This window comes from Corythoichthys intestinalis, chromosome 3 (genome assembly GCF_030265065.1).
Source record: "Corythoichthys intestinalis isolate RoL2023-P3 chromosome 3, ASM3026506v1, whole genome shotgun sequence".
In the NCBI taxonomy this organism is placed as follows: Eukaryota; Metazoa; Chordata; class Actinopteri; order Syngnathiformes; family Syngnathidae; genus Corythoichthys; species Corythoichthys intestinalis.
The window spans coordinates 31,315,665-31,459,843 of NC_080397.1; the positions used below are offsets into that span (position 1 = coordinate 31,315,665).

The window sequence follows — 144,179 nt, forward strand, 5'->3', positions numbered from 1 at the left end:
GTATAGCTTAATAAAACTACTCTTAGAAGTACATTTTCCTAAAAAGTTACTCAAGTAAATGTAATGGAGTAATGTAATGTGTTACTACCCACCTCTGGAGATGTGTGACTGTTGAGTTTAGCTGCCACAGTTACTTTAGTCTTATTCTGAGACAAAATAAACAAACTATTCTAATAGTGCAACCCATAGCAAGAACACTGTGAAAAATATTTTTTGTTAGATATTTCAGAAAGCGAAACTGTTAATTTAAATTTTTTACCAAAAATCAAAAAGTATTTCAAGCTATTATTTATATATAATATGTATTTCAAGATAAGGAAAACATATAATTCCACACTTCAGAAAATTAGAATAGCTCGAAGGACCAATCAATAATTTTTGTTTTGAGCACAAATGTCAGAGCTCTGAAGATTATGTCCGTTTCTATGCATTCAATGCTTAGTTGGGCCTCCTTTTGCATAAATTACTGCATCAAGATGCCGTGGCATTAATTTGTTCAACCTGTGGCACGGCGTGAGTCTTCAAATAATATATTCCCCTCCCTTAAAATTATATTTTTTTGAGTCATTGTGTTAGGGCCTCCGCTCCTCCTTCCTGAGCCCTGCCTCAGGTGAGGGGATTTTGCCTGATTACAGGTCTGATGTCAGATGGGTGGAGCGGCCACAGCTGTGGGCAATTACCATCAGCCAGCTTTAAAAGCCCAGCGGACGCACCACCACATCGCCTGATCAACTCGTCTGTTTCCCACATCAGTTGTATCTCGCATCCGTATATGATATCTTTGCTCACTGGCTTACGACTACCTTGCTCTCGTCCCAGGTCCTGTTTTCTGCGCGCCCCTTGTTGGATTCCACGCCTGCCTTCCTTCCGAGCCTCCTCGTCTTACGCCAGCTCAACTACCCCGAGCCAAGTCATCAGCCCTCACCACATTCTTGTGATCACCAATAAAAGATTACTCATCTCACCCCTGTGTGTCTGCTCTGGGATCCCCTCTTGCTCACACAACCCTAACACATTGAATTTTAAGTTTTCACAATCAGTAAAATAATTACCGTAATTTTTTGGACAATAAGCCGCTACTTTTTTTCCCTTCATTATGAATCCTGCGGTTTATAGTCAAGTGTGGCTTTTTTGTTCATTTATTTGGGTTAATAGGTAACACTTTATTTGACAGAGGTATCATAAGACTGTCATAAGACGTCCATAATTATGATATGAGACTATCATGGGCATTACTGAATGCTTATGACAGATGTCATTAAGTGTTATCCGGTAAATTATGTCATCAACTCCATTTATGTCCAGCTTGGATCTTTTACATCCATTTAAAAGTGAGATAATTTGCTGGATAACACTAAAAGGCATCTGTTATGCACATTCATTGATGCTCATGACAGTGTCATGTCATAATTTTGATAGTCTTATGACAGTCTTATGGCCCCACTGTTAAATAAAGTGTTACCAAATACCATAGCTTGCAATCAATGAAACAACTAGAACAGTAACTGAAGAAATAATTAGCAAAGAACATGAATTTTGATTGTTATTTACATCTGTAGCGCTGCAATGCATGCTAGGAAGCATGTTGGACAACAACAGTGATAAAAGCAGGTGGCAGCAGAGGTTGACTATCTCCCCCAAGAGAGCAGTGATGGCCAAATGAAGCTTCTTGAAGCAATAAAGCTTTGCAGCCAATTGGTTCAAAGCTTCATGGTGGGTCATTTGGTCTTATGACAGTCGTATAACGCTGCTGTCAAATATACTGTAGTGTTACAGGTTAATATCTTTTTTTGTAAATATCTCATAATACAGTGAGGACAGTTGTGGCTTATAGTCCAGTGCGGCTTATCTATGAACAAATGCCGTTTTTGTGCCAAATTTAGTGGGTGGTGGCTTATAGTCAGGTGCGCCTTACAGCGCGTAAATTACGGCATCATATTTACGAGAAATAATGGCTTGATGGACACAAAGTATTGAACTATTTGCGACCATTGCAACCTGTATGTTCAAGTCACAGACAGAGTGGTGGATGTGAGTGGCAGAGATTTTTGGGTGCACATGAGCTTTTTGCGTGTCCATCTAACAGGTTCAAAGTGACATTTGCTGGTCTAGTGACATGCTGTTTAATGTGTTGCACCTAAGCAGCTAATGAGCTACGCAAACGGCACACCGATGTTAGCTGTGCACTTTCCTCCATTAATGTTTGGTGGCTTGTTAAACAAGCTAAGGTGCAGTACCAAACAGGTGTTCATGTTTGTAAGCCAAGCAAGAGGCTTGAGGAAGGAGGCAAGTGCAGTTTGGCCTGTGGCGCAGTCCAATCATTCATGTTGCCCTTGAAAAAAGACATTTTTACTGCATCACATACAGTGTTGAAGTAAATAAATACAAACAAACCAAAATTATAATCCAAAATCAGGATTTACATGCTTCTCCTGAGGATGGGTTAAACGCAGCGATGATAGTTTGTACTATACAATTTAAAAACAGAGAAGAAAGTTCAGAAATCTGATTTACCAGGTAGCAGTACCAATATGTATACAGTGGTTGACAACTGTCTGGACATACATTAATGCCTCTGCTCATTGATTATAGCGGTGAATCCCCCTCTCTGCTTGGTGTCTCTTAACTGTAACAATTTTCTTGAGACCACAGTGGACCCCAGGCTAGCTTCCAACCTCTTCCCTAATTGCATTGATTTTTATAACAGTAAATCGCAGTGTGTCACACTCTGCTCTCCCAAGGCATGATGTACTGCTCCAGCCTGTGTGGCTGCTCCCAAATTCGCAAGCTGAAAATTTGAACTGTTTTGGGATGATTAATGGTCAAATTAATGCATGGATAAATGTATGCTAATTGTTTAATTGGTTGCCTGATCTATATAAGATAATTTATAAGTTAAATGAGTTGATTTACAAAGTGTATTGATTAAATGTGACAATGAGTTATATGGCTGACTAGCTGATTTGCAATTTTGCCAATTAAATTCACAAAGCTCCTGAAAGTGCAGGTTTTGCAAAGTGTATACTATTTGAAGTGATTTGCACCAGACTCAACCCTGGGATTCATATTTGTGAAACTTGAGCTCTGATAATGTTGCTTTTATACCTGCTAATGATGTATTAATACTAATGCAACATTCAATGTATGTTTTCATACTTTTCCTAAACCATTCACATAATGGGATATATTCATGCGTAGTAGCGATAAAAAAAAAAAACATATATATTTTGTTTGTCTAAATTCACAGTGGTACCTCTACATATGAAGTTAATTCATTCCAGGACTGTGCTTGTAAGTCGAAATGGTCGTGTTCTACAGCCCGAAAACCTACACTAAATTCTTACTAAATACTGCTGGTACTATTACAAATGGCAATTACACATAGCAAAACAAATAAACTATTGGTAGAAACCATAATAATAAAATAAGAAGAATAATGATTGTGTAATAATGTAACGAATCAGGTTCTAATGTGGTTGACGTGTTTTGCGTTCTGTACCTGAACATATCTCGTCACTGACGTGATGGAGAGGGAGAGGTGTGGTTGACATTTGACTTTCTCTTTTAATGTTTTGTTGAGAACACCGTCAACCGCGGCAGGCAGTAGGTGTGTTGTGTTGCACAAGTTCTGAAATAAATGATAAAGACTTGACGATGCTGGTGATTTCTTTGGCGATTTGGCGAACGGAGGTTGTCGGAGGACCGTGGATATCGTCAACATTTTACGGCCGTATTGTTGAACCAGTTCACGGATGCTCACCCCACGCTCATATTTTTCTATCATTTCCATCTTCATTTCAATGGTATTCGTCACCTTTTTCCTTGTTTCACCACCTGCACTAACCTTCTTGGAAGCTGTGTTGATTTCTCTCACAAGAAAATCCACCGTGCGTCCGTCTGCGGCGCTGCCATGTCGTCATATTTTGAGCATGCCATCAGATGTAGAAACAAATGGCGATTCAAATTTTACGTCGGATGTCGAAAAGATCGTATGTCGTGGTACCACTGTATATTGTTTTCATTCATTGTACGGTTCTTCTGAATATATTCTTGTAACACTGTATTGCTACTTTCTTGTACCCTTATGCAAATGTTTGCCACTAATTTTCTTGTTCTTTTTCCTTTCAGTGTGGCCTTAAAAAACCCTCTGTGACGTCCCCCACAGTGTTAGCCTGCCTCTTTTCGTTTCTCACGACTCACTGTTAACTCATTTGCTCCCAAAAACGTATAAACACATTCTATTTTTAATTGTTTCAGTGTCCCAAAAATGTATTCATACGTTTTTTTTTTTTTTTTTTTGACAAGAGGCATCTCTAGGTTCTGTTGCACCTAAACTGCAAAGCAGAACGCTCAAAACTCATTTTAAAGCAACAAAACTGGCCACTGGAGGGCAGTAGCGCATTTTGTATAAACTCATCTCGGGCCAAGAAAGGAAGTGAAGAAAAATAGTCAGGAAATGGAAGTTGGAGGGATCTTATTAAGACGCGTGAGAATTTGAGAAAGATGTGGAGAACGATCAGAAAAAAAAAAGACAAACGACATTGGAGAAGTGTTTTGAAAAGAAAACGAAACCATCGTCAAAGAAGGATAAAAAAAAATCTATCTTGATGAGACAGACGGTGACGGCCACAACAGCGTCAGGTTCCACACGCATTCTGCGGAGCTCACGTTGCGTTACTCCTGAGCCGAAGGTTGAAACCCACGATGAAGATGATGAAAAAAGCCACCTCATTCAACCGGGAGCAGCCGAGAGCCATCCCCTTTGTTATGTGCGCCAATAGTTCAACAGTTCAGTAGTTTAGTTATGTGTAAATAAATTGTTAATTTGCAATCAAAAGCTCTATTTGTCTTGTTGTTTATGTTATTTTGTAAAAGGAAAACATTATTCAGATGTTTGGGATGTAACTAAAGCAAAAAATAGCTGTGTTAAAGTCAAAGTCATGTTTGAAATGTATGCTTTCATAAAAAGCTCAATTTCTGGTTTTTAATCAGAAAGTGGAAAATTGCTCAAACTAAGCTATTTTCTAATGCTGATTTCTAAAGAATGGAAAATGAAAAGAACTAGCTTTTTTCTGCTGAAAGAAGAGAGTATAATCTTTCTTTTGGTGGGTTTCATGTTTATATAGCAATAGAACTGAATTTGTTGTGGGCTTTGCAAAATCAGTCAAAATCTAGTAAAACAGCTGGGAGCGAAGGGCCTTGCTCCGGTGAAAATGGCTGGGAGTGAATGACTTACGAGCGTCGCCATGACAGGTGCTATGTTTCCGTGGTCAGATGTTCCAAACATGTCTCACATGTAAGAGACACCAAGGACTGCAGGGACTTTGCACCAGGAGGCTGGGAAACAACTCAGGCTCTCCCAGGAACAGCTAGATGGAGTGGCTAGGGAGAAAGGATCTCGCATAAATTTAAGAAAATGATTTGTAGACCCATCATGTCATGAAGGTATAATAGCCTCAGTGGCCTGCTATTCCTCTCATTTTATATAATTTACCTTAAAACTGCTTTCTTACCAATATAGGGAGACATTACCAGAGGTTGGTAGTAATGCGTTACAAGTACTCCATTACGTTTACCTGAGTAACTTTTTGAGGAAAAAAACTTCTCAGAGTAGTTTTACCATGCCATACATTTTACTTTTACTTGAATAGATTTGTGAAGAAGAAATGTTACCCTTACTCCACTACTTTAAGCTACACTGAGGTCATTATTTTTTCCTCTTTATGCCACATTAGATTTTACTTTTATGTTAACCAAAGATGTCCAAAGTGGCTTTACCAGTTTCACCAATGGGATGTTGCAACAATAATCACATGACTCCATGATTCCAATCTGACATATCGATACAGTCATATGACCACGCACAAGCTTGCATTCGCAGTCATGGCTTGAGTTAAGTTCTGTTCAGTTTATGCCATAGTTTTTCTTGTCCATGTGATTACCCATTGAGTTTACCTGTTGTGGCTTGCTCCTTGTGTCTTGACCAATCCGCTGCCTCTTGTATCAACCACCTGTGTCTCATTGTATAGTTACTCCATGTCTTTATTCAAGTTCCCTATGTGCTGTCTGTTCTTGTGGGGTCATTGTCTTTCCGTGTGTTGATATCAGTGTCCAAGCCCTCATGCTGATTCTTTCCAAAGTAAGTTTGATTCCAAGTCTTTTGTTCTCCTTAAGATTGGTTTGTAATTTGCTTTTTTTGGACTTTTGTTTTTCATTAAACTCATTTTGAGTTCACCTCCTGCTTTTGGGTCCACTACGCTTCCACGTCCTGCCATTCGCAAGTACTATGATCATGCCGCCCTGTTCAATAATGTAATGTATTTAAAGTGTCGTAAAAAACAAACTATTTCACATAGAGCACTGCCGCCAACATTTTTTGAAAGCGCAGATTTCAATCTCTCTCTTAGTTGTTATTTGACACCAATAGACCATGGAAAACCGAAGTTATGATTGTTTTAATTTCATTCTCGAAAATATGTTTTATCCACTAGAGGGCACTCATGCTCTTGGGACATGCGATGTTTCATTTCTGTAAATTTCCTCAGTCGGAATTCGTTGATTTTTTTTGCATTTTTGGTTTTAATATGGTCATGTTATAGGTTTTACAGTACTATAATAATAACAGTTCATATAGATGGCATGCTGCCAAAAATATATATAGCACTGTCTCAACAAAAAAAAAAGAAATCAGACATTGTAAGCAGTCAGTCATTAATTATTCTTTTCACTGAATACTTTTTACTTGTAGTTGAGTAATTTCTTTGGATGACTGTGTTTACTTTTACTGGAGTAATATTATTTTAAAGTAACGCTACTCTTACTTGAGTAAAATCTTTGGCTACTCTTACCACCTCTGGACATTAAGTTCTGAAGTTTATTGTGACCGACTTCTTAAATCAGTTCTCCTGTGAACCAGAATGCAGCTGCTTGGAAACAACTATCAAATAAACAGTGACCCCATCTTTGCCTCTGACTTGTGTGAATACATTTATAACTTCTGAATCATATTTTCATCTGGCAGCAGTTGTTTTTGTCCTTCTTAAAGGCCTCATTATCCCTGTGAATAAATGAAGAGCAAATAGCTCAGTTGCATTCTCCAAAAGGCCATTCCAGCAATAAACTGGAATGATTATACAGGTGGCAAACAACCCCTTGTCTTCAGAGAGGAATGCACCTTTCCTATTGTTGGAGGTGTTGGTCTAGAGGTTACATGCGTAGCTTGTGGACACATTTTCTTTCAGGTTTTTGTACTTCCTTGGAGGTGATGAATTGCAATGGGTATAGTGCCAGTAGCAAAGTCTCCAGAAGTAGCTTATTCTGTGCTGCCAAACATGATTTATGATGAGAAATAAGGGTGGGGTTGAGGGAGAGATCTCTGACACCATTTGCCCTCTTGCTTTTTTCCATATCATCTAAGTGTTTGAGGCTGTTGGATGGACACTGCCATTGTACACATCTGGTTCGGTGACCAACTTTAGCCAACATTTTCTTGCCAAGCAAACTATTTGATAAAAATGAGAAGCTTGGATGGATAACTAAAGGATGATCAAAGCCATTTCTTGGTAGAAAAAAAGGGTCGGGAGTAGGGTTATACCGTATTGGTCCGAATATAAGACGGTCTTTTTTGCATTGAAATAAGACTGAAAAAGTCGGGGTCGTCTTACAGTCGCGGTCTAGACATTATACCCATTCAAGGCGCTAGATGGCGCCAGATATCATTGAAGTGATGTTCTGTCTTGACAGATCTCAGCTACTCTCAAGTTTAACCAGTTAGCATTATATTATTGCAGTGTTTTTCCTTATTCAGATTTGTTTCAAGACTACAGTTACAGTTAGACTTCACTTTGATGGTTAATGCAGTTATTGCAATTTTGTTGTTTTATCACAATAGATTGGTTTATTTACATTTCATTGGTTTATTTACCAGAAGCCATTCATTTACAAATGTGATTGCACTTTAGTTTACATATTTAAATGTTCAGATATTAAGATTTGAATGAGGCAAAATAACATGCTTTTTCTCTCAAATATATTGTTATAATCATTTTTTCAGATGTACTGTAATTATTTTCTGTATAAAAATTAATTTGGTGTTCAAGAAGTCTTTTTTCAAACTTGAGTCTTGAAAAAGAGGGGGTCGTCTTATAATCAGGGCCGTCTTATATTTGGGCCAACACGGTAAATTATCTGAGAAGACTCATCAAATGGTATTCAGAAGCCATATCGAAATGTCTTACAGTATTTATTGACCCAGGAATGTTCAGTAGGTCTCTCGTAGTATCTAGACTCATATGTTTTTCAAAATATGAGCCATCGCTCCACCATGCAAACCTTTAAGTTACGAGCACAAGACAGAAAATGTGAACTTTAGGGCATGCTCGGGTTGGGGGTTCCGGTGCCGGGATTGGCGATGCGGCGGCGTAGGGTTGGTCGCCAACGGGCTTACACTCATAAGAGATTCACACGATTACTGGGTTCTAGATCACAGAACTGATTTGTGTGCACTCTACCCCTTTCAATCACTTAGCTTATAGTCTTATAGACACCCCCACCCCCATTCTCCTCTTTCACTGGCCAATAGGCCCCCACATGGTGTAAACTGGAAATACATCTCGCTGACGATATCACCAGCATATTAGTAACTAGTTTAGATGTTCAATGTATTTCTTGTTGTTGTTTGTGTATGTGTTTCTTTTCTTTCTTCTCTTGTATTTCTTTTCTTCTGTCCCCCCATAATCCCTTCCTGTTCGCTGCTTTGTCATAATAAAAAGGTATTTTGAATGATCACAATGGGAGTATGTCAGACTCTCAATGTGAAACATTAAAACTGTTCAGAATCCAGGCACTTAGACTTCCATTCTCTGTGTCAAACAGCTGAACAGGACAGGTTTAAAAAAATAATAATAATTTTAAAAAAAAGAAAAGAAAATGTGAACTTTACAATAAGTAGCAGTTTTGTAGATAGTGAAGAATTCTTCACAAAAGAGGCCAAGTGCTTACCAATCAAACTTATTGGAAAATTAAAGGTAAAACAAAAATGAATTCTAAAATCCGTTGCAAAGAACATTAAAACAGCTATTTGTCTCATTTATGACATCACACACAAAATTCAGTGCCAGCTAATATTAATAACACACCTAATTCTAGAGTATATGAAACTTGAAGACTTCCCAAACTATATTTATACAAAGTAAAGAATGGGGTAAATTCATCAGAAACTAAATTACTCTAAACAGTATGTGGCAGCAAATTTGGATCTAAAAGAGCACATTTAAAGAGGAAGCTTAAAGTAGGGCCCCATGCCTCCATTATCAGTTAATGGATCGTGTAGAAAGGTTACCAGTTGCCCATTTACTATCACTCAAATGAAAAAAAGTACCTGCGGATTTATTTTGCTTTTGCCTTTATTTTTACCTTCAAAGTAATTACAATGACAGTGAGAAAATGGGGCAAATTGCCACCAAATCTGAATAGCCCTCTGGGACAATTCTGCAGGACGTATTTGAAAATGTTTGTTTTTATTGAAGATCATGTCTCGCGTCAATTCCTACCTTGAATCTTACTTAATTTTAAGACATTTTTCGAACAGTGAGGAACATTTGAAGAAGGTGCCTTTATTTTCATTTTGACCAAATTGCATAATGGCATGCGTGGATGTTTTTGTTTTGCAGGACATTTAGATTCCCACACGCCAACACTTTAGAGGTGAATTGGAATAGTTATTGTGAGCTGGGCCCTATCATCCAGCATGAATAACCTCTAACCACACATTTTTTTTCTGGCTTAATGGACAAGAAAATCACCAGAACAAATATTCCTCCCTGAAAAGTGGAAGTGTCTAAATTATTATTATGCCAAATTACATATAATTTAACTTGTACATAGTGTGTGCTGGATTTAGAGAAAGTCAACTTTTGTTTGACTCCCCGCCCTCCCCCCCTAGTTCTTTTTAGTAAAAAGAAATAGTATGTATTTCAATGCTTCATGGATTCAGTGACTTGAGGTGAATTTGTACCTGTCAAATCGATTCCCATGCCAGGTTAGGAACTAGAGTTGAAACAGTAACAGAGCATCTGATAAAAAATGAGGTCATAAGGTATTCTTTATTTCGCTGAGTGCCACAGAAGTGCAGCCACTTGGGATGTCACAACTCGCTATATAGGACATCCTGTGCTAAAACACCAGAATGCAGCACCGTAATTATGACTTGATCCTGCCTGCACTGAAAGCTCCTGCTGGAGGAAATCAAGTACCCCGAGGCTTACAGCATGCGACTCAAGGCCTAAGAGGTAATAGCATGAAATATAGATACCGAGGTGACAGATGTTTACATGCCTTGTGAGATGGCATTGAAACACTAGACAGTGGCTCCCTCCAATGAAGAGGAACCTGATGAGGGATAGAAGAAGAAGATGGAGTGATAAAGGAGGTGCTTTGCCAGTGTTTGCTGGCAGATCATTAGGGCCCCTCTTTAACTCAACCCCCAGTGACAATCTATTGCTCTCCTCCCCTGTCAGCGAGTCATTATGGTCTGATCATTAGTGACATCGCCACATGCCCATCACTCAGGTCGCTGCCATATTGGCAGATGAACGGCCGCTGCCCCAGACCCACTCATCTCCAGTCTTCAGACAAGAAGGATGAAGGAATATTCTCTGAGCACTAAGAACCCTCACCCGTTACTGTCCAGAGCTCCATTCATTAATATGTGCTAACTTACTGCTACTTCTTCTTTAAACTATAGGGAAGTGTGTTGCTTCGAGACGTAATCGCATTTGGAAAAAAATGATTATAAAACATTTATGGTTTGACACCAGTGCAAATTACAGCCATAACATATATAACACACAACCAAAAAATATACAGTTTAATGGAGTTTTCAGTCAAAATCAAGCGTCAAAACCATGCCATATTGGATATACTGTACAGGGTTTCCCCCAGGATTTGTGGTGGTGGGCTGCATCGGAGTCCCAAGAAGAACTATACCAAAGATCTATTTGAAATATTTCAGTAGCCAGGCTAATTTCGTAGCTCTCAGCTACGGTAAATGTACGTACACTGCGGATCTGATTACAGCTACATTACCGTACGTAATAATACGACTTTTTTTCTCGTAGAAATAGTACGACTTACATCTCTTAGTCCTTCTTTTTCCTTTTATTTGGCCCTGCGTATTACATTACCACAACAATAATAGTCCTTCTGTTAACGGACCCATTTCAAGGGTTAGGGGGAAATTCTAATAGCCGTGTAAAGAGTTTTACTCGTTTCGGTGAGAAGGTATTTCTGTTGTTGCTGTTGAACATGAACAATTCCACACAAACGCACATCGAGGTACCATTAACATAGCAAGGAGAGTTATGAGAGTCATTTTTCGAGTGTCTCATAGCTGCAAAACTTGAAAAAAAAAAACCCGCATTTATCAAGGTTTCGTCAGCCGCGATTGCGTATATCCGTCTGCCGAAACAGCCTGATTGCACAGATATAAGTACGCCTACCCTTTGCTATTGGATGCGTTGTTGAGGTTAACGCGGTGGCGCTCGGAAAATACAGCAAGGCTCTATTTTGAGCCTCACTTCAAGGCGCAAATTCATTCAAACTTGCCGTTCCGGGGAAGGAGAGGAGTCTGTATTGGTTTACCCACTTTATTGTGGCAACAATAATAAGAAAAACAATAACAAAATAACAGCGGGCTGACACCACATGCGACCGCTTTCTCTTAGTATCTCGGCCATCCTACTCGCTTCCTCCTGCGTCACAGCTCCCCAGTCCCATTGCCTCTTAAGGGGGTCGCGCTAAGTTACCGACATTACAATACACAATGATTAGGTTGCCGCTGAACCCTTCACACTAGGCTGCCGCTAGTTTGAAATGGCATTGAAAAAAAAAAACAAAATAACATCTCGTTTGCTTGGCGTGGCGGCTTTTATTTTGGTGTGGTGGTGCGCCAAAATCTTTTTATACGTAGAGGAAACCCTGCTGTACTTTGTAATATCGTGGCCAGCAACTCAACCTACCTCTTTCTTAAACACAAAATTAACATTGGATAGCTCTATGAAAAAGCATGTGCATGCACTCTAAATATTCTACTGTCTGAAGACCGATGGAATTCTCACATACTCTGATCATGTTCAGAGGCCATAAGAAATAATCAACAGTAATTTGCATCTTTAGTATTACAAACAACTTGCATGTGTGTTTTGTATGTTTCGGTACGGCCATACATCTTTCCGAAAAGAAAACAGAACACAATCCAGTGATAAGTGAACGTGTGGGTGTGCATTGCTAATTTTGAGAAAGTTTGCAAAATGGATGAGATACTGCACATATTTTAGACTGTTGTGAGTCCCAACATAAAACCCGTGACTTTTTGGATTTGTTTAGCTTGAGTAAATCTACTGTATGTATTCAGTGACAAGGTAATGTAAAATATGTGTTTTGGAGTTGTTATATTATATAATTCATAAAACAAAAAAACAAAGAAAAAAGAAACAAATACCGTAATAGGGTGTAGGTCATCATATCTAAAATGCACAGAGCCCACCTGGTGTCAGGTTAGGGAAGGAAAATAAATTGTCGATCTGTATGCACAGTTTACTAAATGTTAGGTACAGAATATTAAACTCTGGTTAAAAATGATTAATCTGTGGTTACAGGTTAGTAAACTCTGGGTACAGGTTAGTAAATTGAACCCATAGCTTTCTAATCTTTATCCACAAATTATAAAACTTTTTACAATTTTATAAAATTGTACAACACATCTTTATGAAAAGAATTCAGTCTGCCAAGTCTTTTTTTCCTAAAACGACCACTGCAACTTCACATTGCCAATATTATCAATGCTAAATTGCTAATTTATCAAATAATAGCAATAGTCTGATGTTACATTGGGTTGTAATGACTAGAAAGTCAAGCGTTAAATGCTGCCAAACAGTGAGCCGAGTGAATTTTCATTTGCTGGATCTTTAATTCACAATTTCACATTTAACATTGGTTATAATTAAACGGTACATGAGTAAGGAACCAATAACCCATGCATACTTGGGTATCCTGCCATACCACAAGCAGCATAAGAAGTAATTAGTTTGAGCATAATATTCATGTTATGATTGATTTCATGCAAGGGAATGTCGCGAAGCTGGGCTCGGAGCTGTTTTGAGATGACGTCGCAATGAAAACAGCAATGTTTGGCCTCTGCTCCGTGACCTGTAAATAATGGATAAATCAATTTTTTCCCCCCAACTAGAACATCAAACAATGAAGCAATGCAATTCCTACCAATTGTTTTTTTTGGCTTAATTGTTGCCTTCACTTAGTACAAATCAGCACGGTGAAAAACCAAGCCATTTTTCAATTAAAAGGTCCAGATGTTTTCGGAGGCTCCAGTACACACAGGCAGTTGTGAGGAATGCTTAATCTGCATTGTAATAATCAGTAGAACATCGGCTCCAGGCTGCATTTGTATACTCATGTTTTATTCCAGCCTTCTCTCTAATGCACGGCTTAATTATAGCGAGCGCAGACAATGCCAGACCCCCATAGCTCTGAATGTATTAGCGCACTGTGTGAAGCTGCAACCATCAAACCCAGCATCCCCCACCACAACATCACACGCTCATCTCTCTTCTAGCACAATGAAATGATGATGCACAATAATATTACAGATATACTATATTGGCTTGAAACAGTTTGTATTCTTTGTTAAGCCGTCCATTTTGTGGGACATTGAAAGCCCCATTATTAGACTAATAGTCCAATGTTTGATCGTACAATAAGATATATTTAACAAAGAATTCTATAAATATTCAATCGAAACTTAATGATGATACACTTTGTTGAATTCGGCATACTGGTGATCAGTGATATGTTTACTTTATTTTGTGACTTAACGTTAGCACAGAAAAACACAACCTCAATATATACTCCATATCAAGTGCAGAGGTGGGTAGAGTAGCCAAAAATGTTACTCAAGTAAGAGTAGCGTTACCTAAAAAAAATATTACTTAAGTAAAAATAAAAGAAGTCATCCAAAAAATGTACTCAAGTACAAGTAAAAAAGTATTTGGTGTAAAGAATACTCAATAAGTAACATTGTGAGTAACTGCTGACATTTTTGTTTGATTTTTTTTATTTTAAACAATGGTATTTTTTTTCTGAGTTATCTATATGAACTGTCGTTATATTGATACTGTACAAGAACCCATTACATAACCACATTAAGCCAAAGAAATAATAATTAAAAACAAAAAACAAAAAAACATTGAATTCTGGCGCGTGAAAAAAAAAATGACAGAAATTAAACATTATTCGTCCAAAGAGCATGAGTGCCCTCTAGTGGAAAAAAATAGTTCATAGTTTGAATAGAAGGGCAGTAGCGTCAATGTGATGTGCAACCTTCATAGGTACTATTATGGAATTAAAAGGATCATATCTCCGGTTTTCCGTGGTCAATTGGTGCCAAAAAAAAAAACTGGGAGAGAAGTCAAAATCCGTTCTTCCAAATCATGTTGAGGGCAGCACTGTATGTCAAACACTTCATTTTTTACGGTGCTTTAAAGACGCCATGTGATTGAACAGGTTGGCATGATCATAGAGCGGCAAGCTTGCATCTGATTGGTATAGTTGAGTCATGTGATTATTGTTGTGATATCTCATTGGTGAAATTGGTAGAGCTACTGTTGATATCGCTGGCAAAAAAAATCTAATATATAGAATAAAAAGGAAAAATGTAAAGACTCTTGTGTAGCCCAAAGTGGCGGAGTTAGAGTAACGTTTTTTTCTTCACAAATTTACTAAAGTAAAAAGTATGGCTTAATAAAATTACTCTTTGGAGTATATTTTTCTCAAAAGGTTACTCAAGTAAATAACATAATGGGTTACTATCCACCTATGATCAAGTGGAAGAAGAACGAGAAATGAAATGTCATAAATTTTGAATCTTTGTCTCTGTCTTTCACAGGAATTGTTTGTTTCTTTCTTATTCTTTTCTTAACTTTCAGTGAAACATTACTGTCATTTCATTGTGACATGTAGAGAAGTCTCACATTTATATAGACAGAGAAAAATTCAATAAAAGTCAAAGCAGCAGTTATAAATTGCTCTATTGTTTTAGATGAAATAGAGATCCTTTTAGTGCAGAATCCCACTGTTAATAGCAATACAATCTGACATCTCCTACTTGGTGAGGTTACTAGGGCCATTCTAAAAACAATGGATTCCTTCTCACTCCACTTACATGTAAAACCTCAGGTCTGCTACAAAACAATGATTTTGAAAACTGCCAGGCAAGGAAAAATATTCTTATTTAGATGACGGCTCCGTGAGGGCTTGCAGAAGTAGAAAACGAGTCCAATACAGGCCGCTGTGCAAAAAGGCAATCAGATCTGGCAGTCGTGTGTAAAGATACTTATCCGCCTGGAGAGGATTTCAACACCATATTTCTGGGAGAAATGGAAATCAATGCTGACAGCACCGTGTCAGTGTTGTATATTCACAACATCTGATCTCAATGGAGAGAGTTCTCTTCAAAATAGTGGAAAAATGAAGAGCTATTCATTTTGTGTGAGTGTGCACGAATAAACTTTAAAACCCAGAGCAGTGCACTCCTTGCTGATTCACATCATAGATTGCCTGGCCCTGTTTTTGCAATTGCAATTTGGTGGATAATGTTATTTCAAAAATGCTAAGCCATATTTCTAAATCCCCAAATAAATGCGCCTCTTGCGTTTGCTTCCCTTGACATCTATAAATCCAGTGTCAAATCTAACTACTACGTCACCTCCTGGGGATTCATGAAATATGACAATACTCCACTAAAGAGATATTTTGGCAGCAACAAAAGCACTCTAGGAGTTGCTATTCCTGCAAATGTAGAATTATTGCCCAAGCAGTGAAATGACTTCAGATTTTCAGCATGCAGTGTTAATCAGATTTTCCCACTGGAGCTGTAGTTCATTGTCATTGCTAATGGAGCTTCCTCCGCAGGTTGTTGCTCTTCACTAAATTAGTGTGAAGTCTTATCCCCAAAACATTGACTAATACTGCACTTAATCTTGGAAACTCTCAACTCCCATGAAAAATCTCATCCGGAATGACACTGATGCATCGGAGCTTCCCCCAGGATTGCATTCATCACGTGGCTGACAAAATTAATCTCGACAGACTCGAACCAAATTACACCTGAGTTTACACCCACCGCTAACCGCCACATCTGAATAATATATACTATTTATTAATGATATGAAAACACTCTAATGTGTAATTTCATCATGCCTACATGAAGATAAAATGTAACAAATATCGATCTTTGTCATATATCTTTTTATTTGATGTCACTTTTGAAAGAGTCAAAGTGCATAGAAGTGGCACATACTCAAGTCTTCTAGATAGAAACATCAAGAAATTACATTCAAAATCCAAATTATTCCATCAGCATAATATGATTTTCTAAAAATATTTCCCGTTTTTGACTTAACTGGCAATTTAATGATTTATTCTTGGTCACATTAGAAAAAGTACATTATCTACAATAGTATATAATGTTTTGCAAACATTCTTCCGAAATTTCAGCTATACTTCTCAAGGATTTAGAGACTATAGCTGCAATGTTGTTTGAGTAACGGTGTAAGAAATGTAAATGCTGTTTTCTTTACATGATAATGCAGTGAAAAATACCCATCTTTAGTCCTGCCAAGCCAAAACAGACACGCGCTATTTATCTTCCAAATGAACTCATTTTTCACCAGTAATTAAAAGACGTTGAGATGAGGGAGAACATGAAAAAAGGAGAGCAATTGTTCAGAATGCGCAGAGTCATTCATTTAGCAATGTTGTGTGTTTGGCTTCTGAAAGCTGACTGTTGTACGAACACAACGCAAGTGTTGTCGCTGACAGTAAGATGAGATCGTTCGCATTGTTGAGACAGTGCTCATACACAGATTGACAAATGATTGATGGACATGGAAATGTTTTAAGGTAATGTGTATGTGAATGTTATGTTCATGTTCCATGTCAAATGCACATTTTCCATTGGATTGAGACTCAACAACATTATTTTTCGATGATGATTTTTAGCGCTCGTGTATGTGTGTCAAACAAATTAATAATGGGATAGCATTTCACAAATCATCCCTTTAATTAGTTGGATGGTCGCCGCCTGCAAACAATGAGACGGGGGTGGGGGGACAAGCCAGAGCTCCAGCGGGGGCCCAGGGGCCGTCAGTGTTTGGGAAGGCTGGGGAGGATGCTGGCGTGAGGGGGCTGAGGCAGTCAGCGCCGCCCCAGGCAGCCGGTGCTGAACACCCAGGTGCTGCTGTCAGCTGGAGTCCTTTTCCAGCTGCTTGCCACAGATTGAATTAATTATTTTCATTCTCTAAAGCTTCAATTCTTAATTTTCTATTCCTTGTTCTTTTTTTTCTTATCTTTCCTGGTGATGGTGATCCTACATTAAAAGTCCCCCTATCACGTCAGGGGATACATTACTGAATTATTCACTAAGCCACTGTTTGTAAAATTAACCAAAAAAAAAAAAAAAAAAAACGCAAAACACAATTTTAAACCCATTTCGCTGTAGCCGGGAAGCAATGGCGTACGTTTGCATAGGGATGGTAGGGACGTAACAATACCAACTTTTAAGGATGCACAAATTGTCCCCACCACCTTTTAAGCAACCTTATTTGCATTATATAATGACTTAAATTATATAGGTAATTCAGAGGATATAATTTACCCTACCATTATTAAGTGAATTATTTTCATTATGTTCAGACTTAATTTACCCAGTTTCACTGCTGAGTGTGCCAGTCCATTTTCCCCCCCTCAAATGCACGTTTAATTGGCATATGACTTGGACCCCTGTCCCCCCACACAGACACACACACAAACTCACAGCCCCAGCCCCATGCCGCCTCTTCCACCCCCTTCGAAGAGGAGAGATATTAGAAGTATATATATACATATATATATTTTTTTACGACCAGCTGCAGCCACTGTATTTAGTGTAAAAAGACGTCAATGTTGTGGAGGTGGGGAACGCACCACTAATTTTGCTACTGAAAGTCCGAACTGTATCAGCGTTAGCATCACATTAAACTGTGTGAATTTGCTAACCTGCAAAACTTGAGTAGGAAGCTGCTTAGAAAAAAGTGTCCTCCCGTATGTATTTTCTACTGTTAACGTTAATTAAACTGTGAGAAATGTAGTGAACTGAGGTTTATCCCTTTCTCCCCAATTTTCATTTATTTTATTTATGTGGTTTTAAAACAGCCTGAAGGAGATTTAAATTTTTTTGTTGAGTTTGGTTGTGCTTGTGGACAAAAGCAGTAGTGTCTTACCTGAAGAAAGGCTGAATTTTTATTTATTTTTGTTTATCCCTGACTAAAAGGTTTTTTGTGTTATTTCTCATGTATATTTGTATATATTATATAATGTATATGTTATATTAATTTCTCAACAATGTTGAGTGGTCTTAAGACAAATGTTTATTTTTTGCATTCCTGTATAGTTAAGAGATTATTAACAAGTTTGTATTTATTGTGTATTTAATATAAGTTGAGTTATGTTCAAATATTGAAATATAAATTTTTGTTAATTAAATCCAGACACTTATTCTGGAAGTTTTCAAACTGTTTCTTTAGTAGTTTTTGAAAACAAAGGTTTGAATAGAATGGTTTGAATACATATGAATGTTAGTATAAGTCATTACGGATGTATTTTGCATTGATTATTTAGCCTATCAACTAATTAGGTTTATATTCGTGAAAATGTAGCCCTGACCCCCATTCACCCGATCTGTTTGGTCTTATTAATGTCCTGTCCCCAGCAAAAACTGTACGTGCAGGTTATTCTGTTATATTGTCCCTACTAATGTTGAGACCAAACCTACGCCCATGCCGGGAAGCCAGCAGCAGTTACCGGAAGAGATGTAATCAAAGGAATTTTTTTTTTTCTCTTTTGCTCACAATGCACTCTGCATGTCTGTTTAGTTTCATTGCTTTAGCGGCCAACGTTTTAGTTGTTTTTCCAAGAAATTCAATTGCTTTTAAATGTAAAAATGGTAATGTAGGAAATTGCTCCAACACCAACACTGCTGATATAATCCTCTTTTTTTCCGTCCGACCAAGCAGCGTAGACTGAGCACATAGAGTGGGCAAGCCGGTAAGTATTCCCAGTTTTAATATTTTCAGATGATAAATTATTTGTTTGTTCGATCGCCATCTATGTCGTAAAGTCGAGAGGCGTAAACGGAAGATATTTAGCATTCAGGCGCCCGAGACCGATGATAATGGGAGTCCACTTGCTTCCGTGTCCAAAGATCTCTTTCTCTCTGCCGCTCGCTCGCCCTCTCACTAGTTATATAAATTTCTGCCTTTGGTTTGAACTTTTATGGCAAAATATCCCGAGAATCATGTTCTTTGGGGCTTACTTCCTCCTCTGACCCACTTTCAATTTAGTATTGCGTCCCGCTGCACAATAACGTCAATGAGTCTCGACTACTGTTTTCAGTTGAGTCCTATGCCTCCTGCAGGAATCCTTGCCTCTGACTACGTCATCAGTTTCAGCGATGCAGAGGCAAACCGTAGCAAAAAATATTTTTATTGCACAATTTCAATGGTTATGGATCTGTGTAAGTCTTGATAATTGATTTTTGAGTACTCTTTGACCAGAGTCAACATCTAATTATTGTATATATATATATATATATATATATATATATATATATATATATATATATATATATATATATATATAAATATAATATTTACAGTGGGGTAAATAAGTATTTAGTTAACCACCAATTGTGCAAGTTTTCCTACTTGAAAAGATTAGAGAGGCCTGTAATTGTCAACATGGGTAAACCTCAACCATGAGAGACATAAAGTGGAAAAAAAAAACAGAAAATCACATTGTTTGATATATATATATATATATATATATATATATATATATATATATATATATATATATATATATATATATATACTGTATATATATACTGTATATATATACTGTATATATATATATAAGAATATTTTCAAATTCGAGTGGAAAATAAGTATTTGGTCACCTACAAACAAGCAAGATATCTGCCTGTCAAAGAGGTCTTCTAACAAGGTCTAACGAGGCTCCACTTGTTACCTGTATTAATGGCCCCTGTTTTAACTCATTATTGGTATAAAAGACACCTGTCCACAATCTCAGTCAGTCACACTCCAAACTCCACCATGGCCAAGACCAAAGAACTGTCGAAGGACACCAGAGACAAAATTGTAGACCTGCACCAGGCTGGGAAGACTGAATCTGCAATAGGTAAACGCTTGGTGTAAAGAAATCAACTGTGGGAGCAATTATTAGAAAATGGAAGACATACAAGACTACTGATAATCTCCCTCGATCTGGGGCTCCATGCAAGATCTCACCCCGTGGCGTCAAAATGATAACAACAACGGAGAGCAAACATCCCAGAACCACACGGGGGGACCTAGTGAATGACCCACTGAGAGCTGGGACCACAGTAACAAAGGCTACTATCAGTAACACAATGTGCCGCCAGGGACTCAAATTCTGCACTGTCAGACGTGTCCCCCTGCTGAAACCAGTACACGTCAAGGCTCGTCTGCGGTTCGCTAGAGAGCATTTGGATGATCCAGAAGAGGACTGGGAAAATGTGTTATGGTCAGATGAAACCAAAATAGAACATTTTAGTATAAACACATGTTGTCGTGTTTGGAAGAAAAAGAATACTGAATTGCATCCGAAGTACACCATACCCACTGTGAAGCATGGGGGTGGAAACATCATGCTTTGGGGCTGTTTTACTGCAAAGGGACCAGGAAGACAGATCTGTGTAAAGGAAAGAATTAATGGGGCCGTGTATCGAGAGATTTTGATTGAAAATCTCCTTCCATCAGCAAGGGCATTGAAGATGAGACGTGGCTGAAGATGAGACGTGGCTGAGTCTTTCAGCATAACAATGATCCCAAACACACAGCCAAGGCAACAAAGGAGTGGCTTCGTAAGAAGCATTTCAAAGGTCCTGGTGTGGCCTAGCCAGTCTCCAGATCTCAACCCCATAGAAAATCTGTAGAGGGAGTTGAAAGTCCGTCTTGCCCAACGACAGCCCCAAAACATCACTGCTCTAGAGGAGATCTGCATGGAGTGGGCCAAAATACCAGCAACAGTGTGTGAAAAGCTTGTGGAGAGTTACAGAAAACGTTTGCCCTCCGTTATTGCCAACAAAGGGTACATAACAAAGTATTGAGATGAACTTTGGTATTGACCATATTGACCAAATCGTTCTTTCTACCATGATTTGCAAACAAATTCTTTAAAAATCAAAAAATGTGATTTTCTGTTTCTTTTTCCCACATTCTGTCTCTCATGGTTGTGGTTTACCCATGTTGACGATTACAGGCCTCTTTAATATTTTCAAGTGGGAGAACTTGCACAATTGGTGGTTGACTAAATACTTATTTGCCCCACTGTATATACATATAAATATATACATATGTTTGTATGGTGGAGAACACTCAGGTGACTTGAAGTTCCGCTCTGAGACCCCAATTTGACCAAATTTCAAAACTGTCCTATATGCATGTGTGATACATCATTGGAAAGCTTAAAATCTCAATTTTCTGGGGGAAGAAAACTTTTAAACAGGAGGGCATTAAAAAAAAAAAAAAAAAAAAAAAGATTTTAAAACTCTAACATGAGGTGAGAGCATGAGAGGGCATAATCAAAGACACAATGATTTTAACGAGATATTGTCGCGTACTAACCTTATGTCAATACAAAAACTTGCATGTATCACCGAGTGTCAAGACACAGCTGTAAATGGCCACACCCGGATTTATCTGGGATTTTATTGGTGAAACACTTTAATATAACAAGGGTCGCGATGCAGAAATCGCAGACATCAAGGAATGGTTGAGATTTTTTTTTCATATATTCATCCTTTTACAGTTTTTTTGTTGTTGTCATTTTTTCTTTGTTTGGATCAATTGTTTATCATCTAAAATATTGGGGAAAATGTGACAGTAACAAAAAAACGAAACAACTATGTGATAGTTATGAGGTAGTTATCTCTGACCTATTAACAGACACTATTTTTTTATTTCACGTAATTTGTTTAAACCTTTAAAATATGCGAGACAATAATTTTTTAATGTCTTTTTTTTTTCTTTTTTAAACTAAATATTATATATCAATTAATGATTATAAGCTAGAAATGATAGACATTTCGAATAATAAATATAATTACTTACCTTCTTTTTATGGCTGCATGGATTAAAACAAAAGCAGTTGCATGAGTGTCTGTAAATGGGGGTCTCCAGAGTAAAACAGACAAATTAAAAATAGGTTCGGGGCTTAATGCGCAATGAAACTGCTTTGGCAGCATATAGACATATTGTTCTATCAAACACAACAGTTCTTTTGGCTTAAAATACAGCTGTTTATTTTAGAGAGGGGTGCAAGAGAAGAAACTGCTTTTTCAGACTTCTCTGTGTTTTCCGCCATATATATTCATATATATGTTTTGACGTTTTGCTTTTCCATAGATTTCGATTTGATGTTGCTAAGTCAATTGATATATTTGATCTAGCTCGATGTAAAATTAAACACATAATAATTGATTTAGTTGTGTTGTCAGACTTTGACCCCTAAACGAAAAAAAAAAGTTATGTTTCTGCTACGGTCTGATGCTCAAAATATTTTTTTTGTAGTTACTAAGGGTGTAACGGTCCATGTACTTGTATTGAAGCGTTTCGGTACGTGGTGCTCGGTTCGGAACGGAGGCGTACCGAACGAGTTTCTGACGTAATGTAACCCTTACTTTTCGAGGCTGTGAGTCGATCAGGTTAGAGTTTCTTTGTGTAGATTATATTTACTCTGTCTTCTCTACTATAATGAGAACCAACACGGTAGGACAGTATTACCCAGAAACATCAACGGCACAACAACGTGGCCACAGCGAGAACGCAGTGAAACGCGGGCGTTGAAGTCAATCAGCTAATGTACACCAGTCACAGTGTGGCCGCGTGTTAGGCGCGTCCCAGAAGCAGCTCAACACGACGCACGCGAAAAGAACGGCAGAGTTTATTATTTGACGTGAGACACAACCCTCCTTCGTCAATACTACTACCGGTAGCTAGGATCGGGCAGACTGGAAGTCACTCGTGTAAAAATACGGTGGATCCGGTCGATTTTCAAACTAATATGCAATCATAACCTCTTTTTTGAGTCCATCGGATCTCTTGAGTGGTAGATCGGGGCACAGTTGACTTGTCTTTGTTGATTTACTGCTGTCTTCTCTGCTATAATAATAACCAACACGGCCCCGTGTTTCATACAAAACCCTCCTACCACAACAAAACAAGTAGGAACTAATATTCACATAGGAACTTAAGTTATACAACATAAAATATACAATATAAATGAATACTACATCACATTTGTAAAATATAAACACATAGTAAAATAAATGATAGCCCATTTAAAGCAGTAATGTAAAGTAAGGTTGGCCAACCATGTTTTTGAATAAATATCAATGGCTAAACAGTTATAAGCATATTTTCGTTATTTTTTTAAACGCAACCCTTCCAGATTCTTTAACCCATAGCAACACCCGTGTCAACGAAAATGCTTTTCTTTGGCAATCTTCGGAAATTACGTCACACCGGGAAGTGCGAGGGAAGTGCGCCATAGAACAGTATTGTTTGTTGCATTGCTTCTCGGAAAGATGCCAAGGTGGTGTATGGCGATGTTTTGTTCTCACTCAAACGAAAAGTTGTATGAGTGGCCAAAGGATAGCAGGGCACGTAAATGGACATCTTTCGTTCGCACGAAGCGAATGAATTTCACGCCATCATCGAGTAGTGTTCTCTGCTGCAAACACTTCGAAGATGCCTGCTTCCTTAACCGGTCTGCTTATGATCAAAGATTTGCCAAAAAGTAAGTGTGATTTTTGGATAGATGACTGATGACTTTGTCAAAGCAGAGCTGCCAGCTGTTGTGGAATGAACAGTATAAGCTAGCGACGTTAGCCGAAAGTTAACTCGTGGCAATCCCTGATCATAGTTGTTGTTGTGTTCGCTAGGTTAAGCGTGTTTAAATTGTGCGTCATCTTGTCCGAAAGGGTTAATCCACTGTCAGTCGGAAAAGGGGTGTGGATGTGCATATAAGCGGGTCGCCGTTGCGGTAATTCACGGTCACGTTGTAGCAAGGGACCCACACCGCCGGTGAGTTTGTGCACAACAGTTTGTATTTGTATTATGTATTTCCACCTTCATGCTTCAAGCATTGCATTGCATTTGTACGATTCGGCGTTTCTTTCACGGTGATCGCTTGAAAGCCTTCTAGTTTGTGTTTTACGTACAAGAGCCGCTGACAGGTGACAACAACATGCGTGTTGCTTTTAATGTCTGGCAGCGAATCAGCGAGCGCGCAGGTCACGCAGTGAATCATGGGACAACACTGAAGGGGCTCTTTGTAATCTGTTCTCTTGTGTGAAAAAACTACATTTCCTCACGCCATTAGACGCCACTTACTCCCGAGAGGCCTGAGCTGTGTTGTACTGTAAGCTCCATGTGTTAATAAAGAAACAAAGTTGTCAGCACGTCGTGTGTTCGATACATTTGAAAACGAAAAGCTCATAACAAGACACTATGCACGATCTGTTTAAGAGACGCTAGAGTAGTAGGAGGCGAGGAGGAGATCAGCGAGAAGCAAAACTTCGCGGTCGAATGTGGCGGCGGTCCGCTATTATTTTGTATTCTCATTGTTGCTACAATAAAATGGAGAAAGCCAGCAACGACTCATCTCGTTCTTTCCCCGCAACGTTTTTATATTATTATTTTACATGCACGAGAGTTGCCGGATCTGCCAAAATGAACATGAAGTCTCACTATTATTTTTTTAACAATGTCATCAGATAGACAAAAACATAAAATTATGTGCAAATGCCTCCATCTTCAAATCATAAAAACAATGACAGCCTATATCTTACCAGTCTTGTAATCTCGATGGGTCTTGTATCCATTCCATGTCAGGTAGTCTAAGCACATTGTTTGCATCCTGATTAGCGTCTGGCTAATACATGTTAGGTCTAACATAAAATTCCAACCTCCTCTTCTTCCTCCAACTCTTCAAAAACTTGGATCTCCTCCCTTGCGCTCGATCTATCGCTGTTTGAATCATTGTTTGAAGGGCTTTGTATGGCGGCCGTATGTATGGAGCTGCCATCGCTGTTCCCGGTGTGACGTATCACTTCCGGGTTCGTCCCCTTTCAGGTTCGAACATCGGAAACGCGATTATTTTGTCAAATATACAACATATAAATTATTTTTTTCATGCTTTGTTTGTTGGACAATGTTTAATTACTTTAATTGTGACCCTATTTGGCATGTTATGAAATTACTTCACATTACTGCTTTAAATAAAATAAATTGAAATGAGCTAAAACACCTGTAATTAAATAATATGAATAATACACCGATCCTGCTTACACAATTAAATTTATTCATTTCTGTGTGGCGCTTTAACTTGAGAAAATCCACCAATAAAGCTTTTGAAAACCGGTCATAAGGAAAAAAAATCTTCATTGAGGCATTTCATTTGTAAAATACATGTTAAAATCTTTGTCATTGGTATTGCTTTTTGCTTTAGCACAGGACTTCTTTTTTCTTCTTTCTTTCAGAAAGAAAGCTGACCAATACGCGTGGTCTGAAAGGCAAATTGTTGTTGGATTATCTTTAAATACCCATTACTTTTTGAGCAGAATGCTAGCTTTGTATAGGCTAATGTTCCTATTGTTGAAAGCACAAAGGTGTGTAATAAACAACTAGCACATTTATATTTTGCATTTTGTTTTCTTACTGTACCGAAAATGAACCGAACCGTGACCTTAAAACCGAGGTACGTGCCGTACCGAGATTTTTGTGTACCGTTACATCCCTAGTAGTTACGCTACTAATTGATTAATTCAGTGCTTTTATCAGTTTGATGAAAAAAATGCCAATTTTAATCTTTTCGCAAAGGAACACTGTTGTCATGTTTGGCTGCCCTTATTAGTGGGACAATATTGTAATTTGCATGGTATATATATTTCTGCCTCACAACCCTATTATAATAATGTGCTCAATGCGCATACTGTATATCATCCAGAAGGTCCGAGTGCCCAATTCCTATTAAAGTTCCTACAGCAGATTTTTGTTTTCTCTTTATTTACCGGAACTGTATTTTCAATTGACTTTTATCACTGTGTTTACATTTATATGAACAAACCATTTCTTCGATCCTTAATGTTATCGCCCACACACACAAACTTCTACAGTCCCATAATTTTCAATTTATACAATGGTGTCTGTGGTTTGAACTTGCACAACATGACTAATTGTGTTGTTTTTTTTCTGATATATGATATGAATCCAAATTTGGATAAACAAAAGGCACAAAATTCAATTGAATTATGTAGTCTTATTCTATCACCATAATGCCAGAAATACTCCAATACTTTTACATTATTCATGCTAATAAGAAATTCCTGATTCAATGCAACGACATACATTTCCTACATTGAAAATTATCATAGCGTTTAGCCCATCATGTCATTTTGGAACACTTATGATCTTTAATCGACTACTTCTCTTTCCATTTTCTGGCATAATGAGGCCATTTTTTTTTTTCATAATTACCAATGTACTGCATTGTTACAGTTCCCGTGTGCTGAAGGAGATTCCTGCTCCTTTTTCTGAGTCTGAGGTCGTATGACTCATGTTATCAATTCTCAATGATTTAAATGGCTAAAGTTCTTTTCCCTCTTATCTGATCTTTTAAAGGGCAATGAAAAGGCCCATCTTTTCATTGTGACCCATCCTCAATCACTGTTAATGTTAGCTCCATGTACACATAAGAGGGCTGATAAAGAATCATTAGTCTCGTTAATGGAATCACGGCCCAATCCCTCCATCCTTTTCCATTGAAAAGCTCTCTTTATTTCAAAGTTGTTCTGCTTTATTAAAGCTCATTACCATTTCCCTTTTAATAAGCACTCTTTAAAGTCATTACCTGCAGTGGAGTTAAAGGCTCAGCTATTAAAAGGTTACTTTAATGTGAAAAATGGCCTCGCGATATACTCAAGTTAATTACTATTGGATACTGGTTCTGGTTTAATCTAATGCCTAAACCTTAATGAAAGATATGTTGCTGTACAATGAAAGGCAAAAAAATGGTTCCAGATCCACAAGACTTTTTTTTGTTATCTCTTGTCATATGTCGTTGTCACAGAAGCACATTCTCAATTCTTTTAATTACAGTGTGCCCCATGTTGTTCAGAATAGTAATGGGCACATTGTTAGCATGGTTAATGGCAACGGAAAGTCTTTTTTTCCTACAATCTTTATTTATACCACTCTTTTAGTCAGTAACAATAGCTTCATTAGCGAGCTAGAGCTTTTCTGTTCATTATATTTCATCTTTGAGAAAAATGTAATATTCGTTATTCTCCATAGCAATGTGTAATAACACTACTATTTTGCTTTAACAAACACTCAAAAGTAGGTGCTGCACATTAGGTGTACACTTGAACTGAAAAACTATTGTTGGAAAATCATACAACAATAATTCAGTTTGACTATGTTATTTAGTGGCACACAAATGAATGTTTTGTGATTTAAAAACTAACTTTGAAGAATAAAGACCTAATATGAGCAAATTTATGTATTCACCATAATCTTCTGTAATGAAGCACTTTTGAGTTATTATTCCACATGAGGTCATGGGGTTGGATGATGAAAGTTGACCTTTTTGTTTCAAACTGGTTTAATTCACATGTGGAAAGCATAATTATTGTGATCTGCACAGTGGGCCAGAGGTAAAAGCTCTAGAGGAGCATTAACCTTGAGAGCTTATTTTCACTATACATTGCGCAAGAGAAATATGTGACGTGTATGTCAAAAGGAGTATTGAGATAAAATGTTATTCTTATTAAACAAACAAATCATCTAACAGAGCAAACCTTTTTTTACCATTAGCATCTGTTACAATAAAAAAACAAGAAAAAAAAATATCTTCATGATAGAACAGTAGAACTTGTCAAATCAGCACTTTCCACTATTCACAAATCACCACACAAAAATTATGTCTTCTATGATATCACCATCATTTGGCAAATTAAAGTCCCTAATTGCTAAAGAGCAGAATCACGCTGCAGACACGCAAAATAACGAATCGTCACAATGCTTCATTTTAATTTTTCCAGCTGTGAAATATGTCGCGTCTAACCACAGAATTAATGTGCACCACATTAGCATTTATCAGTGATACGTTTCCCTATCTTTTAAGGTCATGTGGCTTTAACAGGAGTCTTAAGTAAGACTCATGTGCAAGTAAATGACCCGTTTCATAAATTCCGTAGCCTCGTCAGGGAGATGGTGGCCACTAAATGTCACAAACCAGCAGGTCATCCAATCCTTTTGTCTCAGCAAAATGCTCCAAAATGTGATCGACGAATATGCAGTGCATTGTACCGAGGGCTTTGCTGTGCTGGAATACTTTAAAGGCTATACAAATATATTCCGTAGTGTCAACAACAAATGACTAAACGGGACTTTAGACGGCGTGGACAGATGCAGGAGCGTTCATTGGGCTCTATGCTTGACAGTTTATTTGCAGAACTTCAATGTATCTTTGAAGCCCAGAGGTCGTCCACTGTCAGACAAAGGATGGACAGGCGACTCCCAGCAAGGCGCGTCAATGATGAAAAGATACAACAATTGTTTCTTGATCAAGAGCATGGCGCCGCTATTGAGCAATGGCTTTTAAGATCAAATATCTCGGCTGAAAATTGGCTGCAGACGTGTATGGCGGTGGGCCTCATAAATATTGGACTGTATGTTTCATATGAATGGGACATATTCACCTGAAGCTGTTTGAAGGAAGCTGACAATTAAGTGTTATCTCGTGACTTCATTGAAGCTAAAAATAAAGAAATTTCTTTTTGCATTTATTAAAATGCCTACATGACTACATGTACAAGTATGACTGCTAAGACACATGTGATCTTCTTCAGACTTTCTTTTTTTTCCATGCTTCTTTTCTGCTGAGGAAGTGAAAAAGACAGGTAGCGGTGAGTGCAGTCACATTCAAACCAACACTTGTCACAAATGCAAAATTAATGAATTTTATGAGTCTAAAATTTAATATCATTGTTATTTTTGTTAATGTGACACAAGTTGATACAAATGGGTTTATCGCTGAAAAAAATGAAGAATAAAAAAAAAAATTCTGAGTGCTGCATATGATATCACTGTTTCGTTACACTGTTGCAGGAAAATAAAACAGTGTCACTACTTAAATTAACGAAAGAATATAAACATTTTTCCCCCCAAAACAATTACCTTCACTCTTTTCTAAAAAAGAGTGTAGTTATTGAAAAGTGTGCGATGATATCCAATATATGGCATTTATCTGACACAAGTATGTCTAGTTTTGGAGGACACTGAGACCTGCAGCGTAAAAATAGCCTTAGTTGAAAAATAACAGGTGAATTAAAATTAGAAGACAAAAATCAGCCCATCACTTAATGTGCATTTCTACATCTGATATCTGACACGTATTTAACTTTTAGCCGATTTTCCCTTCATACAGGAATAAAAAGCAGATGACAAAACATGATAAATAATACAAGTATCAAATTAAATGAGAACAAAAATACAGGAAAGAATCATTTAAGGAAGTCCAATTTTAAACCAGCCCGGACACCCCAATTTCATCTCAAGAATTTTATATCTTTCCTATGCAAATGCAAATTCATTCCTGCCTCCAGGGCTGGTACATAGAATCGTACACGATGGTAAAGTGCACAGTATAAACCATAAATAGGTAAGTCCCCCTTGTAGCAAATTAAGTGGAGGAGAGTTTAAATGTTTACAGGAAGGAATGCAGGCACTTTGGCAAAAAAAAAAAAGAAGAATCTAACAGCAATGAATTATAAAATGAATACAATAAACTATTCATGATCGTATAAAAGTATATTCTTTCAAGGTTAGAAATTATTTGTGGTTCACTTTTGTGCACGCAGAATCACAGTTTATAATAACTTCAGCTATTTAAATGTAATCGTACTGTATACTGTATTTAAAGAAATACAATAACTGACAAAATAAAACTTGTACGGACATGGAAAACCTTATTAGACCACTATTGTTCCTCAAGGTAATGTTCATTTTACTGTTAATTATTGGTAAAATAAATTTAAATTTTTAATCAAATTATTATAAATATTTTTTTCTCAACTCACCTTTTTCCATGATCTTCTTGACAATAACCATTCATTTCACTTAGGTTCTTCCATCACTAGCAATGGTATTTACCTCCAAAAAACAGTGCTCTTAGGCATTTTATGTTTTTACTGTTAGTCATGTGATAGACATTTAATGGAAACAGGAATTAGAATTTAAAAAAAAAAGGTAGAAAACAAAGTGGAGTAATATTTTAATTCCATGAATCTACAATTATTGCATAAACCCCCTTTCTTAAAGGAAACCACAGATACCGATAGAAAGACTTGTAGTTCTTTAAAGATAAACGTTATTATGAGTTACAAAAATGATATTCAAACCTCTCCTGATGTTTTCGTTTTTGACAATTTGACATAAACATGTCATCAGTTCAACCCTTTCAATTTGAACCCGAGAGGAACCTTAATGAGCATGACAGCACTGTCGATATTTCATGGAACGAGCAGCAAAAGCAAAATGAACAGGAAAGACGGGATGAAACATGACGAAAGTAGGGGGAAAAAATGGTGTTCTGCCAAAATGTGCTGCCCTGGCGAAACGTCCGACGAGAGGCGAATTTGACACCCGAAGTACTACCGTGCGCTTTCAGCTTGTTTAGTCTATATGCATACAGACAGAACATATTTAAGATGCCTTAAGAAAATACTTAAACGTAGTAATATCAAATAAGGGTGGTTTAAATATGCTACGTGACTAATGTGATCAACAGACCAACAATCTGCTTTCAAGCTACCGCAAGAAAACACTATGGTTAAAAGAATGATAGAGAAACACATGCAAAAAGTATTTTGAGGCATTGAAAAGGTAACAAAAGACTCAATAAAAACACAAATAGCAAATATTCACCGCTTTTAACCGATGAGCACATGTGTTGGACGTCTCGCTATGTTTAAACCGGATTCGGTTGAAGTTGGGAAATTGTGTAAAATGTAAATAAAACCAAAATACAATGATTTGAAAATCCTTTTCAACCTATATTCAATTAAATACACTACAAAGACAACATATTTAATGCTCAAACTCATGAACTTTATTTTATTTTTCAAATAATAATTAATTTAAAATTTCATGGCTGCAACACGTGCAGTAGAAGTTAGGAAAGGGCATGTTTACCAAAACTAATGCACCCCCATACCAACACAGATGCTGGCTTTTGAACTTTGCGTTGATAACGGTCCGGATGGTCCGCTTCCTCCTTGGTTCGGAGGACACAACGTCCAGTGTTTCCAAAAACAATTTGAAAAGTGGACTCATCAGACCAAAAACACTTTTCCATTGTGCATTAGTCCATTTTACATGAGCTCGGGCCCAGAGAACCCGGCAGCATTTCTAGATGTTGTTCATAAACGGCTTTTGCTCTGCATGGTAGAGTTCTAACCCGCACTTACTGATGTAGTGACGAACTGTATTTACTGACAGTGCTTTTCTGAAGTTTTCCTGAGCCCATTTGGTGATATCCTTTACACACTAATGTCGGTTTTTAAGGCAGTGTTGTCTGAGGGATCGAAGGGCTCGGTCATTCAGTCTTGGTTTCCGTCCGTGGCGCTTACGTACATTAATTTCACCAGATTCTCTGAACCTTTTGATGATATTATGGACCGTAGATGTTGAAATCCCTAAATTCCTTGCAATTTTGCTCAGAGAAATGTTGTTCTTAAACTGTTCAAATATTTTCTCACTCAGTTGGGGACAAAGTGGTGAACCTCGCCCCATCCTTGCTTGTGAATGACTGAGCATGTTTGGGGAGGCTCCTTTTATGGTACCCACCTGTTCCCAATTAGCCTGATCACATGTGGTATGTTCCAAATAGGTGTTTGATGAGCTTTTCTCAGCTTTCTCAGTATTTTTTGCCACCTTTCCCAACTTCTACTGGATGTGTTGCAGCCATGAAATTCTAAGTTAATTATTATTTGGCAAAAAAGTTCATCAGTTTGAATAATAAATATGTTGTCTTTTTAGTCTATTCAATTGAATATGGGTTGAGAAGGATTTTCAAATCGTTGTATTTTGTTTTTATTTATATTTTACACAATTTCCTAACTTCAACCGAATCCGGTTTGTAGAAGGAGTGACAGTGACAATCTACGTCATCACCCCGAGCATCCATAAAACATGGCGCCCTCCGTAGGTCAAAGCATGCACTAGATATTATAGATTTTTAAATCAATGGCAATATTTGATGCGTTTCTAATAAAGTATTTTAGTAAAAGAGAACAATCGTGGCTTATTAGAGCCTACAAGTCTTTAAGTACGGGGTTCCCTTTGAAATTGTTGGTCCTGACTTGACATTCCAAATGTTATTTACTTGTTCTGTATGTATAGTCTATTCCTGTCTGCTGTTTGCAGCCACACTGCGTTCTCGTCAAACCAACAAAGTCATCACTATCCTCAGCGCGTGCTGGCCTTATGCTGATGAATGGAAAGCCCTGCCAGATTACTTGATTTGATAAGCAGTACAACCCATCGGAAACATAATACATCACAAATTGTTTTGTCAACAATTTATGATACCATTTATCAAATGACCATCGCAGTGGGCTGAGTTATGGTGTCATAGCTGGCATAATGTCAATACTCAAGCTGAACAGAGGGCAGCTTGGCCGCAGTGATTTAGACACCATACACTGTGACCTCTTCACAGGATTTTTTCTTCATTAGTTTGTCGGAAAGTCCTTCGGAAGGGGACATAAGAGCTGAATAATTTTAACTCAATATATTCAATCTACATTCACGTACAGCATGAATGAAATTTTTTAGATATGACAAGGCTGTCAGCGTCATATTTTGATTCTGTAGTTTTTAAGCATTGGTCCATATTGTCACCGGCCACCAAAAAAGCAGTTTCTCAACAACCATTGAAAAGGAATTTAACACTTCCTTTAAAATTAATTAGAGTTCTTAAAAATCTAATAGGAAAATATAGTATTTAATGACAAATCATTAAAGTAGGGGGGCACCTTTTGTTCACTTATATAAACACAAAATTGCAACATTAATTCAAAAAAAGTTGAAGAATTAAAATCACCCTTAGGAAAACTGAAGTAAAACCTGAAGTTAAAAATGTGTTCTTAAGCTATTGTTATCTTCCTCCCAATAAAACAATACATGGAAAATTGTCAGGTGAGCTCTGCAGGTTGATTTCTTGTCAGGCTGTTCTCTGCCAAGGAACTATGTACTGTAGGTAGCATTATTCCACCTGAAAAATTAAACAAATTTAATGTTTTGGTTTAATCAGAAAAAAAAAAAAAACATACAGCAGGCTACATTTTTTGGAACACCCTGTATATAGACAGCATATTTTCAGGTTGCCATTCCCAGCCTTCTTTTTCTATTCTTATTCATGATTCTTAAAAAGGAAAGTTGAGCATCATCTTCTAATGCAAAATCAAAAATAATTTGTCACTCCTTTGTCAATAGTAAAATTCTATGAAATGATGCACTCTTAACTTCACACTTAATCTGCATTACTCTCCTCACAACAGAGCAAGCCACTCCATCAGTAAATGCTAATCTTCTAATTAACAAGCTAATTAGGCAATTACAGCTTTGCTGAAGGATGCCTAAATGAAATATGACAACACAGTCACTTTGTACAGCACCTGTGGGTCTTTTCAGATGTCACCATGAGAAGCATGATCATCTCCACATTCCAGCATGCTCATTCCTGGGCCTACTCAGCTCATTTGAAAATAATGGCATTCTTGTTCATTTTCAGTACAGTCAGCATGAAAACAGTGTCAAATCATACTTTAAAAGTAGACATTTTTCTACCGAGAAGCGGACCTGTTGCATTTAAATAGCATTTGCAAACAGGAATGTGTTTTTTTGGAAACAAGGTATGGGAAGAAATAGTTGAAAACAGTGAAAGCCACAGTCTCCAGCTTGACGTGCACATTTGAACTACTCGTGCCAGACTCTTACAGTCATGCGCTGTCACATACAGAAATGAATTATGTTGACACAGGGCTGAAAACAATAGTGAACAGGCCTGCAATGCAATGCAATGAAGAATCATGCACTGCAACAGAGGAGAGAAGCTGGCTCTGTACCTTTGAGCCCTCTATGACAGGTATGTGGTGTGACTTGACAGCTTAGTATTTCAATGATAAATGCAGCAGTCTTGGGACTCCTTTTCACTAAACTCAAGAGTGTCTTGCTCTTGTACTTCAAGGTCAAACAAATGAACCATACTAACTGCTAAAGACATTTTTTTTTTTTCGGGCACCGGACTTTTTGGTATGCATTTCTGATAGATTATTGAAGTTACCCTGTTACATCAGACTTTTAATTAGACAAGTTGGTCACAAAATATGGGCAAACAGTCTTTTCTTACATTATTGCTAATTCAGTCTTCAAGAAAGATTAGGAAGAAAGCAGGAGTACATGGAGAAAACCTTTGTAAGCTCCACACAGAAGTGTCTTAGTAGGGATTTCATCAATTTTCTTGATTGAAAGGCATATGTGCCAAGCACTATTTACTGTAAATTTGATACATTATGTCTAAAATGCCTTTAAAAGTTTCTTACAATCAAAACAATGAATTAATTCACTTCTTTTTGGTGGCTAGTATGAAATTACAATTGTTAATTCTGAGAACAAAATAAAATACGTATGTTATTCATTGCAGGTATATAATAGATATATAGATATAAATGAAAATTATACATTTATAAAATATATTATTATACACAAGTAATACGTTTTAGCTATAAAAATATTGTATCAAGCAATTTCCCTTGTTATTGCTGTTACAATGCTACTTAGTCACCGGGCTATCTGATCACTATGTGATCACAGTTTGAAGCATACAACAATTACACTGTTGAGGAGTATATGGCCTCAGTTTTGTGACTATAGTCTTAGACTGAATTTACAAAAGACCATCAGCATGGGATCAAGGCGACAATTGTCTAGTCAACAACAACAGGAGGATAAAATAAATTGACCACCCTGCAAAATCAACACTGTACATAGATTTGTTTCAAAATGCATTACTAGATATACATAAGGGGGTACCAACTCTGGTCCTCGGCAGCCCCTATCCAGCTCGTTTTCCATGTCTCCCTCCTCCAACACACCTGACTCAAATAATCAAGATTGTTATCAGGCTCCTGCAGAGCTTGCTGATGGGCTGATCATTTGATTCAGGTGTGTTAAAGGAGGGAGCCATGGAGAACAAGCTGAATTAGAGCTCTTGAGGACCAGAGTTGGATACCCCTGTTTTACATACATTATTAAAATATGGTCCAAGGATAATGTTATTAACTGCATTTTAACCAAAATGTTAATTTTAACTGTACGTATTGGAATACATATTGGAGTAACCAGACCGATGCATGTGTACAGCATTCAATTTTCTGGGAGCAGCAAATTTTTTATTGATGTTTGTAAGGCTAGGATCATGCCGAAGGTCTTATTGCACAATTCCGATTTTTTGTCACATCTGTTTTTTTTTTTTGTTTTTTTTTTTGGGCGTGCCTGTTCAGACTACCTTTGTCCGTTGAGCCCGTTCAAGTATCACGCATGCGTACTAATTCGCAGACCGAGATGCGCTGTGCAAACCAATCGCATGCGCAGGAGCATCAAAAAAAATGCTGGCGCAACGCTAGCCTATGTAATCATATTTTGATTTCCAAATAGAGGACACAAATAAAAGACATACATAATTCTCGTTTAGTCTGATATTCAAAGTTCATATGGATTTATAGCATGCAAGCACTGTGCAGGATGCACACAAATACGGACAGTTTGCGCCGACTCTCGGCCGTGTAAGCAATCTCGTAATATTGCTCATTTGGAGCACAAAACAAAACCGAGCATTCTCAAGCTTATCCCCACCCCTCATTTTATTTTTTTATGACGTTTGTCAAGCCCGCCTCTTCTCAAAAAGCAGAGTTTAAGCTAGGTACTAACGCTAATATACAGCTTCAATGCCGCCGTCCTCCGTGCCACTTACTCTTTGTTGACGTGATTGCTGAATGAATTCTGATTTGGGGGACCTTAATAGTTCAAATGTGGCCAGGATTGGATTTTAACCACATACGAAAGTGACCTAGATCGGATTTGAAATGGTCCACTTTTATGCTGTCTGTCCCATTCAGACCGTCAAGTTAATGCCTGACTCAAGTTGGAAAAACACAAAAAAAATCTGATTTGTGCATTAAGACCTGCGGTAAGTGTTTTGGATAGCCTGTGGTATATTTGTGGTCTAGACTAGTGTAGTTGACAGTATAGCTAACTAGCTATATAGCCCATAACTGTGGTATGTCAGCTAACATCGTCGTCCATTTACCTCAGTGCATTTTGAGGCTTGTTGGCCAGGCAAGAGGATAGGTGAGAATAATTTTAGAAAGTTTATGAGCTGCTTTAGGAATTCAATAGCGCACAAAAATATGCTGTTTCTGTGTGTTTTTTATGAGGACTAGCCGATGCATTGGTCAAACCCACAATGTGGGAACAATATCCTGATGTGCCACAGAAAAGGAAAAACACAACATTTAGCAACAGGCTAACATACCAGATAGCGGAAAATTAAACGGTGTTGTGGATGACAGTTAACTCTGAATAAGATAACATAATGAATTACCCTTTGGTGCCAGTTGTTCCTTCATACGTTATTTCTGTACATCAATCGAAAAGATGTGGAGGTGCCAATCCTTGCAATATAAACAGTAAGTCTTGGCGACAACATCTGTATGGTGGCTTTACTCCGTAAACAAATGGTGTTGCAAACAGTGTTGTTAATAACGGCGTTACAATATAACGGCGTTATTTTTTTCAGTAGTGGGTAATCTAATTAATTACTTTTCTCATCTTGGCAACGCCGTTACCGTTACTGAGGGCGGAAAGGCATGCGTTACTATGCGTTACTATATTGGTCGAAAAGTCTGAGGGAGACGGACTCACCGAGACGACAGAGCAGAGCAGGCAAGAAAGTTGTGACGCCGAGCAAACGCGATGCTAGGTAGCTCCAATGATACATGTTGTAGCCGATAGCCTACAAACTACGCCCGCATGTTATGGTAGATATGGTAGACATGGCAGATATCCCATATACTGTATATAGATATAACTAGATGCAAAATGACAGACATGGTACTAAATGCGTTAGTAGACAGCCGCCATCTTGAAGCAGTACACTTTTTAGGACGGCTCTGTTGTAGAGAACCTTCCTAGCGAACCTAAGTAACTTTTTATATAAAATACTTCTAAATCGGCAAAATCTTTATTTGAATCTATCTTTAAATGATGAAACAGTTTTAAAACTTTCATATGTCGAAAGTAGAGAGAAGGGAACTAATGCAATAATGGGAGCAATTCTAACAACTTTTAACAGTTGATTCAGGGTAAAGAGTAAATTAGGGTAAAGAATTGGGCTCGGGCCAATTGTACCAAAAACCTTCACAAAAAACTTCACATAGCGTGGCCAATGTTTTTTTTAATGTGTTTTTTTTTTTTTTTTTTTTTTTTGAGGAAAAAAAAAAAAAGTAATTATCACCAATTACTTTGCCAAGTAACTAATTACTCTTACATTCAGGTAATTGAGTTACTAACGCAATTACTTTTTGGGAGAAGTAATTTGTAACTATAATTAATTACTTTTTTTCAGTAAGATTAACAACACTGGTTGCAAATGCATATTGCGGTCATTCCTGTCAAGTTGTCTGTGATATTTCTGTGATATTGCCTACTCTACAAACTGCACAATAGAATTGACTGAAATCAGTGAGAAATGCACTTTGGCGAAACTGGCAAAGAAAGTGCTTGCAACTGATTTCAAGGCGGGTGGAACTGGCAAAGAAAGTGCTTGCAACTGATTTCAAGGCGGGTGGAAATTAGCGAAAGGTCAATTGTTTGCGAAAATTTGCGCATCGCAAACTGCCTTTGAACCTACCTCCGCGAATGGCGAGGGATGACTCTTATTAGAAGGGCATTGAGTAGACCAGAGACCTTGGCCAAGGTGTAACGATCCTTTTACCCTCCAGGGAACATACCACATCTGTGTGCAACCTACTACACCTCAGACCAATTACACCTGTGTCGAGCTTGGATGAAGTTGAGCTCTTCTTCTCACTAGGCATGTATCATTGCTCTCATGTTGAACATAGATGGCTCGTTTTGTGTTGAATTAGTAGTATATTTAGTAACTCTTAACTTTTTCGGAAACAAAAAATCAGATCATTTCAAACTCTAACTTTGTGAAATTTCACTTTTGCCAGACTGAAATTACCTAAAATTGGCGCATATCATTGGTAAGTAGGCACTTCATAGTTTTATGTAAACAACTGATGATAAAGATATTCATGTTTGAAATATACGCATTCTGTATGAAAAAAATTGTTGACATCTTGTTTTGGTTCTCCTTAAAACGAGCTACATGAGTAGATAAAAAAATTATGTGACAATGGACATTAGTGTAATGTACTTCGGCATAATCCAATACATTAAGGGACATGTTATATCAGATGTGCGGGCACAAATGCTGTACACCAACTAATCATTTTACACATATACACGTTGCAGTCAAAACAATTGTGCGTCAGTCTTTGCGCTATTCACATGATTAGAAAACAATGAAAAAAATACAATAATGATACTTACTCAGATTTTTTTCTCGTAGTATTTTTTCCAAAAATATATTTTAAATACAGTGGAACCTCGACATACGATCGCGTCGACATCCGACGTAAAATTTGACTCGCCATTCGTTTCTACATCCGATGACAAGCTCAAAATATGACGACATGACAGTGCCGTAGACAGACGCATGGCGGATTTTCTTGCGAGAGAAATCAACATAGGTTCCAAGAAGGTTAGTGCAGGTGGTGAAACAAGGAAAAAGGTGACACTTACAATTGAAATGAAGATGGAAATAGAAAAATATGAATGTGGGGTGCACATCCGTGAACTGGCTCATCAATATGGCCGTAAAATGTCAACGATGTCCACGGTCCACCTCCGACCTCCGTACGTCAGTCTTTATAAGTTAAGGTGACAATTATTATTGTGGTAACATCGCCAAAGAAATCGCCAGCTTCGTCAAGTTTTTATCATTTATTTCAGAACTTGAGCAACACAACAGACCTACTCTCAACCGCAGTTGAGGGTGTTATCAACAAAACAATAAAAGACAAACTAAAATGCCTCTCCCTCTATCTGTCACGTCAGCAAGGCGGTGCGTTCAGGTACAGCACGCAAAACACATCCGCCACATTAGAACCCGATTTGATACATTATTACAGCCATTATTATTATTATTATTATTATTATTTTATTATCCCGGTTTTTATAAATAATTTATTTGTTTTGCTATGTGTAATTACCATTTGTAATAGTACCAGCAGTATTTACTAAGGATTTAGTGTAGGTTTTCGGGCTGTGGAACGAATTAATCGAATTAAAATGTATTCTTATGAGAAAATCCTTCTCGGCATACGACCATTTCAACTTACACTGTCCTGGAACGAATTAACTTTGTAAATAGAGGCACCATTGCCTGGCTCTGCCAGACTGTTCTTCCTGTATTTTTCAAACACTGAGAGTATAGTCTGGGAACCAGCCCATTAACGGCCTCTCGAGCAGGTACAAAATCAATCGACAAATCAGATTCGTTTATTTGGCTGACGTGTTCTTAACGAGCAACGTCACTCTTGCGCGTCGAAAGTCGTCTCCACAACAACACAGATGGTGAATGGGAGAGCTGAGAATATGTTCCAATCCACGGTAAAATCAGTTTTAAATTACCAAAAACACATCGACACGAGTCATTGACAACAGTCTGTCTCGCGCTAGCCATGTTGAATAAACTCCGCTCTCTTCGTATGTTTACTTCCGCGCGCAAGTCCCTCGTCCTTCCCTCATCATTTTACCAACGCAATTTTGCCTGTCGCTGATTGGTCCACTCCGCTGTCTGTTTGCTGTGGCTTGCTCCGCCCTGGAAATTGTATCCACGTGAATGGTGGCCAGACTCAATAGCTGGAACAGCGGTGAGTCTGGTGTACCAGGCAAGAGGCACCACTGTATATTGATTGTATTTAGGAGTCTAAAATTTTGAGTCGACTAAACAAATTACCATCTTTATGGACGCAAAGTTTTAGAGCAATACATTGAGTGTCACAACACTTTGCAGTTCTACCTTTTACCACTCCTTGTAAGTGTGTTTCTGTAGCACTTGTCCTGTTCAAGAGATCTGGGACCTACCCAGATAACCCAGATAACTTCGGAGAAAAAGGCAAAAAAACAACAAGACTGGTTGCATGCACTCATTGGGCACATATACATTACTTGTAGAGAAACTGCCATGACAGAGTGGGAACTGAACCCAGGACAGTTTAGTAGTATATTATCAGTGACACGAGTGTGACATGTTAAAATGTTAAAAAACAGTACATTGACCCCATTTTAGGGCACTCATTTTACTCATTGGCTGTCATTGATGGCACTAGATGTCCAATGCATTTTGACTGGGAGGGGCGAATGATCGCGGCCAGCCCTCCCATTCAAATTGGAATGAATATCTAGCACCACCGAGAGCACTAAAATATGAGCATTTACAGCCTGTCCTCCCAGCTTATTATCAATTAGACGTCTATCGTTGTCAATGGCAGGCGATATGTGTTAATTCAGAAGTAACTCTACATACGAAGGTAATTCGTTGCAGGCCATTGTTTGTAGGTCAAAATGGTAGTATGTTGAGCAGGATTTTCCTAAGAATACATTATTATTCTATTAATTCGTTCCACAGCCTGAAAACCTACACTAAATCTTTAAAAAAATACTGCTGGTACTATTGCAAATAGCAATTACACCGAGCAGAACAAATACATTATGAATAAAAATCTGATAATAATATAACAATAGTAATAATAATAATAATAATACTTGTAATAATGTAACGAATCATGTTCTAAGGTGCCAGAGTGAAAAAGATTTTTTACTTTCACTTTTCATGTTCCGCTGCGGCACACAGTAGGCATGATGTGTTGCACAAGTTATGAAATAAATTATGAAAATGAAAATGAAAACTTGACAAAGCTGGCAATTTTTTGGTGATGTAACAATCATAATAATTGTCACCTGAACTTATAAAGACTGGCAAACAGAGGTCGGAGGAGGACCGTCGAGATCTACGGCCGTATTGTCAAGCAATTCACGGACGCGCAGACCACGCTTATATTTTTATATTTCCATCTTCATTTCAATGTTAAACCTCATCTTTTTTTTTTTTCTTTCTTTTTTTCACCACCTGGTTTAACATTCTTGGAACCCACGTTGCTTTCTCTCACAAGAAAATACTCCGTGCGTCACAATGAAATTGCGACGCTTTCAGAAATCGTCGTATTTCGAGCATTTCGTCTTGTGTAGAAACAAATTTTACGATCTGATGTCAGAAAGATCACGTGTTGAAGTGGTCGTATGTCGAGGTACCACTGTACTATGAAAAAAAACAACAACAACAAAAAAACCAACAACTTCAGACTGCTATTTGGGGTCCTTAAGTTTATTTATTTTTATTCATATTAATGTTATTGACCTAATTTTTAATTAACATTTTATTAAGTGATCATTTTATTTATTCATTAAAAATATTAACATTCTACATGACCCAAACTTGATGTCTACATAAGTGGATGCCACTTCTTTATGAGGTTAAGTTTTAATTGAATTACCAACAATAGTCACTTGCCCTACAAATGATTAACATTGGAAAAATAAATAAATGAATAAATATTGAAACTCCTTACATATGTACGTATGCGTTTAAACAATGTAGTGAAGTTTTATATTTAAACAAAACAAAAAAAAAAAAAAAAACTCACATTCGCGCATTTGAACTACAATTACATAAAACACAGTGAAACGGGCAGTTGCTATAAGAATAAACAATGCAAACACTTCAATTCACACTCCCCCTCATCAACCTTTTTCTAAATGTTTAGCTCCAAAAAGCCCCCACAATGAATGTACAGTACAATATATTTGCTGTCTTGCATCCTGCAGCCCAACAACGTGTCTGCTACCATAGCAACTGCGGAGGAGCACCGAGCAGCGCCGCCTGCTTTGTGCAATGGATGTCGCTCTTAGCAACGACCAATCACAAGTTGCCATTCTTTTTTTTTTCCTTGTGCAGGGGCAGTGTGAAGATGGAGGGATTGAGTGGGTGGGCTTTGGCCATCATGCATCTGCCAAGCAATAGGACGCGCGCGTCGTCACTCTTGCTCCTTCTAGACGTGGATTGGTGGAGCCTGCTTCAATTTGCAATCATATAAACATGTCTGCTGCTCGCACAGAGTGTGAGCCAAAGCCTTAGCAGGAGAGCGCGCTGCTCTACATCAAACTGCATAAAAGTCTCGTTATGTATTTGCCTGCCTTGCTCGCAGGAGTAAATCTTGATTACTGCGCGGGAATATGCACATAGCTGCTGCACGAGGACGCCTTCCCGCAAAGACTGTGCTTTCATCACTATAATCAGCTGCCTAACTACTCGCTCGTAACATTTTGGGCTTTTTCGCTGCTCGGGTGAGAAGTGACAGGAGCGTAGACCCCTCCTCTGTTGGGCGGGGCGTGCATTTCATTTTGTATTTTGTGAGTGTATTTTTTTTCTCTCCCCCCTCGTGTTGCCTGCTCTGACACGTCTGCACTGAGTGAGTGGCATTGGCACACTGTCAATCGCTCACTATCAAACAACATAAAACACACACAGGCACACAGGCTGCACCTCATAAATTTTAGCAAGGCAACGTATTTTTTATAATTTTCCTTTTGGCGCATCGCTTTATTATACAGCGTTGCATCCTTATTAATTTGTTTTCCTTGTTGCTTCTTTTTTTCTTGTTGGCAGATCACAACTTTTGTATATTTTTTAATTTAAAAATATTAGGACACCACTGTAATTTTTTAAATACCTGGACTTCATATCTGCAGTAAGATTTTGATTTTTTTTTTTTTTTTTTTTTTTTTTTTTTTTTTTTTACAAAGAATTATTTGCTGCGTTGGATATTTTTGTCTCCCGATGAGGATTTTTGTGGACATTTTTTTGTAAGGAGATGCACCGGGAAACCCACGAAGAGCGTCAATAAATGAGAGATCACCAAAGGAGCAATTGTGTCCAAAGCCGTCAAATCCCACTGAGAAGATACATTGGCGTGAAGATTCGTGGTGGATAAGATGGACAACCTTTGGCGATTTTGACAATAGAAGTTTTGCATTAAATCCCCATATTAAGGCAATATTCTTCAAACGCCGTCTCCCGTTTTGGCACTTTGGACCGCGCGTAAAGAGACAAGCGTCAACTTGGACACATTTACGCCACCGAGCCGCTGCTATATTGTTTTTTTTTGTTTTGTTTTTGTTTTGTTTTCTTAACAAAACATTTGTGTTTTGGGCCACGCTGCCTTGCACCCTTTTTGTCTCCTGCACATGTTCTAGTCCATTTCGTATATGAGTTTTTCAATTTGCGTGGCTCAGTGCACAGACTCTTTAGCGGCTCCGATGGACGATCAAGCCCGGATCATGCAGTCGATCGGCGGCGTCAGTCTGGCCGGCCACTCGGTACAAGGGGGCATGGCCCTTCCGCCTCCACATGGACACGATGGCACAGACGGGGACGGACGCAAGCAAGACATTGGCGACATTCTTCATCAAATAATGACCATAACCGATCAAAGTCTGGACGAAGCGCAAGCAAAGTTGGTTGTTTTTAATGATATTCTAACTTTTACGAAACGCGAATCAATTTTTCATAAAAAATATGGCCCCCCCACCGGGTTTAAGAGCAGGCTGGGGTGCGTTTAATGACAGTGACAATGATCAGGTGCATTTAGCGCCTCATAAAGCTTGAGCACATGAGAGGGATGTCACAGTGGAGACAACAGTTATTAATTGAAATTATTGTATGTTAACACAAACCTGGCTTGTATTGTTCCAAAAGTTCATGTGTACACATGCTTCAGTTGACAAATAGTAGTTAAAAAAAAAAAAAAAAAAAAAAAAAAAAAAATGAAATACCCCGCATGGTTCACTGAACACATTAGTCAAATTGGGCATTTAGTATAGTTGACAAATGATGAATTTTAGTTTGAACCAATATTGTAAAATTCTAAGTGGCCTGTTTTAATCTTTGACCTAACATTTTTTTCATTAATTTTTTTTTTCCATTTTAGCAAAGTCAATGATTAATAATTATGCAGAACGGACTTATCAGTGAACTTATATCAATATTTTATCTTGTCTTATACTGAAACAGGAAACATGGACTGAACTGTCACAGAATGAAACCAGCACTCTTCAGCGTTCTCTGTGAAATCAAAGAAAAGACAGGTAAGATTTTTTTTTTTTACCCAACTCTATTTAAGAAAGTAATGAAATATTTAACAGTTGAGCTGCAGAACAATCACACACTTTGCCTCCCGGTGTAGCTATGTCCACCATCCAAGTTACAGGAGACCTTTGCCCATTATAATTAATCCACTTTTAATCATGGCAACGGAGAATGGACGTATATACATGCATAAGTAAAAACATAGTTATGTTTCTTTTCTAACCAAACTGCAGCTGCTTATATACCACTATGTCCACCATCCAAGTTACAGGAGACCTTTGCCCTTTATCATTAATCCTCTTTTAATCATGGCACATAGAGTGGACGTACATGCATAAGTGAAAACAAACTTGTGTTTCTTTATCTAAGCAAACTGCAGATGCTTAAATATGAGTAAAAATATAAAATAGGATAAACCACACATGTTACACTTTTAATACCCTACACATGAACTATACAGCTGCCGACATGCTCATTACAGTATATTATATTTTATACAGACCTAACAATAGCTTCTGTACAGTAGACAAAATAGTGAATTTTTGACTTAAAAAGATAATTGCAATGGTATTACGGCAATAATTTTGGATAAATTATTCCTTGAAAAAATCAAATTTTCAAATTTGCACCTGAGACTGATATTATTAAATAAAATTCCAATAGTAATTATAGGAGACACATTTTTTATGTTTACCTTCTCTACATAGATACAACATTTTTTGGAAAACTGTACTGTACTGCACTGTAATACTAAATACTTTGAAATAAATATTTTTATTTTAAATCTAAAAATATTACTAACATGCAGCAATGTTAATCATCACCTTTTTATTTTAAGTGCCATCGCAAAAATTGTAAAATTGTAGCTAACATGAGTAGATTTCATATGCAATGCCAAAACTAAAACAACAAGTAAACAAATGGGAATCGAGAGACACAATGCTGTGAATTTGGAGTAATTTTAGCACCACCGATAACTTGTCAGATTTGTGACCTTTGTGCAGTTTATGAGGAAATTGGCTCGGGGGAGATCATAAAAGTTTATGAACTCCCCCCCTACTCAGGTGCCGGTCACAGAGGCAGACAGAGGGTCTGCATTCGAGTCGAGGTGCTCAGCTTTTTGTCGCTTGACAAAGCAAGAGACAGGAGAAAATATAAGGATGTCGCTCAGATAGTATGTCAGTTTTTATTTTGCATGAAACTTTCCAGTGACTAGTTTTTAAAATTACATGGATTTTAGAATTATACAGCTGCTATATTTATAAAATATTTCCATAGTCACACCTCATGTAATGGGCTACACTTAGTGAGCAAGCAACATCAGATTACCTGTATGTTGAAAACATACATGGTCGCCTCAGCCGGATTGTTTCTGCTGTCCAACAAGTCGGGCAGTTTTAGCCAGCCAAAAATAGAAAAATGGGAAAAAATGAAAAAAAAATTGGAGATAAAAAAGTGAAGATCATCCGTGTTTAAATTCATACTGTAAATGTGCTACAGAGGGAGAGAGAGAGAGAGTGGATTTTGCATGTAAGGTAACCTGTGGTTTGGAGTCACTGAGCGAGCTCAGCTGGTGTAGTGGCCTTGTTGGCCACCTTGTTATTGCAGCGCACAGGGCACTTTTCACTGGCCCGTGTAGCATCGCTCAGAGGGATTCCTCGGCTCTTTTCATGTCTGCTCAAATGGTACGTGGGGAGAAAGATATGGTATTGCAAATGATCTTCAATAATTAGAACAGAAGTCATGAAATTTGCAAACGCAAAATCAAAAAAAAAATTGTTTAGTACAAATATTTGCTTGGAAGCTTTACTGCATGTGAAGATGGATATATTGTGGTGCAAACTAAGTTGTATTTGAGTCAAGGGATAAAAACTACGCTGTCAAGCAAAAGCAAGACATTTTTCAGGACTTTTCGGAACTTTCTTTTTTGTTGAGCGCCAGCATATTTCTGCATTTCAAATGCCCTAGAAGTATTAATTCACTTTGATATGCTAATCAAGCATTATGCAAGAAATGAGATTAAGTGGAAGCATGAAGTCATTTTCGCCTGTCACTAAATTCAGTGTTTTTAGCAGGAGTTGTACATACAATTTCCTTGGGTTTGACTTACGGTCAAATACATGTGAGTGGTGTTTTGTAGTACTTTTTTCCTTTGCTATACAAAAATCAAAACTGAAATAAACGATTCTCTATCAGTTTGGAGGATAATCAAGTAGCACCTTTGGCCGCAAGCTGTATTACAGTGAATTCGTTCACAGAAAATTGCCTGCCATTCAGATGAGTTTTGCAGTTATTCCTGTGCACTGGGTTTATTTGAACCTGCTGGCGACTCCCCTTTCTTGCTTTCATGCTTGGAAGAGTGGCTCACAGCGGCAGCAGCAGCGGGAGAGGCAAGAATAACAAAGGTGAAAGATTACCTCCATATGGTATTTCTGACCAGGAAGAGAGAGGTTCTGTTGCAGGACTCCTCTCTGAGGTGAGGTTTAATCAATAGAAAGAGATTACAAAGAACTATTACAGGCTAAATCACGGAGCGCCACTGAGAGGCTTAGTCCTCTCCACAGCTCTCTTAGCTGCACCGCACTGCTTTGGCTACGTATTGACTTGTTGTTTTGCTGACCTTTGACTCACCAGGTCCCAAAACAGGGGGTGGGGTCCTACAAAACATATTACTGCAAATTAGGAGACGACTCATTCTCGTGATCCTGCAGTATTCAAATTTTACATGTGATGCTGAGCAGGGGAGAGGGTGTTAACTAAATACAGGCCGGGATGAGACTGTAATTAACCACAAGCAAGGCAGACTAAAAGCATTACCTGTAGTAAATAGAGTTAGGAGCAAGGCGGTAAGCATTTCTGAAATCTATTGGGGACATTCATTTCAATGTTACTTGACAAAGCTAACGAGGCAGCTAATTTCAAATGGTTTATCGTTATGATCAATGAAAGTTGGGTAATTATTTTATTATATATAGAGTGTTCAAGGCATTTATTAAACCATTGATAGTATTTGCTGTTTCACTATACAACATAGAATCACGCTTGAATGCAGACTTTTTCTGTGAATTGATGTTTTAGAAAAGAAAGAAATTCATTAGTCCAAGCAAATTTGGGACAATTTTCTTGCATTCTCTGAGAAGGTATGGAACTTGTTAGTGACATTTTACCACTCTTCACCATTAAAAAAAATTACATACTGTAGTATTCTATTTTCAAAAAAATATGTTTTTGAGGATGACAATGCTAATTATATTCTAATATAAAGTATCATTTTGAATAAAAAAATTTTGCGTAAAAATGAAAAGTACTGTCGATTCTGTAAGTTTGGCAAAAGCCTAACATTACATAGTATAATATATGCGTTTACAACGATACAGTATTTTTGTATAGTTGTTCACTTTCGCTTTCTTGAAGCCACACAGCTGAATATTTATGTTATAATGGGGTTTTATTTTTACTGTGTTTTTCTATTGTGATTTTACCAGTGTTGAAAAAGCTCCAGTGCGCTCACAGGAGAGAACACCAAGCTATTCAGCAGCAAAGACAATTGACTTTGGCTGCTTTTTGTCTCAGGGAGCCCCAGCGATGTGGCTGCAGTGACTAGATAGTGTTGTGCCCAATGGCTCACGCACAGCTGGGTTCCTGACTGGCTTCAATAGCGTGGCTGCATGTGCTTCCTCCTCTAAAGCACGATGGGGACACGGGAAGATATAGCTATTATCTCCACAGCCCCCCAACACCCTCCGATTCCCAATCAGTAAAGGAAAGATGAAGGCGAGCCAGACAAAGAGAGAGGGGACCAAAAACAAAACACAGCAAATAATATGTATCAGTTTCATTTGGAAGGCTAAATGCTTTTGTTCTGTAGCTATAGATGTCTTTGCACTGCTACTATCAGGTTTTTGCACAGTGGCGTCTCTCCATCAGCACCCATCTCATACATGTCCATGTCTCCCCCTCTCTCATTCCATTCTCGCCCTCCTCTTCTGTCGCTAGAAGGGTTTTTTGCAGGCTCCTGCATGCGCGATCAACAGCTCATAATTGTTTTTTGCCCATACGTTATGCAAATGAGTCTTTATGGCAACTGGCATAACAATTAGCATCCTCCAACAATATTTTAGTAGGTTAATTGCAAAATTTCTGAATTGTACGTCTGAGCTGTTAATTAGGCATGACAGAGGTGGTGAAATAGTTATCTTCAGGCAGTGGCAGCCAGCAGAGGCTGCTTGGGATGCAAAAGGGAAGGATTGATTGAAATGAGTTTCCAGCGTGTGGCTGCAGCAGATTTTCCCTCCTTGTGCACTCATACTAAAGGAAAAAATGTAAACATGAAATAAAACAAAAGACAAAAATAACTTTATACCTGATAATTTGAATTATTTAACAATTGTTTGTTGCAACTCATAAATTTCCCTATTTTAATGCAAAAATAAATACAAAGTTCACTTTAACAGAAAGGGAAAATGACTGAGTAGTCAGTGATTCCAATAACTTCCGTAGCTGTCTTTTTTCTGAATATATTTTACTTTTTTAAAACTTGACTCTACGCTGCTGTATCAATGTGTTTACGACCATGTTCCTCGACAGGTGAACTACTATGCAGCATATCTAATGACACACAGCCCCTTATTGGTACTATACGGTCCAAAGAGGTCCTGAGTGAGACTGGTGCAAAGCAAGTCCTCTCTCAGTAATGACTCTGCTATTTATAGGTCCCTATTTCATTAGCTCTAGTGTTTCCTCCTGGGACAATAGACACCATGATGTTCATTTACTCTGTGTACATTACATGCGGACAACTAAATGACCGATCATTTGTGAGTGCAGGGATGCTAGAAAGAAAGCAAGTCTGGCTGTCCTTTGCTGTCGCTCACCTAACATGCATCGTCAGTGTTTTATTTTATAAGTGCTTGAATGCCTTCATTCTCTTGTGTTGTTTTGTTCACATGAGTGTGAGTCTATGGGTTTCTTCAGTCTATACATCCCTGCACAGTAGAGAAAACAATAAAAAGCTGCTACTCAAAATAAATTTGAATCGCATATTTTGATACCAATCGCTTATGAAAAGACATTTTGTTTCTCCAAAACAAAAAAGGGCAATATATGCTGCTATTCCCTTCAGTTACGAGCAAGAAAATGGAGATCTCCTCATTGTTCCACTGTTCAGCTTTTCCCTACATTAGAATGATGTATTGAAGGCAGACGTAGGAAAAAGACGGCAATGCAATGAAATTTTAATCAGCGTCTTCTGCCGCTTTAATAAGGCAAATAATTCTTATTGGCTGCTGTGTTAAGATTTCTAATATTTAATTCATTACAAACCTTGCATTATTCTGTGTTAGCCTTGAGTTAAGATCCACTCTGCTCCCTTCCAATAGGCAACTGTGGGGAAAATGAAGTGCACACTGCGCATTTTTTCTATATGAGTTGAAGCACACCACTATTAAATTGTTTTGATGTTGTCTCTGGAATAAGATATACATGTATAATACCTTTAATTAACCATTGTACTGGGAGACTGCTATGACCTCAGCCGCTGCTCTGTGCATAAACACTGACTCTCCTGCCTTTGTAATTTAGCCAGCTGTCAGTAAGGTATGACCATTGGCTGAGCATACCATTTTCTTTTTTAAAAAATTATTGTTCTAAGACCTTGAAGTGCATTTTTGTGTCTGAAGTAATGGAAAGATGGCAGTGTGCCAGCAGGCTAGGTGCTGGCTCATGTTACACTGAAAAAGTGGGCCCTGTTTTCGTCTCTCGGTGAAATGGCTTAATTGGTGTCAGAGCCCCGGGGATAAAGGCTTCTTGCTCTGAAACACAGCCACACAGGCCCTGCCTTCCCTCAACCAGAAGCAGCGACCGGCGTCTGCTGGTGAACGAGCACTAAGCCGTGGCTTAACAATACCAAATGATGTTTGGGATGACAGAAATTAATATGCGCTTGCTCCCAGAAAGCTATGATTAATGACAGCGAGCGGAGGAATGCTGTTCCTCTCTTTGCTCCTCTTTGATAGGCTTGGAAAAACAACAGAAACGAAAGCGATACAAGGCTCTCCGCACTTTTGAAAGTGTAGGTCATAAGGGTACATAAATGTACTAACTTTGCCTCTAAGTATTGCAAAGAAACATCCAAGCTAGTCATGCTAATAATTACGACTGAGAGCATTTTAAATATCCTGAGTGTCACACTGATAGTATTTTTCATAACATAACTCAAGATGATATAACGTGATAACATGGCGGAATTGGCACCCACTACCGCGCAGACTGTGCCAAGACCAAACAATCCTAATTTGGATCTGCACCAAATCATAGCCCTTCATAGATATCCACATCATGCATATGTCTGCATTTTGTCATTAGGGTTCATGCATTATTCATTGAGAAATTAAGAAAAATGTTTTACGTTGCCCGCTTACATTGTAAACAAAACAAAATGAAAATCTCAGATCCACATCATTTTGTATCAAAATTCACTCCTTCTAATTAAAAACTGAGTCATTCTCGTGGAATTGTACACACGTATATATAGAAACAAAGCAAAAGGTGTGAACAAAATGGTTGCGCGCAGTTGCCATGATAATGATCTGTATCTGTTGTGTCCTAGGTGGAGACACATGAATATTTAATTGTGTCTGCAAGAGAGAATCCCCAGACCCTTCTGTTCATTTCTTACTTTCTCTAATGCGCACTCCGTCCCTCTCAGGTAGTTCCTCACTAAGTAATGGTAAATTAAAATGATATAAATTGCAATGTAAGGGCTTTCTCACAACGTTTATCTCTGCAAAATGCAGTTTGAAATTCAAATGGCAAGTTTTGTCAACTGACATTCTGCTGACTTGGTGTGTGCGCCTCACGCTGGCTTCTTGAAATAAGCACTCCCTCTGTCAAAATGATTGATGTGAATTAGGCGTGCACTTTTTACATCACGCCGTTCAGGAAGATGATGTGGGTGCAAGGATATGAGTTAAAACAGTGAATGAGTCTCCTATTTTATTGATCCATTTGTAGTGCAGGTGCTCCGTGAAGACGGTTGTCAGCTTTGACCGCCTGTGTCAGAGATGCACTCTGACAGTGAGCTCTTGTCTTCATTGTGGGTGCATTTGCTTGATCAAAGAACCTCCGTGATGGTCACATGTATTCTTGTCATCTTACATTTGCAGGCGAGGGACCGAGACCCCCCGTGCTTAGGATACTTTTTGCGCGCTTAATGCAATTAAGTAAAAGCTTTCCTAGCAAACAGAATCAGTAGTTGAGGGACAGGAGGTGTGGTTCTACTCATCTAAATATTCAACGTTAGTTGTTAAATTGTGTGTGCGTGAGCGTGTTGGCAGGCCTGGTAGGCTGCAGTGTGAAGGTGAAGTGTGTGACGCTTGGAGATGCCTGCGTAAGTATGCAGAGCACGGCAAGCCTCTCCCGGGTGCTGAAGGAGAGCATGGAGTGGCAGAGTTAATTTATTTAATGACTGAGCGTCTTATATCTCCCAAGCCCTGATTAGAATCCATGCTTGATGAGGGAAGCGATAGAAGGGTTTGCACTGCCCCCAGGCCCTTGCACGCACATTCTTGGTTTGCTTTTTTTCTTTTTCCCCTTCCCACACCCCCTATAGACTTTTTCTTTAATAAGCAGGAAGGACTTATTCCAACTTGTTGGCAACTTTGTGGCTAAAATTAATGCTGTCTACACAGATGCAGGTGCTTTTAAAAACGTTTCTGGCCATTTTAATTCTTGTAGAAGGTAATCATAATATATTGGAAATTTTCAAACATCATGAAACGTTCCCAAAATTTAATTTGAATCTTTCCCTGTAGATGAGGACCATTTGTATTGTGTGTCCTAACTTTTTACAATGAGCGTTTTACACACAATTGAGTGCAAATGTTGTAAAACAGATTTGCAGTCAAAGTAAATTTATATTTGTTAAATGCACATCATAAGGCTAAAATAACTTAAGACAGTGATAAAAGACGACTAGAAGAAAACACATATTTACTCACAAAATAACTGTTTCAAGGTGATTATTACTAGCGGCATTACTCAATGCTTCAAATTTTTAATTTGCATTTTAATACTGTGTTGACTTATCTTGTGTCTGACAAAAATTGTATCCTTTACTCAGATGTCTACTAAATTTAGGTACAATGTCGCTGGAAAATATTCAACCCCCAACCCTCACTTTGAGAAAAATGAGACACAATTTAGAACAAATTTACAAACAAAAACAAGCATAAATCGACAGACTTCTTCTTCCTTGACATAAATGTGATCTTCCAACCATTCAAGCAACCAATAGTACAATATTAGACAATATTCATGATGTTGTAATGACCAGAATACATTTTACACTTGAGAAGTAATCTTTTTATAACTTTTACAATTAAAAAAATAATAATTACAAAAAAAAAAATTGGAAAAAAAGCAATGAAGATGAAAACTTCGTCAGTAATGTCTTTAACTCAACTTAAAATTTTAATTTTTTTTTTTTCAAATTCCATTTGAGTGGACTTCTTATTTTTGCACCGTGTTTGTGAGAACATAGAACAAATATGCATTTGTTATTTGCAAGTGTGAGTCTGTGTTTGTGTGTGGCGGGCTCTGTGATAAAGACAAACGTGGGAAAGCCAAACAGAGTGTGTCACTTTGGCAGCACAGGCTGTCAGCTATGGGGAGCTGCAGTTGTAAAAATCATGACCTTCCTCTTTGCCAGCATGTCTCTCACAGAGCCAATGCTTTGCCCTGTAGATCTGTGCTGGCGGTGGGAGGGAATACAAACAATGGGGAAAAAATAGTCAGAACCATAATTGTGAGTGGGTGTTGAAATAATGAAATATTTCTTGGAGCGATCATGAAAGAGAAGGTGAGGCATACAAAGCGAATGGACGGTGGAAAAAGGGTAAAAAAAAAACTTTCTAGCTTCTTTTATTTAAAAAAAAAAAAAAAAAGCTATCATCAGTAATGTCGCAGCAGCCTCACAAAGATGAAATTATTTCTTCAGGCATTGCTGTCAAGTGTTATTCAAATAACACCAGCCTCACATTTGAATAACAGCCGACATTTTGAATTAATTAATCAGACAAGATAGTCTGGGCCTTTTCTCATTAGTCTACAGGTCAGGCTGGGGAAGATATATGCGCTGGTGATGATATACTTGTCTTTAATAGTGATTTATGGAGATTTTGGATTGTACTCGATTTGTCAAAGGGCTTGCTAGCAGAAAAATAGGACAATGCATATTTCATTACCTTATCTTTGATACGGTCTATGATGGTAAAAGATATAGTTCTTTTGTTTAGATGCGCTTTTGTAGTGACTCTTCCTGATTCAGGCGTGAGCACAGACTTAGACTCACACATACATGCACGGACACGCGTGCACCTACGCACACGCAAAACACACACACTTTTAACACACTTTTAATCTCCTTTCATAGATCTTCACCCATTTTACTTTTCCTATGCAATTAAGCTCGAGCTGTAAATTATAACTGTGTCGTACTTTAATTATCACGGTGTAAAAATAGAGTTCCTGTCTTTGATGGGATTTCATTAATTCACTCAGTATTCTATGTCTAAGTCAAACTTTTTTCTTAAATACAGGAGAGATTTGCATTGAACATTCTTTAACAAAATCCATTTTATCATTTATCGATTTTTACGTGTACAATGTAGCAATAGCAAATGCAGTGTGCATCTATGGCGTGTTGCAAATCTAAAAGCAATTGCTGTGAGTACGCACACACAATTGTAAGGAAAGTGTGAGCTGTAGCCATTGCGCCGAGCAGCCCACACAAAATGCACCAACAGCGGTGTGACAAAACATTCAAGCAAATTGCTGTCAGGCTGCCGTAACAGCAAGTGCAGCGATTTTTATCTGACATGTGGAAGGCCTAGACATGCAACACTGACACGTATTGCCGAAACACCTTTGAAAAACAGGTGATAAAAATCAGGATATGCCCAATTCTCTGCATAACAATGCCCATCATTATTTGATATTATTACTCCTTTCAAGAGTCAGTCCACGATAGAAAGATATGCATGCGTGTGTTTTAAGTCTTGATAATAAATGATGCTAGGTTCGTATTTGCATAGCTTCAGTACAAATGTACAGTTCAACTGAATGCAGCCTTATCAAAGAGTACAGAACAACATTTAGTATTCATACAGAATTATTTATTGCTCAGAGCAAAGGCCCTTGTTTCTGTTTGCATGTGCACTGTAAGCTAATTCCAAGGTTAGGACATTGGTGCGGTCTAGCACCATTATCCACAGGTTGATCGTGTAGAGGCAGAAAAGCCAAATTTACGCTGGAAATAATTATCTTGTTTTTGTCTTTAATTACAAAACAGCATTTCACTCTTTTTTCATATTACTTGGCTCGTATGAAGTTCTCTTTCACAGTTTTCCACATTCCACTCTATTGGATAATGATATCCACTGAGTAAACACATTGAATTCAAATTATCCTCATTGCTTAAAATTGTTTCAGATACTGCGATACAAAGGAGTCACTGCAGGATGCACGTCTATTCTCTGCTGTATTGTTATTTTCTCCCTTATAGGTTCCTAATGAGGAATCGGCCCTCATTATGATTTTAAGGATGAGAGAGGAAAGCTTTTAATTAATGATATGTAAATGGTTCTGAATTGATTATGTTACAATATCAAGAGAGATGGGTAGAAGCTGTGGTGTAATATATTTTAATTAAGAATTAATTAAAAATGATGGCAATTTTATAGAGGCTCACGGAAAATAGAAAAATGTATTCTCTGTCACAATTAAATCAGCCTTTGATTAAATAAACAGACACATGCAAGTAGTATTCATTGAGGAGTTGTATATATTAAATCCGACCGTGAGTTATACTGGGGGGGAAAAAATGGATGTTTGCGGTATGTCGTGGTCGACCACAAGCTGGGTTGTCTGGGGTTAATGGTGATTTATCTCATTCCTAATTCATGAGATCCTCCAGGTCTGTGTTTGGTGGATCAATGGCGCCGTGTTTCCCTTTTCAAATTCAGCATCTTCAATTAGATTTGCATTGTGAAATTATTACATGAATGTTGGTTTTCATCACTTGTAGCCTATGAATGCGTGCCTTAAACAATATCAGCTTTTTTTATGAGGTTAAAAAGATTTGTGTGAAGAAGATGATCCTCGTTAACCTTTTTAATTGCTGCCTGCTTTTCTTTCATTCATTCTTCAGAGCAGAAACAAACAGAAGACATTAGCTGCATTAATGGTGTGAGCCGCTATTAAAGGGAGCGAGGTCTTTGTTTTCTGCTAACGGTGGCATGCATGCTCTGTGCTAAACTCGGCGATCAATGGCAGAGAGGCTGCTATCACAGCACTTGGAGCAGGCGTAGCTCAGGGGGGAGGGAAGAGGGGGTCCCTGGTGGTTCATTTTGATTGGAGCACAGAGTTTGGTGTTGAAAGGCGAGGGGGAAAGACAGGCTGTTGGAGGCAAATCCCACTGGATCAGTTAGAGCTTTGCAACAAAAACACCTTGATTCCCGGGAACATTTGCTTTGGAAAAGGGTGAATTTAAATAAACAGGCAACCAGAGAACGCAATGATCTAAAGCATTTCTGAAGGTTTATATGTTCAGAGAGAGATAGCGTAGCTCAAGCTTAGACTTAATTTGCAATTCATGTTTCATATAACAGTAAATCGAAAAAAAAAAAAGCTGCAATGGGGAAGGGAATATTGAACCCTCCGTTCTCAACATTGCGGATGCTGTGAAGCTTTCCTAAAAATAAAAATAACATTAGGTAAACTTAGGTTTAAGATGTAACTAATGCTATACATGTTTGTGTATGTGTCTGCATGTCTGCTTGTGTAAGTGTCATCTGAGGGATTTTATGAGCTAACCAATCTGTTCTGGGCGTCATGGAAGATGTGCTGCTTGAAATGGAGCGAGTGCTGAATGGATTATTAGTCCTGGTCCCTCCTCATACCATGTCACATGTAACGGCTTGGAGGCAATATGAGCATCCACATGCACACACACAGCCATGATCTACAGAGGAACATGCTCAGGCATGTACTTTACATATGTGCACATTCTGCATACTGTACATGCACACCTGTGTGGGGCATAGCATCTTGTTTTTGACATGTGCAACTAGTTGCAATACATCATTGTCAGAAGTGTTCTCTTTACCTATCCACATTTGACCGTTAGTTATCCATGGAGACCTTTGTCAAAAAATTGAGTTGTCTCAAGCATTGGTTCCGGAGTGAAAACATAAGTCCGAGCAGGAAAAGCAGATAGGTTGATGTTTCATACATACTGTATACTGTGAACGCAATAAACACTAGGATCCACCACCTATAACTTGGAATGTCCTGATCACACATCTTCTCACCTGTGTCCAAGGGACAATTTTTTAAAGGATTTTGTTAGAAATAAAAAATAATAATCATTTGAACAAAACCATCCCAACATGATATTTGGGTACATCAGTTGTACAGCACAAAATAAGGCTTTTGAATACAGGTAGTTCTCAGGTTACGATGTACCCGACTTACAGTACGTGATTTTGACTCTACGACGCCGGCGTCTCGTCCACCATTTTAACCCGTGTCGTCTGGCACAGAGATGACACGGACATTAACCAGGTCGCGTCCTCGTATAATGTCAGGGACTTAACTGGGACCGCCATGTATGAAAGCAGCCAGTTAATTCCCGCGTCATAGCGTGAAGGTTGATGACGAAAATATCATGGTGGGCCGATCGTCATTTCCTCTTTCTTCGCAGTAAGATGAAAAGCGGTAAACAAGCATCACAATTATCAACACTGCAAACTGTAAAGATGGCAAAATTAAACTGAAAATATAAAAAAAAAAAAAAATTGCTACTGGATGTTAGAGCCGAGGAAGAAACAGTTCATCGTCCAACTTCGGAAATGTGTGCTTTATTTTGTTGCCGATGCCAACCAAAAATGACGTAAAATCCCGTCCCCTGCCGTCCCTGCACAGAAAGCACCGAGTTGCCAACACGTCTGAAAGTCTCAGACCTGGGTAATTCCCAATACATCTACCCATGTCTGAAAGCCATGATACGGGTAAATCCTGCATCACATTACACAGGAATTTAGCTGGGTATAAGTCTGAAAGGGGCTCTAGTCTCCAGTCATTTTTTTTAAGTCACGTAACAGTAACACCTCTTAGCATTGAGGGTACGTACAGTATTCTTTTATTAATATGACACATAATACATGTATTTGGATAGTTATTTTGAGATTTATGGGGTATATAGGGGTATTAAAGGGTTAATTCCGACTTAAGCGGAAATTTAGGTTCGCGTTCGTAACCCGGGGACTGTCTGTATTCTATTTTAGATTGACAAACTTATATAGTTTTTATTTGTTTTGTTTAACAACTGCAAATTCAACTAATTGCAGTAACAACAAAATACCTTACTAGACCAATAAATTAATAAAACCTAAAAAAATAATTACCGGTAAATACTGAGCAAAACCCTAGCTTTTCATTCAAATCCAATTCTACGAAAATGACGCGAACGGAATGGGGAGCAATTTAATTATAACCTAACACATTTGCCATTTTTATTACTAACCAACACACATGATAAATCTCACCAAAACTAGGAATGCCTATTTTTTTGGGATGATAACAAAAACAAAAAAACAACAAAAACAAAACTAGTGTCCCGAGCAGTGTTGGGCACGTTACTTTAAAAAAAGTAATTAGTTATAGTTACTCACTACTTCTTCCAAAAAGTAACTGAGTTAGTAACTGAATTATTCTATAGTAAAAGTAACTAGTTACCAGGGAAAATAATTATTTCCGTTACTTTAAAAAGAAGTTGTTGTATGTCAAAGAATTTGACATGTTCTGAGCAGTATTCGAGTCAGTTGAATAGAGAAGAACAGACAGGTAGTTGTGTTATAGACAGATAGTTGTGTTATAGAACCTTGTAATATTTATTGCACCTCACCAGCAACAGATTTATCCTACACTTGAAGTGCAACAAAAATAAACAGTAAACAATATAATAAAATAACAATCAGCAGTAAACAATATAAAGTGAGTTTAATCAATTAAATGTAACCTGAGACAACTGGTCAAGTAGACATAGCCTACTGTAGTTCAAATATTTGACTTGAAATAGTGTTTTATCTCCACCTCGTAAAGGACACATTTTCCTCTGAATGCTCTGCCATCATATCCCTCTGCATCTGTTTTGCGTGTGTGTGTTTGCCGTACTGTTCCGGTTTGTGTGTGAAAACACCGGCTCTGATTGACTTACCATGACACATGACTCTAACCCTCAGCCAATCACAATCACTTCCATCGCATCTATCCAGGTGGTGCATTTAGGTAGCCTCGTCCCCCTACTCCTCCCATCACCCACAAAGTGTCTGCCGTCCTCAAGATGGAAGCAGCATTCTAGCTGGCTGACAGTGGGGGATGGGAACGAGGCTAGCATTCAGGTGTAGAAAAAACAGAAACGTTAGCAAGCTTTGGAAAGCCTTTTTTAATTGAATGAGCAGGGACAAACAGCCTGGAGTCATAAGAAGTACGTGCTGTAATATTCTGATGCTGAATTATCCGAGGCACCCTAAAGTGCACACGGCGCCAATATTGTTTTGCTCACATGATGTGGGAGTGAGTTAATGACACGGCCTGCCGAGAGCCGTACGCTTGTGTTAATGTTAAAGTTATATGTGCTATTAAAGAAATATAGGGCCAGCACGTCCTGTGTGGTATATCTTTGCTAAGAAAAAGCACAAAACAAAACACGTGCACTATTCTCGAACCTGAACGCACCCCAAGTCTTGGATGACAAATAAACAGAGCAGAGTAGACTCGCTACGGCTGGTAGTTTCTTCAATTTATTTAGCGTAAGTAACGCACCACTTTTGACCGTCAGTAATGGAATCGGCATTGTAACGGCGGGAAAAAAAAAATTGTTAGATTACCCCGTTACTGAAAAAATAACGCCGTTATGTAACAGCGTTATTTATAACGGCGTTATTCCCAACACTGGTCCCGAGGGATCAGTACTCTCCTGTCAGTGGTAGTTGCACCCAGCACCAGCCACTACAGAGAGGGGCGTAAATTTGTGACTGTGGTGGGAGGGAGGGTGGTCAGCATCTCAACTGGATGATGGGAGCCAGAACATGAAACAATGCTGAGGGAACGTCTGGTGGGTTCGCTGCACAGAATTACAAGCGAGGGAGCAGGCCTGCTGAGGCAATTACAGCTTAATGGGGTCATTTGGAAGGCAATTGCCAGGGGTTAATGTAGTATGGAGAGATGAGGTGAGATTGAAGTAAAATTTGGGGTTAGAAAATGTGTTCAAATGAAAAGGGAGCAGGCAGACCGATCGCACAATTGCGGACTCCAGTAACTTGAACGCAAAGAGATGCTGATGTTTGCTCTTACTCCTGTGTGCATGTGGTGTGTTTTCCTCAACAAATGCCCTTCAACCCTGAATAGCCTCAACACTGTTTTAATTTTCCCTCCCCCTAATAAAATTCTCCTATTGTTGTTCACTTTTGTTACTATTAGTTTCCTACTAATATTATAGTAGGCAGTGTTATATTGGATGCTTTGGAATATATGCTGGACATGCTATAAGAAACACCTTAGAGAATGGTTTAAAAGGTTCATTATACACTGTTGCGTTATCCAGTTCATTACCTTAATTGCCCAACATAATCTGGTGCTGGAAAGCTTCGCTAGAGCTTTGGGAAGAAGTCTTTGCCAGGACCCCCTGGCCCTGGTCTCATCTCCCTGATCCCCTGATTTGTAGCAAGCAGACCAATCACGCTAAGGCCAAACTTTGATCAAAGCCAAGTTTACTTAAGTTGAGCCATGTGAAATCCCCTGGGAGCTGCCATGTGTGCTGAAGCATAGGAAGCAGTAGTGCCGCTGCGGCTGCTGCCTGTAACCATGTCGGCTCAAGCTAAAGAGTAGATTTATGTATCATCATCCTTTTCATATCTCAAGCGTTTTTACACGGCAATGTTCCATAATCAAATTTAACATCTGTAGGTGTAGATTATTCAGTAGTCCACTTGCTCCATTTCGCCAATCTCTTTCTGCGTTTGTTGGTGGGTCTCCCCTCCCTGCCCCTCTGCGCAGGCTTTTGGCCACGAGCCGGGCACTACACTGAGGCAAATTTTCCCAGGCTCCCTAAAGGCTATTTTACCAGGATTCCCATTTGGTCTTCACCCATTAGCAATGTTCCAAATCATTTACAGAAGAGTCTATTTGCTTTATATGATAATGGATTCATGACTTGCTTTAAAGAGAATGATAATACTTAGGGGCTGTGAGATATCAATAGAACCGTTATGTGGCAAGATAACAAATATTAAATTTAACAAAAAAATAAATCACATTCATGAGCAATTATCGAAAATAGATGGAAAATTACGAACATTTCCGAAAGTATTCCGGAAACAACCGAATGGGGCTTTGACGTCACAGCCAGGAAACAAAAGGTCGAGGCAGGTGCCATCGTTGTTCATCGACGAGAGAGTTGCGTTCGTGTTTTATCAAAAAATCGCTAAAATGGTTCAAACCTGTCGTGCTATGTGGTGTACAAATAGCCATTTGTCGCAATATAGTACCCATGAGTTCCCGAACGCAAGAAAAAGAGCTGGACTACGCAGACAATGAGTAAAGTTCGTCCGTGCAAAGAGGGCTAATTTTGCAGACCCAGCCTCCGGCACAGTTTTCTGTGGTGCGCATTTTACACCTGAAAGCTATACGAACGAACTATGAACAAATGAAATCAGGTTTTGCTAAGGAATTGCTGATGAAAGCAGATGCGGTGCCCACCATACACGCGCAGCCACCTAAAGGTCCCGAGATATCAAGAAAGAGGACGATGACTGGCACTGATGAGACCAACCCACCACCCCAGGCTAAGCAAAGGAGGGGAGCAGCCAAGCTCGAAATGACCAGAGTGCGTACTCTTTTATAATAAAAAAAACATATCACGCATTGGATATAGGACTGGACACATGTATGAATTATCGCTCGTAAAATATACACAACAAATCCTCTAATCCCATTCATATTTGTGTCTGTTGGCAGAGCGAAAACCTATGATAGCACAATAAATGATAATTATTCTATACATTATTTTGCTATCATGGTGTATCAGCTTCAAAAAAGAAATGCAAAACAAACCATTCGGTGTTTCCCACACGATCTGTTGCCGGTGCTTCATCAGTGTGATTGCTCCCCTCGATGATCCTTTCATTAGGCTGCATTGGCTTTCGTTTGGGCTCAAATTGATAACCCAAAACACCAAAGAAAGGTTAATAACTCTCCTCGTCATCATTAGAAGAACGTTCGTTACGTCGGATTCGTTGCTGCAACTAGAAACAAAATTGTCCGCCATCATCGCCACCATTCAGTACTAAGCACTGAGCTGGGTGTTTCCTTGTTGTGACGTCACGCACACAATATGCTAGATTTCCGGGATCTCGTGCGGCAGTCGTTTTAGCTTGACAATCGATCCAAATTTCTATCATTTTCTTGGTGTTGCGATGTGTCTAATTACACGAAGTGGCATGATATGAATCCAAAAGGCATGCGTTTATGGATAAATGATGGAATATTAGCATTACCCCAGGTGTTTTCATACTCTTTAATGGAAACGAACAGCTGACATGCGCAGTCAATCCTTGACTCCATTTTTAGTTTGTTTTTGTTTTTACGGATTGTGTGTTTCAGCATAACTTGGCATTTCTCTATTCATTCTTTTAAGCTCCAATACTTTACAATAGAGAGGTGGTGGAGCATTGTCAGTGCTGCAGGGGAAAAAGGCATGATGCAGCTCTGTTGTCATTTTAGAGTGACAAATAGACAGTGGCAGACCATCAGAAAGGGGGAAGAGTGAAATGGTGTCACTGACAAACTACTATGTCCTTTAGGCCCTTTGGCCTCCAGAGTATGGGGCACATACAGTGTTTACCTACGGTCAGCTGCAGTGTGAACATGCTGTCCGGTGAGCTCCCACCATTCCCCTTAGGAGAAAAGCTGCTATGCTTGTTCACTAATCAATTTCTTTACTTAAATTAGATCTACAATAAGTGTCTTGAGGAGAATAATAAGCGAGCGTTTTGGGTCATTATGAAGTACATGAAGCAAAAACTTATTATCCCAAAAAAAAAGGAATCCTTGCACCTCAAGCTCTTGATTATTTCAACCTCTCATCCATGTCACCAAAGCACCCCATCAAAAAAGGCACCCATCCTGTTGGAAGGTATAAAAGGAAAATCAATGCTGCAATCTTTTCTTTTTGCCTCCTCCAATCCGTAATTGAAATGGAAAATCAAATGAACGGCAAGCAGATAATTGTTTTATCAATATTCCCTGCCTGCCCTACAAGGGTCAGTGCAGAATGATCATGAGTTGGGGATGTGACGAGGACAAAATGTGAAATTGAACAGCTAGGAGGCAATAAATCAGCCTTGACAACTAAGAGTGACCAGCATGTAGCTACACACACACACATACACACCCACGCACGCACACCTCTCCTTTCAGAATATGTCCTGAAGCTGCCGCACTAAATAGGGAATATTCATCTCATTATTGTTCCACTTAATATTATTGATATCAAATATCATTCCTAGAGTCCAGACAGGAAATCAAGGTCATTTGTGCTATAATTGTTGTTGCTCTTGGTACGTGATATTGAGAGTATAATAAGGGCAAACAACTAGGAAAAATGCATTTGGGTGAGCTGCTCAAGAATAACCATTTTTTGTCCTATAAGAAACAATTCTGGAGTCCCTGTGGTCCCATCACAATAATTTGTAGAGGCAATGTTTCAAGAATCAGTCTCAGTTGGCATATAATTTCAAAGGTAAATTAAAGAGTAATTTTAAAACATCTTATAACATCAATAATACCGTTTTGGCCCGAATATAAGACGGCCCTGATTATGAGACGACCCCCTCTTTTTCAAGACTCAAATTTGAAAAAAGACTTTTTGAACACCAATTAATTTTTATACAAAAAATAATTACAGTATATCTGAAACAAATGATTATAACAATATATTTGAGAGAAAAAGCATGTTATATTGCTTGTTCAAATCTTAATATCTGAACATTTAATTATGTAAACTAAAGTGCAATCACATTCGTAAATGAATGGCTTCTGGTTTTTGATATGTAAATAAACCAATCTATTGTGATATGTAAATAAACGACTCTATTGTGATAAAACAACAAAATTGCAATAACTGCATTAACCATCAAAGTGAGGTCTAACTGTAACAGTAGTCTTGAAACAAATCTGAGTAAGGAAAAACATTGCAATAAAATAATGCAAACTGGTTAAACTTGAGAGTAGCTGAGATCTATCATGACAGAACATTACTCCTCAAGTTCAGCATACGCTTCAATTTTATCTGGCGCTGTCTAGCATCGTGATGGGTATATGTCTAGACCCCAAATATAAGACGACTCCCACTTTTTCAGTCTTATTTCAGTGCAAAAAAATCACCGTCTTATATTCGGGCCAATAGGGTAATGTTGTTTCAACCACCAAGGTGATGCATAAATTCATAAGAAATCTTAAATAACAAACATTGTTTCAGACTTAGATTTTACCCCGTATCAAAAAGGAAATCTGTTGCATGGTTTTCTCTTTTGTGAACTTAAGTGAATACAACTCAACAGCATTCTAAGCAATGGAAAAGCTGAAAAGCCATAAAATTGACAAATACTAATTTATGTAATGTCCATTTCCATCTAGCTCCCTCAGTCACAAAGCATTGACAAAAATATGAGATTGATGTAGTTGAAGGGTGTTAAGTAGCTGACAGGAGAGTGTCACAAACAATGAATGGTGATAGCTCAGATGAAAATCAATGACAGCGGTTGAAGTCAGTCTTGTGTACTACTTGGCAATGTTATACCGGTTGTGGAAAAGAGCTGTCTTCTGGCATCGGCTCTCTGATCAAAAGCAATACTTGATTGCTTTAATGAAGGCAGATACAATAAAACTGACAAGTGAAATACAGTCACTGCAGCAAAGAATGCTTGTGTGGCTTTTAGTGGCAACTCTACCTGACTGCCTGAACTTCATTTGAATTTGCCACTGAGGCTTGACTAGGCAAATCTCTGACCCCATGTGTTTGCATTGTATGGAATAACCCTCTGATTGGTTGTTGCGCAGCATTTTATACCTGATGTTAGTGTGATATGAAATTTCCATGCAGTACATACACAAATGAGGTCCATCATTCCTTAAATGTATTGTATATTTACTCTGGAATGAGAAGAAGAGAATAATTGGCAGAATGTCTTGCAAATGCCTAAAGTGATGAACCCCCGAACCCCCTCCTCTCCACTTTGTTGGGATTGCAGTTGTAAGCTTTGCACCATATGCTACTTTCCTCTTTAGCTGGGATTATGCCATCATTATTGCTGATAAAAGCTGTTTACTGCCTTGGCTCCAAATCGATGCTTGGGGCGCTCTGAAACTGGCATTCCCTCTCCAGAAGAGTTCATTCTATGCCAGCTGCTCAGGATTCATCCCCTTTGTTTGAGATTTCACAGTTTTTCTAATGTTTATTTTCAATTCATCCCCACCTCTGTTCCATCGCTTCCCCACAGGTTTCTTCTGCATTAGCATGTGTTTGCAACAATTTGACATTTACATTTGATTTGCTCGTAGAAGATTGAAGGTGTCTCATACATAGATGGCTATAAAATATTCTGACTAGCCTGCTTGCTCCAGCAGATAATGGTTTCAAAAACAATAATAACCACTTTCTCATGTGACAAAGTGCAATCGTGGGATTGAAAAAGCTCTAAATCAAGAAGGATTGCAAAAGGCTTCCTTCCCATGGTGGTACCAATCAATGGCCTCATCAGTCAATCCAGATCCAGCTGGACAGCTATGTTAAGATAACAACCGGTTCACACTACTATAGCAGCCTCAATGACCTTCCTTGGCTCAAATTAATAATGTAAAACCAACATAAGACAATCACTCCCTTGGTTCACATGCAGTAAATGATAAACTACCTTTGTTGGCTTCCATCAGTGGTCACTCACATGAAGGCATGTTTCAGGGAATGATCCATTATGACACTTTTTTTTTTTTCCTTTCCTGTTTTTAACCGAAGCTCCAGGTACCTTAAATAACGTCTCTCACTCTTCCTGTAACTCCCTACTACCTAGGGAAATCATGTTGATCAATATTTCCCATTTTAAAAGGAACTGCAGCAAACGTTCAGATTAGATTTACTGTAGTTCTCAGCTGGCTCAAACTGTTACATACAGTCAAACAAAACAATTCATCTACAGTGCCCACTATTGTATGTATATTTGTCCTTGTTTATTAGTTGGTGGTCTTCCTCTGTCTATCCATCTTTCCATCTATCCATTCATCCATCCTGACTATGTGATGTCATATGGATGTGATTCAGTAATGTCTTCATAGCACATAAATCTCAGCATGCTATCTCACTACTTCTGAATATTGGTCAAGGGCCATTGAACAAAACAGCTTAATGCACCCTTAACCATTTCAGTCATGGCAGAAATGTTGACATCAGAGCTCAAACACTTCCTGGGTTATTTGTGTGTTGTTTTGCAAGAACATTATCAATAAGAGTTGTCCAGATGTTTTTATTCAATTTAAAGAATTGGACTATATGTTTCACTTCTTGACCAAGAGGTTTGAAGAGCTCAACGGAATTGACTGTGACCACTCTCAACACTCTGTAATTATTACTATTAGTAGAAGTATAGTAGTTTAATGTTTATTTTAACCATGGACATCAACTGGGAGTGAAATTCAACATAATGAAGCCTTTTTTTTAGAAGAAGAAGAAGGAGAAGAATTATTTTTTTCACTATATATTTAACTCAAGCTTGCACTCAAAACTGAAAGCAAGATAATCATTGAAAAGGCAGCTAATAACTTGAAAACACATAGTCACTTGTCTTTGAACACACCACTGTACCTGTATGTCGTACGTTTTGTGTATCCTGTAATTCTTTCTGCTCAATACTTGATAAAAGCGTAGTTTGGGTAAAATCATACTATACAGTGGGGCAAATAAGTATTTAGTCAACCACCAATTGTGCAAGTTTCTCCTACTTAAGAAGATTAGAGAGGCCTGTAATTGTCAATATGGGTAAACCTCAACCATGAAAGACAGAATGTGTGTAAAAAACAGAAAATCACATTGTTTGATTTTTAAAGAATTTATTTCCAAATTAGAGTGGAAAATAAGTATTTGGTCACCTACAAACAAGCAAGATTTCTGGCTGTCAAATAGATCTTACTTCTTCCAACGTGGTCTAACGAGGTTTACAAATAAAAAGTTTACAAATCTACATGAACAAGTGTTCACAACAAGTATAATAAAGTGGTTGTGTAGCGTCATTCATTTCCACCGATATTTATTATTTATTTATTCCACGGACGGCACGGATCTTACCCAGCTGCTGCAGTTAACTGAGTCTGACGAGTCGGGATACTGCCTTGGACTTGGTTGTCTGTTCAATTGGCTGACATACTTGTGTTATCCATCTCATTGTTTTAATAGATTGTAATCACGCTGACCTCTTTAATAAACACTTTCGGTTTCACCCAAACTAGTTGCACAGTATAGACTGAACTTCCTACAACATAGCATTGGCGGGGGCGTGGCTCAGTGGTAGAGTAGTTGTCCCCCAACCCAGAGGTTGTGGGTTTGATTCTTTGCCCTGATGAACTCACCTAAGTATTCTTAAGCAAGATACTGAACCCCACATTGCTCCTGGTAATGCGTCACTAATAGGGAGATGGCGAGGTAGTGTGAAGCGCTTTGAGTGCCTTATAAGGTGGAAAATCGCTATACAAGTATTTTACCATTATGTGACTCAATGAGTAATCAAACTGCATGGTGGATCGTGTAGTTCTAACTCCTTACACTACGATAGACATGTGATCAGCAGAGATAGCTCTTATTGGTTCAAATGCACGTTTTCTGGAACAACAACAACAACAACAACAAAAAAAAGAATAAAAGAACAAAGCTTGTTGAATTGATGTGATTAAAAAATGGCAATGCAACAGAAAATTGATCAGCTGATCAGAGAAAGGAAATAGTTGTAGAGGCTTTTTCATTTTATCGACTGTCCATCATTTATTTAGACCAGATTTAGATTTAGATTTAGTGTCATTGTAAATTCTCACTAAAGGTAAAAGAACTATGAATGAACATGTGTGGAACTATGTACTTAGCAAACACAGGTGAAATACCTAAAAACATGTACATATAATGTTCTTGTATCTTCAAAGTAGCTTCCCTTTGTTATGAGGTTCAAGAGCGAGTCACCTAGAATGGTTTGTGACTTCGCAGGTATGCCTTTTCAGGGTTTAGTGGAATTTATTGCTTTATCAATGGGGTTTGGACTTTCATTTGTTGCATGGAATGAGGTGTGTCCAAACTTTTGGCCTGTACTGTATGTTACTTGTATCTTTATTATATATAAAATGAAACGAAAAGTGAACCTTTACATTAGCTGCAATTTTAATGTACATCCAATGTTCTTAAGTAGTTAAACTTGAGGTTTTGCATTTAGGGGAAAAATTAGGAGATAAAGGTGGGGGTTACGGCTATTTTTGTTGTTGTTAACATTTATTTGCAAGTCAATGGAAGAATACAAATTTGAATGAAAACCTTTTTTCGTTTGTTTGTATGTGTTATAGGAATAATTCCGTGGCGACCTTCATGTCAGGGAGTTCTGGCAAGAAATCCTAGCCACTTTAACCCCTGCTAATAACTGCAAATTTCTTTTCCTCACATAGTTGCTTTATCAACAAAATAACCATTTAACTTTTTTTAGACCATGGAGAAGTCTTTCTTTAAAAAAAATATTTAAAAAAATATATATATTTAAAAAAATGTATAAACACCTATCATGGCATGCATATTGCAGCGTTTCAAACTCATTTTTGCAGGTCTATGTAAGCAGTCTCATCTCAAAGGTTTGTTGTTTTTGCGAAATTGTTGTGCAAACGTATACTCAGTAGTCATCTTTTTTTTTCCTGTCAATGCTGATAGCTAGTTGAATGGAATGCAGGGAGTTGTGGACTCTCCTTTATGGCAGGTGGTGACCCCGCGTGTGTGGTCCCCATCACAGGTGTATGCAATTAGCCTGACAGCGAGTCCTGGACTTCGATGAAATAAAAGTCGGTAGTTTAAACGGGTGTGTGTTTAAGCAAATGCCTTTGCGAGTGTAGGTGTATATGTGTGTGTGCCTAATAATCATGCACGTGTACAAACTGCTGTTTCATTTCACGATTGTTTCACATAGCTTGCGGTTGATGCAGTAGGATGGTACAGTTTGTGCTATGTATGGGCTTGATCTCAAGTGTCTGGGTCTTGTTATGGCGGTGGAGAATCTGTATGTCATTTATTTAGCAAACTGCAGTGGGAAATTGACTTGGAAGAAAAGGAGAGGGTAATGTATTGGAAAATATCCCTTTTGGCACCTCAGCATTATTTGTCATAGGTCAGGCTTAAAACGTAGCTTGATACAGTTATTAACCCTAATCCAGGCATAAACACAAATCCTCAAGCACCAGCCCAATTAATAATTAGCATAATTAACATGCATTTTAAACAGGGGCTGGTCTTGTCATTGCCAAGGCAAGGATGGAGGTAATTAGGGCTAACAGAGCAGTGCCTAGGGCCCATGCCCGTGGACGTGCTGCAGTCATTTCCCAGCGTAGAAATTGACAAGTGCAAGACAAGCTCTCTCTGCTTAGAGCGAAACCCTCTTTGACAGAATTAATAGTTGACAAACCACTCCTAAAGCCTGTGCATTGTTTCTGTCACCAGTTAGGTTTGATGTCACTGTTAGACATTATAAATCAATAGTGTCAGGATTTAGCAATGTTTATAGCCAGCAATGGTTTATTATTTCATGTGACTGTCATGGACAAATAGTATTTATCGTAGAGGTCTATAAATTATTGCAGACACTTTGTTGGTTTACCCAAACCCAGTCTGCTCCTACAGAGACCATTCCAATGTCCGCTTACATATTTAGAGTAATTTATTTTCTCAGCCGTGGGCTCACATTAACCCTCTGGTTTCCCACACTCCTCTGAGACTTATTAGGTCTTGATTGCTCAGTCTCCTCTGACACATGAACATGAAGATGAAAGTAGGTTTTCAAGCTACGTGTCCCTTTCTTTTTGTGGTCCAACATTTCAGACTCTTGGTCTTAAAAAAGACACATCACTGTCTTTTAACAATCAATGTCTCTGTTTTTGAGATTTTACAAAGGGCTGCTTTCAGTTTGATGGACTAGACTTGACTCTTGAGTACAACACTGACATTAGCTGTTTGAATCAATGCTAGTCACTTTTTGTAAAATTGTGTCAAACACAAGTACACAGTCACATACTGATTTTAGGTAACATGACTTACACGTGGAATATATTCTATATAATAACTGTGATAATGAGGAGCTGACTGTTGGAATCGGGCTTTTATTTACAGAGCTAGAATATTGTCAAGTTTAAAAACCTGAGTAAACTGAGAAAAAACTACAGGAGACAAATTCCTTGTTCTTAGGGCACTTTGACAATAAACCCAATTCAATTTTCTGATTCTGATATTTTTAAATGTACTATTATAGTAGCATTAGCGATGAGGGTAAAGAGAAAAATGATTTGACAAAGGATATATTCATAAGAATAATACTCCACCACAAATTCCCACCACCATGCTTGATTGCAGGTATGACACACTTATCTTTTTACTCCTCACCTGGTCGCCGCCACACATGCTTGAGACAACCGGAAACAAACACATTAATTTTCGTCTCATCAGACCATAGGACATGGTTCCAGTAATCCATGTGCTTTGTTGACATGTCTTCAGCAAACTATTTGTGGGCTTTCTTGTGTACCGTCTTCAGAAGATGCGTCCTCCTGGGGTGACAGCCATGCACACCAATTTGATGTAGAGTACGGCGTATGGTCTGAGCACTAACAGGCTGACCCCCCACCTCTTCAATCTCTGCAGCAATGCTGACAGCACTCCTGTAATGAGTCACATGAGATTTTGGAGGGAAAATGACAAGCAGTACTCAATTTGGACATTTAGGGATGTACGTAGTTCCCATGTGGTGTACTCACTTTTGTTGCCAGGGGTTTAGATATTAATGGCCATATTTTAAGTTATTTTGAGGGGAAAATAAATAAACTCTATTAGGCTCGAGCGTATGACGTGGCACTCGCGAGGTTTCCGCCGCTATCGCCATTGTGGAAGATAAACTGAGGCATTTCAACACAGGTCGCTCTTTAAAAATGGTTGGAAATTATTGTGCGGTAAAGAATTGCAACAACCGATCGAATAGAAAAAGGAGAATGTACAGCTCGACGGAACACCATTGAGTTTCTTCCGGATCCCTACATGGAGAAAAGGCGAGGGAAAGCTCATATCTGAACTTACCAAACGTCGAAGAATGGCATGGGTGGCCTCGATCAGAAGGAAGGGCATAACGTTTGATTCTCCAGTTACACACTGAGTTTGCTCTATGCACTTCCACTCCGGTAAGTTAATTTCGTTTGTTTACGCAAATTTCAGTAACTTTACGCCCTAAGTCGGCCTGTTGTTAGCTATTGCTACAGCTAAACAACTAGCATGCATACATGTGCATTGTCTTCATAAGACATAATTCATGTCGTTGCTAAATGAAAAAGCTGTAATATTTTGACGTGAGAGAGTGGCAAAGAATTTGTACACAGGCTACATTTTATGCAGCAAAAGTTTTGTACATCCGTGGTCACAGACTAATGTAAACACACATTGCCTACCTTTGCTAGAAAGATGGTGTTGCCGTTTGCTATGGTCATAAAGTGAAGATCCTGCACCCATCCGCAGCAAAACTGTTTGTAGCTTTGTAGCGATTTGTAGTTTCGGAATTGCTGATGAGTGTAGTAACATATACCAAACACTAAATACAGCATGATGTCCATTTCGCGTAGTGGTGGAAGCTTGTCGACATCTTTATTCCATTTGTGTTCGGCTTGCTCGTGAGGGTCAACATTGTTCACATCCTTAAAATTGCTCACATATCTGTCCTTCGCCGTGGTAACAAGTTTGTCTCCGTATCGAACTGGCAAGTATTCCTTACTTTTTTCCATCTTTGGTTGCCGCTAAGTTTAAATGTCCCGTGATGCTTCCGCAATGGTTGCGTTGTCGCAAATCTCGCATGATCCCGTGCTGCTGTGACGTAAACGCTCGAGCCTAATTACATATGCTGCACACAGACTACTTTCCATTGTGACAAAGTGTCATTTTTTCAGTGTTGTCCCATGAAAAGATATACTTAAATATCTGCAGAAATGCGAGGGTTGTACTACCTTTTGTGATACACTGTACATTAGAAAACAAGACATTTCACTGCTTTCAATCAAAAAACAATATCTTATATTAAAAAAAAAAAAAAAATTCTCAGAAGTCGTTACGCTTGATAACACGCATCACTTAAAAGTTAGGTGCTTTTCCCATGTGTTTCAATTGAATTTCCATTTGTGTCAAGCTATTTTTAAGTTCTAGTTAAGTTTTAAGTTTCAGTCAAAATTGTAAGTCCTGATAGGATTTTGAGTTTTTGCAGTGTTCAAAATAAATGTATGATACCTGCTTTATTGGAACACATTGGGCACCAGTGCTACTTGGTGTTTTATCCATCAATGACTTCCGAGCTGAAATTGACAGTTAGCTGCATTATGTTTTTATTTTACACCCTCATCAGTAGCACTGTGTTTTTACAGATTAAATAAAGCCTGTATTAAAGACACGTTAGCCATGCATCGACAGTATTCATAATTAATAGAAACCTAGCCCTCCAAAGTGCTAACGTTATGTTAGCAATGTACGGTAAGATAAATCTTATCTATTAGCGCTACATTAACTTAATTTGACCTTGTCCCGAGTATCGCTCCTCCACTCTTGGAGTAAATGTGATGCATTCGGTGGAGCGGGGGCTAGGCAGGCGGGTCGCACAATGCTGGCCGACCTAGGTTTCGGGGGTTATCATCGGTGCGGGGTCCAGCCGGGGGTGCTGAAGAATCGACGGGGCCGCGAGTAGCCGGGGCCAGGCTGGGTTAGTGTTATGCAAGCACTGTCTCACAGTGAATACATAAAACAATGTTCGCCTTGGTCTCCAGCTTGAAATGTTCCCACTTTGATATTTTCTGCATTTTCTTGGTGCCTTTCTCTTTGCTTTTGTCAGCTTCTGCATTGTTACCACTAAATTCATTCGTTGTTGAGAGCAAATATATCTGCTGCCTCTCCCTTCCTCCTCTACGCACGTGACATCAGCACATTGTGCCACATTAAAGTCGTCCGGGAAAAATGTCATGCGTAATTAAACGATTCCTCGAGGTGGAGAAAATGCCTCGATCAATTTTTAAAATCGAGTTACTCAAATTATTCGAGTAATCGTTTCAGCTCTAGTGAAAACCATCATACTTCTTTTACAACTGTTTTTAACAGTGTTTATTAGAATAAGTAAACAAACATAGAATACTACAATCTCAGTAGACCATACACAACACGCTAACTAAGATCTTGCACCCACATTTGCAGGTCTTAATAACAAAGACCGAGTTTGTTCGAGGGAAGTTTGCCTTACCTAAAACATCAAAAAGAATGTTGTACTGTACAAAGCATCTTCAAATTTTAATGAGATGTTTATTTCCATAAACGTTTGTATACAGGTGTCAAAAACTGAAACTACAAACGAGATTGTGAAGTGATCCAAAACAGTGCTATTGATCAACTGTGCCATGGACAATAAGGTCCATGTTCAGAAGGGAAGTCATTAGTTGCTCCCGTGTGCTAATTCATCCCCGTGTGGAGGCGTTGCCGTTAGAATGCTAATTCCCTACTATGATCTGACAGCTGGGGTAAAGAAAGGGCCGAGCGTAGGGGACCTCGGAGTGCTTTGGGCTTCTGTTTTTGGTAATGAGGGGGATTTCATGGTGGTGGGTGCACAGAAAAAAGGGGGTGCACAACTGAACCCATGCTGTCTTTGCCCCCCCTAGCAGAAATGATATAAAAGAAAGATGACATTTGGTGTCCACATTTAACTTGCATTCGCAGTCCACTTGAGAGGTCCAGTATGCGTGACCTACCTTGATTAAGCCCGGGGCTGCAAGGACTGTACCCTTTAGACTGAAGCAAAAAAGTGGAGGCTCAGAGGAGAAAGCAGAGCCTGTATAATTGGGCCAAGTAGAGCTGCGGGAGGCAGCCAGACTCCGCTTTGCCTTTTGTATATTCATGACCCCCCCGACTTGATTGATGGAAGGATAGCATTTGGTGACACTGTCATTTGCAAGTTGAAAAGGTAGTGCAGTGGCTGAAGCGGTGCTGTAGCTGTGCCTTAGAAGGAGCATCGAGAGGAGGCTCATTTCTATGCTGATGATATCCAGCCCCCTCTCATTTTCTTTGTCTCCGTTAGAAGGACATCTGCTGACAACACATAGTTGAAAAAGAACCAAGTTGAAAATAAAAAGGGAAGATCAAAACATACATTGCCGTGTTTACGTTGTAAAAGCCTACATGTGAAACACGATTTTAATCAGTGCAAAAGTTCGCTGTTTCATATCTACATAATTGTGTCTCATATATCAGAGAAATGAAGCCATTTGGAGCAGATAAGACACATTACACAAAAATAGGAGTCGCACAGACTGCTTTCTGATGTTTTTCTGGCCATCCAATAGCTAATCAATCAAAAGGACTTGACAAGTAGATCAACACACTTTTCCTTAACAAATAATTCTCTTGTACTTTAATGTCAAGTTCCTGCTGAAACAAGCAGCACCTGACAAATTTACCTGATTACACATGTAAAAGATCTAATTGGTGAAAAGGTGTCCTCTTCATTGGTTGGAAAGCAAACCTGCGCCCACTTGGCCCTTTCTGGAATCAGTTTGACACCTGTGCTGTACAGTATATTGTTTGGACATGTTTTAAATGTGTAAAGCTTCAGTACTAGAGTGACACCAACAACCAGCAGTGAAAAAAAACTAAAGAAAAAATCAACAACACAGTTTTGCAATTGTAAATGAATGCACAGTAATCCTGTATTGTTAGATTGTAATTTTCCAACACAATTCGAGTTTTCAGTTTTAAGATGTTCTGATTGAAATATGCAAAAACAGAGGAATTGCTGGCAGAATTATTAGTTTGCAGCAGACAGTGTTGCCTCCAACGCTGAGCATCCACCCACACTCATCCCAGCCACAATTTATAGCTGCAGTTGAAGTGAGTGTCTTTAACTTCCATCTTTGCATTTATACCAATTAACACGAGAACTGCAATCACCAGCATCATGATGTTCGCGAGTCTATAAATATAACACCACACAGAGTAGGAAGCTGAATGAGGAAAGGTGACAATGAATATGGAAGTATCAATTAGACGTCAGTGCTGCAATGATGCATTGCATGCGAGTGTATGAAATATGTGCAGGCTGCTGGTTAAACCCAGAGACAGTGATTCACACACTACGCATGGCATGCCTCCTGAATATTTCAGTTCCTTTGTAAAACCAAAAGCATAATTAGACAATTTTCTTGTTTTTCTGTGAAAAGCTTACGATTGATGTGTCACTTCCAGAGCGTGTTAAAATATAAAAATACTGTAAAACTAAGACAGGAATGGTGAACAATTCCAAACAGAGGGCATACCGTTTTTGATAGTTTAAACTTAATAGGAGTATATAGTGAATAACTTGCACTCAAATCTCAGGTTAATCCCAATAAACCAAACATGATCTAAGACCACAGCAGTAAAATAAAATATTGCTCTGCTCATTAATCTAACAAACGTATAAAACGGGACTTGCTCAGCTCAGTAAATTAAATGGCAGCAAGAACGCTGATCAGGGCAAATTCTGTCTGCACTGACTATAGGTCTGAATTCTTGTTATTCCATGCTCTTGATATAGAATGTGTTCCCCCATGCTGGTGCAGCATGTATTTAACAGCATGGCCCAATGATGAACTTGAAATAAACCATCTTGTGAAAAGAATGTGGTGTATTATGAAGCTTCCAAATGTGCTCTTGAACATTTGGCCCAGATGTAACTTTTTTTTTTCTTTTAAACAGTGCACATGAACCCAATGTATTTGTTGGATTTACAGTAAATGCAGATGTAGGTCTCTCCGGTCCAAAGCTTTACATGTATGTGGAATTACATAACACACTATACAGTATGTCTCCTAGGGAGTTGGTGGCTTGACCTTTTACTACTATTGTAACATGGATAACGGCAATATTTTAAGACATTTTATCAGTCTCTCTTTGTTTGCAATCGATACAATGAAACTGTGAAGTCATTCATTTCTAAACCGTTCCCTCAAAACCAGATGCTTCTGGAACAGTCACAATAAGTTATTCTAGTGGTAATGTTTTTATAATCTCAAAATTTTATCTTATCTTTTCAAAAGGATTTATAAATTAATTCTCACCTCAGAAACTTTCACTTCAAGGTTTGTTTCATAAGGTTGTGTTTAAGATTATTATTACTAATATATAAACTTTTTTCACCTCACACTCATCATCAGCATTTATAAACAGCAGATAAAATAAAATAAACTGTTCCAACTTCCAATGTTATTAAACAATACTCCTAGCGGCATGGTGGTTGCACCATTTTTTATTTTTATTTTTTAAATAAACGATCAAGATAAGTGTCCATATTTTTTAATAGAGGAGGATTGCTCTTAAATTTCCTCAAATTTGAAAGGGAAAATTATTTACTTTGCCAAATTTCATTTCAGAATAGAGCTGAAACGAATACTCGAGCAACTCGATTAACTCGAGTTTAAAAACTGATCTGAGTAATTTTATTCACTTCGAGGAATCGCTTGATTTTGTCAGCTCTATGCATCACGTTTTGCCCGGACTACTTTAAATGTTGGACAACACGCTGACGTCACATGCGTAGAGGAAGAAGCAATAAATACCTGACTGCAGCTGACAGCCGCTACCAACTATGCCCGCATGATGCTACGGTGGTAGCAGGTAGCGTCTGAAGCTACGGTTGTAGCAGGTAGCGGCTGATGTGTCTCATAGATATCATTTATATAGAACTAGATGTGAAATGACAGACTCGGCGGCGTTAGTTAACAGCCACCATCTTAAAGCAGTAGACTTCTCAGCGCTAATAAATAAGATTAGCGTTACTGTCCCTTGCTCATGTAACGTTAGCCCTGCGGAGGGTTAGGTTTCTATTAATTATGACTGCTGTCAATGCGTGACTAACGTGTCTTACGTACAGGCTTTATTTAATCTGTAAAAACATAGCGCTGTAGAGTGATGAGGGTGTAAAATAAAAACATAATAAAGCTAACTGTCAATTTTAGCTCAGTGGTCATTGCTGGATAAAACACCAAGTAGCACTGGTCCCTAATGTGCTCCAATACAGTAGGTATTATGCATTTATTTTGAACACTGCAAAAACTCAAAATCCAATCAAGACTTACAGTCTAGACAAGGGGTGTCCAAACTTTTTGCAAAAGGGGCAAGATTTAGTGTGGTAAAAATGTGGGGGGCCGACCTTGGCTGACATCTTTTACATAGAAAAATATATTTAAGCAAATTTTAGCAAGCCATTATTTGTGTCACATTTGCTTTATTATTTTTTTAAATTTATAATTTCAAAAATCTTGCAACTAGCCTTTGTGGCGTTCTCTTTCGACTCTCGGGCTCTTGCGAAATACTGCTGCTGTAAAATTAGACTAGCTTCAAGTTCTTGCTACGTATCTTCCCTGTAATCCTTCCGTCCATGTCAGTGCGTTTTGTTTGGTCATATCGCCTCTCATTGAACTCTAAAAACAGCGACTGTCTCTTTGCAAATGAAGGAGACACAGTTGTTGCGTATTTTAGTGAAGAAGTAGTCCAATTTCCACCTATTCTTGAAGCGTCGGCCGTCGCAGTCAACTTTCTTTTTTTTTTTTTTGTTGATTGTCGCCATTTTAGAAAATTGGGAGTAAAAGGTCACATGGGGTAATGTTGCTTAGAGTGGTGGTGCCTTTTAGTTGGTAAATGATGAGCAGCATTTAGTGTGTAAACTATTTCATATGCTGGTAGCAGTACTGCTGACCAATTTATTAAGTCTGTGTGTGGGCCAGACACCATTGATTTTATGAAAGAGGCTGGGGGCCGGATGAAATTTGACCCTGGGCCGCATTTGGCCCCCGGGCCGGACTTTGGACATGTCTGGTCTAGACTAACTTAAAACTTAACTAGAACTAGAAGTAGCTTGACACAAATGGAATTTCAATTGAAGCACATGGGGAAAACACCTAACTTTTAAGTGATGTGTTATCAAGCGTAATGACATTTTTAGGTAAGAAATAAGATTTTTTTTTTTTTTTTTTTAAGATCTAGAAATTTTTTGAGTGAAAGCAGTGAATTATTATTATTATTATTTTTTTTTTTTCTCGTCACATCTGAGATGCAATTGTTGGCTTTTTTTCAACAATGTACCTCGAAAATAAAGACATTGATTGTCTGAAAAGGGTTCAATATTAGGTGAAATGTATTGTTTTCTAATGTATATTTATAATTGCTCTTCACCTAAAAAAATGTTTTATCCGATCATTCGATTAATCGATAGAATTTTCAGTTGAATACTCGATTACTAAAATATTCGATAGCTGGAGCCCTATTTCAGAAATTTTTGCGGCAGTGGAAAACTCCTAAAAGCACATGGAGGACAGCCAGAAATCAAATTTTTCGAATCAAGTCTCATATCGACTCTGACTAATTGCCCAAGTCATTTTCCCCTAGATTTTTTTTAAGAAACACAAAAAAACTTGTAGAATACTAATATGAATATTTTTATTGATTTTTTTTGAAGGGTAAAAAAAAGGGTGTCAATATGATTTTGCACTTTTGATCGGCATAGTTTTATAGTCTGTCTGTTTTCTCTGAGATTGAGCTAAAGTGATTAACGAGATGTAGAGGGGATATTTTCAGCATCCAAAATGATCCCACTATTACCAGGGAAGGCTTTGAGGGAGGAATAACTTATTAAATGTTTCTATATTAATTTTTACTGCGGCATGGACATTTTCTGAGGAGGCTTAGTGATCGATCCGGCAGCCTAGTGGATCCTAGTGTGTTTATACATGGTTTGTATGGCAGCTTTCATAAGACATTTACCCCATGATTTGCGATGAGCTTATGTGTGAATAATTAATGGCAATTAATCCTTAATTACAGTAATTAGGCAAGTCACAGGAAATTAGGCTGCAGATGGAGAAGCCCATGTCTAGGAAGGGGAGAACTAGGCATGCATTTAGTGACAGTGGACCCGCGGTTCTGTTGCATGGTAGGCCTGCACTCATGTGTTCATTTGCCAGCAGAGTTAACAAAAAGACACATACAGCCACAACACAACCAATAAAGCCTACTGATAAAAGTCACATTAATCTGACCTCCGACCTTATCACCACTTAAAGTTCTTACATGCCCCCAAATGTTAAGAAGAGGTGATTCAATTCAAGAGGTTGTGAACGGCTAGCTAACAGTAATTGGTTAATGTTACACATCCAGCTCCCCTTTTTTTCTTTTATAAATCTTGTTCCACTGTTTATTGAGTCCCTGCGGCTGCACACTTCAACACCCAGTGTGCTTTTAACTCTAACTTTATGAATCTACTTGGCCTGGAAGGAAGGACAGTCCAGGAGATATTTATGTGTACCTCTAATAGAACAATTAGCCTCTTTAGAATTATTAAAGGCAACTGTAGTCAGCAGAGTTATTTGCTTGCTGATTTCGTTGTTCTGTAATGGCCGGAGAGATTAGACCTGTGTGTAAGGCAAAGAATGAAAAGAAGAATAGAGAAGAGGCTCTCCGTGTCTCGCTCTGAGCTAATTTGTGCTTCTCCATGCTTGCCTTGATGAATTTCCGCTTCTTTCTGCTCCTGTTGCTTTCAATTACACTCTTATTCACAGTCCTAATTGATATGCCAGTCTCAGTAGATGAACCATGGACTTTTTACAGTCCATATTTCTATTCTTAGACCAACGTTTTCGTCTTGACAAAATGGAACTATGGAGATCACAGATTTAAACTTTCTAGAGGTCTTGTGTGAAGTCAATCTAGTATACAGTAATGCAATGAGAAGCCTATGTGTTTGCTATACCTGGACAATCCATCCATCCTTCCATCCATCCATAAACACTACATACATATATAAATACATAAACACTACATACATATATAAATACATACATACATACATACATACATACATACTAGGGGTGTAACGGTACACAAAAATCTCAGTTCGGTACGTACCTCGGTTTTGAGGTAATGGTTTGGTTAATTTTTGGTATAGTAAGAAAAGAAAATGTAAAATATAAATGTGCTGTTTGTTTATTACACACTTTTGTGCTTTCAACAAAAGGAACATTAGCCTATACAAAGCTAGAATTCTGCTCAAAAAGTAGCAGGTATTTAAAGATAATAATCCAACAACATTTTGCCTTTCAGACCCCGCGTATTGGTCAGCTTTCTTTCTGAAAGAAAGAAGAAAAAAGAAGTCCTGTGCTAAAGGGAAAAGCAATCCCAATGACAAAAATTTTAACATGTATTTTACAAATGAAATGCCTCAATGAATCTTTTTTTTTCTTATGAACGGTTTTCAAAAGCTTTATTGGTGGATTTTCTCAAGTTAAAGCACCGCGCAGAAATTAATAAATTTAATTGTTTAAGCAGGATGTGTGTATTATTCTTATTATTTAATTACAAGTAAATACAGGTGTTTTAGCTCATTTCAATTTATTTTATTTAAATGGGCTATCATTTATTTTATTATGTGTTTATATTTTACAAATGTGATGTAGTATTCATTTATATTGTATATTTTATGTTGTATAACTTTAGTTCCTATGTGAATATTAGTTCCTACTTGTTTTGTTGTGGTAGGAGGGTTTTGTATTGAACACGGGGCCGTGTTGGTAATTATTATAGCAGAGAAGACAGCAGTAAATGAACAAAGACAAGTCAACTGTGCCCCGATCTACAACTCAAGAGATCCAATGGACTCAAAAAGTGGGTTACGATTGCATCTTAGTTTGAAAATCGACCGGTTCCACCGTATTTTTACCCGAGTGACTCCCGGTTTGCCCGATCCTAGCTAGTAGTATTGACGCAGGAGGAAACTCTGCCGTTCTTTTCACGTGCGTCACGTTGAGCTGCTTTTGGGACGTGTCTAACACGCAGCCGCACTGCGACTGGTGTGCACTGGCTGATTGACTCTAACGCCCGCATTTCACTGCGTTCTCGCGGTGGCCACGTTGTCGCGCCGTTGACGTTTCTGGGTTATATACTGTCCTACCGTGTTAGTCTTCATTATAGTAGAGAAGACGGAATAAATATCTACACAAAGAAACTGTAATCCAATCGACTCACAGCCTCGAAAAGTAAGGGTTACATTACGTCAGAAACTTGTTCGGTACGCCTCCGTTCTGAACCAAGCACCACGTACCGAAACGGTTCAATACAAATACATGTACCATTACACCCTTAATACACACATACATACATACATACATACATACATACACGAAAAAAGTAAACACTGGCTCAATTTAAATTGAATTGAAATTTTACTGCGAATACAATGTAAGCAAATTTATTTACAAACAAATGTTTGAATTCACATTGTATTAACAGTACTTTTTTTGGGTGTGATTGATTAGCCAATATTTGTTTTTTTTTTTCAGTGTACATACATCAATTGATAGTTGAATAAATCAAATTTTCAATACTTATCCTGATTAGTTTCCCTATAGACAAAGTACTGATACACAAAGTACTGTACACTGATCACCAGTCACTTGCAGGAAAACCTGCACAATCCACTACAGTCTAATACAAATCTGAACAAAAATAGTGATACACGGTTTACGTAGTACACTCAGTTTCATTTTTCATAAGGATACGGTTAATTGCTACTGCTGCATTGCAGAAATTTAATTATAATTATACAGGAGCATATTTGATTGTGGAGGTGTCCCTAATGTTGTGGTTGTACAGCAGTATGATAATTCGCAAAGTGATTACATTCTCTATATCGCATTCCATGCAATTCATTTTTTGTACCTACCACAGAATGGCTCTGCAGCTAACAGGAAATGTAAGTCAGTAAAGGAGGCATCCAACTGTGATATTACATTAACCCATAGTGCTTGGCCATGTCTTTTAGTGACTTCAGTATAAAGAGAACATGCTATACTCAACTCTTCAGCTTTCACAAGTGCTATTAGAAATAATGAGGATTTATAGGAAGGGAAAAAGGACGTTCTCCTTGCTCCGGCGTTAAGAACAGCATTTAATATTCATATCATACACTATAAACTAAATGAGACTTACCGACGATGCATCCATAGCTAGGATATATGTGTACATCTTACAACAACAAACCGGTTGTTCAAAAAGCAAGTTTGATTCTTTTAAATGTTAACTCATACAGTATTAATAGAATACAGTATTTTAATCAAAGCTCAATATGCAAACCGTAGTGCTTTGGCATTAAATAAGCACTGGCACTGCTGTCATCCTCGGAGGCCCTTATTTTTTCCTTTATGTATAACACGAGAAGAGAGCCGTTTGGTACCTGAACACCAGCGGGCTCCTCACTTGCAGGGCTGGATGCTGCTACAATGACAAGGTCAGCATGTTCTGCAGACCCGGCAAATACATTCCTCACCATAAGTAATATAAATGAGCTTGTGTTAGTCGTAAACTCACAGTGTGTTGCCTGCAAGCTAAAGGGTAACTACACAAGAGCAACACCTCCAAATCTCCTCTTGAGCAGGTCCGACTAAATACGGGTGTCTGTAGGAAGAAAGATGGAGCAGCCTGCTTAAAATTGCTTCATTAGATCAAAAACTACACCATTCCAAAGAATATGCACAGTACAACCATATATACAATATACTGTCCATGCATCTCTCTAGAAGGAAGCTTTAGGTTGGTACTAGCACACTTTGTGTTGATTGGAGCAGTCTTATATTTACAGTGGTGTTTACTTGCACTGACAATTAATTATTAATGCACATGCACTGCGAGGTTATAGTGATATGGCGGTTAAGCTTTCCAAGCACAGTTCATAAATGAACAGTCAACATAGTGAGAGCTTCAAAGGAGCCCTCTGAAATGTTTCAGGCTCTCGTGGAGGAGGCTTATTACAGTTGAAATGTTTTTCTCGCGGCCCCCAGATTCTTTGTGAATGCTATCGCCTGGAAAATGCAGGGTATTTTTGTAGTCTATATCAAGAGACATGTAAACAAAGAGACAGTCAGCACTTGGCTCAAGTATTGCAGCACTCGCTAAACTTTAAGAAATAGTTTGCAAAAGAGTTTTTTTTTTTTTTTTTTTTTTTTTTAAAGATCGTGTCTTGCACAGGGTAAAACAAATCATTGCAATTATATTTATACACGTTTAGCATCAATGACGATCATGCATCCAGAGGTGAACTGGCTCTTTTTGAGGCGTCTTTGTTTTGTCCACATGATGACAAATCTATGGATCCGCTAATGGTAGAGGACCTGCAAGGCTATCCCCTGGCCTTTGTCTGACCCCTTTTGTGGAGCTGAATTCTTCAGATGTTTGCAGGATCAAGTCACTTAATCTGCAGCACAGAACGGAGCTCAAAAAAGAGGACAGAGAGAGCATGGCTGGGGAGGGAGGAGGGGAAAGGACAGCAGACAAGTGCTTCTCCCTGTCTTTGTGCATGTCTGCTTCCCTGCTCTGATATGCACCATTGTTTCAGACAAAGCTCAAAATAGACAGAAACAGTGCAGCAGGCGAGGTGTTTTATTACCACTGTAGACCGTAAAATTAGACATTAGTGAAAATGGTTCATTAAATGGCTAGGAATGTTACAATTCTACATAACTCTTCATGTATTGTCGTTGTAAATGAATGCTGTTTCTGCACCCTGGTCTCCATTACAGCTGGCCCATCAGTGCTCCTTAAAAGCAGTTGTCTATAATTGTCAGATCCTTGTGGTGTACAAAATTCTTCCTTTGTATAGGATGGTTTGGCTTGGTTAATGATAGGAGCAGCCTAAAGAAAATAGTGGAAATATACCATTCAGATGGCGTAATGCCATGACTAATGAATACCAGGAATGCAATGTTATTTGGAACATAGGTTGGAATGTTCTCTCATTCTATTTGTTCTCAATCACCTTGATGAAACAATCCTGAAGGCTGTGTGAATGAGACCACTGACAAGATGATTTTCCACCCCTGGCATGAGACCGCTTTCTCCACTTAATGTCCTCCGATAAAATGTTCCACACAAGTAAACTAGAAGAGTCTCCACTCTTGACACATGTGACAGTATTTGCATCAATTATGCAGTTTGCGGCTGCAGCAGCACCAAGCGGGTGAGGGGGGTGGGTATAGTAAAGAAAAGGGTTTGTGACATGATGCAGTGGCAGAATTTGAGATTTTCTCTTTAAAATGCAGTCTTCAGAAAATAACACTCAAGACTATTTACATGAGAGCAGCTGCGGCAGTGAACCCGACAGAGGCAGCAACAAAGTCGATGGAGCTTTTTGACATTAAAGACTTTGCAAAATAGAGTACAGTAAACTGAACACTTCCTTGTCTCCTCTGCATTCAACTACATTTAATGCTTATTTCCTACCATGGAAAATGTTGCAGAACACATTTAGTAGAACCTCACCTGAGAACTGGTGTGTAGGTGTCACAAAATAATGAATCAATGCCAAATAAGCAAAAAATTCACTTAAATGTGCCAAGGATGTAGGCACAATGTTGCAATGTTTGTAAGTTAGTTACAAAAAACATTTATTACCCACACAATACAACCATGGTAAAATAAATGTCACACAAATTTGAATATCAAAATGCAAATTGGAGCTGTAAAAATGTAAATCAGTTTTTTATTTTAAAAAATGCAGCAATCGTACCCGGGGCTAGGTCTACCCTAATGGTTTCAAGATCTACAAATAGGTTGATGTGTTTTTTGTTTGGGAAGACAACTGAAGACTTTTTTTTCCTTCCGTCGAACAACCATTTGCTAAAGTGTGTGTGACAAATACAATTTGTGACGTGCCTTAAAACCAGAGCATTGCTGCACAATTGCTGCTCTTTGGCAAAGAGAGTAACTTTGTCCCACTTTCAACAGACTTCATATCACCGTGCCCAAGCCTATTTCACATCCTCGTTAAGTGTAACTTCCAAATCTGCTCTGCCATGGTTTCTAGGCTCACGTAGACTCCTCACTTGCACATACACTAATACGTGAACACACTCAGCTGGCCTGTCACTGCCTTTTATCCATTGTCAACCATCAGCTGTTTGGTTTATCTGTAGTGACACTATAGCAAGGTGCTTGACTGCTTTTTGCCAACAGACTGCAACACTTTAACTGTACTTAGTCATGCATCATTATGGCAGTGTCTGGGAACGCCTGCAGATGGTGGAGGCTGAACCATTTAGAAGGGGAGGTTCTGAGACAATGATGCTGATTGCATGAGGGTGAGTGTAATGACACGCATGTATCTGTGCAGCTGAATATTTAAAACAGGATAATTAAAACAGTCCACTTCAGATAAAGGAAATCTTTTGGTGCACCTTGTGTTTGTTAGACAAAACGTATGAAATGTACTTATATGGCTTTGTTAGAATGAACCTTTTATGTGTGTATTGATCAGTGATTGTTTACGGCAAGGGATGCTGACTATGTGAAATGCACTCTCCTTTCTATTCCTTATAGAGATTTAACCCTCTTGCTTTGCCTTTGGTTGCTTTGTTCTCCACTTCAAACCTCCTTGTGTTGAAAATGTGATAACATTACTGTCACTTGTCACTTTCTCTTTATTTCAACACATGACAAAGCTTTTACATTCAGTATGCTGCACCACACGGGCATTTTCAACAGATCTTGTCTGCTATTGAAAGATAAACGTTACCTTCATTCAATAGAAGCTCATCCGAGGTTCACATAAAGCTGGCTTCTTCATGCTTTAAGGAAATGAAGAAACCATTAGCACAATATTCACTCGCTGAGAAAGAGAATCTTATCTTTGTTCCGCATGACCATGCAGAGCCATATTCCTTTTGACATCATTATGTAAAACCAATTTCTCTTTCATATTTCCACTGGGCTGCATTACCACAGCTATATACCCACTATTCCTTATTACAAAGTAGGTGGCCTAGAGGAATAATATATGCATTTGTTCCCTATGGCATTAAATATGCATATAGGTTCCTCATTTCACCACCGATATGTGTTATTCCTTTAAAAATTCTACGCGGCCTGAAGCCCTTTTTTAATATTTAATTTGACAAGTTTTAAATCTGTCTTCATGTGATGATGAAGTAATTGTTAGTTGTCGCCATAATGATTGAATTATACAATGCTGCCTAAGTGGCCCGGACATTGTAGTCTGTATTACAGTATTTGTTTAGGTTCAGCCCTAATGTGAGCTCCAGGGAAAGGATTTTATTTTCACATGCTAAACCAGCCGCCATCTTTATTCATCGCTTCTCCCAGCTGGTCATGTCTTTGGTCTGTGCAACGTCCACATTTGAGCTCAAGTGAAACGAACCACACCAGAGTTCACCTGCTAGCAGACCGAGACCCACCTCCTCAAGCAGTCTCGGTCTGCTCGTTTTTCGCGTATAATAGTGTTCACACTTGAACAAACAGACCGCACTAGCAAAGCAATAGCACCAGAGATTGTTTCAAGCAAACGCACCATAAAGTGTTAATGCACCCTAAGAGACACAGCTTTCTAACTGTGTAGGAAACCAAATAGACACAGACCTAACGTCCAGGTAAGCACATTGTAAAATATCCATACCATTTTTTCTTCTTCAGACCAGCAACAAATACATCATATATTGTAACGTAAAATTGAGTTTATTTGTATGCAGCAGAGCATACTTGTACTATACAGTAGTTGTAAGGTGAAATTCAGTACCAGGCTATTTCATTAATTAAAAAACAAACCGGTTCACCATCCAGATGATTTTGAAGCTCTTATGTTAAGGTGAAGTGACTATTGTTTCTTCAAGGGGGATTTATAACAGATGAATGCACTGTGACAATTTGGCAATGTTATTCCCCCACAGTGCCTGGCTAGCTGTTGTGGCACCCCTACATGCCTGAGGCTGGTTCTACCTTTTGTGTACCACTCAAGGTTAAAATAATCCCATTTGGGTGTTTAACAGTGTTCCCTCATTACTTTTAAATATATAGACAAATATGTACAAAGTGCTGCCTTTTTTTGCTACTGCTCACTGTATAGAATGTGAGCCCAGAGAAGTACTGTAATGCATCTTGAATAGGTAACCTTCAGAAGTGTATATCAATTTCTTGCCTATCTGGTTGAGTATTCCAGCTGTTATATTTCAACAGTAGACCTTTAAATCCCTCCGCCGCTGTAATACTCTTTTAAAGTGATGATTTGAATTGTGTTGCCGTGAAGATCCATACACATGCAGTTTTGCTGACATTCATTTAGAAGTCACTCGGTGCTCTTGCAACTCCAAGTAACAATGTGCCTGCTGAGCTCTACAGTGAATATACCTCTGACCCAGAAGGGAGATTTATGAAATCCACATGTTTAATACATTTCATTTTGTCCGTGGGATTTGTATTGCTTACCACAGTATTTTAGGTGGGAAATATTCTGTATAGTCACAGCTTGTATTGTTTGAGGAGAATAAACCCTGTCCTGCCCTGGCTGCTGAAGATTTGTTTTCTACTGCCTCCCTTTCTTCACACATATCAGCCGTGTACGTATTTTCTCACATATTGCTTTTTTTTCCTTTTTTTGCGCCGAGGTATCAGCCATACACACCCTTAATCTTTAATGCATAATCCACCGAAAATCCGCTGCATAAATGAAAAAGATAACCCCCTATCAATATGCTGACAGAATGTAAGATAGCTAGGTAATTTAATAAAGGATTGGTGCTGGCCCCAGTGTGATATGGTGTGTGACCTCTGTGTATTCATTGTGTAATACAGATCCCAAGTATAGAGAGGAGTGGCTCTTCCCAGTCCACAAACCCATGTAGAGTCTTTGGTGTCAAACAGAATACGGCATATGGATTAAAGAGCAAGAAGGGTAGTCTGTGAAATATTTGCTTTCCCAAAGTGTTGACACAGTCAAAGAAAAAAAGGGAACCAAGCCTTTGCTTTCCCGTGGTAATCAGGTACAAGTTATCACGGTGAAGTGTTTGCCTTCCTAATGGTGTTTCCATTTAGCCTCAGTCTGTGTCATCGGCTTCCCATTTGGAGTGCAGGCAGAAAGAAGCTGCTAACTGCTGGCCTACAGAGGCTCGGTGGGTAATCCATCTGTTTGTTCTCGTTGTGACAACAAAAAAGACAAAGCAATGAAGTGAGTGAGCAGTAGGGGACCTGTGTAAACATCATAAGCGTGGTCATATGAAGCATTCAGCAGATGACCACAAGAAGTCATGAATACACCTTTCAGGTTCTGCTTGTTTTGCATCTAAAATGCAGTTGAGTGTAATGCTGACAGATATAGCTTATGACGAGCGATAGTCAGAATGTATGAGCACACATTAATGCTGCTGTCAAGCTCTGGTGCCAGAGTGAAAATAAGCGGTTCACCTCTGTTTTCATTCAGGAGAGAGCACAAGACAGCAGCAGCTTCTCCGCTGTATTTATTGGCTTGTTTTACTAGGCTGAAACAGGGTGCTTTTAAACGGGCCTGCTCGCTCTTAAGACTCTCCAGACATTTACATTATTCCTGACTGAGTTACACACACTTATAAAGGAGCACTTCCGTTGGCCCGCTTAGATATATGCTGTAGTTCTACCTCTCTTACATTCATATACACTCAGACAGTTTATTGCCACATACACCTTTCTAGATATTGTTACACTGCTGTTAATGCTGTGCATAGCAATCTTTTTTTTTTTTTTTTTAAACATAATTAAGAAGCTTGCCAGATTTAAGTTTAAACATAAACAGGAGCAGTTTGTTTTGATTGCCTTATGAATTGGAATTTTCTTTCTTTTTAACACGGTGACAAAAAGAACACTTTTCTCTGTTCGCGCGCAAGCAGATTCAGTTGAATAAAGCTTTGAATTCACGAGGCTCTAAAAATCATCGTTCGCTGACTAATCTGCACAACTGGAGTAGGAGATAATTAATGCCAACACCAAAGTCACAGCCAACACTGTGATCCCCCACCCAGCCTAAACCTCCAGCTGTATTTACATGGCATTTCATTTTAAAATAAACCTCTTTTCTCTCACACTGTGAAGATATTGAACCCTTTCACGGAGATGTGTCTTCTTAACTAAAGCTTATTAAAAAGATGGACATCAAAGTTGCGGCTGCCCATTTATCTTACAGTACTTTAATTGGCCACCACAGGCAAAGTACAACTCAGTCCAAAATAGGAGGTGTTGAGCCGTTGGGAGGATGTCTGAAGACCTCTTAGTGGATTCATTCCCAATAAATCCCCTGGAAAGAAAACACAGCGTTTTTTTTGTTTTGTTTTGTTTTGTTTTTCTTTTGTTTTTTGTTTTTTTTTTCACAGTGGTTTGGAATTTCACAAAAAACATTCTGAAATATAATACACTGAATTAATTGAACACTCAGGGCTTTAAGCTTTGGTTTCTTTTTTTCCCCCGCTGTATTTTCATGGTTACCATGTCCTGTTCCTGACCTCCAACTTCACTTGGGCTTGACATCTTCAGAGCTTGACATGAGGCAATACACTCTGAAAAGGTCATGCAATGTGATCACCATGAGCCAACTGAGATTACATTTTGCTAACTCCATACTGCGTTAACCCTTCGTGAGGACACTCACTGCAATTGTTAAATACTAGAATTCAACATAGCAACAAAAATAATCATTAACACATACATTTAAAAGTCCCAGTCCCTATTATCATACAGTATTACTTTTTTGGGGTCATATTTTGAGCAAAAACTCCTCCAATTAATTTACAATCACAATTATATTTTAAATTCAAGGATTATACAAAGTTGTAAAGAAAAAAACACACACTAAATGCCACAGAATTGGAATGTATTCAATACAAGCTCATAAAATAATGAAAAAATTGAGATGAAGAAAATTATTTAAAAAAAATAATAATAATTATATGTATGTATATATATATATATATATATATATATATATATATATATATATATATATATATATATATATATATATATGTACACATACACACTCACCGGCCACTTTATTATTAACGGGCGGTAATTATTTTTTTAAATTAATCACGTTAAAATATTTGACGCAATTAACGCACATGTCCCGCTGAGACAGTATTCTGCCTTTTGGTAAGTTTTACAGCAAGGCTTTTTGTGCTGTCTAACAGTGAACTCTTGTGGTCGCTTTGCGACATGGTTTATTGTTTTCTCGCCAGTTCAATATGGCTGCACGACGTCACGGGCTGACGCCTACGTTGTAATGTTGTGCTTGTATGATCCTTGGACAAGATTTGTCCGTAAGTATGATTGTTGTAAAGAATGTACATATTATGTTAGTAAGCGAAATGTTATATTTTTTGTATGAGACGCTTTTTGTGTATGTTTAGTGAACCTGTATAGCGTGCTAAGCAAACGTTGTTGCTAATGCAATGCTTGTGTACTTTTTTTGTTGTTTTACGGCGGTCTAAAGAGGACAATGGTTTGAGGCCATTTTATTAATAAATCAGATAGAAAAGGAAGAAGTCTGATTATTAAGGCGTCGTTCACTAGCTGTCTAGCTTTGGAAAAAGTAGACGCTTCGGAGTGAGGACAGCATAGACAGATTTAAATGACAGTAGAGTGAAATGCCCACTACAGTCCTTATGTACCGTATGTTGAATCTATATATCCATCTTGTGTCTTATCTTTCCATTCCAACAATTTATTTTACAGAATATATATATAATTTACAGAAAAATATGGCATATTTTATAGATGGTTTGAATTGCGATTAATTGCGATTAATTACGATTAATTAATTTTTTAGCTGTAATTAACTCGATTAAAAATTTTAATCGTTTGGTAGCCCTAATATATATCTGTGTGTATATATATATATATATATATATATATATATATATATATATATATATATATATATATATGGCGGAAAACAGACAGGACTGAAAAAGCAGTTTCTGCTCTTGTACTCCGCTTGAAAAGAAACTGCTGTATTTTAAGCCAAAACTATTGTTGTGTTTGATAAAACAATATGTCTGTATGCTGCCATAGCAGATTCATGGCGCATGAAGCCCCCTAACTATTTTTAATTTGTCCGTTTTACCCTGAAAACCCCCGTTTACAGACGATGCGCAACCGCTTTTGTTTTAACCCAGCCATAAAACGAAGGTAATTAATTATATTTATTATTCAAAATGTCTGTCATTTTGAGATAAGAATCATTAATTGATGTCTAATATTTCATTTACAAAAAAAAAAGACTTTAAAAAATATTTTAAACTTTTATGTCTACTTCATAACTATCGCTTGATTGTATTTTTTTTTGTTACTGTCGTATTTTCTCCGATATGTTAGATGATAAATAATCGATCCAAACAAAGAAAAATTGAAAAAAAACGTTCAAAAGGGTAAATATATGAAAAAGAAAATCTCGACCACTCCTTAATGTCTGCGATTTCTGCATCGCGACTTGCTTGGCACAGCCAGACTATTCTCCCTGTATTTTTCAAACACTGTGAGAAATTGTCTAGGACCCAGCCCATTAACGGCCTCTCGAGCAAGGTACAAAATCAACCGTCCAATCAGATTCGTTTATTTGCGTGACGTGTTCTTAACGACTAACGTCACTCTTGCGCGCCGAAAGTCGTCTCTACAACAACTCAGATGGCGAACGGGAGAGCCGAGAATATGTTCCAATCTGCGGTAAAACCAGTTTTGAATTACCAAACACACATCGAAACAAGTCATTGACAACAGTCAACGTGGCTTGCGCTAGCCATGTTGAATAAACTTCTCCATTCTCCGCTCATGCTAATTACTTGTCGCGTTAACAATTTCACGTCTGCCCGTCACTGATTGATCCACTCCACTGTCTGTTTGCTGTGGCTTGCTCCGCCCTCGGAATTTGACCTGCCGGACTGTTGCCAGACTCAATGGCTGGAACAGTGGTGAGTCTGGTATACCAGGCAACATCACAACCCTTGTTATATTGCCATGTTTCACCCATAAAATCCCCAAAGAATCCAGCTGTCTTGACACTCAGTGATACATGCTACATGGAGTTTTTTGATCGAAACAAGGTAAGTACGCGATAATATCTCGTTAAAGTCATGGCGTCTGGAATTCTGCTCTCGCATGCTCTCGCCTCCAGATAGGGTTTTGCTGTTTAAAAACATTTTTTTTTTTTTTTTTTTTTCAAAATGCCCTCCTGTTCAAAATTTTTCTTCCCTCAGAAAATGGAGATTTGAAGCTTTCCAATGATGTATCACACATGCATTTTAGACAATCTTGAAATTTGGCCAAATTGGGGGTCTCAGAGCAGAACTTCAAGTCACCTGAGTGCTTTCCACCATATGTATGTACAGTACTGGACTGTCTCAGGAAATTAGAATACACAATATTCTAATTTTTTGAGACAGTCCTGTGTATATATACAGGACTGTCTCAGGAAATTAGAATACACAATATTCTAATTTCCTGAGACAGTCAGGAAATTAGAATATTGTGTATTCTAATTTCCTGAGACAGTCCTGTATATATACACAGGACTGTCTCAAAAAATTAGAATATTGTGTATTCTAATTTTCTGAGACAGTCCAGTATATTGAAATTTGTGCCGTTTGATGCCGATCCATGTTAGGATTGTTAGACTCTGACATTTAATCTGTGGACACAGTGTAGTAGATCCAACAAAATTAAACAATCTATCTCAAGTTTCTCACTCTACTTAGGCATGTGGTAAATCATTCATTGTTTTCCACTCAAGTGGACAATGAAAACATAAAAACAAAGTCATTAATTGACAATAACATACAGTAAATGAATGGCATCAAGAGCTGGCATTCTCATTAACCTGTCACTTAATTATCTACGTCCAATATGAGTCCTGACAAGCCCTGCCGTTTGAACCCTCCACTAGGTTGTGTTGTGTTGTGTTGTGTCGTGTCAGCATTTGCCAACCGCAGTCAAAGCGCCATTAGGTGCCCGGGAAGACAAAGGCGTCTTGGAGCAGAGGTTCCCCCTTCATGCACGTCCACAGTGTTCACCCTGTTAATGCCTTCCCTTCCAATTAAATCTGCAACTGTTAATTATTGTAATTATGGGCACGGGCTCCCAGCACTACCCCCCTCCTGCCCCTCCTTCGCCTCGTGCTGAGACGCAATGGGAGCTGTTGTGTTGCTTCAGCGGTGCCTCATCTCTGCTCCACTGAAGTCCAGGAGGGGGATTTGATGCAGAGAGGCATTGTGTACTGATGACAAGGGTGACATGAGTAGGACTGCACAGTTCATCTTGGATAAGAGGGTGAACAAGTCACAGTGAATGGCACACCTCCAGTCTAACATCGCATTTGGTACTTTGGCTTTCTTGTCAGTTACAAAGATACAATAATGCTCAATTTCACATTAACTAAAAAATATATCAGTAAATAAAGTCGTTTAAGTGGTATAGAAGTCATAACACTGAGAGTTGTTTAATATGTGTACATTCTCCTGTGTTATAATAGATTCATATTTGTTTTTAATCTTGTTCCACTTCTTTCTTTTGGTAATACGAAACTCTATTTTGTCCATCAGAGAGACAGTTGCAATGAATGTGAAGTGATGTGTTGACTTTAAGGCGAGCTGAAAAAGAGTGGATGGCAGGCCGGCTGCCTGTTAAGTCTCTGCGTGTCTCAGCATCCTCTTTGGCCTGCTTCTGTCACAAGCTGTTGTTGGCCCGGACCTGATCTGCCCACCCACTCCTCGCACTGCACTCTGCAGACCTAGTTGTAACCTGCAACATCAGGCTCCGGATGATTCCAGAAACAAGGCTGTTGTGAGGGTGCGTGCAGCCCAAGACGCAAGAAGTGGATGTGTTTTTGTGAGCTTTAGCAGTTCTCCCTGAGAATCAAGCTCCGTCGTAACCTCAGTTGCCTCACAGCAAAGTCCTTAACACGCCAGCATGCCTCGCAAAGGATTCGGGCTTTACAATTTAGAGTTGAATTCGTTCCTACAAAAGACACTGGGGGAAAGAGCAGCTCCTTCTGCTTTAGGCAATGCAGCCTTTTCGTGAATACACTGCAAAATCTAAATGATGGACTGTCAACTCACTTGCAGGAATGCCACTACAAAGAATAATCTCTCTGGCAGTGGATCATGGTTGCCTGTATGCTACCAATGCCGTTTCTTTGTTTATGCGTCTGTGTTGCCTTCACACGCACACATGCCAACATGTGTATGCATGCAAATGCAAACTACTAGGAACCACTGACAAAATGCTTTGAATAAAATGCAGTTTAGATATGTGAAATGTATTGAATTCATTTTCTTTTTATTGCACCTCGAGCATTTAAAAGAATCAATACCAACACTTGGTGTCTGGGCAAAATCTTTCCTGCAAAATGTGTATGGTTATCTGTGTGTACAAGACCTGCTGTGTGACCTGGTTTCATGTGATCTCCATCTTCTAATTAGGAGGCTACAGAAAGGCTGGAGTGAGTAGAGGACTGATTAGTTGCCTTGGGGTATTTCATAAGTGGCTTTCAGATTCACATTTGCATTATTTGCTTGGGGTCTGAATTACAAATCAGTCTACCTTTGCAGAAAATTTGGGCTAACAGCTCAAGACTATCATAACATTAAATATACAATATAAAAGAAAGCATATTTTAAAACGACAAAGCAAGGTGAAATGCAATCTTGTCGTACCAAACGCAAGTCAAGGTGATAACTCGTGATATTAATGTGCTTCTAATTTGAGTACATTACACTTTATGTCCATTGGTATTGTACAAAAATCTCTGTGATTGCAGCTCAGTCATGTGTCGAGGAAACATTGTGAACCATGTGAGCCCCATGTTGAAACGCTGTACGGTCAGTCTGTTTTGTGATCTGTAGCAAAGGTCCTGTCCACTTACTTGGCCAGACTCCCCGACCGCTGCGTGAGGCCACCACCACCAGGCCTGGTCAGCCATCACAGTACCACTTGGCCATGTGCCCACATCGAGTCTTCGAGAGCTGGAAACAAAGCAGCCACTCACAATGTCCAAATATAAACACACACACAGACACACTTGTGTATCACGCACATGCAAGCGTGATCACCAAGAGTGACAGTGGCTCTTGTTTCGGCAGCCCTCCAGCCCCCTCCTTGCATCCTACTTTGTCATGTAGGGTGTCACTTCACACAAATGTCAGTGCCACTACTGGACAGTGATTAATTTTAGTGTGCTCAGCAAAATGTCTTCAAGATATTAGTTGGGGTAGTTGTTTCCCATGCTGTGCCCACCCCTGTTCCCCATGTCTTTACGAAGAAGTCATGAGTGGCACCTTAACGCACCCTCAGCCACTCTGGCAGACATTTGTTGGATGGTTAAAAGGCAGGATCGTCATCAAGGCTACCTGACCTGACAGAGATCGTCTTTTATGACCACTTTTTGTCAGGCATCATCTGAGCATAACCCGCCACTATCCCACTTGCTGCCTGTTTTCGTGTACTATGGGTGTGTGATGGGGGAAGTCTTGACCCAGCTTTGGCACTGAGCGGCTCTAACATTTCACTGTCAGCACAGCTGATTAGCTTATCACTCACTGTGGTGGGAAATACATCATCATTCTAGACAGGGATTCCCCTGTTTAGGTTGTGTTCTTCCTTGAATCATTTGACTCTGCAGCCACCCAACACGCACAGTGTGGCTATGAATTTTTAACGTTGTATTATACAATGTAATGCCAATTTTCACTTTCTGAAAGCTTTGTTTCACTGCAAATTTTGAGTTGCGTCTTAAATCATGAATGTGAACAAAACAAAGAGACTAAAAACTCCAATTGGTTCTATGTGGCTCTGAATTAATTATTGAGCTTTCCAATACTTTTTGGACATTTGAAAGTAGTAGAATTTGTCCAGTGTGGTAAAACCTGAAAGCCATCAGCTTTGAGATGAAGTAGATAAGAGAATGTCAAAATCTTATTCTGATAAATTAAAATATCAACAAAATTGGAGGGACATTTATTTGTCATAGTAGTTTTCAGGATATTTAAGTGTCATGCACATGTGCCTTCTTGCTTTTACAATAGTACAAAAACATTTAAATATATTTTTGTTTCTGGTGTGGACACCACACCTGGTGTGCAATGGAAGCATTTTTAAATATACCCATTGTACCTCACTCACCTCAGGAAATGACACACAAAGTTGCTAATGTGCTTAGCCTCCCCACAGTGTGGTATCAGGTATGGTAATTACTCTGCCATTAACATTGGGAATATTTAATGTGTATTAATGTGTTAATGGAATGTTAATTACTGTACATGCAATAGAGAGCCCGCAGGCAGTCTCTCAGTTTCTTTGTGCCATGTAGATGTAGGCCAAGTTTTTAAAAAGAGGTTGAAGGAGGTGAAAAAAAAGCCTTTTCAAAACATCCGTGAAAGCCGATCCTTATGTTTCATTTGTCAGAACAAAAGATTTCCAGTGGTAATTTGATCCTGCTCTCAGCTTCTGGGGCTGAAAGTCACTGATCCAGGCACCAGGACAAAGAAGATGACGTGACGTCAAAGGAGACTTGGAACGCAGCAATGGTGACACTGCCCCCTTTGTGAAATAAATACTGTAAGCGCTCTGTATTCTCTAATGTTTTGCTTTGGCAGTGGGTTTTAATAACATGGTGGATTAGAAGCCTTGGATCCTTACTGCCAACCTGGAGTTAATGCTCACCTTGGATGATACCCAGTACAGGCTAGATGCCACGGTTACCCTTCGTCTTCCTCCAGACACATCCCTTCTCACACTGTTTACAGCATGCCTTTAGGAGAGATGACCTTTGCAAATATTGACAGAAAATAAATTTTGTTTTCGATCAGTTGGCTTTGGGAGACCTTTCTGGATCAATGCAATTAGATGAACAGGGTGTCAATATGTGGCTGGAGCCTTGGACTAAAGGCACAGACTGGAAGCACAGCAGTAGGAGGTCAGGGTTACTTGTAATGAGAAGGATGTCCTACGGTGGACACAATCACATAGTGCGTCATCAAACGCCAAAGCGCCACTAAAATTGGTTTATCAAGATGAATTTCGGGGATCATAAATCCACGCATGTACGTATATCTGCATGCAGCAATGTTTTGCCCATATGTTATCTGGTGTTTGAAGGTGCAGTCATTGCAGCAGAATGAGGTAGAGGACCCCGACGTTGCCCCTTCCCTCCTGAGCTGGCCACATTAACCCAGCAGGGCTCTGCCTTTATGGCTCTCCTGCTCGCACTTCAGTGATGAGAGTAAACAAGCAGCGGGGCAAAGGTCATCTAAACCCACAGAATAACGGACAGCACAAGGGAAGAGGAAGTGGGAGGAAAGGAAAGCGCCCTGAGGCAACCGTTGTATCACTGTCTGTGATTCAAGCAGGGATTGATGGACGAGTCAACAGGCGCACATGAAAATTTTGTTACAGTATATGGGATTAAAAGCTGCACAGTCTTTTCGTGAACAATGTTATTACTTTTATCAAACTGTGATGGCTGAAAAAATGAGGAGAAACATCCATAATTGACTGAGATCTTTTATCATAGTTTCTCCTATTGTCTCATCCACAGAGGAAAAATTCTCAATGTTTATTGTTTGAATGACAAATGAGGCTGATTTAGGCTTTTTTTCTTCATATATCATTAAATCAGTTCAGGTAATTAAAAGAGCCATTGTCATTGGAGTGATGTGAAGTAACCAGAAAAGCTATAGATTTTTCATTCTCAAGTTGCTGTAGTAAAGGTGCACCAAGGTGACACGGCTCATGCACATTCCTTCGCACTGAGATAAATCCCACTTTGACTGTGGAGGTGGATTAACCCGGGTGCCCAAACTTGTTTTAATACCCATATCTTCAGACAAAAAAATGGGATAAAGATTTGTGCAGGCAAGCAGCATTTCAAAATGTGACTATGGCTTTGCAAGTTACTATAGAGATTTGTCAACCACACAGCAAATTAAAGATATTATCTGGCTTGAGCCTATTTGGAGAGACTCGGGTGATGACTCTGAGTTGAGACAGTGATTCCGCAAATTTAAGATTCCCTAACAGAGACTGAGACACATTTCGATGTTGTAACTCTTTGCCACCCCCCTCATTTTTTTCTTTCTAGCCGTGGTTCAACGGGAGACAAAAGCATCAGCTTTTGATACGTGTGTATTATAAATGACCTGCTATAGCTGATTGAGGCTCAAATACACCTCCGTGGACTCCTGCGGGGCCTTCGGCTTCACAGGGTAGCAGAGTAATCATTTTTATCCTGCTGATTTCCCAAATAGAAATGGACATGTATGATAAAAATGTCATGGCCACTCCACATGTCAGCGGACTAACAGGATTACATGTCACTTACTAATGTCGCGCTCTGTTTTCCTTTGCTGTGAATGGCCACATTATTGCATACACGAACTTTGTGGTTATATATGGTGAGAGACAAGTAGCTCTTTATGGTCTGTGATTATTTGGTTTGAATGAAACTAGTGATTTATGCCCATTTAGTTGAAAAGCCCTGTAAATTCCCTCAGCGGTATTTCGCTTGGACACAGAGTGAGCAGAATAAAAGTGACAACTGGGTTTTCTGTGGAAATGTACGCCATGTCCCAGAGTTATATTTAATATACCTGACATGAAAAACGTGCCTAGCTACTTACCACTACCTGCAACACGGAGGAAAAGTAAAGCCTGAGAGCTTGACTTGAATCGGAGAGCGATAAATACTGAATTAGGAAAATATGAACCGCAGTAGCAGACAAACCAAAAGCTATTAGGGCATACTGAAATATATCAACATTTGAATCATGTGCCATTTTTGTGTGTGCATAACCTGGAACAGTTCCCTCCACAACGAGAGCTATGGGTGTGAGAGTTGTGATGTGTGATGTGGACGAGGGTTAGTGGAGCAAGCGGCATATTGTCCACATGGTTGGGTTGGCTGTGCGAGCCTGATGGAGCCTTGTCCAGCATCTCAATGTCTCCAACACAAATAGCCACATTCATCCACTCCTCTCACACCATTACACCTCAAAGACTCAAAGCCAGTCAATCCATAAATAGAGGCAAATTTGTTTTTTACTGACATTGCAGCTCAACAAAATGTGGAATCAACAGTAGAGTGATGCAGATAGTGCATTTTTTTGTGTGTGTATTTGTTTACTGAAAAAAGCACAATTATAACTCACGTTTTCTGTCTAGTGTTGACTCCTGTGAGTGATGCACAGAGTCAATCAGTCAGTCAAAGCTTTCTCTGATTGCCCGCCTGGTAGCTGACACAATTAATCTTCTTATTTAGAATCCAGAGGCCAGTCCTATCCTAATGTAGCTTTAATTAGCTGTTTAACATCCCTGAAATGAGAAGGATTATTGAATTGAAATCATTTTACCAATCAGAATATTTAAGGAGGCACTCATTCATTCTATAAACTAAACTGCTTGCTATACTGACCCATTTTGTTCTTCTGTATTTTTTTTTTTTTAAATACACGATCAAGCCTGGGATCAAAGCTGCATTGCCAATCAGTCCAGGTGTGCATGCATGATGTCTACTGGGTGATTAGAATTTACTGACAGACTGCTGAAACAGAGAACAGCAGGGACGGATTGCAAAATTTGAATTAATGGACGAAAACATAGCATATATTGGACTCTCATCATGCTACTAGGAAAATAACCAGTGCTACACATCACAGTTTAATAGTAAAGAAAGAAAAGTAAAACAACAACAAACAAGTAGGTATATTGCAGACTTCTTGACATTCACTGTGTCAGAAAAGAGAGGTATAGTTTTCTGTTTAGGATCTCTTCACAAAGTAGGAGTGCCACTTCACAATTGAGCATTTGTCAGTTTATGGATGTTGCTGTCATGTCATCCTCGCCGTACACTGTGTGCACTGCCGTGTGTAAATAAAAGAACAGGCTTAGACATGGGCGACAGGAACACAGCGTATTCTCAGAAAGTGTTGACTTACCTGTAGGAAAAAAATCACGCTCTGGCAAATCATTTAGATTTAATACTCTTAATTGTTTTCAACAGCTTTGTCAGGTTTGATCAGCTTCAAATACAAATATTCTTTATACTGTGGTTATAATTTGATACAAACAACAACAACAAAACTATGTTTCTTCGTTGTATTTGTATGTGTGTTATATCATAATTCTAAAAAGTGTTTCATTCTTTAGTTACACCGAAAGGGCACCTCTCACTAGGGTAGCTAAAAAAATGTCTTTTTTATGTATGTCACGACAAGGCTTCATGTGAGTCCCTCTCTCCCTTGTCTGTGCTGCTGCAGGTCTCAGCATCCGGGGTGCCCAGGAGGAGGACCCACCAGACCCGCAGCTCATGCGTTTAGACAATATGCTGCTGGCAGAGGGCGTGGCGGGACCAGAAAAGGGTGGCGGATCTGCAGCCGCCGCAGCTGCAGCCGCTGCCTCGGGCGGGGCAGCTGACAATTCTATTGAACATTCCGATTACAGAGCCAAGCTCACACAGATCAGACAGATCTACCACACAGAGTTGGAGAAATATGAACAGGTAAGTGTGGTCTCTATTGTCTTGAGGTTAGGATCTCCCTAGCATGAAGAAGACAGTATTATGTATGCACAAACAATGTCTTATTTAAAGAGATTAATTATGAAAAAAAAAAAAAAAAAAAAATCATCCATCCATTATCTACCGCTTAATCCGTGGTCGGTTCACAAGGGCAGCAGCTTTAGAAGGGAATCCCGGACTTCCCTCTCCCCAACCATGACTTATATATTTAACTGTTATTTAGGAGGGAAAAAGTTGCTTTACAGTTTTCTAAACATTCCAAATACAGTATTCAGATGAAAGACTAATTATAAAAGTCTAATTATTCTTCCAAATGTTTCATAAATATTTGGAGAAGGACCCTTATTAGTCCAAGCATGACCGTGCAGCACTCGACAAAACATGGTTGATGAAGGTCTTCCTCGTTTTTCGCGCTTAATGGGGAGCAGAACCCCCCGCGATAAGTGAAAAACTGTGAAGTAGCGCATATATACAGTGGGGTAAATAAGTATTTAGTCAACCACTAATTGTGCAAGTTCTACCACTTGAAAATATTAGAGAGGCCTGTAATTGTCAACATGGGTAAACCTCAACCATGAGAGACAGAATGTGGGGGGGGGGGGGGGGGGGGGGGGGGGATCACATTGTTTGATTTTTAAAGAATTCGTTTGCAAATCATGGTGGAAAATAAGTGTTTGGTCAATACCAAAAGTTCATCTCAATACTTTATACTTTGTTATGTACCCTTTGTTGGCAATAACGGAGGCCAAACGTTTTCTGTAACTCTTCACAAGCTTTTCACACACTGTTGCTGGTATTGTGGCCCATTCCTCCATGCAGCTCTCCTCTAGAGCACTGATTTTTTGGAGCTGTCGTTGGGCAATACGGACTTTCAACTCCCTCCGCAGATTTTCTATGGGGTTGAGATCTGGAGACTGGCTAGGCCATTTCAGGACCTTGAAATTCTTCTTAGGAAGCCACTCTTTTGTTGCCTTGGCTGTGTGTTTGGGATCATTGTCATGCTGAAAGACCCAGCCACGTCTCATCTTCAATGCCCTTGCTGATTGAAGGAGATTTTCACTCAAAATCTCTCGATACATGGCCCCTTTCCTTTACACAGATCAGCCGTCCTGGTCCCTTTGCAGAAAAACAGCCCCAAAGCATGATGTTTCCACCCCCATGCTTCACAGTGGGTATGGTGTTCTTCGGATGCAATTCAGTATTCTTTCTCCTCCAAACACGAGAACTTGTGTTTCTTCCAAAAAGTTCTATTTTTGTTTCATCTGACCATAACACATTCTCCCAGTCCTCTTCTCATCCAAATGAGAACCGCAGACGGGCCTGGACGTGTACTTTCTTCAGCAGGGGGACACGTCTGGCAGTGTAGGATTTAAGTCCCTGGCGGCGCATTGTGTTACTGATAGTAGCCTTTGTTACTGTGTTCCCAGCTCTCTGTAAATCATTCACTAGGTCCCCCCGTGTGGTTCTGGGATTTTTGCTCACCGTTCTTGTTATCATTTTGACGCCACGGGGTGAGATCTTGCATGGAGCCACAGATCGAGGGAGATTATCAGTGGTCTTGTATGTCTTCCATTTTCTAATAATTGCTCCCACAGTTGATTTCTTTACACCAAGCGTTTTACCGATTGCAGATTCAGTCTTCCCAGTCTGGTGCAGGTCTACAATTTTGTCTCTGGTGTCCTTTGACAGCTTTTTGGTCTTGGCCATAGTGGAGTTTGGACTGTGACTGACTGTGTTGTGGACAGGTGTCTTTTATACCGATAATGAGTTAAAACAGGTGCCACTAATAGAGGTAACGAGAGGGGCCACGTTAGACCTCATTAGAAGAAGTTAGACCTCTTTGACAGCCAGAAATCTTGCTTGTTTGTAGGTGACCAAATACTTACCATTCCATTCCATACCATACCATTCTAATTTGGAAATAAATTCTTTAAAAATCAAACAATGTGATTTTCTGTTGTTTTTTTCCACATTCTGTCTCTCATGGTTGAGGTTTACCCATGTTGACAATTACAGACCTCTCTAATTTTTTCAAGTAGGAGAACTTGCACAATTGGTGGTTGACTAAATACTTATTTGCCCCACTGTATATATTATATATATATATATTTGTGTTCAATGTATTTATTCATTTTCACCATTGGAAAGAGATATATTTAACACATTTTTCCCCCTTTTTTTCCCAAAATATAATTTAAAAAATATATACTTTAATGAATGGATTTTAAGCACTTCAAATGGAATAATTCTGATATATTTTAAACAATGAATTATTATTTTTTTTTAAACAAGAAAGAATAAAGTACTGTAATAGAAAAATGCTTGCCTTCATTAAATGCTTCATTGAGTAACTCCACTCACTCCACTCCACTGCTCACTTACACACAATGATTTGCCACAGCAACTGTTTAACAAGTTAAACGGTAATTGATGCATGCGGCGCGTTTGAAGTTCGTGACTGACAATTTCAGACACAAACATCTGTCAACATCGTTAACTTTAAAAAGCAACTGCAGTGCACGGCCTGATGAACAAATAGCAGGGAGAGGGAAGGAACGAGCGAGAGTGAGACTACGCGATCGGCTCGGGACAGCTCATCTGTATTTTATTCTTTTTTTTTTTTTTTTTTTTTTTTTTTGAAAAAAAAAAATCCACGATGGACTGTAGTACTAAGTAGCGAGGGCTCACTGTATCACAAAAAAATCAAACATTAGGTCTCCTGCCCTAAAACGTAAAAGCTTTGGTCTTCTTCTAGCCTAAAGTACCCCCACAGTTTAACTTTAGGCGACTTCCCATGGTAAAGGACACAAGATCTTTATACTTACATGGTCGACTCCCACTGTTTTAACTTAAAATAATAATAATAATTTTTGTTAAATATGGTCATTAAAAGCATGAGTATCTCACTTGGTACATTGATACTTCCATTAAACACAGAGACATTATGGAGTGAAAAACAGAAGAAAATGAAAGATGTAGCAACAATGTAGCTTCATCAAGTAAGAGAGGTAAATTAGACGTAATTTACTCTCAGTGAGTGGAGGTGGGTTTGTAGGGGCATGCACCACTTTGCCTGGAGTGAATGCATCTTTCTTAGGGATATTTCCTGATTTTAATTATCTAAATGTAAATACTTAACGAATTTTACTCAGAGTAATGAGCTAAAGTGTGCACCACATAAATGGGTTATTCTAATTAATCATGTATGAACTACTGACTTAACAGAAAGCTGTTTAAATTTGCTCTGCATTAGGCCAAAGCCAAATTGCAAATTGACATTTATATTCATACATGACTTCACCTATTATGGCAAAGTAATATATAAATACTGTACTCAGTCGAAGCTTTTAACAAGACGAGCTTGCATCTAATGAACTCATTTCCTATATGAAAAATGTGTGTGATAGTCAACAAAGCACCGTCAGGCTTTTAGGAGACCTAAAGAGTTCACGACTGACATTTACAAAACGGACTGACTTCTTTGTTATGTGTTTCTACTCGACAGGCATGTAACGAATTCACAACCCATGTGATGAACCTGCTGCGGGAACAGTCTCGTACGCGGCCCATCTCACCCAAAGAGATAGAGCGCATGGTGGGAATCATCCATCGCAAGTTTAGCTCTATTCAGATGCAATTGAAACAGAGCACATGTGAAGCTGTCATGATCCTGCGCTCCAGATTCCTTGATGCCAGGTCAGTGTATGATATTAACAAGTTTATTGCTTTGACTCATGTAACAAAAGTCATTGGGGTCTTTTTACTTTGCGCCAGAAGATCATAGGTTTGGTGGAAGGCGAAAGTGATAGGCGGGTCAAAATAAAATGTATTATTATTATAAAGTTTAGTTGCCCCCCTGCACACACACACAAAATAGATTGATAACATTTGTAACTTTTCGCAGGATTACCTCCAAAAGGCAATTTTGTATTTATTTGATTATCTCACAATCAAGAACATTTTCACATGAGCTTCAATGTAAATCTATGTATGAATCTATGTATCAATGTAACAAAACAAAAAAAACCCGCAAACTTCCCTTTGAGAAGTTTAATGTTAGTTTGTCAAATATTTCTACGACTTGTTATGCATTACTTTTATCCAAAGTCATTTTACTTTCCGGGCAAAACAGGCAGCTATAAAAGAGATGCCTGATTTTAATATTGCTTATGCTCCATGCATGAGGAGTTTTCCAGACAATTATCCCCTCCCACCTGAGAACAAACTGAATTGAGTGTCAGGTCATGTGTAAAACAAATGTTGAGTGTGGAAATGTGCAATTTTGCGAGGCTCAACACAAGTTTAGGCCAAACAAACCGAGCGGAAGCACATTTGCTGCCCGCTGCCCATGCTAGGCGCAGTAAACACGGCAACAAATAAGCAAATGCTCAAGAATGTGATAAGTAGTGCCCTTGGGAGGAAAGCGGACCCAGATCTAGTTAGAGTTTGCTTGTTTCTGCTGGAGATCCCTGGGGCTGTGGCACTTAAGGAACAATGCTCAACTGTGCATGCCATGATTTCTATAATGTACCGAGATGCACTCCGACTGGGCTTTGCGCTCCATCACGAAGCCCACCCATCCACTGCACTAAACTCTGCACATTACACGCTTGGACAGAAAATTGGAGACCAACAGACCAAATTAAACATTGTTTTTGGGGTTGTGTGTGCATTTGTTTGTGTGTCTGCTTGCCAGAGTCTTGGTGGGAACACGATTGTTTTTTGTCTTGACAAGACTTTCAGCAGGACACAATACAGTATTCTGCCCCTCAGGGCTCCTAGAGCCCATTCCTCATCATTTTCACCATTTATGTGCGAGATTGATTGTGCAATTTGTGTGATCCAAATGGATGAGTTAATGCTGGTCCCACTAATAGGCTCGCCCGGCCATTCTCTCGTTTTGCTCCCCACTCAGGCGGAAAAGGAGAAACTTCAGCAAGCAGGCGACAGAAATTTTGAACGAGTACTTCTACTCACACCTCAGCAACCCTTATCCGAGTGAGGAGGCTAAAGAAGAGCTGGCCAAGAAGTGCAGCATCACAGTTTCCCAGGTGGGTAGCGCACATCGAACAGTAGCTGCTGGCTAATCAGGGTGCAGGGAAAGGGGGAAACCTAGAGGGACCCTTACCATGCGTTACAGCACCAAGACACATCGTCCTCAGCTAACCTTGACATTATGACTGCCTAATGATGCTTCAGTCAAGGCAGTCTGAGCAGGGCTACAGGGAGGGGAGGACCATCATCTTGGCCTCAATCAAAGCACTATGCTGTCCTTCCTTAACTGCCCCAACGCCGGCTCCCCTGCTATCCACTTTCCCCCCAAGTCCCCCTCGACACTCATTCCCATTCCCCACATGCACTCTCTTTCCTGCTTGTCACTCACTGAGGTCATATAAACGAGGAAGAAATCATCAGTTTTCAGAGAAAAAATAACAAGATTCATACCCTTGTGCCTAAAAACACTCAAGTAACACTTCTATCTTTTTTAAGTTTACAAAATACGACTTATCCGCTTAATGGCATAGCCTCTTTGTTGGTTATAAACCTGAAGGCAATATCCCTCACACTGAACCTCCCCGCATCTAAATTATTATTACGCACACTCCCCTGTTATTTCCTGTTGAGTACTATCTAGAAGCTTAACGCAAACATGTAATATTGTCCTATGCTTGTCCTCATGAGGCACAATATCAGAGAGACATTAATCTATAACATAACGATTCATCTGCAGTGTTTTGTTCTGTGTGGGGAGGGGAGTGTTAAGGGGTATATTGAGTGTAGTCATGAAGAGTCAGATACTGTAAAAGCCCATTCTTTTTTGCCTTCAGGGGGTGGGAAGCACCATCACAGTATCTCAGGTATGTCATAACTTCTCCTGATCCACTGTTTTCATTTCTTTGTTACCTCTTTTGTTTATGTATGTAATAGCCACTTCACTGCACAGATCCCCTCCCTCTCACACAACTAGATCATTGCTAATGTTACTATGAATTCAAATAATAGGAATGAATATACATGACATTTTTTTTTAAATTACTGTAGTACAATTCACATCCCACCTTTAAATTGCACAGTTCCATTGACTATTTTGGTCAGCTCATATTTTACAAGCACACTAATTTTCTCATCATATTTTGTGTGTACGGATTACTATGTTTCACATGATATTTTGCATTTACTATTGTATGTTTGTTGTTTGGCATCAACAGGATGTGTGGTGTTTTAAATATCCACCTTTTTGTTCTATTTTACCCCCCTGGCCTATGCACAATCATTCGACAGCACTTCAGGAAATGGGCACCAGTGGATTTTCGCTTAGTTGTTCCAAGTGCCTTGCTAAGCAAACCACTGTCTTCATCCCCATGAGAACAAATCAGTCCTTGCAAGAATTAGAGTGCCTTTAAAAATTCTCTTGAACTCAACGCAGGCCCCATTAGTGGCACAGTCCTCCACAAACAGAGGCCACAGCAGACATTGTTATTGACTTATTCTTAATGCTTTACCTCATTTTAAGTGAGTGGCAAAATGCGAGGCTCACCCTAATGCCTCGTGCACCCTAAGTGTGTTATCCTTCACTGCGCCGCAGCTTTACATAGTCACAATCCACTCGCAGTGGCTACTCTGTCGGCTTGCTTAAGTAATTTGTCAAAATCCTGAATTCTTTTTGTGCTTTGTTGATTATTCAAACAGTTCATCAAGTAAAAACCATCCATCGTGAGCGGTATGCCAATATCAATCGGAAGCTTTGCTCAATTCATCACTGCTGATGAAACACCCTGCATTATTGTTAGCAGAGTTGACATTTAAATTGTTTAGTGTTTTCTTTGCCACCTTGCATGTTTTTATTAGTATTGTAGCTACTCTAGAGCCATATTTTGTATGATCAAAAATTGTAATTTTGGTAACACTTTATAATAACTATCCGTTTTACTAGTTAATAGATCCTTAGTAAACTGTTGATAAATGATTTATTGTTGATTTGTGAAGTATTTGTTAACAGTTTGTTAAGCATTTACAGGGTGTTCTTAACCTGAAACACAGTTTGTGTAGAAACGTTTCAAGTTTTTGTGTGTAACGTTTGGCATTTCTATCTTTTCAGGTTAAGAAATGCCGTTCACTTCAAAAGAAAAGGCATTTTGATAACACATTTTGCAGGCAGCGCTCATGTTGCACATTTATGAAAATTTGCCATAGAACCAACAAATATTTGTAGTTTTCTTTGTATATTTAACCAATAAAACTTATGACCTTCAACATAAAGTGTATATAGTTTTATTAAGATCCATCAACTAGCAGGGGCATTTAGAATGGAGTCAACCATATTGGAACATCCTGTAAACGCTTAACAAACTGTTAACAAATACTTCACAAATCAACAATAAATTCTTTATCAACAGTTTACTAATGATCTATTAACTAGTAAAACGCATAGTTATTGTAAAGTGTTACCGTAATTTTTATTGTCTATTGAGCCACACCCACTGTTTTAGATTAGTGCGTTTGGAGAAACAAAGAGTTCTCCTTGCTTGTCATTAATGCATCCTGCATAACTGATGGCATCACATAAGAAAAATGATCATTGCGTTGTCCAAGCTGTAGTCATGGTCTGATCAGGTATTTTCATTGATTAGGCAGGATTATTGATTGAAATAGACCTGCTCTTCAGCCTCTCAAAGTATGGAGCAACTCTATTGTGTTCTTGCAAACACTCCACATGCTCATTACACGATCACTGGCTTCAAGGCTGCTGATGTCAGGTATTCTAGTTTAACACCCTGACTCTACTTAGCAGTCGACTGAATGCGTGGCCTTCTCCTCGATGGAAGTGAATTAGTTCTATAGATTAGGTTGTGATCCACACCTCGCATTGCTCGATACTTGGTTGACCTGAAGAACTACTAAAGCTGGTGTTCACTGGGTAGGAGAAGAAAATATGTGACATTTTAAGAGTTTGCCTCACTATGTGCCTGGTCAGGCTAATATATAGTGGTTGACTCATATTACATGTTATCACAACGGGCAGGCACAATAGAGAAATGGATTATGAATGAACTATAAAAACTTCATATTCACATTTAACTGGCGAACTGAAAGATTTGCTTCCATCCTTTCTGCAGTGATTAAAATGTGGTATGAATTAAAATAGTTCAAGGTCACGCATGATGATTTAGGTGTTTACTAAATGAAATGAAATAATGTATGCACACAAAAAAAGTTTTGATGAGACAAGAGTTATAATATTAGCCAAATATGTGATTTCCAGTTTGTGGGCTGTTTAAAAAAATGGTGGCATGACATCATTCCAATCCGCTATAAGCAGGTTAAGTAAAAAGGATGATAGCCAGGGCTTTCATTGCTTCCAATTAAACCTTGCTTGTTAGTTTAACCTCTAGGTAAAGCCATCCAACAATTGATGTCAAGGAAACCCCGCTGCCGACAGTGGGTCTCGCCTGAATGGTCATTAATTTTAATTGCTTAGATATTAAAGATTTAGAGCACAGCGATGTGCAGGATAGAAATGATCTGTTGTCCTGCAAATCCAGTCACTTTTTATACCACAACATTGGCTGGCTGCTGAGGATATTAAAATTTAAGCACATGGGTGGAAATTAAATAAAGCGTCATTAGGGGCAGCTGCTCTTTGGCTGGTCCAGCAGTGGGCTGTGAGGCCAGTGAGAGAATGAATGAGGTGGAGGGTGCAGCAGCACCGCAATGAGACACTCTAATTTATAGAACCATTAAAAGCACGCATCATCTCATCGTTATTCTGCTCTTATCACAAAGCCAGCATCCACCTAGAAGATTCGTACAACTTTTTAGGTTTAAATGTTTCACTAAAATAAAATGAGCATTTCACACTACTCTGCTTAACAGTTAATCCTTGCACCTTAACACGTGTCCCTTTCTGTTGATTTTACCCCCCCCCCCCCCCCAAACAATCTATTCCTTTTTTTAACACATCATTTTAACACTGAATGTCAAAACAGGCTTCGTGTTTTATTGAATCGTCAGTACTTTCTACAACTAATGACATATCTGTATCTGAAATGCTAACATTTAGTTAGGTAATGTCAAAATTATTTTGTTATTATGGGTAACTAACCATGGCAAGTATGCAGAGGCGTAGCAATCAACATGGGGCCCTTCGAGCGTGTGAAAGTAAGGGGGGCAGTTGGACTTGGAGCAATAGAAGAAAGAGTAGCAACACAAAAATACCACCATCGGATGCGGAGGTATATACCTTTGTGTGAAATCAGTAGTCAGATTGGCCCTAGGACCCACCAAATTCAAATTATTCCGTAAAAACCACTGATTGGTGGACTACCGACCGAAATGACTATTAAATTTGCTAATAATGTTTAGGATTATTTTAGATGCATTTGTTATATTTTTTCTTATAGAGTATTCGACGAGGAATCCGATAGACCCATTAATACACTTTTTTGGAAAAATCACCATTTCTTTAAGTAGTCACATGAATAATGAGGTGGCCTTTGAAAATCAACATAAAACAACTCAGCAAGGACTTTCCAGAGAGTACTTGGTGAGTCTTTCAACAATCATGTGGTATTAATAGCTGATTGGACTTTCTTAAACATGTATAATATACGTGAAATGGTTAGTGCAGATTGGGATTGATAACAGAATCGTTAGGTAATCTGCCAAATGATTCCATGGTATTGAAACACTCCCAACACTTTTCAATGCGACAGTGCAGTAAAGCTGCGTGTGCTAAATCTGTTGGCCCTCTGGGGGCCCCTGCTGGCTGGAGTCCCTAGGCAATTGCCTGGTTTGCCTAATGGGACACGATGCCTCTGCAAGTATGCACGCTTGCAACAAACCCTCTATAAAGTGGCGTCAAAGTAGGAACATACAGTATGTGCCACTTATATAGGAACATAATAGAGAAAGAGCCAAGAGGCAGATTCTGTAATAGAAAGTTATTCACCTTTTCCAATGTGTTACTATATTGTGTTAGAAACTGGTATTGAATGATTTCAATGTGTATACTAGCTATTAAATTGCAAAGGACAAAAAAAAATGTGTTTGTTATTGCAATCATATATTCATTTTTATTTCATCTTTTTTTTTTTTTTTTTTTTATAACTCATCTGTGTATATCACTGAAGGGAGGGGTGTATCCTTAACAGGGAGCCACGCAATAACGGACATGTCGAAGCAGCAGGGGCCCCTCGTGTTTGGGTTTTGTCAGGAGACAGAGCCGAGAGCATGTCAGGCTCCCATCCATGAGAAGACACAAGTGGCTCCTTATTATGGCTTAATTAGCTTGTGTACCCAGTGGACATTGCTGCAGGGGCTGGGAATTGGGTACTTGATGGACCCAAACATGACATCTTGAAACAGTCACACTGCTCAGTGCACGCTGCTGTGGCTGCTTGACGTCTGACTCCTCTGCACCTCCCCTCTGTGCTCTTCCACGCAGGTATCCAACTGGTTCGGCAACAAACGGATCCGCTACAAGAAAAATATTGGCAAGTTTCAGGAGGAGGCCAACCTGTACGCCGCCAAGACTGCTGTAAATGCAGCACACGCTGCAGCCGCTGCAGTGCAGAACAGCCAGGCCAACTCCCCTACTACACCGAACTCCGGTAGGCACTCCTGCATAATGAAGAAGAGATGAAAAAAGACCTGCCCTACACCTCAGGCCTTAACCTGCTGCCTACCTTCCCTCCATGCACCATTCACACATGCGAGAGTGACAGGCTCAGCTCCCAGCTTGGGGATCACAGTGTCTCCTGTCTATAAGACACTTGGTGCCAAGCAAACTCATGCATAAAGGGAGCGTTCCTGCCTTGTGAACCGAGAATACATGTATTTTTGGAAAAGAACAAAAAAAGAACAAAAAAAAAAACACACAACAACACATATCTGAATATTGCCATGGGATTTGTTTTTCCTTGACTTTTCTGTCAACCTCCTGTCATTTTAAATGTAATGGTATGTAGTCACATAGAATGGCGGCATATTATCTCTTTTGTGAATGTGTAAAAATGGTAACTGGGAGCATTTTCATTATGCCTATTTAGCACTCAATGAGTAAAATGTAGAATGTGATCAGTTTGGACTGGGATGAACTGCATCAGGATTTGGTAAGCTTATGAAGTGGTCCCTTTTTCTTGCATCCAGGATTCCAGATGAAAGATGAAGAGTTTCAGCTGGATTCTGCAGAGAGCAAAAACACTCTTTTAACCAACATGTTTACTGGTACTGGTCTTTTCATAAGCTTCTTATTGTTCTTATCATTTATCATGTGATACCTTCAGCCAGTGTTAGATTGGGAGTGGATGATGTGGAGAAATTGGGAGCTTCAGCGACCAACCACATGTAGAGCCCTTTGTGTCGTGTGATTTTTCACTCCATTTGTGCCCATCATTTTGGTGAAAATATAAAGACTTCCTCAGTCCTCCTGCCCCCCCATCCATTTGTTTATTTTGTTCTTTTGATTTCCTCCTTCATTCTGGTAGTTGCTTGCTCTATGGGCATTATTCTTAGCATATTTGTATTTGTCTCTTTGAGTTGGGTTCCATTTATTTAGACACATTTGCGTGTGCGTGTGTGGGAATGTGCATTCCTATTATAGCCCGTTCATGTTATTCAGCTACTTACATTTTCCCTTTCTAGGTTCCTCAGGTTCTTTTAACCTCCCAAACTCTGGGGACATGTTCTTGAGCATGCAGAGTCTGAATGGGGATTCTTACCAAGGGGCACAAGTCGGAGCCAATGTACAGTCACAGGTAGGCTTAACAATCAGGGACAGTTCCTCACTGCTAGTGCAGAGAGCTGTCCTTGTCTTGCCTGTGTACTGAGCCATCCACAGTGCAGTCTGAAGCACGTTGATGCAAAAAATTGAAAAATATATATTAAAAAAAAAAAAAAAAAAGCTTATGAGTGAAGTCCAAATTTCTCAGTCAGTGTTACTAATGGCACTCAATGATAAAAAGACTACTGATTAATACATTTTTGGATGGAAGATTTGGCTGACAAAATATAAGTGAAGATTTGGTGAATGCATTTGGCTTTGACTTGACCTCTTGGGTTGGTATTGGGTTTTGGTAATGTGTTTCCCCTTTGTTATTGTCCTCGATCCTCTTTTGTCTCATTGTGTAATTGCTTTTTGTTGCTGTCTACCATTCTGTAAGATTAATGAATAGCTGCCTTGACTGTGCATTTACAACAATAATCCATGCTATTAATTGATCTTTTTTTAAATTAATGTTCTACAATCTGTACTATATGTACACTATATAAGTATATTAAGGTATTATAAATATAAATAATGATAAAATTGAACAGGTATAGGGTTAATTATTATTCTTATTTATATACTAGTACATGTGAGTATTTTTATTCCTTAAAAGTAAGCAAATATATTATGGTAGCAATATCAGCATATACTTTCTTTATTAGAAAATTTAGCAGTTTTCTTATGAATTCTGGTTGGCACGTTTTCTGTCTTTGGAGTTGTGATGCTCTTTCACCCAAGTTAGTGTCTGTCACTGCGCATGTCCACAGTGAGTGTTGCCCCGGTGCCACCCACTAAGTTGAATGGCTTGTCCAACTTGTCTGTCCCTCTAGGTGGATACCCTGCGCCATGTTATCAGTCAGACGGCAGGATACAGTGATGCTCTTGGCCGAAACCCAATGTACAGTCCACACAGTTTAAATGTAAGTACAGAAGCCAGCGCTAATTTAAATAGGACCTGCAGAAATTTAAACAAGTACAAAATCTTTATATAGCTACGTATTAGGTGTGAATGGTCTGTCCCCTGTTATTGGTCGGTACAATGTACATGGTGTACAATGCCAAAGTCAATTCAGATATTCTTCAGTTCCTCCAGCAAGTTAATGAAGAGAATTGGTACAGAAAATGGATGTATAGATAGTATTTAAAATAATAATAAGGATAAAAATAGCACCAATTATCTGCAACTCCGTATGTAGTATGTTGGTTTCCTTGTGATTTCACTAAATTCAGGCTAACTGTTGACCAGAAAGGTACTTTAGGTATTGTTTTCCAAAACCCCTCTACACGTCAGGGAATATGTCTCTCAGCCTTGTTCATGTTATTTAACACAGACAAAAAGGACTCTTGATATACATGTGTGGAAAATAGTAAACAATTTCTATGCAAGGAAATGGTGTCGTCTGCACCGGCAGCTCCTGGTGTCATTTTGTCCCCGTTGAAGCCTTATTACTCTAAGCTTTTCCGACATGTCAGCCTCCAGCTAGATCAAGTGTTTTTCACTTTCTCACAAGGTTTCTCACTTCCATGTGCACTGTAGACCTGTGCCTAGTGGCTCAGTTGAGCTTTGCACAATCCTGATTAAAATAGCAACGATCACTACTGAGTCATGCTCAACTTGTCCCAAAATATTAACTAAAAACAAATACGAGAATCAAGAGCCATACAACGAAAAATCTATTCTTGAATAAGTTGTTGCACTGCTTCTGTTTTTACCCAGAAAGTGCTTCGTAGACATATTAGCATAGACTAACCTTTAGCGTTTTTGATGGTGACGTAGACGGATCCAGTAAAGGCTAGGTCATGCCTAGAGCAAGGCAAAATCAGGCTGGCTAAGACTGGCTCTCTTGGCGAGGCCCTGCCTTGTCACTTCCACTCAGCTCTCCCCACCTCAGCCAGGCCGAGCCCTCCCTCCTCCTGACTGGCAGGAGAATATGTAGCGACAAGCTGCCGGACGCTGCTGAACTCTGCTCGGACACTGATTTGGAGCATCTCTCCTATTACATGGGATGCAAAAAAAGTCTCTTTGTTGATTTGACAGCTCAAAGCAAGTTCAAATTTATAACATGTTTGGAGGCATGTTAGATAGTAGAACTGAGAGTGGAGACCCAACAGGCAGTGGAATAGAGTGACATTATATTATGCAGTCAATCAGTAAATGGCAACTGGATTTACATCAATAAAAAAGGTTATATATAAAAAGGAAATAAAGAAAATGTACACCAATAATTTTGATGGAAAATTAAATGCAATGTCGATGCTGCATTAAGAGACGGTTAGTTACTACTACAAAGTAATTGCTGAAAAAATTTGTATTATTTGACTTTTGAGCTTTTACTTGACTTCATGTCCAGGGGCAAAGTACTATCAGCCACTATTTTGCAACTAAAGCAGAATAGTTGGCTTAGAGCAATTTTTTTCATTGACCTGTGGGCAGTTAAAATCTAGCCATACTCTTCCCTGTAGCGAGTTGTAGCGCAAACGTTACGGGACAAGAAAAAAATGAGAGCAATTCATCTTGATGTACATTTTATTGATGTACTAAAATTTTATTCCATATTTATTTATTTATTTTATCTACATCTGCTGGTGTCCAAAGTCAACCGGGACAGGCTCCATTTCACTGCAACCATAATGTGAAGAGGCAAAATAGAAAACCCACTGTACCAATTACTAGTTAATAGTTAATTGTATATTATGTAGAGTAAATTTTATGCAGTTTGCATGTTCTCCCTATGCTTTCACACACATACTCGCAGTTTGAAATGTAATGTTTTGTAACACCAGTCTGAATAAACTATATATATTTAAGAAGTGGTATGGTGGGATTTTGGTTTTAAAAGAATAATATCTTAGATAATGTGAGAGCTGTCTCATAATTCTCCTGTTTGTGTTTTAGACTAATGGGGGATGGCAAGATGCAACAACACCATCGTCCGTGATATCTCCAACAGAGGGACCCGGCAGTGTGCACTCGGATACCTCCAATTGATCCACTCGTAATGCATTTGAGCCTCAAGCTAGGCAAGAACTCTTAACTGGCTGCACAACTGCAGAGGACCTCCAAAACTCTGTCATACCACATTGTTTTTTTGTTGTTGTTATTTTTTTTATCCCACAACAACTTTGAGTCGACTTTTCACGATTGTCTTTGTATTTTCTTTGGAAGTCGAAGCGCACATATAGTATGTGCAAATATCAAACGGCCCTCCGATATTCGTCAAAGTTCATTTTATCTTCTGTATTGAAAATACAGGATGTGTGTATTAACATGACATTTTAAATGTCAAATGTATGTGATTATTCCTTTTTCTATTTTGAAAATACTTTGCTCTTTCAAATGAATGGATAAATGCAGCTGTTAATGTGACTGTAACAATGCTGCCGTTAATGGCAGCTTTGTGGTTACTTCCAAGATTTAATTTGCATTACTGCTATACACATGAGTATAAGCCAATGATTACTCATAGTATGAAGCAAGAGACGTGTTATTGATTGCATTTCCATGATATGACACCATCCAATATTTTATGTGATGTTTGCTATGTATATATGTAAACATTTTTGTACTGCTTGTGGAAGCCATCGAATCACCCACAGTGGATCATAACACACTAGGCCCCAGTGAAACAAAACTTGTAAAAATCAAAGCTAAAGAGTACTTATTTGTACATCCCAACAATCAACACACAGCTTTATTGCCTCATTACAATCCATACCAACAAATGCCATCGTTTCTGTAGCTTAGAGTGCTCACATACTACCTCTAAAAATATTTACCATTTTTTGCCCTACTTATTTTTTATTCTTTTACTTGTTTTGATAACATCTTGCAACACTGTAAATTTTCTCATTCTCTATGTAATGTAATGTATATTTTAATCTTTTAATAAAACTCTGTTGCTATTTTGCAGCTTAAAATGACAAAAACAAAAAGTGAATCTGATAACATTAATACAATGAAAAAAAGCAGAGCGAGTACATTGTTGGTCTGTGGCTTTTATTAAGGGGGTGCGATAAAATTGTGATAAATTAACAGTAAAACTGTTGTAAATACTAAAAAAAAAACATTTTGAATGTTGCTCATCTTATTACTAAATCATACCCAAAACCAGAAAAAAAAAATCACTATTAGGACTGTAATGCATAGAGGTTTCAGTATTCAGAACTGTATATTTCCAGCTCTGTTCAACAGGGTTCAAACTTCTTTTCTCTTTTTTCTATTGTATGTGATTCTGAAACTAAAAAGTCATGAGAAATGATTTGTGGCAGTGATACAAATGTAATAAAAATGTTTAGTGTTGCTTTCTAACCGGACGACACCCTGGACTGAAAAGTCTTCCTTGTGGTAGTTGTGTAATTTAAAACATGAATAAAACTTTTGCTTTGATGACAGCATTATTTTTTCCCCCATTCTTTTATTTGTGATGTCTCATTACAAGAAACATAAATTACCCTCTGAATAATAATGACAGAGTGACGAAAAATAGTACAGAGCTTATTTGAAGTCAACTCTTAAAAAAAACTTGTTTGTGAATGTTGAAAAGCATAAAAGTGTTAAGATTACTAATAACATATGAGGCAAATAGTGTCATTGTTTTGAAAATAAGCAACACATTGATAATATAGTTATTATAATTTCGTATTTTCCATTCCAAAATCCCCAAATTAATTATCCTTTTAAGAAATACACATAATTTTCACATATTTCATTTAGTAGCACTCCAGTTATTTGCACTCTCTACTCCTTTGCAAAGTTACTAGATGAGAGTATCATAGCTAATGTAATAATATTACACAATACCATTAGAAAGAATGCATGAAGAGAAAAAAATACATTCAATCCTCATCCAGATTGATGGTAACTCAAACCTTTATCTTACCAGCTGTTATCATTGAATAAGTGCTATGATTTTGCTTTTTCATATATCCAGCTATGAGATTGTATATTAGTTTTTCATGATTCACACATTTCTCGAGTTAAAAATTGCTGGAATATTCCTATAATAGTTACACATGGTTTGCAATTTACCTGTTCTCCCTGGACGCAATTCAAAATACTGAACAGAAGGTGAAGATGTAACCTGGTTTGCAGTCACTAATAGCGCTGACATTAGCACTATCAACTGAAATGTCATGAAGTGTAGTTATGGGTGCTCTAGAGTGAATGGATCATTGGTTACCAATTTCACATAGGAACTGACGTCCATTTATTCTCATTTACCCCATTTCACTCATTTTGATTAGGTTCAGCTCAACCCTCCTAGACACTTAACGCCACAAACTTTACTTTGAATAAACTTCAGATTGCATAACACAGATTTTTTTTTGTTCTTAGGCCAAGTGCACATGGGGCAAAAAGAGACAAGTGAGACATAGCAACTTGAGTTTAATTTTAAGTGCAATGCACAGACCGTTTCCCAAGAGAGCATATTTATGCAGTCAGCTATTTCAGAACACCTTTCTGTGAAAATCATATAAATGCAGTAGGTCTTTAGTTTACGTCATTTTATGATAGTGATGGAACCCTTGCATATGAAGAAACAGTTGCTTAGACTAGATACTGTATATACAAGTCCATCTAAAAAATTAGCATATTGTGATAAAGTTCATTATTTTCTGTAATGTACTGATAAACATTAGACTTTCATATATTTTAGATTCATTACACACAACTGAAGTAGTTCAAGCCTTTTATTGTTTTAACATTGATGATTTTGGCAAAAAAGTCAAGAAAAAAAACAAAAATCCCTATCTTGCAAAATTTGCATATTTCATCCAACCAATACAAAAAAGTGTTTTTAATACAAAAAAAAAAGTCAACCTTCAATTAATAACATCAACTATGCACTCAACACTTGGTCAGGAATCCTTTTGCAGAAATGACTGCTTCAATGCGGCGTGGCATGGAGGCAATCAGCCTGTGGCACTGCTGAGGTGTTATGGAGGCCCAGGATGCTTCGATAACGGCCTTAAGCCCATCCACAGTGTTGGGTCTGGTGTCTCTCAACTTCCTCTTCACAATACCCCACAGATTCTCTATGGGGTTCAGGTCAGGAGAGTTGGCAGGGCAATTGAGAACAGTAATGCCATGGTCAGTAACCCATTTACCACTGGTTTTGGAACTGTGAGCAGGTGCCAGGTTGTGCTGAAAAATGAAATTTTCATCTCCATGAAGATTTTCAGCAGATGGAAGCATGAAGTGCTCCAAAATCTCCTGATAGCTAGTTGCATTGACCCTGCCCTTGATAAAACACAGTAGACCAACACCAGCAGCTGACATGGCATCCCAGACCATCACTGACTGTGGGTACTTGTCACTGGACGTCAGGCATTTAGGCATTTCTTTCTTCCCAGTCTTCTTCCAAACTCTGGCACCTTGATTTCCGAATGGCATGCAAAATTTGCTTTCATCTGAAAAAAGTGCTTTGAACCACTGAGCAACAGTCCAGTGATGCTTCTCTGTAGCCCAAGTCAGGCGTTTCTGCCGCTGTTTCAGGTTCAAAAGTGGCTTGACATGGGGAAAGCGGCACCTGTATCCCATTTCCAGCACACGCCTGTGTGTGGTGACTCTGGATGGTTCAACTCCAGACTCAGTCCACTGTTTCTGAAGGTCACCCAAGGTCTGGAATCGGCCCTTCTCCACAATCTTTCTCAGGGTGTTGTCACCTCTTCTGGTTGTGCAGCGTTTCCTGCCACACTTTTTCGTTACCACAGACTTCCTACTGAGATCCCTTGATACAGCACTCTGGGAACAGCCTATTCACTCAGAAATTTCTTTCTGTGTCTTAGCCTCTTGCTTGAGGGTGTCAGTGATGGCCTTCTGGACAGCAGTGAGGTCGGCAGTCTTGCCCATGATTGCAGTTTTGAGCAACGAACCAGGCTGGGAGTTTTTAAAAGCCTCAGGAATGTTTCGCAGGGGTTTTGAGTTAATTCGTTAATTCAGATGATTAGGTTCTTTAGAGTACCTTTTAATGATATGCAAATTTTTTGAGATAGGATTTTTGGTTTTTCTTGACTTTTTTTGCCAAAATCATCAATATTAAAACAATAAAAGGCTTGAGCTACTTCAGTTGTGTGTAATGAATCTATATATGGAAGTCTAATATTTATCAGTACATTACAGAAAATAATGACCTTCATGACAATATGCTAATTTTTTGAGAAGGACTAATATACCCCCTTGGAATTAACTGGTTCAGTGCAAACAGCAAATCTCACAACTTAAACTTTATATACAGCCCCATGGTAACGCACAAACTAAAAGCTGTTGTCGAATAACGCAGTGCATAAGCATGTAGAGTATGCATGCTAAATATGAAAGCATTTGGAGTTTTAGGCCCATTACTGCTCTACTTGGCCATTTGCATTAGAATCTATTAGCTCAATATATGTTTTCAAACTGATATATTTACTTCCTTTACTTCCAGCATTGAATTTTAAGTACTGCACTCAGCAGAATTGGCCTCGGAACCATTTAAGTAAAGACATTACATTTTCCAAGATTACACCTATTAGAGAATTCTCATAGGTTCATTAAAGATGACAATATAAGTAAGTAAAACGCACTAGGAAAAGCATGCATCATTAAATATGGAGATTTAGAATTGCATCGCAAAAATCGCCAAGCAAGTGTTGATTAAATTAGAAAAAGATATCACTTACTGTTTAGTGTTAAAGTAGAGATTTTATTAAATTAGATGAAACATCTATTTTTTTCTAATTTGATTTATTTCTCATTGTGCATTGTTCACAGATCTGTGTTATAATGTATTGCTCTACAGGGGTTATGAATATTAAAATACAGAACATATCATTGCATAATGTTATTCTCGTATTTGTGAGGGGGTCTCAGACAGATGTAGAGAGTCATGTAAGGTCTATGGGCATACACTCTACTGTTTATAAAGTGCACAGCATAGCCCTTAACTAGTCTTAGACTACCATTACCTGTGCTAAATAGTGAACACTTTACCATTTTTCAGACCACTATTGCCAGTGCAGATTCACTATTTTTAATTATATTCTCTTTGGTGTTGTCCAAGTGTCACAGTTTCCACCTCAAATATCTTTCGAGTTGTGAATCTACTTTTCTGGTCATAGAGTGCAGCAGCAACCATGGTCGCGTCATTTCCCCAGGCAGCTTATATCTGCCGCAAATTGTGCGCAGTGTTGTGGAAAGCGTACAATTGCAAGATTGGAAGAGGAGCGGGCAGAGTGCGTGTCTGTACACCACGCTGCTCTCCTTGGCCCTACTTTATCGAATTGATGCTACCTGTTGAGTTCTACTTCGTCCATCTGTTAGTCAGTCAGCATGTTTCTTTATGGAGCTTCATGATCGGTGGTAGGTGTTATTACAAGCCAGTTGGTGTGTTGACACCACAAATTTTAAAAATGCATCAATGTTAATGATTGACAAAGGCACTTACAGAGTAGTTTTTTTTGCTATCGTTGTTTATTATAAATAGTCAAAGCATATGGGTGCTACTGGAAGTTTCCGAGATAGGAGACAGATGTTGAAATGATGTTGAATCAACATTCCGCTGTCAATCTTATATTGTTGAATCAACGCTGACACCTGAAGTTGATTTGTCATCACTTTTGCACCCTCGATTATTTTTGTTTCAACGTTGAGAATTGAAATCCTAACAAAACCTAAATGTCATTTTGATTATTAATAATATTGGAACAAGGCTGAATCAGTGTTATGTTTTCCTTCATTTTGAACCATGATGCTATTAATGCTTTCAAATATGCCCATATTTAGAGGTCCTGCTTTATTTACAGACAGAAGAAACAGCTAGGCTGACAAATAAAATATTATACATGAACGAATATATACACACATTATATATAAAATAAATAATTTAATAATAGATAAATAGAAATAAAAACTTGGCTAGATTTTAAATTATTTTATTTTAATCACAACAATAGAAAACTTTAATTAACGCTCAGTAAAGAAAATAAACTGACGAGCTTCGCTGCGAACTTCGCCATGAACGCGGTCTGGGGCATAGCGTAGCAACTTCTGCACAACAGCAGCAAATGCATACTGTGACGCCTCCATCCCTATCTGCTTCTTCAGTGAATCTGAAAAATACAAACAAATTGTCAATCACAGTTAATCCATATCAAGGAATTCAAGCAGTTATCATGGGTTAGTTTAACATACTTCAGTATTTTGTGGTGAAGTGAGTTTTTCAACCAATCTCAAACCAAATTAAGGCTACATATGGGAACAGAGCTAGCTAGTTAGCTAGCTACGATGGAAAAATGACCGCACTGGTGTTCGATAAATTAATTTAGACAAAGCTCGATTGTGTCATATCTAGTGATTTTAGCGCTTTGATTGGAAGAAGATTTATGTTTGCCTGAACTAAGTTCTACTTAGCTAACATCCAGGCTAAGTAGGTCTTCGCTTGTATGCCAATCACAACAAATACACCGTTTCATACAGTTTTGGCAACTTTGTCACATTGTGCCAGGCAAACCATTTTATGAATAACGTTGATGACAAACGTGGTTTATTCTACCGTGAGACATCATCGCTGTTAAAGGCTCTGAAGAAAAGCAACAGACTTACTTTTAAATATGGCTATCCTTAAATGAGGCGTTTCCAGTGGAGTTCGTTTGAGGTGATACGCTGTCTTCCCACTCAACCATGAACACAACTATTTTTGACCATAGCTCTCACTCATCCATAATTTGATGACTTTTCGATTATATTTCCCGGTTTTCCCGGTCAATTACAATTCAACTACCGTATTTTTCACACTATAAAGCGCAGTTTTTTTTCATAGTTTGGCTAGGGGTGCGGCTTATACTCAGGAGTGACTTATGTGTGAAATTATAAACACATTAGAATATCATTCACATGTTATTTTGGTGTGGCACTGATGGTTTGGTAAACTTGTTAGCATGTTCTTTATGCTATAGTTATCTGAATAACTCTTAATATCTATGGCCACGTTGGCGTTCTGCCTTTGGCAATGTGTGTTCAATTGTATTATTGACTTTTTTATATTGAAATGCATGCTTTTAGTTTGTGGCGCTTTCACGCCCAAGTGGGGGCGCACTCGCACTAGTTTACACGAAGAGGAGCGCTCGCATGCTAGAAGAAGAAGGACAGCTACGCAGCGTCTCTGAGTGAGTGGGCGAGAGAGAGAGAGAGAGAGAGAAACTCGACTGCGAACCTACGTTCATTGTTTATGCTTGTAAAATATCTCTACAGAGGCAACGCCTGTGTGTACCATCTTTTCTGTTGTTGTTGTGTGTCTTCCACCCGCGATCGGACACTTACACCTAGAGCCAGCTGTGTGGTTGTTTGAACGATGTGCTAATGCTAGCAAACACATGTTAACCGTTTGTGTCATTGTTGTAATAGCACCTAATTATCATTTAATTAAGTTGATGCGAACCTGTTTGGTATCGAGGACGAAATTGATTCAGCAAATTATACGGACATCCAGCATTGTCATTTGGGAGTTTAGCTCGCTGTATAGCCATGACTGAGCCGTAGCATCCTAGTGAGGACAGTATATTTGCATTTTGTTGTTCATGCATCATGTAACATCATACTGTACACTTATACAGCATGTTGTTCTCTATTGTATTTTTATATTAAATTGCCTTTCAAGATGACATATCTGTTCTATGAGTTGGATTTTATCTAGTAAATTTCCCCCCAAAATGCGACTTATACTCCGGTGCGACTTATATATGTTTTTTTTTCCTCTTCGTTGGGCATTTTATGGCTGGTGCGACTTATACTCAGGTGCGACTTAAAGTCCGAAAAATACAGCTTTTGTCAACATTATTTAATCAACTATAAAACAATATTAACCCAACCATCGTCTGACACACCATAGAACAATGTTGTTTCAACGTCACTGTCAGGTGTCATCGTTATTTCCAGTGTTCATTCAACATTGTAAATTGTCGAACATTTCAATGTCAACCATATTGATGATTTTGATGGAAAATCAACGTTTATTCAACGCTGGTTAGCTATCTGGGTTTAGACCCATCATATCTGACCTTGGACCTGTCAATGTCAAAGGCATAAAAAAAAAAAGAAAATATAGTTCTATTTTCTCATGCATGATACTGTGCTAGAGTTATAGTTTACTAGTAAATTACAATCAAAGTTAAATACCATAGTATTTGTGTGTTCGTTTTAAACTGAAATGTATCCAATTCTGTAACCTATTAGATTTGTATTCTCTGGAAACAATAACATCTGGATAAGGCTTACCCTGACCCAAATACCGTACATATTGCAGTATTGGTATAGACTTCCTAAATGTAATGAGAAGTCATTAGATTTGTGCATGATGCAGTTTGTTCTCAGTCCCTGGCTACGTATTCATATTTAATATTTTGTGTTTCCCACCGTATTAACAGATGTGCCTTGTTTTCGCCATCTGCAGACAATTTACAATACAGAGATTTGTAATAATACCATGTTTTCTTCTTGCAACTCTCTCAATAGACAGCAAACTGCAGATTCTTGACAGGTGCACAGACATTTGCTCGTGAGACAGGGCGAGGAGGATTATTACTGCATTATTTAGTTTTCCTGAAATAAACACACACATTGCCTGCCTGGAATGATATGTGACTATAAAGTCAGCATTGTGCTGTGCATGCACCAGCAGCCAATTATGATTTACGCCGGCCACCAAGACTCGCGGTGCTTCCTTCCCTCTCCAACAAGAGCCACTTAGTACTGAGGATTTTCCACCTATACCCTCTCATTTGCTCTGTATCTCCCCCTTTTATGACCTTTTTACATTCACCTTGGCTTGTTCTTCCACTTGCTATCACCATAGTGGCTCAGGTTGCACTCCACAGTCTAGTTTCAGTATAATAACTTGACACTTCACATTGCATTAGTCTTAGTCCTGACAACAAGGTTATGTGACCTATAGTGTCAGAGAGCATACACCATACTTGCTTGGAGAAGCTATTTATCAAGACAGCTTTGGGCCACCTATGATTCAGAGCAGAACAAATACAGATCAGTTCTATAGAGGACATACAGTATTTGTCCACAACCTTAGCTAGCAAATAGATTCAAACTGTTCAGTCTCAATCTAAAAACTTAACCCAGAGGGTTGATTAAAATGATGTTATGAATTCAAAGCAATATCCAATATTAATATGCATTTCAGATGTGTTGTTTGGCGAGTATACGCAAACAACATTTCCATCAAATTTCTGTTATTTGTGGTTTAAAGCAATTCATTCTGTTATTCAGTGGACCAATGCATTTCACTGCAGAAAACTAAGTAGAATGGGGATGTCAGTGCTCTACATTGCAGAGAATATGGCTGACTTTAGGGCTTGAGATTGTCATTAGAAGACCAGTGACCACACTGGTGCTGAAACAAAAAAAAAGGCCACTGGCATGCAGTCATATTTACTTTTAATCGGTCACTATTTTTGATCTTCACATGTACGTGGCGTTAAAACTTTCGTCTTCTTAATTATTTATTGAAATGGATTACAGTCACACATTGATTTATGGGCCAAGGACATAACAGATTTTCAATTTAAAACTAAAAATCTATAACTCAGAACAACCATGTAAAGCCCGGTTGTTTTAAAAAAATGGCTGTTGTTATTTGCTGGCACAATAAACAGACTCAGTCTCGTACAACAGTGACAGACTCCAATCACTATTGTATACTCTCCGAACACTAGCCCTCTAATAATGTTAGCACTTGACTTCATCTCTCTAACATGGTCATACATATTATAAATTGAGTTGTGGGGATCTGTCACAGAAAAGTTAACTTAACATACAGTACTTTCTGACGCAACAACCCGCAAACAGTAAATTGGAAATATGACATGACAATAACAACAAATGGGAATTGTATAATTTAACAATTGGTATACGAACTCAAATCCTGGAATACTGTTGTTAGATTCACCAAAACCATAACTGATATCACACTTTTCCCAACATTTTATGGTGTCTCAGAAAGAAAATTATGTGGTCACTGTGCTGCTCTCTGTCATTTTATAGCTTTCGAGCAAACCTATGTCACCATTACACAATTGCAGCCTTAGTGAAGGTGTTTATCTTATTCATGTCTCTCTCCCCTTCCCTGGGGTCCACTGGCCCCTGTCTGCTTCCTGGTGCTGTCTGGGAGTCCAAGTCTTTGCGGCACCAGGATCATTTTCCCCTCTGTAGCTGTTGTCACTAGCATGGACCGAGCTAATTCATCTTGCTAATGGCAGGTGGGTCAGTTCGGCGCAGTAATTGTTATTTCTATGTCCTGCCACAGCTCCTTGATTTAAATATATAGTTAAATAAAAATGTGAAAAAGTCAAACACTCGTAAACATCTTGCAACCATATTATTTTTAGATTGCTTTTTACATGATTCAGTCATTAGTTTTGATGTTTTCCATTTTTATACGGGTCAGTAGACTGACATTTGAAAGTGTCTCTTCAGCTTGTAATATATATATATATATATATATATATATATATATATATATATATATATATATATATATACACTGTATACTTCAGTATGAATACAGTCGGGTGTATTCTATTCATAGAGCTAACAGGTATTTTAGGAGTAAGAGTCGCCAGAATGAAGTCAGCTCTCAGAGCAGTGGAAGTCGCTGGGGCATGAATCTCCAGAGAGCACTGGGCGCGGAATGAGCCCAGGCTGATTTGAGTCGGGAGGAAGGTCGTCACCACACAAATGAAAAACATGAGAAGTGGTTCAAGGTCTAATCAAGTCCTCAGACTGCACTCACTGGGAGCAATTAAGTTCCTCCCCCTCGCTCAACATAGGTAACCAGATCCTCCTATTGACATTCTCAATAAAAGGTCATTTATTGTACATGGACAAAATGATCAGGCTCCATTGCCTCGCAACCTCATAACAAAATATAACTCGGCAGTAAATGGGTGTCTTATGGATTGCGTTTGACCCAGGATGTCATTTGGAAAACTGACAAAGACATATATTTTTGGGATCTGATTAGCAATCATTTAAGGGATTGCTTATGCAATGAATATACTACGGTATATTTGTCGTGTATATGCAATCAACACTCTTAGCTCCTCACTCCATGAATGTTAAGACCTTGGCAGGTCCTCCCAAACCACTGGAATTCATTTCTATCATTGCTTGCCTGACACTAATGAAATCCTGCTACTTCCTGTAGGCTTGTCTTTCCAACCACAATAAAATTAATAAGTCACACAAACATTCATTCATTCATTCATTCATTCATTCATTCATTCATTTTCCAAGCCGGTTATCCTCACTAGGGTCACAGGGGTGCTGGTCCAATTCCAGCTAACTATGGGCAGTAGGTGCACAAACATTGTGAGTGCAACTTTCCTTTTGGCCAGTGTGTCACAGATTACTTAAAAAAGTAATTTAATTACTGATTACTGATTACACCTAAAAAAAGTAATCTAGTTACTTTGCCGATTACTTTACTATCAAAGTAACTAAGTTACTTTAAAAGTAACTTATCAGTTACTTTTTACCAATTTTTCTCCTTTTACTGCCTCAACATAAAAATGACAACAAAAAATGTCATCGCATGGAATTGAATTTTCACATAAGGCTTAATCTTTAAGTTAGCAGGGGTTTAATTAGTCGATGGAGTTGATTTCAACCACCATTGACTCGCGCTAGCTTAGCCACCCCGGAGCCCTGAAACTAACAAATAACTGGCAAACTGCACGGAATTTGTTCAAATCAACTCCAACGACTAAATAAAACCCCGCTAACTCCAAGATAAAGCCTAATGTCAAAATTTCTGAACTTCCCCTTTAAAATAAAGACCGAGCTGTTAAAATATTGTCTATAAAAGTTGTAAAGCAATAAAACAAACAACAAAAATTATTGAAATGAACAAGAATCCTACAACGTATTTCATTATGGGTCAAAATAATTTTTCGAGCAGATCAAGTGACTAGCACCTAAGACACTAGCTTTTGCTTTGTTAAGCCAAAACTACACCTGTGGAGGCAAGATGGGTATTTAGAATATCTGTAAACCTAAGCTTTCAAACGCAACCAACAACAACTGAGCTTGAACAGTTTTATATATATGTATATATACAGTATTGGCCAAAAGTTTGGCGACACGTCAAAGGTGGACACTTTGAAGAATGTAGAATATAAAACCTGTTTTCAGTTATTTCACTTTTTTTTTGCCATTCCACATGTTCGTTCATAGTTTTGATGTATTCAGAGAGGATTTACAATAGTAGGGAAAATATATAAAACGTAAAAATGTTTAGGTGTGTCCAAACTTTTGAATTTTGTTTCAGTCATCAACATGCTTTGCCCCCAGCCCCACAAAAGTAAAACTCCGCCTGTGGTTACAAACACTGACAAAAAAAAAGGGCATAAAGGCTGGTTACAAACTGTAGAAGTGCTGGCTGTCTTATTACCTATAGGCTTTTTCGAGTTTTGTTGTGTTGTCCTGTAATTCCAAGTGCTTCCTTGTTGAATTGGATGTAGAGTTTTTAGCGGCTGACAGTCTTTTTTAGCCAAAGTTTGCAACGCACGGAGATATTTTTGTCATCTTTACTGGACAGAAATGTGAAGTAATGGCTGTATTTCCAGTGAGCAAAGACATCCATTTGCGGTATATATCCTGCCTTTCACTGTTAGCCTCGCTGCCTCGTCAGAATGCTATGTTGTTGACCGCCGTGGCAGACAGCCTCAAACAGCATCGTAATCCATGTGACCCGTTTTTTTTTTTTTTCCCCGATGAGAAATGCTCTTCGTACATGACTACAGTATTCTTCATTCTACTTACATTACAAGGCAAAAACAAAATAGTAACGCACAGGCACTAGGGAAACTAACTTTAATCGGATTAATGGCTTGGAAAAATGAACGCGTTAGATTACTCGTTACTGAAGAAAGTAATCAGATTACAGTAATGCGTAACGACAACACTGCTTTTGGCACAGTCTATCGAAACTAATGACTCCTAACTATTCTCTGTACCGTTTTGTGTAATCCACGTTTTGGATACATGAACAGTTACGGCAAGGTAGGCGGTGTCGATAGGGTCCAAAGTGCAACCAAGAAACTGATGTAGAGTGAAGGGATTTTTTTAAGCAAAGGTAAGGTGTTGAGCGGCTTTGATTGTTCAATGGCTGCGGCTTTGAGGTAGTGATGTTACGAGGTGCACCGAGCCTTCGAAGCGTGTGTTGAGTAATGAAGGAACATTCCTGCTAGGCGCGTAGCGACGCTCACTTCATTTAGGGGAGGTTCCGAAAACGATGATGTCCGAAGCCTCGCTGCACAGCTGTACCACGTGATTGCTTCAGGGAGTGCTTTAGTGCGGTTTGAGGGCTCACTACAATATATAAACACCTCTGGCTACATTCAAAATGTGGGTGTTTGAAGGGGAGTTGCGATTAGGTGAGAGTCTGGATAGTTTGGAGGTGGTAGGAGAGTGAAAGGTGGAGTGGAACAGTAGTTGATAGGCTTGAGCCAGCAAGAAAGAGGACTTTCCCTTGTGTGGAAAAACGTCTGTTTTTGAATGAAAATGAATGAACCCCACCCCCTCCCAATGCTGTACATCAATGTTCAAGTTACACTTTTACTGTTCTCTGCTCATGTCAATTTCAGAAAAAAAAACATGGCAGAACCTGTCATATTATGATAATACCATTTGGGGAATTATTTTCACATGCACACACCACACGCTATTTATTGCAGAAATCCCACGCGACTTCGTGACTCAACTTTCGCACAGTCAGAGCATTGCAGATTTTTTAGTCTTGTTATAAGTATCTTGTTATAGGAATAAAATAATTCTAAAAACATATTTATGTGCACTTGATATTCATCTACGTATTTATTTATACTTACACCCCCACACATACATCAAGAGAGAATGAATGTACAGTATGTATTATTTATACATTATTTTATATGTTATTTACTGTATATGAATACTATTTTAGTTACATTTAATTTTCTAATGATAACATATGCATTTTTAAGATTTTATTTACACTTATTGATATTATATATACACCAAAAAATGTTAAAAATGGGTGGGGGGGGGCATTGACCCTATTTCGCAGTTTTTCCACTTTACGTAGTCCGTTCCGGTCCCCAGTAACAGTCATAAGTGAGGGATCACTGTATATAGAAATGTGATAATCTATGTACATAGATGATTTGTTAAACAATGTTTTGTAAATTATTTCCTTCATAACAGACACACACACACAAAAAAAAATCAACAAATCACTCAGGTGGTTGAGAGACAACTGAGTGTGATCATACCCTTAACCAGTAGGTGGTTCCGTGCTCACATGAAGCTTCAAGAAAGAACCCTTTCTCGAATCAATCGACTCAAGTGGTTCAATGTCTCACGAGGCTTCATCTCACCAGTTAGAGGGATTTGCGGTAACACTTTATAATAACTATCCGTTTTACTAGTTAATAGGTCATTAGTAAACTGTTGATAAATGATTTATTGTTGTTTTGTGAAGTATTTGTTAACTGTTTGTTAAGCATTTACAGGGTGTTCCAATATGGTTGACCCCATTCAAAATGCCCATGCTAGTTGATGGATCTTAATAAAACTATATACACTTTATGTTGAAGGTCATAAGTTTTACTGGTTAAATATACAAAGAAAAGTACAAATATTTGTTGGTTCTATGGCAGATTTTCGTAAATGTGCAACATGAGCGCTGCCTGCAAAATGCCTTATCAAAATGCCTTTTCTTTTGAAGTGAACGGCATTTCTTAACCTGAAAAGATAGAAATGCCAAACGTTACACACACAAACTTTAAACGTTTCTACACAAACTGTGTTTCAGGTTAAGAACACCTTGTAAATGCTTAACAAACTGTTAACAAATACTTCTCAAATCAACAATAAATCATTTATCAACAGTTTACTAATGATATATTAACTAGTAAAACGGATAGTTATTATTAAGTGTTACCAGATCAAGGCTTAGTCGACCAAAGTACCACTTGTAACAGGCAGAATCATCTGGGACCTGCTTGCTGGCCAGGCCACTCCTTAAATGCATTGGTGATTGCTGATGAGCTGCAGGTGCACTCCCAGGTCTGCCACACCCAGCCTGCCACGGTTGAACTCATGCCACATGTCAAAACAGAAAGGGTCACAACAATAAAAGTCAGAATAGAGAGGACTCTGAGCTAGGACCACCACATGAACAAGTTTTACGCATAAAGTGTATTAAATTGTATGGCTATTGTGAAACACTTTTTGAATTGTACAGGATATAGAATAGAAATTAAAGTATCATAATGTAAAATTGAGTTTTTGTTTCAGGATGTTTTTTGACACTGTTTTAATTTCACGTTGTTCTTATAGAAAGCTTTTTTTACGCCATGGAATTTAACGTGAATTAAATTTAAAATCCTCATTCTTACATTTAAGACCATTAATGGTTTGGGGCCATCTTATCTCACCGATGCTCTGGTTCCATACTGCCCCAACAGAACACTGCGTTCTCAGAATGCAGGTCTGCTGGTCATTCCCAGGGTCTCTAAAAGTACAGTAGGAGCTAGAGCCTTTAGCTACCAAGCTCCTGTCTAATGGAATCAGCTTTCAGCTAATATTGAAGAAGCCGACACAGTCTGTACATTTAAGATTAGACTAAAAACGCTCCTATTTGACAAAGCTTATGGTCAGGCTAGTTGAAATCGGACTAGACTCACAGTTCAGTCTAAGATGGACTAAAAGCTATAATGCTGGGGGAAGTACAGCCACTGAGTCCTATCCCCTTTTTCTCACTCTACCTACCACTTGTCTTACTCTAGTTCTCTTTTCTAATGTTAATATTTAGTCGACTGGTCTCTTCATCACTAGTCACCCGGTGTCCCCTTTCCCCCCTCCTGACTATCCTGACCCCTGGCTGGATGTACGTCCTCGTTATCATCATATTATCATATTGCCTCTGCAAAGCCCTTTGAGACAACCTTGTTGTGATATAAGGCTATACAAAAAAAATTGAATTGAATTTATTTGAATTTGTTGCAGTCTCAATGTACTGTACTGTACGTATGTAACAGTTGTAGTAGTAGCATAAAACATTTGTATTTGTTACATGGCAGTGGACAGTATAGGCTCATGTTAGCTTGTTCCTCATGTAAAAGAGAAAACTGTAAACTTGGTTTTATCCGTAAGTCATGATATCTGGTCTACTTATTAAGATAAATCCAGTTTCTACACTCCATACAAAACTGTTTGAAAAAAGGAAAAAGAGAAAATATGTGCTTTTTAAGCATACTATTTGTCAGCCAACATCTTGCTAGAAGGCTGGCATCCTCAAGCTGTTACTGCACAGAGCCAAGAAAAATTAAAAATACAGAATATGACCCTGCAAAAAGCCCTTTTTAACACTTTTTCATCTACATGGATTAGGGTGTTAGATGTCTTTTCTTACATTTCTCCAGAGACTTCTTGAAATGTAACTACCGGTAAGCTTGACATCCATCCGGCACACAGCATGATCTATATTTCCAAATGCATTTATTGTATCAGGAATTTCCTTGTGTATAGCAAACATGAGTTCCAATCCATAATGTTATTTAACATAGGCTATTAGTAGTAATATCCCTGGCATGTCTGTGGTGTTCAGAATAGGGGAAACAATGAGTCTTTTGAATAAGTAAAGAGATGCTATTCCTAACACATTTATTTTGGCACGAGCAGCAATGAATCATGGATGCGGCATGGAAGAGAGGTATTCATTTGAGACCAGGACAAGGACTGGTGAGGGTTATCAAGCACTTTCACACATCTATTGATTCCCATTGAAGTGAGATGTACCATAGACGACTAAACATGTGAACAGCAACTGTCACAAAAGGTTGGCAGCATTTTCTTCCAGTTATTATTTATAGAGAAGAACATTTCAAGTAATTGCTGCACGCCAGCGATGTGAGGTCTTTATAGTTTTATTGTGCACATCAAGTGCTTTGTTCTGATGGCTGCTCCAAAAAAGCTCATTTCAGCAAAAGGTGTCAAGGCCATACATGCCGTACATGTTGATCGTGCTTACTTGCAAAGTGCCATTCTTATTCATGTCTGAGTGGGCATATGCCACACAAAGGAGCACTCGCAGAGAACTGATTGGGCCACGAACACGCACAGTCGGACTATGGCATAGATGCAGTGATGTGACATTTAAAGCAAAGCTCAACACTTCTTGGCTATCTTTGGAAAGTGATGATGATCTTTGCTGTGCTGCTCATCAACAGTGAGAAAGATCGCAATGTACAGCCGTCTGCAGGCTACACTCATTTGACATGTTGACACAGTAGGTCCTTAAAAGTGCATGTGTCAGGAACTTGGAACTAATAGTGCAATGTGTAACTTTAGAAGATTAGCCATGGCTGCTCTGCTGTTTAGAAGCAGTTTTTGAAAAATGTCCGTGGCAGTCGTACGTGAGGTGGAAGAAATGAAGGTGGCGTGGACGGCTCTGCAAGAGTGGAAACTAAGTGAAATATAAGATTGCAATATTTTGATAAAGTAATCATGCTTGGAGAGCAAAGCTCAGACTCAGATCTGCCTTTGGTCATTCTGCGGAGCTCCTCTGAACACGGTGGCGTCAGATTTACAAATTGAAAATCATTAATAATTCTAACCAGGGTGTGATAAATCTGGAATCACTCCCGATGAACCTGGACACACTTTCATAAATCATAAAGATTACTTGGAAATTTTTTAAAATGTGACGTCAGGGTGTCAGGCTTACTAATGGTTTTTGTAGATCTCTCACTGTGATATATCATTAATCTGTGATGCATTTGAAGGCTGTCACCAGGGCGATATGGTATCTGTTTCCTCGAACATTAAGGATACGCTGGTCTGTGTCAATACAAGGGTTGTTTGGGTGTGGGGTCATTAACCTGCTGTGGGTTCAACAGTTCATTGAATATTTACTGTACAGAGGTTGAATAAAATGTTTTTCTTTCAAACATTTATAGCACATCAATTCATTGACTAGGATTATGACAAACAACAGGCAATAATTGAATGCCCGATGAAATTTAAAAGTTCAGTGACTATACTATCAATATGATCACATCAGTTCCCAATTAAAATATTATTACATGGTAATGCAATTCTATTCGTGTCTATATCAAAGTCTTATCTTTATAAGGCAACAATGTTTTATACAGCTCTTCTCATTAAGCTTGTTTATCAAATTAACCCCCACCCCCAATATAAAACAAAAAATTGAATGTTAAATATATATACCATATTTCTAAGCAGTAGGATTATGATGGTCATTGCAGGAACTCAACATACTGCAGTAGTAGTTTTCCTTTTCAGAAAAATATCAATAGTTGTCTTAATGCATTTTTACCACAACATTACTTGCTATGCTGTATATTTCAGCAATAATACAGCGCCAGTCATTCCCACCTAAATCCTGAGAATATCCACATTTTAAGATGTAGGCTGAGAGTATGTGTAGCTAAGACTGAGAGTAGTGCCATTGTAAAGTAGGAGGTATTGACCGTGATGGTGAACAAGGCACCTCTGTAATCTAAATGTCATTCACTGAAAAGCATCTCCCACATAGCCAATGGCTTTCATCTGAACGCCTCTCTAAAAGATTCAATTACTTTTTCTCTCCTTCTGTTCCTTTCACCATCTAATCTCCGCCCTCCTTCCCATGCACTAGTTGCTTATCGGCTGTGATTATAGTCATTATAAAGCAACTTCGTCTGTTGGCGCCGACATGCTTAGCCAGATGCCTCTGCAACCAGGTTCTGTTTATCTGACAGGAGTGTTCTGTGATTCAGCTTGAATTATCCTAGGTTTGAGTGAACAAAAGGGATGAGATTCAAATTATGAATAAAAATTCATGGTTGTTATTATGATAACGGTGCTGTATTGTATTCCACTGGGCACTAGAAACTTGTCCTTTAAAATACTGATAATTTGTTTCTTTATTATGTTGTCAATTACTAAAAACAAAGTTTAAGAAAAACATTAGTTTAATACAACTTGACTAAACAGCTACTCCTATAATTAAAATGACTGCCCAAAAAACTGTGACCTCATGTCTGATTTTTTTTCCCCAATAGTTTACAATTCACTATTTCTTGAGCTTACATGTCAAAGATGAGCTCAGCTGGACACAGGCTAGCTTCTGTCCAGATGGAAGCACATAGAAGACATGTGTCAGACAACACAGCTGCTCTTTTCATGTTCAAACTGTCTCTTGCACGGCTCCATCAAGGTTTCAGCAGAGGGGGCGGAGTTTAAATGCGACGGAACAAAACGCAATTTTTTGACAATGACATCAAAGGAGATGGCGGCTTTTGTGTTTGAAGTGGAGAATGATGAAAGTGTTGTGAAGACAGTAGAGTGGTAGGGCAAGTTCATTGCTGCCTCGCTCCGGGTATGATTATCGTCTGCTATTGGTGCCTAGCGCTGAAACAACTGTCAGCATGACATGGGAATAATGATCTCCCTTTTTCAAGTACTGACACCTAAGCAACTCTGACACCTAAATACCTACGGTAGAGCACTTCAGAGAATCAACTTTTTCCTTTCTTCTGCATTACTTATTGTAGTTCTATATCACGTGAAATATTTCGAAGAATTCTTGTGAAGTCAATTATTCATTACAAAGTTTTAGAACAACTTTTCATAAGATAATTCAGTCACATGTAAAAATAAAAAAAAATGGTTGTATTTGTGTGCATACTTTTTCATTATAGTGATGTTGTTTTCTTATTATAAGAGGCTATTTAATTTAAAAAAGAAAAAAAAGTTTTCTCACTTTAGCAGTTCAGATTTAGCTACACTTGATTCACAAGGTATTTAAATCTCGTTCCATTGTTTGCAGCAGAAATTCTGTATGACACTAAAGTGATTCATGGTTTAACTGGCTGGTGCAGGAATGGCAGATTTATGTGATAAATCACGGTCATAACAGAGCTTTTAACTGTCTGCAAGTTTGTTTTATTGGCAGACCATTACCCATATGTAGACTATGCAATTTTATTACACGACTAAATAATTTATTGCAAATTAATTCATGAACTTTCAAGCTTTGGCTCAGTTTGAAAACACTTGCTTTGTGTTAAAAATATCATGTTTACAAAATAACCCACCAAAGGTATGCAGTAAACCAGTCATAGTTTAACCATGGTAGAGTTTTTGGGCCACATCTTCAAGAGAGCTACACTTTTGGCAGAAAAGCTTCTGAAATTAATTTGAGTTGATTAACTAAAATATTCACTCCAAACCGCAATCATTTTAAGAGGCTACTCATAGCCACTCATCATTCATGACCATTCTTTATATAATTGTTTATCCTTAAATATAGATTAAATTTATCTAGTAGAACAGACATGTTAACAGTCCTCCCAATATGTCTGGCAAGCTCTACGTTTAGTCAGGCCTCTAAAATACTCCTCTGCTAACTATTATTGTACATAGGTTGGCAGTCTATAGTCCAGCCTGTAAAATCTTTCAGGAAGGGTCATTAAGGATATTTCATTATCTCCATATTGCCAAGGTCAGGTTGTCCATATATCCACTTTACGGCTGCTGTGGGAATATGCTGCGACTGTAGTATAATAGACCAGAAAATGTCCACACCAGGAATGATGGGAAATCAATACTGGGCCCGACTCATCAATACAAACCCCATTTTCACAAGCAGGAAGAAGGTACTCAGCTCAGGGGGAAAAATGTTGAAGAAAATATATTGAATCAGAGCAGAAAAATAAAATAAAGAATGTTGTTTTACTGTTAATAAATGTTTGCTTTTAAATGTACTACGCGCCGCAAGACTTGTCACAGAAGTGGTTTAAACTGGTTTGGCTTGATTTAGTTTTAATCTGCCAGCACTGGATCAGGCAGTCCATAAATGTCCCCACACAGTCATGTAACCACGTTAAAGTAGAAAGAAACATGGCTTGTGACAATGATTTGGCCCATTTGTTACAGCTCTGGCAGCCAGGGGCCTCAATCTGCCTTTGGTTTGTTAGAAGAATGTTGATGCCTTCACTTTATTGTGCAGTAATGGCAGAAGATATGTAGGATGCAGACAAACAAAGGGGTGTTTATATCCTTGCGACTTATGGAGGAAGCGAAGTGAAAACCGTTAAATCATTACAAAGACAATTACAGTATCATTTCCACTCGATGCTCTATGTGTGCTCTTTTGAGCGATGATATATAAACACACGATGGAGAGAGGTACAAATAATATAATGTAAAATAGTCAGTACAAATAAGCTATTTGTTGAATAAACATAGCATAGAGTGTTGTGGTCCAACACAGAATTCACAATGTGATGTGATGGAGAAAAAAAGAAAACAGCCTCTGGTTGTTTAACCAGCCGCTCGTAGCCTTGGGTGTTGTTTGTTTTATGCAGCACAGCTTCCACCAAATGAATATCATACTAGTAAACGGATGCTGGAAAAAAGATGAAGCGTATTTACGCTTATCTGTCCCTCCCTGATTTTAGAAAATACCTCAATTAAATGTTTTATCAAGGTCTCTCTCCGTATGAAAAATATTGTTCCTCAAAAACATTTCCTCCCCTGACTGTTACTGTACTGTCTTTGTGGGAACATTACACATTGTGTGCTGCATGCTAATAGCTTATTGACCATGTATAGTGTAATGAGAGCTTGGGTGCAGGGGCAGCAATGATATATGAGGGTGACAATTGGCCTCTGCTGCACTGATGACCCAATTTCAATATTCAGGGACTTGGGGATAGAAATGACACTTTTCACATTTCAAGCTACTGTATGGACTATATTAGCCTCTGGCTTACTGTACCCATGCCTAATCTCAGTCCATGAACAGCTTGGCTGGAACAAACCCACCAAATCACAACCATTCATTGTCGACACAGCAAGGTGGCGTCTACTGTACAACCACCGACAGAGTGCACACAGCACAAGCTTTTGACTCATTCTAGGAGTCACCTTCATCTTTTCCGTTCAGCTGACTTGATGCATGCATTCAAGAAAAATAAAGCAGGCACTGATTCCAAAAGGGCTCTGTCTTCAGAGATAACCTTGAGGATGTATGGCATTTAGCATTCCGCTCAACCTCAGACATGGCTTCCTGAATGCGGTCATGGCTTCCCTAAAGCACATATTTTGATCCCTGGCCTACTGCTGGGAAATAGTAATACCTTTCCATGCTAAATGGAGGAGTTCCATATCATTGTATAGGAAGGTGGCTTCAAATCTGAATTTTAAAAAAAATCATTGCGTGTTACAACAAAATAGGAATGAAGCTCAATGACCTATTTGCATTTCAGTCTTGAGAGGAGAGGAACGTGGCAAAATTGCATACTTACTTATCATTCAGCCTTTTTCCCCCTTGTATTACTGAGTGGAGATGTCATGTATTGGCATTCACATTGAAGCGATACGCCAAAGAAATGTGACACCAGGAGAAATATTCGTTGTTTTAACCTTGAGCAAATATGAATATATTATGTGTGGTCTTCCTTATACCTCAGCTGATGTGCTCTCACCTTTTACTGGCTATGTTACTGTATATTCAATGTAGTTTTTACTGCCGACAGGAATAAGGGCTGTCAGGCTGCGCATAGAGGACAGGTGAGCCACAGGATGGCAGCTTTGCTCTCTTTCTTTCAAAGGATCACAGGAAAGCCCCTCTGTAAAGCTTTAAAACCTTTAAAATAAACAACTGAACCCATAAAATAAGTACCAGTATTTGGTCTGGAAAACTGGAAAAAAAACAAAACAACAAAAATCAGACGCAAATACATTGAAGACAGCAATATATTGTAACAGCAGTTTGGATATTTTGTTGACGCAAGCAAATGCTTTGTTTTAAGAGTAGTGTTAAAATGAGCACGTGCGTGTGCGGGTGTGTGTAGGTGTGTGTCTGTGCTACAGGGACAGTGCAGTAGCTCATGGTGCTCCGACAGGTCCACTGTGTGTGGTGTTCTGCAGCATCAGCAGCCGGACAGGGGCCAGACGGTGGATTTATGATGCCAGGGAACGGAAATGACCTGCTTCTGTCATTGGGTGTGTGCCCCATCACGAGAGGCTCTAAACTATATTGGCACAGCGCTGACAGACATGTTTGTCATCCAGTCACTTTTGAAGATACCGAGCAATGGGTATTACTCCTCTGACAAGCCCTTCCACTCAATCCGTGTATGTGTGCGTGTTGCAGCTCTCCAGAGCTATTTTTTGCCTCCACCCAGTATAAATGTGTAAAATCTTGACTATTTTTTCGTCCTAGTTTAAAAAAAAAAAAAAGTATTTACATTTTATGGCTATTTTGTTTATAGACTGAAATTTAAAGTTGTTTGAGAAAGTTAATAGCTCTTGTCGCTCAGTGCAAATTGAAAACAAATCAGTAAGGCTTGGTATTGTGACGAGAAGTACTAGTCCTTCTCAAAAAATTAGCATATTGTGATAAAGTTAATTATTTTCTGCAATGTACTGATAAACATTAGACTTTCAAAATTTTTAAATCCATTACACACAACTGAAGTAGTTAGAGGCTTTTATTGTTTTAATACTGATGATTTTGGCAAAAAAGTAAAGAAAAAACAAAAATCCCTATCTCAAAAAATTAGCATATCATGAAAAGGTACTCCAAAGAAGCTACTAACCTAATCATCTGAATCAACGAATTAACTCAAAACCCCTGCGAAAGATTCCTGAGGCTTTTAAAAATTCCCAGCCTGTTTCATTACTCAAAACCGCAATCATGGGCAAGACTGCCGACCTGACTGGTGTCCAGAAGGCCATCATTGACACCCTCAAGCAAGAAGCTAAGACACAGAAATAAATTTCTGAGCGACTAGGCTGTTCCCAGAGAGCTGTATCAAGGCACCTCAGTGGAATGTCTGTGGGAAGGAAAAAGTGTGGCAGGAAACGCTGCACAACCAGAAGAGGTGACAGCACCCTAGGAAAGATCTGCAGGTCCCCCAGACCTTGGGGGACCTGCAGCAACCTGGAAATAGGTGCGGCATTCCCCGGGTCAAGGCACTTTTGAAACTGAAACAGCGGCAGAAGTGCCTGACCTGGGCTACAGAGAAGCAGCACTGGACTGTTGCCCTAACCCCCTCACCTAAAGTACTTTTTTAAGATGAAAGCAAATTTTGCAAGTCATTCAGAAATCAAGGAGCCTAAGTTTGGAGGAAGACTAGGGAGAAGGAAATGCCAAAATGCCTGAAGTCCAGCGTCAAGTACCCACAGTAAGTGATGGTCTGGGGTGCCATGTAAGCTGCTGGTGTTGGTCTACTGTGTTTTATCAAGGGCAGGGTCAATGCAGCTAGCTATCAGGAGATTTTGGAGCACTTCATGCTTCCATCTGCTGAAAAGCTTAATGGAGATGAAGATTTCATTTTTCAGCATGACCTGGCACCTGCTCACAGTGCCAAAACCACTGGTAAATGGTTTACTGACCATTGCATTACTGTGCTCAATTGGCCTGCCAACTCTCCTGACCTGAACCCCATAGAGAATCTGTGGGATATTGTGAAGAGGAAGTTGAGAGACACCGGACCCAACACTGTGGATAAGCTTAAGGCCGCTATTGAAGCATCCTGGGCCTCCGTAACACCTCAACAGTGCCACAGGCTGATTGCCTCCATGCCACGCCCGCATTGAAGCAGTCATTTCTGCAAAAGGATTCCCGACCAAGTATTGAGTGCATAGCTGATATAATTAATTGAAGGTTGACTTTTTTTGTATTGAAAAACACTTTTTTTGTATTGGTCGGATGAAATATGCTAATTTTTTGAGATAGGGATTTTTGGTTGTTCTTGACTTTTTGCCAAAATCATCAATATTAAAACAATAAAAGCCTCTAACTACTTCAGTTGTGTGTAATGAATCTAAAAAATATGAAAGTCTAATGTTTATCAGTACATTACAGAAAACAATGAACTTTATCACAATATACACATTTTTCGCAAAGGACTAGTATATAGTAACACGATTCTATACGCCAAAGGCATATTGCAATACGTATTGCAATATATTGGTCAATGTTCGTCAGAGTTTTTTATGTTTACAAACGAATGAAAAACAGAAATAAATGTTTTCATTTTTGTTTTTTTTTTAACTAATTCTATTCATTATATGCTACTGGAAACAATATTCCTGAATTATAGCTAGCTAGCTATAGAGACATACAGCTAGGCCTACATGTTTGTTAATAACTACAGTACTAAAAAAAAAAAAAAAAAAAAAAAAAAAAAAAATCGTGAGATTATAATGATTGTAGTTGTGTCCGGCAAACCCAATTCATTGAATCATTTCATATTCATTGTCTATGGTTGCGGCTCACTTCAAACAAGAATCACGTGTGCACGTGACCTTGCCGTGCGATGTCATATGGTAGCATCTGTTAGAAAAATTGACAAAGAAAATAAATAGGGGAAATTATGAAGTACACTGGTAACTCTACGTACGCATTTAATTTGTTCCAGGACCTGGTGTGTAAGTCGAAATGGTCGTATGTTGAGTGGGATTTTCCCACAAGAATACACTATAATTTCATTAAATCGTTCCACAGCCCCAGTACTGCAGGTACAATTATAAATATCAATTATACACAACAAAACAAACTAGGCCTGCAAGCAGGACTCAATGGGCCCCCGCAGTTTGGCGCAACTCAGATGGCACAAAACTAGGACGGCAAGCAGCTCAGGGTAGTGGCAGATCGTCCCCGTCTTATCATCCCATGAGAAACTAAAATGTGCTCGAAACTCGCCTCTTTTTTGTGTGGGACCTTTATTGTATTGCGTGGCTGACAGATGTTTTGTATATCCTGAGAAATTCATTCACACACCTACCCAGATAGCAAAATATAACTGGAGCGGACATGGGCAAGATGTACTGCAAATTTCAGCCCAACTAAAATGGATCCGCCCCATTGTCTTTTTAAACAATGGCCAAAACTAAGGAGTCACTTGCCTGATCAGCAACCAGTTTTGGGCCAGAACTGACACGACATTAATGTATGGCCTGGATATGGTCAATTTGTCAATTAAAACCAATAATGACAACACTTCTTTTTCATGCCATTTATTAATACTAACATATCAATGCAACATACAACAACATAACAATATAACATTGTTTTTTAATAAAATATTTTAACTGGAACAAGCAACTCAACATTAAAGCTAGCCCATTTTTAAACTGTAAACAATTTGAATTGCTGATTCTTTGCTAACTGAAAGTCATATACCTGTAGGTGAGTTGTTGATCTAGCGAAGATGTGAGCGCAAGGACCGGTTTAAGTAAGCTGCTGACGATGATCAGCGGCACCTGGTCCCAGGCTCACCCATCTGTGCAATCAAGGCGACAATTAAGGCAAAACTGTCATACTGCTGTTCCGGGCCGCATCTGGCGCAGTTATGTTAAGCGGGAGTTGGAGCACGTCCGGTGTGTACGGTCCGCCCCGGTACAGTGCGTAACCTATCATTTGGACGGACTGTCATAGTGCTGATTCAGGCCGCATCTGGCGCACTGACATTAAATGGGTGTGATTGCTATGCGGATCTGGAGAGCTGAGGCCGGATCCAGCACGTCTCCCTGCTATTGGAGTAGGTGAAAAGAAAAACAACGATGAGTGTCCTACAAAAAAGGAGGCGCTACTGAGCTGTGCAGCCCTTATTAAAAACCAAAATGAGTCTTCTAATTTGACGAATTCGACCAAGGTGCCAAATTTCTTGGCTCTATAAACTGCCTAAATTCCTGAAAAAAAAATCAACCTTTTAATGGCAAACAAAGGGTCATCATGGCAACAGACAGAGAGACATGTGGACATAAAATGTAGTATTCCAAAAGGTCTTGTAACTACACTGACCAACCTGAAAGGAACCGGACATGGAGTTTCTTTTTCCACTAGTTGGCGCTGTAGGGTTGATGCAAATGACCCAACAGGACCCTTCAGGGTACGACTCTCATCAAGCACGGGAAGTTTGGCACAGATAAATTCTATATCTGTAAAGTTATGACAAAATTTGTGGTGAGACAAAATGACGAGTCATTTTCACTTTTCACCACTAATTTTTTTTTTTTTTTTTTTAATTTGCCCTGTTTTTTTTTTAAATTTTATTTTGAATTTGCTGTTGTGTTTTGTACTTTCGGGTCACTGTACTGTGGGCCTGATTGTAGCAAAGACATTAAGTATTTAAGTATATAAATTGTGAATTTCTTAGACCTTTAATAATGGAGAAAATAATTATTAAAAACAAAAAATGACACGATTTACAACTGTAGCCATTTTTTGTCAGTTTTACCCACAAACATAGACTGATAGACTCCAGCACAGGTGTACGTTAGAATGGGTATACTCCTATTCGATTGGCTAAAATAGCAATAGCGATGACAGAATGTCTGTTCACATTAAAAGACCAGCCACCTCCTGGAAATATTGCCCTTTGTTTACTTTTTCTCCACTACTAGATATCAGAAAAATATTAAATTGGAATTAATCAAACAAGATTTTTTCTACTGAGATGCACATGATAAAAGAGTTTTCTTTCCTTTTAAATGCAACACTTGGGCCGTCGCACGCTACAGTCATCAACAGAACCAAGAGACCTCACGTTGTACAAAACCCATAATGAAAGCAAGACACCGCAAAACAGTCATAAAGATTCTTGTCAGAATTTCTGGACACATCCCGAGTAGTGTACATCAACATCTTCCGGTGTTTCCAACATTACATTTTGGTCATCAAAAGCTGGAGCCATTTCATCTCCCTTGCAGGCGAAGTCACAAAGGAAAGTCAGTTGCCACCAGTGACTCACCATTCAGTTATCACATCTCTAAACAGTATTCTACTCATTCAGTCAGTTATTAATTAGTATATTCATACATATTTTAAAAGTTAAAGGATGACTCAGTCGGGAGTACAGAACATCAGACTGGCACGACTCACCAGAGTGTGTTGAAGAGTGAATTCATAATTAACTCTTTGACCACATTCATGTAGAGGCAAGCAGATAATAACACATACCAAGCTTACGAGCAAAACAGAGAAGAGACTGCCAAGTGAATAATAAAGGACCCACTACTAATTAAATCACAATCGTATCTTAAATCAATCTGTTGTCAGCGTAAAATGGATGAAAGATGCTGGAACAAAAGTAACCTTTGTCTGTGGTTGATTCACAACACTAAATCACTTGATCAGTTAATTTACTATATGCACCATACTATTTATAAAAGATGAGTCAGAATCATGAAGTCATCATCAAATAGCATTTATGGTGGTTTAAAGCACTTTTACTCTTAACTACCTGTCCTAAATACAGTGCGTGATGTGCAAATCAGACAACAAATTTTCTCTACATCCACTAGAACTTCCAAAGATTTCCACCATCACCCAGCAACCATCCAAGCAGCCTTGCCTCACCCATCCATGCTGATGAATATTTTATGAAGATGCAAAGATTTCCTCCTTCTCAGAGTGTAATCAAATGCACACAGTGCTGCAGGGATTTAAAGAAAAGATATAAAGTCACATCTTCAGGAAGAAATCCATTTTTCTCGAGGCTTGCATTCATTTAGGAATCAATGCGGCTCTTGGGAGACCTTCCTCTTTGAATCACGCACATGCACAGACAACCTTTTTGTTATTATTCTGATCTTCTTTTCAAGCTTTAAATATTGTAAGACAGTTGACAGCAATTTGACTGCAAGTACTTAGTCATCACATTGCTGCCATGTAAGTGTATTTAAGCAAGGGCGTAGGTTTGGTCTTCATATTGGTAGGGACGATATAACAGCATAACCTGCATGTACACTTTTTGCTGGGGACAGGACATTGATAAGCCAAAACATTTTTGGCGAATGGGGGTCAGGGCTACATTTCTCACCATTATGATCCTAATTAATTGATAGGCTAAATGATTAAAGCAAAATAAATCTGTATTGTATGGAGGTAGATTTGTGTCTTTATTATTCAATCAAAAAAAAAAGTTGCTTCAATCAA

General features: G+C 38.6%; 1 protein-coding gene across 8 annotated transcripts; it reads left to right on the plus strand.

The window, feature by feature from the left end:
* The first annotated feature begins 42,579 nt into the window (after nt 1–42,579).
* pbx3b (pre-B-cell leukemia homeobox 3b) lies at nt 42,580–116,580 on the plus strand. Of its 8 annotated transcripts, none has more exons than XM_057831823.1 (11): nt 42,580–43,984; nt 44,536–44,615; nt 100,159–100,400; nt 103,924–104,114; nt 105,334–105,469; nt 106,247–106,276; nt 110,863–111,028; nt 111,567–111,644; nt 112,062–112,174; nt 113,016–113,105; nt 115,082–116,580. In XM_057831823.1, the coding sequence occupies exons 1-11, from the start codon at nt 43,737–43,739 to the stop codon at nt 115,172–115,174; spliced, it is 1,467 nt and encodes a 488-aa protein (XP_057687806.1). In that variant the 5' UTR covers nt 42,580–43,736; the 3' UTR covers nt 115,175–116,580. The 8 variants fall into 8 exon arrangements, with proteins under 8 accessions (XP_057687806.1, XP_057687807.1, XP_057687810.1 ...); XM_057831824.1 differs by having other exon boundaries at nt 44,542–44,615; XM_057831827.1 differs by lacking the exon at nt 112,062–112,174.
* Nucleotides 116,581–144,179: the final 27,599 nt, after the last annotated feature.

What these genes read in the sequence shown, in the direction of transcription:
- pbx3b (XM_057831823.1), top strand. Translation starts at nt 43,737, where the DNA reads ATGAGTTTTTCAATTTGCGTGGCTCAGTGCACAGACTCTTTAGCGGCT. An exon ending in AGTTGGAGAAATATGAACAG is followed by an intron (nt 100,401 to 103,923) that starts GTAAGTGTGGTC and finishes TCTACTCGACAG; the next exon opens with GCATGTAACGAATTCACAAC. An exon ending in TCCAGATTCCTTGATGCCAG is followed by an intron (nt 104,115 to 105,333) that starts GTCAGTGTATGA and finishes CTCCCCACTCAG; the next exon opens with GCGGAAAAGGAGAAACTTCA.